A 144,179-nucleotide genomic window follows, 5' to 3' on the forward strand; every position below is an offset into this window, starting at 1 on the left:
ATAGTTTTCCTAAAAACTGATGTCCACATATGTGGACTGCGGGACCAAGTTATGAAATTTTAAATAACACTAAGCTATAGAAAGTCAGATTTTTTTCACCAAATAGTTTATTATGTTTCCAGAAGTGTTGGTTATTCGTGTTTTTGAGACGTTACAGACCAGATCAGAAATTAGCAAGATTAATTCTGATTCAAAGTAATGTCCAACATTCTCCAATCACTGCCAACCATGTTAAAATAATAATAATTATACATTATAAATTGTGAATCTATGTACTGATTATCATTGTCCCATGTCTGCCAAACATGTTGAGTGATCCAAACATCATCTGCAGCCTGAAACTGAACTTTTGATCTGATTTTATGAGTGAAAGCAATTAACTGCATAGAGAGCTATAGGATGCTCCCTTGCTCCCTATTTAGTGAAATACCTATCCTCCAGTATGCTGTCTGTCTGCACTGGTCTCAGAACAGTTCAAAATTCACCTTATTTTCATCTATCTCTATATAAAGTCTCTGAAAGCAACATTATCCAGCTTTTGGATGAACCCATTGATTCTCAGTGTGAAAATGCACAGTGAATATAGGAATGCATTCATTAATGTTAAGGAATTTAACCTTATTGTATAGTGATAACAAAATAAAATATATTAAAATGATATTAAAATAAAGCGAAATGACCCCCAGATGTGTTTATGTTGACATTACATTTTTTTTTTTCAACTTTTGAGGGAATAATGGCCCAATTTCCACGTATGAGGATGTCAAGTTTATCAGCACGCTGACACGTGAAAAATGAATGCATTTTTTAAAGCAGCATATCAAACGAAACTAGAGACGCTACTCTTTACAACCAAATATGTTTCAATGAAAAACCTTAAAGAGGTTTCTTACCAGAGGCACTTATGCTCATAGAAGTGCTTCACGGAAATCGACGCCATGCTATTGTGTCGGCTGATTTGGTGCGCCAGACACTTAAATGACAGTCTAGAGTATTTTGAACAGTATTCAGTTGCTTTAAATTAATTTAAATTATGCAATGCCTATAGTTAAGCCAAAATACAAAGTCCACGCATGCAGACACAGGGTCGCACTTTTCGTTATTTTCCAGAAAGAGTGACATGAAAGAAAATGAAGGTAATTATGACTTTTTTTAAAGCTGTAAAAAAAAAAAAAAACAATACTGTTTTAAAAGAAAAACACCATTTTCAGAAGAAAAAAGTATGCCATATATACTGCACAGTATGCACTGAGCAGTATGTTAATATTCCATTCCGAACGTAATCAAAGTGTTCGTCAAAGGTGAAGATTTTACCTTGCTGCCCAACAGGCCTCCATTATGGTACTCTGGTGTACTCTGCTCAGACAGAGGTTTGGTTTTCTCTTTACTGTGGTTGTTGGAGTCGTTATCTTTGATGATATCGTACTGCTTACAGAAAAGTGCAATCACAGCTGCAACGAGACGAGAGATACATTTGATTACAGGGACACCAATCAGATATCTTTAATTAAAACAAAACACTTTCTTCCATCTGGACATCACAATCGATTTTGAAAGGAGAAAAGTTCCACTTGTCTTTTATTAAGGTCAACATGTGGGACTATTTTTGTAACAATGCTGACGATGTATTACAGTTGCATTCACATCAGAGTACTTTAACTTACATTCATAATGGTTGGGGAAAAAAAACTTTGTTCTTAGAGATGTTTACCTGCCCACATTAGTAGTACAGTCATAATGATCAGTATCTCTTCGGTCTGTAGATGTCTGGATATGTTTAAACCCTCAACTGCTGGGTCTTCTGACCAGATACAGACAACAACACATATTAGATAATTGAAGAGATGAGAAAAATCCCTATTATCAATGGTCAATTTAAAGAACCCTTGAAATCAATAAGCTTTGTGGTTTTAAGTCCTTAACCCTTTAAGTTCTGAGGGTGTTTTTAAAGATTTCCTGTTTCAGTGGCATACCCAAAATACAAATAAAAAACAAGGAGGGTCAAGTGTTTGGTATTATTTGAAAGAAAAACTTTTCAAAAATTTTAATGATATAGATTATAAAAAATTCTGAGACTCTCAGCCTAAAAAACAAACGACTCAAAAATAAACTTTTTCTTATTTTTCTGAATTTACATTATAAATCTCAGGGTGTACATAAGGTGGCTCAGAAAAACTGCTTTTGTTTTGTTCCCAATCATGTCACCTGTAACTAAGCAACATTTTGTGTTGATACAACAAAGCAATCAAAAGTTGTAGAATTACAAAAATAATTTATCCTAGTGTCCGAAAATGTCTCCAAGTGTCCAAAAGTCTCTTCAAACAAATAAAACATAATAATTGTACAGAAGAACTAATTATACAAGCAAACACAACAATGACTAAAGGTTTGCATAGCATGCAGACATAGTAATGAGATTTCACAGAATGAGTTTCATTCTGTGCCATTTGAGTCATCAAGTCTGTGTCATGTACTTGGCGCTACATCGTGGTGGCCATATGTAATTAGAGTGATTGATTACATGATTCTCTGCCCAAATATGGAGGACTATCACCACTGGTTGGAGCAATCTGAACCCAATTCGATTGGTTTAGCGTTTCATGACACTACAACATTTCCGAGGACGTCATCTGATCCATGAAATCTAAAATGTTTGTAGCCAGACATTCAGATGCTGTGTGCACATTGTAGGTTATCTAATGATCTCTGTATCCGATTACTTTGTGTGTGGGCTCGTTTTAAAGATAATCACCTCCTCTAAGTAATGGTATGTGATATTTTATGTTCCGTTTATATTTCATGAAGTTATAAGTGAAAATGCAGCATATGAGCAACACCTGTTTACATGAAACGTGTACTATATGTCTGTGAGTAAAACAATTGGCTGGTTGAATTCTACTCTTTGAGCCCTTTCCAACAACACGTGGCTATTTGATGAGTTTGATGTTTTAACCGATTATAATAATATGCACAGTGCAAATTTTTAAATAAATTATAAAAATGGATCACTTCTGATTTATCTGCAAATTTCAAAGCACTTTTTTCAGTTTTTCAGTCAATGTCTACATGCATTGGAAAGTAGAGATTCTAAGCTTTAAAACGATACCTATTTTGTGTTGGTCAAGTCTGTAGTTATTAATATTTTGGTAATTATTTTTCTTTTCCTCGAAGGCCCATCCGAGCTTAAAGGGATATCTATTACAAGTCATCACTATGCTTGTGTATGCTCCTAAAAGTTGGCAACAGTGTTAATCTCGTCAACGAAATTACTGACAAAAATATTAGTTGAAGAAGGGATTTTTTTATTTTGTTGACAAAAATGCTATTTATTTATTCAAACAGTCTAATCATAGTATGTTGGGAATTTCCAAACACTTACTTAAACACATCCTGCATATGTTAGATTAATCACTACATCCACAACATAAACGCAATATTACAAATTACATTTGGACAGACAGTGAAGTCAATGAACAGGTGAATTTTAACTAAGTTATGTGCTAGTCAGAATGCATAACTTGTGCTGTGAATACGCCGTTACTGTAAAATATGCGCTACACGTCACACAATATCCTAAACTGTTTAAACGTGAGAAATTCACCATTCACCAAATTCATCGTGAGAGTTACTTCTAAAGAGTAACTAATACTTCAGTATATTCCTTATATGCTATTATTTCAGGAGCTCAGATTTTCTCATGTTGTTCAATCTTAAATGTTAAATATATTAATCTTTAATATTTTTGATACATGTTTAAACAATTGTTATTATTTAATAATAACTATTAAAATATAACTATAAAATATCTATGTTTCTGTCATTTTGCATATAATCGGCAACTAAAATGTGTTATTGTCGACTAAAAGTATAAGCCATTTTAGTGAGAGTAAAATTTATTAATTTATGAATATGACATAATAAAATATTTACTAAATGTACAGGACACTTTTGTCAAAAGACAAAAATTCTAAAAATAAAATAAAAATAAAAAAACAGTGAAAATTAACACTGGTTGACAAAGTGAACTTTTAGCCAATGTACACATTTAATTTACAGTCTTTTACATTTTGGAAAATGGCCCACAAGTAACGCTGACATCATCTCCTGCTTTATCCAATAAAATGCTAAAATCTAGATTGACAAATGTCCCCTCCCCCTAAATTATAAATACCACATGCCTCCAACTAGAATTTGCAAGCAGCAAATCATGACATCTGTGACCTACAGGAAATGAACAGAAAAAAAACAAGCCCTTCGATATGTCTTGAAACAAAAAACAAATGGAATGTGCTTTATTAAAATTAGTTGTTTTAGTCATTTACAAAAAAACTGTCCATCAGGCCATACCTTGATCCATCATGGTGGACTGAAAATGTTCAGATTTCTTAAGCGTTCTGAAGTGAATCTTTTTGCTGGCTAGACTCTCTCCATTAAGTCCAACCGACTGGACTTGAATGATATAATCCATGTCTTCATCGAGATCCCAAAGTACACAAGCTCGACTAGTTGTGTTCACCTCACGAATGAAACGCTGCATCAGTCCGTCCTGACGCTAAAACAGACACACACATTTAAAATCAAAGCACAGGAGGATTCCTCGGGAGTGAAGTTACTACAGAAATTAAATGTCAGACATCTTTAATTTTAACTTTCTTTGACCTGCTGTGAGATGGCAAAGCCAATTACAGTCTCTCCCTCCGGAATATTCCAGGACACAGTGGCGGAATCGGCGCGCAGGTGAGTAACAGAGACATTGACAGGAGCAGCCGGTCGGTCTGTGAAATACAAATCACCAGTATGAATAATTTATTAGCACAACCCCCTGCTCAATCAAACATATACACAACAACCAGTGTGTACAGTTTTACAGTATCTCAGAATGTCATTGGAAATACCAAGATTGTGAGTTTCATTCCCATGGAACAATATTTTAAATACGCTCTATGTTGCTTTTGATAAGTGTTTGCCAAATTCATGAAGGTAAATCTAACAAATACATTCTAAAACATCAAAGACAGGATCTCGGCCATATACTGTAAATGAAACATTCAGTGTTGGGTGAAATCTGATCACAAAGTAATTTATTACTGTAATCTAATTACTTTTTAGTCAAGAACTAGTGTAATGCATTGTAAATTTGTGTCATCAGATAAAGTTACTGGGCCTTATTCATGAAACACGAGCAGAACTCATTTTTGTGTAAATCGTTCGTAAAGCCATACTGACGTAAATTCTTGTTAAAGATTTAAATTAAAGATTTTGTGTTTTCTAAACGTTAGTTGATACGAACATAATTTACATCTGCTCCTGACTATGTGTAAATGTTGCGTTCTTTCAGGCAAACTGACATGACTATGTTAGATAGAAGTGAAAATAAATAAGTAATGAAACAATTAACTAATAATTAAATGAGTGATTTAATATGAGTATATATAAAAAATAGTAAAAGAAGAAGAAGAACATGAAAAGCTTTGTTTTCTGCTTGCATTTATTTTTTTCAAAGTATCATTTTTTCCAAACTCTCTTATCGTTTTTCCAGAAGAAGTGTTTGACATGGGGTGAAAGGTTCATGGAAAGATGCATTTTGCCCTCTAACGTGACGGGTTGGACAGTTTTTTAATTTTTTTTATATGAAATCTATAATTTAGGGTTCATAATTCAGTATTGGCATCGGTTAATTGGTTCAGTTGATAACGTATGGTCAATGCTAATGCTGTTAAATCCATAAATAAACACATCACGTACACAGTACAACAGGGAAAAATAGAAAAAGCACACACTCTCGTTTAGCTTGCAGATCTGTAATATCACTTTTACCATCATGATTTACCCGAGAAGTTTCACAAATGAAGCTGCGAACTGAACCGGAGAAGGTTAATGGTGGTGGACATCCTCCTCCCATTTTTACACTCATGTCAAACCATTTTTATTGACTTCTTGAACTTTTGATTCACAAAAGAGAGTCATATGACAGCAAAAACATGCGAAGACAGTTACTCACTTTCTTTGAGGTGCGATTGTGCTTGCTAAATCAAACTTTTATGATACGAGTGTACTTCATTCATAAAAACGGTTTCATTACTGTTCCATATAGATGTTAACAGTATTTACTAGCGAGTCTGGTGCCTTCCTTATATGCCGTTTTCATGGGCGTGGATTATGATAATTGTGAATGAACGTGCACACGCCCCCTCTTTACGAATGTTTGGATCTCAACAAAAATATACAAATTTTACTAATAAATCTGGGGAGTACCAAGCGTTTGTAAATCCAGAGGAACGTTTTCGGGAAGGTCCATTTTACGTGCAAATTACTCCCCACTGACTTTAAATACAAGTTTACGTATATTACTTGGGTTACACATTTCTAAAATAAAACTATTTAAGTAGAATACATTTAAAACATGAACTGTGTTCATATGTACGTCTGACTGAGTTTCTGTGACTTCTGAAGAGTCACTAACAAGAAAAAAGTGGTTGTGAGCGTATGACTTTCTATCTATCTTGGTATGGTATCACTTTATGGTAACGTTGTTATACATTTACATTAGTTAATTCAATATTTGACATGAACTAACAAACCATGAACAAATCTTTTCCTGCATTTATTAATCTTATTATTAATGTTAATTCATGCATATACTACCGTAAAGCATTTTTAAAGGGACAGTTCACCCAAAAATGAAAATCCTAGATGTGTATGACTTTCTTTCTTCAGCAGAACACAAACAAAGATTTTTAGAAGAATATCTCAGCTCTGTTTGTCCTCACAATGCAAGTGAATGGTGACCAGAATCTCCAAAAATCCCATAAATCAGCATAAAAGTAATCCATACGACTCCAGTGGTTAAATCAATGTCTTCAGAAGTGGTATGATAGGCGTGGGTGAGAAACAGATCAATATTTAAGTCCTCTTTCACCATAAATGCCCACTTTCACATTCTTCTTTGTTTTTTAGCAATTCGCTTTCTTCATGCATATTGCCACCTACTGGTCGGGTTGGTCAAAGGTGGAAATTTATAGAAAAATAGGACTTAAATATTTATCTGTTTCTCACCCACACCAATAATATTGCTTCTGAAGACATGGATTAAACCACTGGAGTCTTATGGATTACTTTTATTCTGCAATATTAATTTCTAGTCACTATTCACTTGTATTTTATGGACCTACAGAGCTGATATTTTCTTGTAAATATCTTCGTTTGTGTTCTGCAGAAGAAAGTAAGTCATACACATCTGGGATGGCATGAGGATGAGTAAATGATGAGAGAATTTTCATTTTTGGGTGAACTAATTAATACATGTTATTTGTGAAATATTATTATCATTAATATTAAAAATGCTGTTACAAACGGTCATTGTTAGTTCATGACACCTAATGCACTAACTAATGTTAACATATACAACCTTATTGTATAGTTTTACCAAAATAGCTTTGTATAAAATATGGTTATAAACTCTTTCATGTTAAATGTATGATGTTTCTGAAGTATTTTTTGTAGTGCATTGTAGTATTTATGGATTTCTGTGGTCTGCACTTTACCAAAACATTCAAGGACAAATTTGACACCAGTTCAATGAACAACTACAATATGATGTGTTCATAAATATGCAACACTCTGCTGGGAGATTATGCAAATGTATTCCGATTTGAACTCTTCTCTTTAATGGGATGATCTTGAACCACAATTGGCCAAATTAGTGGCATTCCACGGTGGTAAACTCTTCTTAGCAGAGTCTCTGACTTTATATGTCAGAATGAAAGATTTGTTTGGCACAAAAAGATGGACAGGCATTATTATTATTTTATAATTTTTGTATTTTTATTTTTAAACAAAACACCACCACCCTGCTGTGGGGGCCAACAACATATTCTTGCAAATATATTTATAAAAAAAAATGTCTATACCAAAATCAAAAAAAGAAAATCAGGCAAAAACAATAACAACAAAAAGGAAAAGAAAGGGGCATGCAGTAGGTTTTCTGACTAGTCTCTCTATACTGTTGTTTGCCTACATGTGTATATGCAAGTACTGTACACTGCATATATTTGTAATGTTTTTCTGTTTTTCTGGTTTCTTACAATTGATCTTGAATGTTACTTATCTGATATTTACATAATATCTACAGTATTACATTTATGTTTTTAAAGTTGAAGTCATTTCTGCACCACTAGTGTTACCACATGGATTTGCTAAATAATGACAAACAGGTTTCAAAGAGATAGTCATGCCATTGGTTGAGCCAGTGTTTCTATATCAAGCTGGTTGGGATGCTCAAACAAAGTAATGTTTTTCACCCAACACAGTCCCAGAACGACTCGTAGTAAATAGTATGAGATGACGAAATGGTAAGATATCATAGGTTTGGCATGTATAAAAATGTACAACATTTATTCCAATAGAGACCTGTGACGAGAAGGAGGGCATGGCCAGGCCGTTAGGGTGCACGGCCGGTGCTGGGTCACCTAATCAGCCGGGAGGAGGAAGACGAGCTAGGGGCACCATTTCGAGAGAGAGAGAGAGAGACACGTGGCCGCTGTGTGTGTGCGTCTATGTGTTTTATGTTATGTTTTTGTTCTTTTATGCTGTTAAAAGTTTCGTTGACTGTTCTGATGGTTCCCGCCTCCTCCTTGCCCATCCTTACCCGTTACATTGGTGCCGAAACCCAGGAAGGAGGAGGGATGCACTGTCGTGGAGTCCTCGCCTCTGCCGTCCACCAGGGGAGGAGCCGCGGCCATCCGCCAGGGTACGGAGTTGCCGCTGCTGGCTGCAGGGAATCAGAGGAATTGCTGCCATCTGCCAGGAAGAGGAGGAGCTATTCCATCCACCAGGGGTCAGAGGACTCGCTGCCGTCCACCAGGGGAGGAGCGGCTGTCATCCGCCAGATGGAGGAGGAGTGGCGGAGGACTGGGCAAAGGCGTTTCCGGGGACTGGCGAGCTAGTTTTTCTCTCTCTCTCCTCTTTCTCTTCCCCTTGCTCTTCCCCTCTCCCCTCTCCCTCCCCTCATCTCTCCCAGGGCTCCAGAGAGGCGAGGAAGGGCAACACCTACACTCCAGTATGGGAGGGGAGGGGAGGAGAGTTCGTCATGCCGGAGGTCTCCCCGGCCTTAATCAGGCGGTGGAGGAGTGTGACGAGGAGGAGGGCGTGGCTGGGCCATGTGGGTGCACGGCCGGCGCGGAGTCACCTAATCAGCTGGGAGGGGGATAAAGACAAGCCAGGAATGCCAGTTCAAGAGAGAGAGAGAGAGAGAGAGACACGCAGCCACTGTGTGTGTGTGTGTGTGTGTTTATGTTTGTTTAAATTCATTTATGTAATTAAAGTTATGTTGACTGTTCTGCCGGTTCCCGCCTCCTCCTTGCCCATCCTTTACCCATTACACTGGCGCCTCCTGCTCGTCCCCTGCTTCGTCAGCTGGGAGGGGGATAAAGACAAGCCAGGAATGCCAGTTCAAGAGAGAGAGAGAGAGAGAGACAAGCAGCCGCTGTGTGTGTGTGTGTGTGTGTGTGTTTATGTTTGTTTAAATTCATTTATGTAATTAAAGTTATGTTGACTGTTCTGCCGGTTCCCGCCTCCTCCTTGCCCATTCTTTACCCATTACACTGGCGCCCCCTGCTCGTCTTTATCCCCCTCCCGGCTGATTAGGTGACTCAGCGCTGGCCGTGCACCCTCACGGCCCAACCACACCCTTCTCCTCCTCACAAGACCCAACCAATAAACAGAGTTTCAAATCGATACAATACATGCATCAAATTTGAGCTATCATCCAATCCAACACTTTATTTTAGGAAAGGAAACGTCTGTGAACAAATTTGGTTACTCTTTCCATATTTATTTACGCAATACAAATAACTGATGTATGTCAATAACCTGCAATACACTTCATTAATCTCATTCCGAACTCTGCTGTTTTCTTTTTTCTGTGGTACCCAAAAGTTATTTTCCTTAATTAAATCATGGTTAGGTTTAGGTTAGATTTAGGTGTTACAATAATTTATTAAACTTCTGAATTATACTTTTGCGTACTTTTGAAGCTTGAAGAGGTGGTCACCATAAACTGACATTGTATGACATCACTGAGCACAAATTGTTTTCACAATTTCTCACTTTGTCTTAAGAAAAGGAAAGAAAGTCATATAAGGTTATAACAACACAGGGGTGAGTAAACAATGACTGAATTTTCATTTTTGGGTGAAATAATGCTTTAAGAAAAATCTTAATAACATAGTTTGTTGGTTAGTATTTTTTTTTCTGATGGGAATAAGTAAACTTGTACGATGTCATATGATTTCACCATCTCGCACTATTATTACGACTTGTCATGAGACCAGGTTGAAAGCTCCATTGTGTTTACACTTTTCAAGGGATTCAACCTTACATAATGCAGTTTGTAGTATATTGTACTTTGTAGTGTTTATATTGTACATGGTATTTCTTAGTGCATATTGTACGTACTGTACATTGCACACAGTACTTGTACACTTGCAGGTTCATACATTGTGTTATTTATGTCTTAAAGATGTACCTACAACAATTAGACCAGTTGTGTGGCCACAACGAGTTCTAATTAGAGATTATTTAGCAGAGATGGGCCACTTCTATTCAAATGAATGGGAGAAATTGGAACGCCCAACCAAGGAGCTCTAGCAGCCAACGGTCAGTGGATGTATAAAGGAAGAGCCAGTCACCTTTTAGATACAGACATCGCCTGTCAATCAACTCGCTAACATGCATGCACATTAGCTAGACAAGATGGGAAAATTGTGTGTTTAAGCGTAATATAAGGTAAAGAAGCACAATTTATGATTCCAATATTATGAAATTTTATTGCTTATTTGAAATATGTTCTTTGATCGTAACCTTGACCAACCGTGTTTTAGATTTCGGTCTTTCCCCATTCAAGTAGATAGGAGCTGCACTGCCATGACTGGAAATAGCCTCCAAGAACGTTCCAAAGATGGCCGACATTGGACTGACTTGCTAGAAAGACTTTGGTTCTATTCTATTATATATATGAATAATAGCAAAACAATGCCAAACTATGTTTTCATTTCAAAATCAAACATCACTACCTACATCATTCAAATCTATATGTGGCTATACTGTTGGCCTTCCAGTTTAATTCAGCCAGTGTTTCAGGATCAAACATATTCATGGACCTTAGCAGGAGAGCAATATTGCGTCAGAGTGATGAGTAACTGTGCACTCACCATTTAATCTTGGAATTTGCCAACAAAAGAGAACCCCAGCTCTATGTAACCTACACCAAGGTCAATGCTATCAATGCCACATGAACAAAAACATTAGATTTAAAATCATGATATTCGCTTTTTAATAGAAATTGTCCAAGTAAGATTAAGTGCAAAGTATTTCAGAATACCTGGCCAAAAAATGTCTCAATCTTTCAATTAACTGTGAAGTTTGAAGCAATTACAGGGTACATTTGAAGCACTTGTGAAGTGAAGGGTGCACAAAATGGGCAGATTGACAGAAGTGACTGTATTCTGTTACTTTTAAGATTCCAAAACAATATACAAATCCATTTATATGGATTTGTATATTGGGAAGTATTTATCCAAGGTAATGAAAATGGTCCTTATGGATAAAGGTGGTAGTAAAAGACCCTACAGAACACAAAACATCATTCTTTTAAATTGGAGTGGTACTTAAATGTCATGATTTGACATGATCTACTATAGGTGATTATCTCAGCACTATCCATGGGCTCATTAAATCAAAGCCAAGGACCAACTGTGTAAAAGCCCATTTCTTTAATGTCTTGCTTAACTGGGCTTGGAGCGGGCTTACATTTAAAACACCCTGAAAGGTTTATATAACACTAGCATGCTTATTAAATGTAGCCACTGTGACCAACACATCAACTTAAACATAATGTATATGGTTTTAATGAATATGAGACAATTATTAATAATACAGGTCATTTTACTTACTTGCCCCTGCAAAGCAGATGTGACATCCAAACAAAGTCAAAAGCAGGCTCCCAAAAGTGAGGAGAGAAATCATATCTTCCTTAAATGAGTCAATCCAGATGAGTGACACCAATTTCCAAGGAAAGGTAACGTGAACTTGACATCTCTCCAACAATTAGACGACTATAAATAATATGCATTAGACTCAGACACTCAAACACTGACCATAATGTCCAGATACATTGTTATGATGAAAACAATCTATGCCAGCATCCTTACAGTCTTGATGTTATTGTCAAATACATACGCTCCGAAATGCACCACAATCTGTTGCGATCCAAACCCGCATCCCCAAAGACCGAGGAAGATGCTCTCTTTCCCAATGACGATACAGAAATAACACTTAAACTCTTAAATCATCAGTTTTACCAATACACCTGTTCCTGCATGGGCGCGAGCTCATGTTTGCCTTCCGCACTTTTATTCGCTTGTGTACGACGTTGTAGGAATACTAATAAATCAGTGGCGTCCGCTGCATCGCGAGCACATGACCCACAGGTGGCCAGTTGGTGACTGATTCTCAGCAGTCACTCATTCACCTTCAATAGCCGCGTGACGCACAGAAGAGCCGCAATGAATGCGGTCAATCCAAACACACAATCAGCCGCTCTGTGAGGAGTGATGTATGACGAGAGTCAAACTTGGGCATCGATGGTCTACTGCAACATATGAAGATGAATACAAGAGATGGAGAATGTCAGATGGGAAGAGAACAGATATGTGACTAGACAACAGAATATATGAATAGAATAGAACAGAACAGAATAGAATAGAATAGAACAGAATAGAGTAGACTTCATATACTGTAATATTAAGATTATATTAAAAATATTTAAGATAGAAAATAATAGAAATGTGAATAAAATAGAGCAGAAAACAATAGAAATGTCAAAGTCTTGACTTTATATAGTCTATTGCAGTATTTAGATTTCAAATACTTCAGAAATGTGAATACAATTGAATAGTTTAGATACTGTAAATAGAATTGAGAAGAATAGTCAAAGTCTTATGGTATTTTTAAAGAATACTCAAGAATTTCAGATAAAAATAGACTGTATCAATGTACATAGAATAGAATAGAGTAGTAGTACAATATTTAGATTAGCCTATATTAAGAATACTTGAGAATTTCATACAGAATAGAATAGCAAATGAATGTGAATAGCATAGATCAGGTGTGTGAATTGAACAGAATAAAAATAATAGTAGAGACAAAGTCTTGACTTTATAAAGGCTAGTCTACTGCAGTATTAAGATTACATAAAAAATATTCTAGAATTTAAGATAGACAGTAATAGAAATGTGAATAAAATAGAGCAGAAAAACAATAGAAATGTCAAAGTTTTGACTTATAAAGTCTATTGCAGTATTAAGATTTCAAATACTTCAGAAATGTGAATAGTTTAGATACTGTGAATAGAATTGAGTAGAATATGAATGACTGAATGAACGTTACATTTATATAGTGCTTTTCTGACACTACACTCAAAGCGCTTTACACAGTGAACAGGGGACTCTCCTCAACCACCACCAGTGTGCAGCATCCACCTGGATGATGGGACGGCAGCCATAGTGCGCCAGTATGCTCACCACACACCAGCTATTGGTGGAGAGGAGAAAGTGGAGTGATACAGCCAGTTAATGAATGGGGATTATTAGGGAGCCATGATTGATAAGGGCCAATGGGGGGACAAAGTCTCGACTTTATATATAGTCTACTGCAACGTTAGGATATTTTCAAAGAATAATCAAGAATTTCAGATATAAATAGACTGTATCAATGTAAATAGAATAGAATAGTCAAAGTCTTTAGATACTGTAATAATTAAAACATTTGCCTATATTAAGAATACTTGAGAATTTCAGATAGAACAGAATAGAAAATAAATGTGAATAGCATAGATCAGGTGTGTGAATTGAACATAATGAAAAATAATAGAATAGATAAAGTCTTGACTTTATATAGTCTATTGCATTATTAAGATTATATTGATGATACTCGCATTGTGTGTACATCATTATGGATCAGATGTGTGAATAGAACAGAACACAATAGAACAGAATAGATTAGAATAACATAGAACAGAATAGCCAAAGTCTTAATGTTTAGGTTATAATAAGAATCCTCTAAAATTTCAGACAGAAAATAAAAGTCAATCAGATGTGTGAACAGAGCAGAACTATGAACAGAAATGAAATAGTCTTGATTTTATAGTCTATGGCAATATTAAAATTATATTGATAATACCAAAGTCTTTCTAGCAAGTCAGTCCACTGTCGGCCATCTTTGGAATGGAAAGCTATTTCCAGTCATGAAAGTGCAGCTCCTCTCTACTTGAAACACTGAAATCTCATAAACTGTTGGTCAAGATTACGATCAAAGAACATATTTCAAATCAGCAATAAAATCTGTCAACAAATAAGTTTTGCTTCGTTACCTCAGATACACTTGTATAGCTAATGCGTATGCACGTTCTTGAGTTGATTGATAGGTGATGACTGTATCTAGATTAGATTGGATTAGGTATACTTTAATGATCTTGCGAGGGAAATTGTTGTAACAGTAGCATAGTCAACAGATAGATTAAGAATAACAATAATAATAAAAGCAGATTGCAGATCCACAAAACAAACACTGAATATCAAGTAAAGATATGTGCAATATATACATTAAAACCAGTAATAGTAATAAATACAATATATGATAAAAACAATATGTACAGATGGTAGTACAATAGTGTATTCACCTGTCACACAAAGGTGAGCTATTATAAAGTGTTTAAATACCTTTTAATATCTAAAAGGTGATGTAAAGTGGGACTTCCATTCTACATCCGTTGACCGTTCCAATTTCTACCATTCATTTTAACAGAAGTGGCCCATCTCTGCTAAATAGTCTCTGCTAATACTCGAATATCAGATACTATATGTAGAACAGATTACACTCAAAAAAAAAATAAATAAATAAATAATTTCACTGTTGTCACATTTACTTAATTCTCCCTTGTTCATGTTAACTAAAAAAATGTCTTGCCATCTTAACTTAATCCATTTAGCCCATCCTAAATGGCGGCGTGCATGGTTGCAGCAGCCACTCGTCCCTAAAACGGTGCTTTTGTACTTTTTTTCTTTACTTTGCATGAGTGATACACAGAACAGAACATTTAACATGTGTACCGGAATATTGGGTGTACGTGAATATGATCGTCAAACATTAATTGACATCGGACACAAAAGGGAAATGCATCCAGATGGAGGCACGCTGGACCAGCTTCTCCGCTTCGGCATACTCCGGACATCGGGCCACAAGACCGCGACATCACCAAAGGACGCCGAAATTGGTGTGCGAGAAAACGGAAGTGCGGAAAGCTTGTTGGTATCCATGCTAAGCTAAAAGCTCACCCTAGCTGACCAGCACTCCCGTCTGTTTTCCTCTCTAATGTCCGCTCAATCGACAACAAACTGGACCATATAAGATTGCTTCTGACCTCCCAAAAGAAAATGAGGCTTTGTTGTACCCTCATCTTCACTGAGACGTGGCTGCACGAGCGTATTCCCAAGTCTGCCATTCAGCTCGATGGGCTAACTGCTTTCAGGTTGGACAGGATAGCTAACCTATCCGGTAAGACTTGCGGTGGTGGCTTGTGTTTCTATATCACTTTGCGTAGAGTTAACCCACGGTAAGCTGCTGGACCTGACAATATACCAGGCTGGGTGTTCAGGGAATGTGCTGATCAGTGGCTACCATTTTCACCGACATCTTCCCTGAGCTCGGTAACAGTTCCTGTCTGCCTCAAAACAACTAAGATCATCCCAGCGCCTAAAAAGTCAACTATGTCCTGCCTCAACGACTACCGGCCTGTAGCACTCACGCCCATCATTGCAAAGTGCTTTGAGTGGCTGGTACTGAGGTACATGAAAGACCACCTCCCAGACCACCTTGACAAACCTTACAGTTTGCTTACCGCTCCAACTGGACCACTGATGATGCCATCTTCACTGCACTTCACCTCACACTCACACATCTGGACAGAAAGGACAATTACGCCAGAATGCTGTTCATAGATTTCAGTTCAGCATTCAATACAGTTATCCCGATGAGGCTGGTAAGAAAATTGAGCCTACTGGGCATGAACATCTCCCTCTGCAATTGGATCTTGGACTTCCTGACTAACAGGCCCCAGTCTGTCTGTATAGGAAAGAACAACTCCAGGGTCATCAAAGCTGAGCTCTGGTGCTCCGCAGGGCTGTGTGTTCAGCCCTCTGTTGTTCACCCTTCTCACCAATGACTGTGCTGCCCAGCACAGCTCAAACCATATCAACAAATTTGCGGATAATACAACGGTGGTTGGCCTCATCAGTAACAACAATGAGACCGCATACAGAGCAGAGGTCAGTCGGCTGGTGGACTGGTGTAGAAACAACGATCTGTCTCTAAACATTGACAAGACTAAAGAGCTGGTTGTTGACTTTAGAAGAACCCGAGTCACCCACACTCCCCTGAACATTAATGGATCCACTGTGGATCGAGTTCAAAGCGTTAAGTTCCTGGGAGTGCAAATAGCGGAGGACCTTACCTGGACACTCAACACCACCACAATTGCCAAAAAAGCTCAGCAGCGTCTCTACTTCCTGCGGAGTTTGAAGAAGGCCAGCCTCCCTTCTCCAATCCTCACCACCTTCCACCAAGGAACCATAGAGAGCATCCTCTGAAGCTGCATCACTGTCTGGTTTGGAAACAGGAGTGTCTCTGACCATAAACCCCTACATCAGATAGTGAAGACAGCAGAGAAAATCATTGGAGTCTCCCTCCCTCCTCTCAAAGAACTCTTTGATAAACATTGCATCCGCCATGCGTCCAGCATCATCGCTGACACCTCACACCCATCCCGCGAGCTGTTTGCCCTACTGCCGTCTGGAAAGCGGTTCAGGAGCATCCGTACTGCTACTACCAGACACTTAAACGGCTTTTTCCCCTAGGCTGTCAGGCTGCTCAACTCCTTACCACTCCTTCCTACCCCATTGGGCTGATTACAACCCCATTTTTCATATTTCTATCAAACAAAAACAAAAGTTTATTATATAATTAATTGCTATAACGGCATGTTTTCCCTACATTACAAAACAAAAACTTGGCTTAGGTGGTTGGGAAAAAGTAAATACTGATATATAATTTTGTGTGGTTAAAAAGTACTGATTACATTTGGCAGATGCTTTTATCCAAAGCAACTTACAGTGCCCTGATTACAGGGACAATCCCCCTGGAGCAACCTGGAGTTAAGTGCCTTGCTCAAAGACACAATGGTGGTGGCTGTGTGGATTGAACCAACAACCTTCTGCTTACCAGTTCAGTGCTTTAGTCCACTACACCACCACCACTCCATGATTAAGCTTGATACGTAAAGTTTGTCGAGACAAGCTATAATGTTGGTCTGGCAAAGCTTTGTCTGAAAGTTTAAAATAGTTTTAAATGCCTGAAGTTAGAAATATTTACAGGTTTTACTGTAAGAAAGAAAGAAAGAAAGAAGAGAGCATCTTAAAGCAGATTAAAGGGCTTGTGTATAAGTATTGACAGCTGAAGTTTGAAATCACAAACATTCAAAAACAGACTAAAATGTTTGGACACTTTGAAAAGGCTTAAATGATGCCTTCAAAGGGCTTTTAGATGGAAGTATAATAATGGTAGCCAAGCTGTAGCGTCGTTCCAAACATAATTTCCAAAAAAATTAGCAAATAACCACAATTTTTGAGCCCCACACCATTCAGCCCTTCGACGCCCAATTAGTAGGTCCTTGTGGTGGCGCGTTTACTCACCTCAACCCGGGTGGTGGAGGACAAGTCTCAGTTGCCTCCACTTCTGAGACAATCCACAGAGACTCACAGCATGTGGAGGCTCATGCTACTCTCCGCGATCCACACACAACTCACCACACGCCCCATTGAGAGCGAGAACCCCTAATCGCGACCACGAGGAGGTTACCCCATGTGACTCTACCCTCCCTAGCAACCGGGCCAATTTGGTTGCTTAGGAGACTTGGCTGGAGTCACTCAGCACGCACTGGATTCAAACTCGCGACTCCAGGGGTGATAGATATATATATATGATTTTTATATTATTTATATATTAATTACATCTCTTTTACTGTAAACTGCCAAAATAAAAAAAATAAAAAAATTGAAAGGTAAAGTAAAAAATACTGATGTTTGTTCAGGCAGGCAGCACAAATCCAGCCAGGAAAAATAAAATCATGAAATCCTGTTTACAAACCACATCCATATCTGATCTGAAATCTGATCAAAATCTGATGTTGTAGAATAAAGTCTCTTACTGTACATACAATCAGATATTGACTACTCTGTCTGAACAAACAGATTTCATCATTTGCAAAACGGCAGTGCAGACAGTCAATCTTTCAAATCAGATTTAAAAACACAATCAGGTTTGTGTGCAGTGTGAACAGTGTTTTAGGATTTTTAAGACATATTTAAACATTGTCCATTTCCTGTTTTCTTTTCTGACTAAAAACAGGTTTGTGCAAGAACGAAATGTATTCCTGTACATTGTAATATCCTGTGGCAGGTCGGTATATAAATGATACTATTGTCTTTTTTTTTTTTTTGTGGAAAATTACATAATCCATCATGACAATAGAGATTTTAATAAATAATTTCCTCATTTATGGATTAATTTAATAGATTATAAGTAAAAATACCTCCTGTTGCCTTCGGTCAAACCAATATTTCTTCATGTATGTGGAGAAATCATAATAACCATTACATTTATGTGCTTTCTTATCAAAGTGACCTGCAAGTAACCTGTAAAAGTGCTTCATAACGATGTTCTATGTCAAAGGCACCCTTTGTTGCTGGGCAGTTGGATTATTGTCTCAAGCATTTAGATGTCTTCACAGTCCTTCTTGGATTTACAATAATCTTGTACATATGGCAAGGTAGGCCCGATAAAGACAAAACACATCTCTGCCTATTACAGACTGTCAGAATTAACAGATTAACAGAGTTTTCATCAGTATCAATAACAACTGATTACTTATAGGAATTACTTTGCAATTCTGATTGGAGTGATCCAATGCAGGACAGTTCATTTCATTTTAAAGATGTTGCAGAGAGGATGATCGCAGAGCAGAGAGGAGAGAAGGCATTCGTCCTAAATCCTGTATTAGGGGTACAAACCATTGCATTGATTGTAACAAAAAAAAAATTTTTATGCTAGAAAGGAACCACCCTGAAGAAATATAGAAACATGCAGATAACCAGTTTACATTTTAGCAATGCCCTGGCAACCATCTAGAACATCCTAGCAGCCACTTAGCAAAACCCAAGCAAACACTAGAACACCTGAACAACTGCCCAACAACACCCTACCAATCACTCATGAAAACAAGTATGTGACTTCTTTTATATCTGTGAAAACCACATATGAACATACATAATATGTGTTTTACATAAATTGCCATATATCAGATGTATGTATTTGTAAAACACCCTAATAACTGCCTAGCAATGCCCTAGAAACACCATAGCAACCACCAAACAACCTGATAGCAACCACTCAGAACACCCGAGGAACCGCAAATCACCCAGAACACCCTAACAACTGCTAGAAATGTGCTGTAAACAACTTAAAGCACCCTCATTGCGATGCAAGCACCTACCAATGCACTTACCACTCAGAACACTTTAGAGAATGCATACGAAAACCCTTGCAACCACTCAAAACATTGTCAACCAACAAACAATGCCCTAGCTACCACCCAGAACATCCTTGCAACACTTTAGCAATACCTAAGCAAACACCAGAACACCCTAACAACTGCCTGGCAACGCCCTATCAATCACCCAGAAAATACTAACAACTGACATGCAATGCCCTAGAAACACTATAGCAACCACCCTGCAACTTACTAACAACCACTCAGAACACTTGAGGAAACGTTTAGTACTGACCTGGAAACCATCCAAAAAACCTTAGGAACCGCTTAGAAATGTGCTGAAAAACACCCAGAACACCTTAGCAACCACATAGCAATGCCCTGGCAACCTCCCAGTATAGCTGCAACCACTTACCCAAGCAAACACCAGAACACCCTAACAACTGTTTAGCAATGCCCTAGAAAAATCATAGTAACCACATGAAAACCTGCTGACAACCACTCAGAACACTTTAGGAACCACATAGCAACAACCTGGAAACCATACAGAACACTTTAGAGACTGCATAGCAATGTCCCGGCAACCACCCAGAACACTGTAGTGACTTTATAATCCACTCAAATCACCCTATCAACCACCAAACATTACCCTAGTAACCATCTATCAGTCCACTAACAACCACTTTGAACATCCTAGCAAAAGCCAGTCAACCTCCTAAAACACCCTAGCAACCACCAAACAATTACAACCTAGCAAGCCCCCATAACACGCTAATAATACCCTAGCAACCATCTAATAATGCACTAACAACCCCCTAGCAAATGTCTATCAACCTCCCAAATCACCCTATCAACCACCAAACAATGCCCTAGCAACCATCTAGCAATGCACTAACAACCACTCAGGACACCCTAGCAGCTGCCAACCAACCTCCCAAAACACCAAAGCATCCACCAAACAACAACAACCTAGCAACCCCCCATAACATTCTAATAATGCCCTAGCAACCACCTAGCAATGGACTAACCACCACTCAGAATACTTTTGAGACCACACAGCAATGCCCTGGCAACCACCTAGAACACCCTAGCAACTATCTACCGACCTCCAAAAACACCCTATCAACTACCAAAGAATGTTTTAGCACAACCCAGAACACTCTAACAATGCCTTAACAACCACCTACCAATGCACTTACCACTCAGAACACTTTAAAGACCGCATAGCAACACCCTGGCAATCACCCAAAACATCCTATCAACTACCAAACAACGTCTTAACAACCACTCAGAACACTCTAACAATGCCCTAGCAACCATCTACCAATGCACTACCTCTCAGAACACTTTAGAGACCACATAGCAACACCCTGGCAACAACCCCAAACATCCTATCAACTACCAAACAATGTCTTAGCTACCACTACCAGTGCACTAACCACTCAGAACACTTTAAAGGCCACATAGCAACACCCTGGCAATCACCCAAAATACCTATCTCCAAAAACACCCTATCAACTACCAAAGAATGTTTTAGCACAACCCAGAACACTCTAACAATGCCTTAACAACCACCTACCAATGCACTTACCACTCAGAACACTTTAAAGACCGCATAGCAACACCCTGGCAATCACCCAAAACATCCTATCAACTACCAAACAATGTCTTAGTAACCACCTAGAAAACTCTAACAATGCCCTAACAACCACTACCAATGCATTAACCACTCAGAACACTTTAGAGACTGCATAGCAACACCCTGGCAACCACCCAAAATATCCTATCAACTACCAAACAATGTCTTAGCAACCACCTAGAAAACTCTAACAATGCCCTAACAACCACTACCAATGCATTAACCACTCAGAACACTTTAAAGACAGCAAAGCAATGCCCTGGCAACCACCTTCAACGACCTAACAACTGTCTATGGACCAGCCAAAACACATTCAACCACCAAGCAACGCCCTAGCAACCTTCCAGAACACTCTAACAATGCCCTAGCAACCACTTCCCAGTGCACTAACAACCACTCAGCACACCCTAGTAACCGTCTAGCAATACCATAGCAATGTTATAACAACTGCCCTGAGTTTTGCACTGGCAAGAATGACTAAAATCTAGTTTATTTACTGTTGTTTACTGTGAGAATCACACCTTTATTATGAGTAATGAGACTGTATGTGTAGTTGTACAGTAAAAACCCCTATCAGCGGATTGTCCAGGATGAAAGGAGGCAGTGGAACTAAAATCATACTAGAATCCATCCCTCTGGCCAGACATGAAGCTGCCTTCAGTGACCAGATCATAACGCCTGAGTAAATATCAGTGTCTCTTCAACAGTTTCGGTGCAATAAAGTTTCCTCATTAGAGTAATTTTATATTATTTAATGTGCCATTCAGATGTGTGTCTGCCAGGATCACTGCGAGTGAGATGGTGACGGCCTGAAAGCCTTTATTCACAGAGCAGGAGAAAGGTAGAACTACCATTTCATAATTTTCCTACCTCCTAATACATAAAACTCTATTATTTATCATTTTAACCCAGATATCTTATTTTTTAATTAATCTATACTTTGCTTAGTTTGGATAATGTGTTATTTCTTTACATTTACCTTCTGATGTAATTTATTTTATTTTTTATTTTTTTATTCCTAATTGTTCCACTTCTTTCCTTCAAGACAAGAGGACAATATCATCTTGGCAGGCCATCATTGTAAATAAGAATCTTGTTCTTAAAGGGATAGTTCACCCAAATAAGAAAATTCTGTCATCATTTACTCACCCTCATGTTGTTCCAAATCCATATGACTTTATTTTCTTTTGTGAAACCCAAAAGAAGATGTTAGGCAGAATGGTATAGCCTCAGTCACCATCCACTTTCATATTATCTTTACAAGGCTACAAGGCTTACATTTTGTCTAGCATCTCCTTTTGGGTTTGACAGAAGAAAATAAAGTAATACGGGTTTGGAACGACATGAGGGTAAGTAAATGATGACATCATTTCTTTTTTGGGTGAACTATCCTTTAAATGACTTGCCTTTTTAAATAAAAGTATAAACAATCAAATATAAAAATAACAATATAATATTCCTATATATTTATTGTGTTACACTGTATATATACCACGTTTCATGTTGACTTTAAATCAATAGCAGTAATCCATCAACATACTATATATTTAGTATCTCTATAGTAATAATAACATATTTCTATCTCTAGGGGCCAGAGTTTGTAATTGGTCATAAGGATTTTGTGCACACCATCTTATCTGTTTACAGTAAATTGTAAGCAAGTATAAAGAAATATGAATTGCCACTTAAATATATTCAGCATTTGGTCAATTTTGAAACATATTTCTTGTAGCTGTATGTAAAGGTACAGTATATAGAAAACACTCTAATGTCTCACCCAAGATGACCTAGATGAGGTGACGGTGCTGACCAAGTGCAGTGAATGATCAAGTGAAGCGAAGGACATCTAATTTGCATGCGATTGCCCATGACCTTGAGAGACTCGCTGTTCCCGTGAGTATCATGAGTAATCACGCTTTTGTGCTGCTAGTGAAAACTCTCACTTTTAATGAAATTCCCTTCCAGCGCAAGTCTTACAAACATGTAATGCTGCTTATGTAATCAGATACACAAATCTGAGACCACTTCTTTAAATCTTTAAAATTTTAGGATTTTGACAAATCCTTTCAAGTAAAATATTTAGAAATATTGAAGATTCTGCACTGCTGATGCAGTATATCAAATAAGCACATTTGAGACATTAACTGTTGGACCCCACTGAATATATATATACTGTATATTACAGGAAAGATTAAGCAACATATTTCCATCACATGGCCTTTGTCTTCAAATGAGGACCACACTGTTGTAATGGTATGCCATTTGTTAGATGAATGACTCCAATTTAAATCTTGAGTAACTATTTAGTTGACATCTTTATACTTAAAAGGGATCATGTCATGAGGAATCAAATTTTCCTTGATATTTTGACATATAAGTGTTCTTTCTACTATAAAAACATTACTGTTAATTTAAGAACTCAAAACTTCATCCCCAATGCAATAAAAGCATTTATTGAAACCAAATTGCAAAAATGCCTCGTTCTCTACTTCTGCGACTTCACTACGTCACTACGGGTACATTAATTCATGACTGCCTCTACAGCTCAAAAACATTAACACCTACTTAAAATCATTGCACCCTTGGCCCCGCCCACTGGTGCTTCAGTTCCTACAATTATCACATCATACGACTTGGATTGTACAAAAAGATACGAATATTATTCCCATAGAGATCAACCAATTAACAAATAGAATTTCCAAACGATACAATAAGCATCAAATTTTAGCTAGCTTCTTATCCAACACTTTATTTTAAGAAAGGAACATCAGTGAGCAAATATTGGTTACTCATTCCATTTTTATGTAACCACCATAGATATTGAGGGGGACATGTGCCCCCCAACATTCATAATAGTTGTCTACTGTTCTAGGTTTTTTTCCATGGTTGATTATTAAATTATTACATTTGGTCCCCCAATTCTGAATATGTGGTTACATCCTTGGTTTCCACCGGAAAAGTAGTCCATTCCATTTGGTGGTGCTAATGATGCAGAAATAACATACTTCTGCTTTAAGATTGGATAGGAGAAAATATTTTTTCAGAAAAATTTACATCAGTTTTAAGGCAGCGATTAAACTTATAGAGCGACTATTTCCACAAGGTGTTAAAACACGTATTGAAGCCAAGAGATGTCTGCTGAGACCAGAGAACAATGAGGGTGCGTTGCTCATATGGAAGTGTGAAAAAAATAACCACTATTACCTATCAGGTACATGTGACTCGCACAGCAATATCAGTGTCTCAAGCCTCTTTTTCTGTAGCCTCGGGGTTTTAAATGAATATTTTTAATTTTAAAGTGAGAAATGGCCCTCATGCGAAACATTACAGGATTAAGCAGACAGAATTCGACAAGCAGTTTTTTCTTGTTCATCATACAACCTTCAAGACCTTGTCTGAGTTGGTACAATTTTATTCTGAACACGAGGGTGGACTATGTGTAAAGCTTCATCATCCATGTGTGAAGGTGCGTATTAATTTATGTTATGCACCCCACCCAGGGGCGTAGAACCCCCCCACCAATAATCAGAACAAGCAAGTACAACCCCCCCAACATTTATACCATTCACGCTGCAACCCCACCCCCCCAATGTTCAAGACAAATCTACACCCTTGACCCCACTCCACAAGCAAATGAAACTCAAGAGGTACTTCCTAACAAAAGCCATTTTTCCACCATCGGAACACACGATTCTCGTTGTGGAACCGCGCCGTTTCATACCTATCCAGGCTATTTGTCATGGTTACGGGTTCTTTTTGCATTGTATTGTTGTGATATCAAGTGACCAATGGCGAGTCGCCATGACACTACTGGTGTTCAACAGGTAACTGTGCTGAGAAATCCGTGCTCAAGTGGAAGTCTCAATTAATAATTTTGGGATCCTAGAATATTCCGGGAACATTAGGTATTGGTTTCCAGAACGTTCCAGAATGTCTAAGGTACTTTTTTTTTTTTTTTTTAGGCTAACACTAAAATAATTTCTTCCCACTGAAGTAGTTTAGCAGTTTAGCAGTTTAGTAGTTTAGTAGTTTAGTAGTTTAGATCTCTGCTTCTCTTCATTTGTTGTCAATAAACAAAAAAACTTCTCGGTTACACTTATACATAGTGTTCTTTTTGATTATATGGGTCAAATCTTTATCAAATCAGAAACATATACTGTATATTTAATCTCTTATCTAGAAGTAATTATTCATTGAGGAAATCAATAAACGAATGTCAGTCATTGAGTCGGTCCAATGGAATGACCATTACATTTTTAATTGTTCTAGCATGCCAATTTTTGTGGAGGTACGAGTGCATAAGACGCAGCGAGTAAGATACAGAAAGATAGAAGGCATGTATTGTATGATTATATGCTTTTCACATCTGTTTATTATAATGCCTTCAGATCCCATATGCTGTGATCTTCATTTCTCATATTTAATTAAATAATGTACATGGTTTAACGGGGCTAATTAAAGGCCTGGCGTGGTAAAAGGCTCCTTTGAATTTATTTTTTCCCAAAACACAAAATAGCAACAAAAAGTACCACAGCACTTTTCTAAACACCTGTTTGTCATTATGCACCGCAAAATTTTCCTGATCCATGAGATCATTGCTTGTGGTGTCTAAAGTTTGATTTTTTTTTTAATTTGATCTAATTTTTTCAAAGTTGCAAATTTATGTAGCTAATGAAAATCCCTGAAATCAACACATTTATTTTGAGACAAAATACTTATCTATCATTTTCAGTTTTGCTCAAGGTCATTAAATCAAAAGTTTTTTTAATAACTGCAATAAGTAAAAGGATTGTATTTGGGGTGAAGAGCGCCTCTGTTGCAGAGTCTAAAGGCCCCTATAAAAAACATTGTTTTTCTTAAGTGGGGGAATAGATTTGTTGTGAAAAATGTTCAAAGTGGACTCACATTGACTGATCCAAACACAATGGAGATTAATTTGTTTATAGAATATTTGAGATGTTATAAAATGCCAAATGTGTTTAAAATGTGTGCGCCCTTTTCTGAAGTACTTATTTTGAGTAGGCAGTATCTTAATTTGTTACTCAAAAAAAGCATCTTGCTGTCTCAAAATGATTTGCATTAGTTGACAAATTTTGCACTATAACTATTGCCCCTGTTTCTACACCATATCACTATAAAGGCCCCCTCAAGTGTGTGGGCCTTTTACCTTAAGTGTGTGGACCTTTTACCCCAAGTGTGTGGGCCTTTTACCCCAAGTGGTGTGTTGGCCTTTTACCTCAAGTGTGTGGACCTTTTACCCCAAGTGTGTGGGCCTTTTACCCCAAGTGGTGTGTGGACCTTGTGTGGACCTTGTGTGGGCCTTTTACCCCAAGTGTGTGGGCCTTTTACCCCAAGCGGTGTGTGGACCTTGTGTGGACCTTGTGTGGGCCTTTTATCCCAAGTGTGTGGGCCTTTTACCTCAAGTGTGTGGGCCTTTTACCCCAAGTGTGTGGGCCTTTTACCTCAAGTGTGTGGGCCTTTTACCCCAAGCGTGTGGGCCTTTTACCCCAAGCATGTGGGCTTTTTACCTCAAGCGTGTGGGCCTTTTACCCCAAGCCTGTGGGACTTTTACCTCAAGTGTGTGGGCCTTTTACCCCAAGCGTGTGGGCCTTTTACCCCAAGCGTGTGGGCCTTTTACCTCAAGCGTGTGGGCCTTTTACCCCAAGCGTGTGGGCCTTTTACCTCAAGCGTGTGGGCCTTTTACCCCAAGCGTGTGGGCCTTTTACCCCAAGCGTGTGGGCCTTTTACCTCAAGCGTGTTGGCCTTTTACCCCAAGTGTGTGGGCCTTTTACCCCAAGCGTGTGGGCCTTTTACCCCAAGCGTGTTGGCCTTTTACCTCAAGCGTGTGGGCCTTTTACCCCAAGCGTGTGGGCCTTTTACCTCAAGCGTGTGGGCCTTTTACCTCAAGCGTGTGGGCCTTTTACCTCAAGCGTGTTGGCCTTTTACCCCAAGTGTGTGGGCCTGTTACCCCAAGCGTGTGGGCCTTTTACCTCAAGCGTGTTGGCCTTTTACTCCAAGTGTGTGGGCCTTTTACCCCAAGTGTGTGGGCCTTTTACCTCAAGCGTGTTGGCCTTTTACCCCAAGCGTGTGGGCCTTTTACCCCAAGCGTGTGGGCCTTTTACCCCAAGCGTGTGGGCCTTTTTCCTCAAGCGTGTGGGCCTTTTACCTCAAGTGTGTGGGCCTTTTACCCCAAGCGTGTGGGCCTTTTACCACAAGCGTGTGGGCCTTTTACCTCAAGTGTGTTGGCCTTTTACCCCAAGTGTGTGAGCTTTTTACCCCAAGCCTGTGGGCCTTTTACCCCAATCGTGTGGGCCTTTTACCTCAACCGTGTGGGCCTTTTACCCCAATTGTGTGGGCCTTTTACCCCAAGCGTGTGGGCTTTTTACCCCAAGCGTGTGGGCCTTTTACCCCAAGCGTGTGGGCCTTTTACCTCAAGTGTGTGGGCCTTTTACCCCAAGCCTGTGGGACTTTTACCTCAAGGGTGTGGGCCTTTTACCCCAATCGTGTGGGCCTTTTACCTCAACCGTGTGGGCCTTTTACCCCAAGTGTGTGGGCCTTTTACCCCAAGTGTGTGGGCCTTTTACCTCAAGCGTGTGGGCCTTTTACCCCAAGCCTGTGGGACTTTTACCTTTACATTTTTAGAATATTAGGAAATGGTTCCCAAAAGAAATATAAACAAACAGGAACCATGCACTAACGTTAGGGGAATGTTCTGTGTTTGCTGGGTTAATGCTACTGGAACTGTTACTCATCGTGCTCAGAACCATTCGGCCCAATGGTGGAAAAGCATTTGAAGTTTTCCAGTGCGCCAAACATATTATTCCAATCTGCCAAATTTCCCCCCAGCTGGACCAGCCAGTTCCCCCTACTCTGTCATTTTATTCAGAATGGGAGATAGACAGAAGTTTACTAACCAAAATCAAGAAACTAGGCAGTGGAGAGTTTGCAGAGGTGTGGCACGGACTCTGGAACAAGACAACAGATGTGGCCATCAAAGAGTTTAAAGGTAATCGATATATCACCTTAGAGCAGAGGTTCCCAACTGGTTTTGTTTCAGGACACAAATTTTACATTGGACGTCAAGTGTCGGCCTAAAATTGTTAATCACACAAAAGTAAACAAAAATATACAGTATATTAATATATCCATAGACTGCATAGGCCCAAGAATATACAAATTATATGTCTGCTACCCTATTAGAACAGACCAGTGACCCATTTTAAGGTTGCGGCTCGTGACCCTCCAGTTGAGAGCCACTGTTATAGAGAACGATCACTTGATAACTTACAATTCAAACTCAGACAAGATGGTAATATGTATATAAAGATCTTAATATATGATCTCTTGTCATTTGGTTTTACCTTTGCCATATTTTCTGGGCCAATTTACTTGCAGTCAGCAGTCCAAACATCAAAACAGAGATTGAAATCATGAAGGAACTGCGACACGAGCGTTTGTTGAAGCTCTACGCCGTCTGTACCATTGACGAACCCATCTGGATAATCACAGAGCTCATGAAAAATGGCAGTTTAAAGAAATTTCTCATCAGTAAGTGAAGCAATACCACCTGTAAAATATTAATCTAGATATGCATCCAGTTAATAAACATCATGGATACCTTTACTTTAATAAACAGCTTGGGTTACAGAAAATAATGCTGTTTATTATCTTTCCCAGGCCATAAAGAGAAACAGGATCTAGAGTTTTCGCTTATGATGGATTTTGCTGTCCAGGTAACTTGATTTCCTTGAAGGTTCAACTTTGGCTTTAAAGTCAACATAAAATGGTTTTCACAACCCATTTTACTTCTGTAATGTGACATATTTCCCTATTTTTCACCTGAGAAAAAACTGTGGGACAGGATTTGATTTTTATCAAGGATTAATGGTAATCAATTAAATAGTGAAAAGTCTCTAAATGACAGATGTTGGAGGGGACGGGTTGAGTAACCATTGAGTAAATCATTCACAATAAAACTAGAAACATGTATGAAGAAAATAAGTTAGTTCACCCCAAAAATTAAAATTCTCATGATTTGTCGATAGAGAGCCTAAAGTTCCGTAGTGCAGCTATTAAAGGGATAGTTCACCCAAAAATGAAAATGCCATCCCAGATGTGTATGACTTTCTTTCTTCTGCTGAATACAAACAAAGATTTTTAGAAAAATGTCTCAGTCCTGTAGGTCCGTAAAATGCAAGTGAATGGTGGCTAGAACTTTGAAGCTCCAAAAAGCTCTTAAAGGCAGCATAAAAGTATTCCACAAGACTCCAGTGGTTAAATCCATGTCTTCTGAAGTGATATGATAGGTGGTGGGAGAAACAGTTTAATATTTAAGTAATTTTTTTCCTATAAATCTCCACTATACATGTTCACGAGAGGACCGAGTTCTTCTTCTTTTATTTTTTGGCGATTCACATTCTTCGTGCATATCGCCACCTACTGGGCAGGGACGAGAAAGAAAAAAGGTAGGGATAAAGGGGGAAAAAATAATAAATAAATCATATTTTCACAACAACCCAGTAGGTGGTGATATGCACAAAGAATGCGAATTGCTAAAAGACAGAAGATGAACTCTCGTGAACGTACATAGGAGGGCTGGTATTTATAGTAAAAAAGGACATAAATATTGATCTGTTTCTGACCCACAACTATCATATTAATTCAGAAGACATGGATTTAACCACTGAAGTCATATGGATTATTTTTATGCTGCCTTGATGTGCTTTTTGGAGCTTCAAAGTTCTGGCCACCATTCACCTTGCGTTGAATGGTCCTACAGAGCCGAGACATTTTTCTGAAAAATCTTTGTTTGTATTCAGCAGAAAAAAAGAAAGTCACACATCTGGGATGACATTTTCATTTTTGGGTGAACTATCCCTTTAAAAGCTGCACTACGGAACTTTGGGCTCTCTATCGACATCTGTGGTTAAAACAAAAATTGCAAGTAACTTGCGGAGGAACATTTTACATCAGTTGTGTTTCAGCACTGTTCTTCTGCATGGATGAATCTTATGGTTTGAGGTTACCTGGACTTTGCCTGTGATCATTTGGAGATATTCACCTGCAGTGCCGGAGTAATAACATGCTATTTTGACAATGATATTATTATGTTACTCGATATAACATTTATGCAGGCTCACCGTAGTGAATCAGGGTAAAGCAGGATTTTGAACACAGAACTACATTAAAAAACCCTTTCTTTTCATGCTAAACTTTAAGTCGTCTGATTTTGGATTTCTTCTGTCTTTTGTCGAATCTCTTAGATTACAGAAGGAATGATTTACCTTGAAAATAGAATAGTTCACAGAGATCTGAGAGCTGATAACATTCTACTCACCGACATGCAGTCCTGCAAAATAGCCGATTTTGGGCTTGCTGAACTCAGTCTCACAGGCAACCACAGAAGTTCATCAGGTGAGATATTTCACAAGGTCATGTAAACCAATTTAGGATAAATACAGAAATACAATGATATTTATTAAGTACAATACCAGTCATACTTTAAATTTGGACACACCTAATCATTCTTTGTTTCAATGTAAACTATAAATAAATAAATAAATAAAAAAAAAATAAAAAAACTTGATAAAATATCTTGTATTTAGCTATATCTTCTTCAAAGCAGCCACAAGTTTTGTACAATAAATATAAACAATTTATTAATATTTATCTACTGTGAAAGGGACCAGAGCAGTCACAAGGAGAATGAATGGCATTCCAAAAAGATGTTTATTTTGTAGGAGGGCAAAATGTGCAATTAAATTGTTTAAAAGTGAACAAAAACAAAGAATACATAAAAAAAAAAAAAAAAAAAAACTAGACCTGTTTTAGGTACTAAAGCAGTACCAACTCCCCTCACTCAACAATGGAGGCTGGCGTATATTGCGCTAAAGCAGCGCTAGAAACCTTGTCCATGTGCTCCAACACTGGTCGTCCATCTTTGTTATTTTCCTCTAATGGTGGCCGGTTTAAAAACACAATTTTCCTGCCATTTCCAATTGGACCATACCATTATTTTAAATAAAATTAACCCTCACCTCCCCATAAGAACAAGAGATTAATGAGAGTTAAAACACCAATAAATACATTAAACAGGACGAATAAACCATTTGCAAAATAAAACCCCGATAAATATTGAAAAACGGTAAATAAAATAATAAAGAAGTCCTCGGGACACATTAAAATTCTGTGATGGAGACTGACTCGCAGGCTCTCCATCACATCTACAAAACTAATTCCAAGCAATCAAAGAAGGCAAAGAAAGATTAAAACAAATGATTTAAATTAGATTTATTTAAATATGCTTAACTTTGCTGAGTATTAAATTAGTTAAATTAATGCCGAAGCAAATGTAATTGCCATTTACCAAACTTTAAGTTTTAAAAGTTCATACTCTTTTTATTATTCTAATTAAATACTTCACATTTATTCTAAATTCAAAATATGTACAGTACACCATTTAATATTACTCAGTTCAGTTCGATTAAAATTCATCATATAATTAAAATGTGTAAATCTTAAAACAGACTTTTTTTTTTTAGCCTTTAGAATAGACCAAAATGTTTGTAATGTAGTAAAACATGATTGATATAAAAGATTGTTCAGTTATTTGTAAGTACAGTAATTTTCTTCTGCTTGCAGATGTTAAGGTTCCTGTGAAATGGATGGCTCCTGAGATATTTGAGAACAATGGCTTCACAAGCAATAGTGACGTCTGGTCTTTCGGGATCCTCATAACTGAAATCGTCACATATGGAGATGACACATACCCTGGTAAACACACTTCAAAACTCTCAACATTATGAATCTGTGTGTAAGATTATATTTTACTGATTCCGGTTCTTCCTTCCAAACTCAGGTCAAGACAAAATGACGTGCATTCGAGCCGTTCAACGAGGACAGTGGATGGAGCGGCCGTCCGGTTGCCCTGAAGCACTCTATGAAATTATACTGCTGTGCTGGAGGTCAAAGCCGGAGGAGAGACCAACATTTACTGTACTAAAGGAGAAACTGATGGCTCTCATCCATGAGCCAGTTTCTGAACTGGAGTAGATACCATAGAAATGAGACACTTTAGAGCTTAACATGTACACATTCACTAACGTAATAGTTTGCACATAGAGGACATAGTATATAGGAAATATCTACTGAAATAATTACATTATATATGGGTAGATTTGCACTCTACAACATCAGGAAGATAAGACCCTTCTGAACTCTTTGTTCAGTCTCTTGTCATATCAAGACTGGACTACTGCAATGCTCTTTTGGCTGGCCTTCCTGCATGCACAGTTAGGCCTCTGCAAATGATCCAGAATGGAGCAGCATGTCAACAAACCAAAGAGAGTGCATGTTACACCCCTCCTTGCGAAAACAACAACACTTGCAAAATGTCAAAAACAACAGCAGCAAAATAGCGCCCACAACTGACATTTATTGAGCAACATGGTATAAAAGTAGCATTAAGCTTCAATAATTTGCTGAAATTACAATATTATGAGAACACACAAAGTGATTGACAGGCAGAAAGCGTCATTGACCGCGGCCAACAGACACATTTTGTTTGCTGTTTACAGAGTCTAGCGCTGTCACAGAGACCGGTGAGATATATCAGGACACTTATTTCATTAAAATCTTTCAGGGAGTAGGAATATTTTTTGTATAACCTTATTAAAAATTAAAATAATGATATATTATTATTATTAATATATACAGTATATATTCAATTAAATAACATATAGTGTATTACAGCAAAATAATGTAATACAATGTTTTTTTTTATTTAAATCAGCATAAATTACAGTCACAAGTACTATTATGGTGCATCAATACTTTATAATTTACATAACATCATATTTGTTCTGCTTTACAGTTATTAGAATGAGATTTGCTTGCATTATGTGATTTATTGTTATGAAAAATAATGTCACAATGCAAAAACTTGAAATAGTCCTAAAAAATAGGCTTCTAAGTTACAATTTTGCTGTTTATTTTTGGGTGATATTTGACCCAAACATGGCAGGTTGACAGGTTTTGTGAGATTCTATCAAACAAATGATTATTTACTGTAGGTATAGAACATGCCTCTAGCTACGCCATTGTGATTGGTTTGATTCTCACACAAACTGGTCAAATATATATATAGACTGTGAATGTAGTGCATTATTCACTTTGGAGAAAAGTGCCAAATGTATACTGTAAATGTAACACTAGTATTACTGTATGTGTAAAATTTCAGAAAAGCTTGCATAGCTGTGATTCGGTATCTTTATTTCCATAAACCTGTTGCTATATTCCCTGGAAAGAAGGACATTCCTGACTGACATAAACTAATGTGGCCGACGCTGCTGAACTCGATGATGAACAAATGATGACCGTCCTGAACCAACTGCTGAAATGACATCTGACTTTTGTGACAGAAGAGCCTATGCAAATACATGTTGGACTTTTAAGCTGTGTATTTCATAAACCACTGTAGAAAGAGAACGTATCTTCTGTGACTTGACAAAAAAACGTAAGAATGTAATCATGTCAATCTTTATAGTGTCCAGCTTGCTGCTAGTAATTACACTTTCTTTTAAGTAGGCTTCCTTCTAAGAAAACATTTCAAGTGACTTTGAATTTTGTTTTGCTTTTTTACATTACTAAAATGTTTTACCAGCTCTAAATACTTGTCCTGTCCTGTCTAGAAGGTGAAATACATATAGGAATTTTTATAGGTGAAATTCTTATAAGAATGTGTTGGTGGATGGTTGACACCGCTACTATTATAGAAGCTTTACATTTAACGTTGGGTTCAAAAATCTAAGACCACACTGAAAAGTTGGGATTCCAAATCTTATACCTGAAGTCGTGCAAGCATTTCCAAAGCATAACACTAGAAGGTGCTACATTGAGAGCTAAGAGGAAAATCTTATCGATTTATTAAAGATAACTTGGGTATGTGAGATGAATGGTTTTGTTTAAATATGCTGCAAAAAGCAGGCTAATATACCTGTCAATACACAATGTTGAATTACATTTACACACCATTAACTAATAGCTGTACTAGATTGATGACTGATGCAAGTTAAGCTCAATCCTCTCTCACCCAGCTAAAGACACTCCTGCAGCAAAGGCAAAGAGATTAGAATGACGCAAGAACTATTCAGGCTGCTGGACTCTTGTGCAATTATTTATGCCTAAGTGTATTTACCTGCACATATCAGAGAGTACGTCAAAGGATAACACCAAAGTAGTTTAACAATCACAGCAATATGCCCACTTGGTTACTTTTTCATTGCAAAATGAGGTGGATAGCTAGCTACCTGAATAAAAAATCGGTTTAATGTCACAGATATTTGTAGGTATCTCTGTCGCCCTTTGAGGCTTGTTAATATTAACGGAACTGCACACTTGCAAAGCGCTGGCCAAGCATAACAAACCAAAAACCCTACATATTAGCAAGCCTTAGCAAGCACCACTAAATATTTTATTGCTGTTTAGTTAGCCTGTTAGGAAAACAACAAATGACACTCATGAAGTTGAGCATTTATTAAACGTAACAATAAAATAGCAACATACAACAAACCTTGGTCCAGGATGCTTTAAGTACCATGCATGGCAAGATATTTTACTATGTAAATGTAAAATGCAGTATCAAGCACCACTTAGCAGCATCAGAACATTCTATGACTTAATAAATAAACATAGTTAAGTCATTAAAAACTTTTACAGAGTGTCTCATACAGTACCAAATCTGGATGAAACCTCATTACTACACATATCTGTATATTGTGTTTTTTAGAATGCACACTAAATTGACAGTATGCAACGTATGCATTGCCAACCTTGGTTGAGGTTTGGGTGAATAATGCGTGTAAATAATACTTATAAAATAACTGACAGCACCCTGAAAATACAATGTTTATCAGTAAAATGTACATTATTCTGTGGACTATGAAATTCATTATTTACAGTATTTCCAATTAGTTCAGTTCTTTTGCTTGGAAATCCACATACATTAGGTCTAAAATGTTGCATTTGTTGATAAAAGTTTGGTATTTGTGGTATCTTAGTGTGTGTCAATAAAATAATACCTACTGTATACAATAAACATATACAGAATTGTACAATATGCAGCTTTGAGATATCTTTCAAATGTTTTGTTCAATGGTAACTCTGAGATGTTAAAGTCAGACTGACCATTTCAAACATTGTCAAGAGTCCAGTCAAGAAACATATGAAATAAAAATAAAGTGCTTCGTATGCAGGATTATCAAAGAAGACATTAAAACTCTTCACCGTTCATCAAAATATCATTGTCCATTGGCTTCTTTTGTTTAATGGCCCTGTTCCTTATCTTAGGAGAGACTTCCCATTCAGGGAACCCATTGCCAATGTCCTTTTGGTTTCCTTGCCCAGTTAACTCACTATTGTCTTTGTACGGAGCTTGTTTAGTAATAACAACCATGTTGTCTCCGTGACTCTCAGTGCTCTCCATAAAACTGTGCAGATCTTTCAGTTTAGCTTGTGCTACGTGATTAGTGCAGTTCCCCATTGATCCTGGTTGAGATTCCATTGAGATTCTAGTGATCTGTTTTGTTATTGTGCACTCAAAGCCATCAACAATGGTTTTACCAGGTTTATCTTTCTCAGAGTCTGGTTTGTCTGGTTTAAAGTCCTCAACAAGATCTTCCTGTTTGTCTGTCTCATCTGGGTCTCCTCTGACCTCCTCTTTGGCATTTACATTTGAGGTCTTGATGTTTTTTTCAAGCTGGTCCTCATCCTCTTCAGTGTCTGATATCCTATCTTCCACGGTTTTGTCCTCTGCAGATCCAGTATAGTTCCCATTTGCATTCTTCTCACTAGTTGACTCCTTGTTTGGTGGTTCATTTTCATCAGATTTTTCACCTTCAGAAGTGTCATCTTTATCAGACTTAGATTCACCTTCATCTGCTGCAGGTTTGTCTTTCTCTGTTTTCTCTACATTAACTTCATCCCCAGTTTCAGTTTCTGCTTCCCCTTCCTCTGGAGCTTTTCCTTCCTCACCTGATTCCGTTTCCTCTCCAGTTTCTGTCATCTCACCATTTTCTGCAGTTTCCATGTTCTCCTCTTTGTCCTCGTCCTCGTCCTCAGCCGTATCACTGTTTTCTGCATTTCCAACTTCTTCAATGTCTCCCTCAGGACCATCTTTCTCCTCACACTCCTCCTCCATTGCATTTCCTTCTTTTTCAGCCTCTTCCTGAATCATTTCACCATGTTCTGCTTCTCCTAACTCTACTTCCTCTTCCTCTGCATTTTCTGCCTTTTCATCTATCTCCACTTCTTCTTTTTCCTTAACTTCTCCATCTCCATTCTCCTCTTCTTTGTCTCTCTCTCCTTCCATTTCTTCATCGTCATCCTCATCACTGGACTCTTTTTTGTCATTTGTTTCTTCATCTTTTGTCTCATGGTCTGCAGATGCATCTTCTTGGATATGTTCATTATCTTTGGCCTCTCTTTCAGCCTCTTCCTTAATGTCACCTTCTTTAGCCTCACTGATATGGCCTCTATTATCCTTCACTTCCTCTACATCTTCGTGAACAACTTCTAAGTTATTTTCTTCTTTATTACCTGTATTGGCAGTGCTTTGTTCTTCCATCTTCCACTCTGGTGATTTGGCTGGATCCTTTTTCATTTGAAGTATTTTCCGCAGATCGAATTCCTTCATGACCGGAGCCAAACTCAAAGCCTGAGCTCGCTGGACTACTCTGGATGCCATTTTCTTCTTCATGCATACATCACATGGGCAATACTCATCTCCAATACGTTGATTGCTATAATCCGTACCAGACGCAGTGTAATTTTCATCACTCCTTGACAGAGAGATGGATTTATTGCGCATAACCCGAAGACGTTTGCGTCTCTGTTCAGTCTGGACAGTGGATTCTCTTGAAAGAGCATTTTCTGGAGGCCTTGGTCCCTTACCAGCTCGACCTTGGATTTTTTGCAGTTCTCGGTGAATACTCGATTGAATCCGTTTGTGTACTTCATCTTTCAGTTCTCTGATCATCATATTGAGCATCTCGTTGTCATCTAAATCCCACCTAACTTTAAACTCTGCCATGGCATCTGCGTAATGCAACATGAACTGCTTTTCTAGCTTTTTTAATAAGCTCAAAACCCAAATGGGATCTGGGTCTTGTGAAACTCTTTTAATGAGCGAAGCTCTTTGAACAGATGGTGGCGTTCCTGAACTTGTATTTTCCGTAGATTTTATTGTGTAACTCTCGTTCCCAGAGCTCTTGTTAAAGGATGTCAGAGGAGTTTGATCCGATTCATTCTTATTCTCTGTGCTTTGAGAATCTTCCTTGGTGGCTGGAGTTAAAACAATATTTTCTTGGTTATCATCACCCATTTCTGTATTTTTTGGACTCCCTTGGACTCGCTCTGCAATGTCTGGAGTTATTGGATCTGAGAGGACATTCGATGGATCTAAACCTTCACATGAGGCAGTTGTAGGCTTTTCCTCATCTTCTTCCACCACAACTTCATCTTTGTCTGAAAGTGAGGCCTCCTGTTTGGCAATTGGTGGTATTTTGCCTTGTATTGTCTCTGATTTTTCTACTATACCGCTCATGCTACACTTAACAGATCCCGTGGAGCCACTGCAAACATCTACTCCAGATGAAGACCTTGGGTTAAATTCATTTTCTGCCGAAAGATGTTCTTTTATGTTCGGCTTATTCTCAGAGGGCTCTTGAAGCCATAGCGATTGTAAGATCATCATGACTTCATTGTATTTGGGATGTTTCTCCTTTTTAGGCTCTGAGTCAATTAATCGTAAGTTTACAAGGCAATCAAGTAGCCCCTGGGCTGATTGGCTTAATTTTCTGCCATACACAGGTGAGATCTCGGGTAGACTATTGCATCGGTCTAGTTTTGGACCCAGTAAAACCTTCATCACTTGAACAGAAGAATGGCACTGCTTTTGTAAACCCTCTTTTTTAGTCAATGTTTCAGGATTGGGATCCATTTTGCTTGTTTCAATTTGTAGTCTTTCTTCACACACCTGTTTCTCAACACAATTGACATGGTTCTCCTCCTGAATCTCCTCAGTTTGCTCCTCATGAGGTTCTTTAATCTCTATTATGTTTTCTGGTGGCTCACTTTTGTCCTGTTGAGAAGCGTCCTCGTCACCTGGAGTCTGAGTAATACTTTCAGTGAGTTCGACATCCATTTCATAAACAGGGCCATCAGTAGGAATGTTCCTGAGCCAGTCCTTCACAACTTCTGTAGGGGAAGAGTTTGGTAAGCATGATGGCATCAGTTCTGAACAGTGTTCCTCGTTGTTGCGCTCTGATGTTTCGCTGACTTTCCTGTGTTTGTTTTGGCTGCTTTTGTCACTTTTATTGTCATTAATCTTCTCAAACTTGTCAACATTTTTGCTGGAGGTAATTGACTTTGATTCTCTACTGACAGGTCTTACATTGTCAACAATCTCTCTTAACAAATCTGCAGCTGAAAGGGCCCGTGATAAAGTGCTATCACTCGACGAGCCAGTATTTATGACTGATGCTTTATTTTTGGTGTGAATTCGACAGTTCTGAGAAATATCAGACATCACCACTGAATTTGGCCTGGATGTGACTTTTTTCACAGATATCATGTCTGATTTGGATGTTTGAAGAGACTTAGCACTGCCAGCATCATTGGCTGCATCACATTTTATTTTAAGGCAGTTTATTTCCAAACATTGTGGAGAAGATTTAGATCTTCTATCATTCTTGGAGGTACTTTGGTCATTTTTGGACCTCACTGAATGTTTAGAGGTCTCTCCAGCATTTAAACAATCATTTACTGGTGTAGCTTTTCCAGAGGCTCTTTCTTTTTGGTCATGTTTTAAAGATGTTCCATACATTTTGTTGGATGCATTATGCATTTCAGTCATTTCTGCTTGGTTGGTGTCACTGCCAGCTTCACAAGCTCTCTCACTTCCTTTTGTTGCTGTATTTTTAGCACTTCCCTGTAAAACACTGGAGGGTGACTTACTGCATGAAGATGACACTGACAAAGCGGAGGGCACTCTGATATTGTTTTCATTTAACCCACTTCTTGACTTGCTCTTCTTAAGTTCTTCTGACACTACACTTTTATCTGAGACAAGTGAGAGGGCTTGGTCAGGAGTTTTGCAATTAATGTGATGAGACTTTTTGGATTTTGATTCTGAATTTGCAGAGTTCACAGATGCTACCTTCTTCGATCTGTCCTCAATCTCCACACCATTTTCAATCTCCAATTTATGTCCACAGTCCTCTCTGGTTGCTGACATGCCACTGGTTGATCGTTCATCAAAGTCATCACACTTTAGTTCTTCATCAAGTCCAAGAGAGACAGATGCTGTTGATGTTGGGCTTAGAGGCTCATCTAACTGGTTGCACAAAGACATTATGTTGTTTATATGTGATTTAGCTGACAGTTTTGACTTTCCTGACAATCTGCTTGCAACTCTCTCCACAGATTCATCTTTGACATCCTTGTTTTGGGTCTTAGGCTTTGAATCTTTCAAATTACTATTTGAGGAACTGTGACAACAACCTTTACTTGAGTTTTGGGATTGTGAGGATACTTTAGAGTTTACCATCAACTCGCTTGGAGCTCTGCTATTAGTCTCCTTAACTTCAGACATGTGGGTTGACCTCGGTCTGCTCGGAGATGGAGACCTCTTTGAACTAGGCAACGGAGAGGTCACAGTTAAGTCATTCTTTGTCATGTCTTTGCCATTCTCCTTTTCTGGGGTGTTTGAACCTGATTTGATAGATCTTTCAGAGCAGGCTTTAGACTTTCCTGAAACTTCAGAGATCTTAGACATTGCACTGGTTGCTCTCTTCGACTCCACAATTTCTTGAGTTGAACATTCATAAAGTTTTTCAGCGTTTGGTACTGAGGTAACTGTGGTTTGGGGAACGTTATGGCTTGATTTGTGAGATGAACAACACCCACTACAAGTGTTTGACTCTGCAATCAAAACTTTGTCATTGTTTGGCATGGATAAATGCTTTGATGATACATCTGACTCTACAGATGTTTTGGAGTAGATGGACAATGAACTGACTAACCTTTGTTTTGCATTTACCTCAGTTTCATTTTTATTTTGAACTTCAGAAGCGCTGGACTCTCGGGTGGTGTTTGTCTCGAAAAACTTGCAACAAGATTTGACAGATCTCTTTGTTTCTTTTGATGCATGGGATGAATGTTCAGAGGATGGGTTTGATTTATTGGATGTGGCACTAGCTGATCTCACTTCACCAGTGAACTCTTTGTCTTTTCCATAATGATTATCTGACGATCTGGGTGTTCTAGCTTGCTCTGAATGGGCAGGCTTTGATTTGTGGGATGTCCTCGATGCAGCTGTTATATTTGAAGTGTCAGATATTGGGCTGACTGCTCTTGTTTGGCTTTTTTTCTCAGTTTTAGACATACTTGATGCTGGTGTTGGTTCTCTCTCTGAAACAATGCAGTTTGGTTCTGACTTGGTTGACTTTGCAGAAGCAATTGATTTAACTGACATGGCACTTTTGTTTCGTTCTTTGTTTGCAATTTCTTCTTCATTATGTTCAGATTTTCCAATGGAAGACCTTTCATGAGCAGTGCAGTTTGATGTTTTTGAAGTAGCAGAGGCATTTGAAGTTTTAGACAGTGCAGTTTCAGAGCAATCCTGTGTAGCTTCCTCTTCTGATGAATTATTATTAAAAGGTTCATAAGCATTTGAAGTTATTTTTTCAGGTTTATTTGACAATACTGAACTAAGTTCCTCCTCAGCTGTAATTTCTTCTGTGTCCTCTGGATTTCTAGACAGTCTTTTACACTCACCACAATGGGAACATACACCAGACTTTCCAGATCTTCTAGACATACCTGAATTTCCTGAAATAGCACTTTGAGATCTATTAACATGCTCTTTTTCATCTTCACAAATCTCCAGAGCATCTGATGCATTGGACCCAGGGGTATTTTTTTGGCCTCTGGATTTACAAGTTGCTTGGCTTTGTCCAAATGGAAATGAATTTGGGGTTTTGGCTCCACAATGACATCCGTGAGATCTGGATGACACTTTTGAAGCTATAGATATTGTACTCTTTGCACCGTCTATATGATTCACTTGCCTGTCACCATTTACTGGTGCTGTGAAAGAGGTTTTATACTTTTTGAGCTTTAATGAGTGAACGGCACAGCTTGATCCTTTACTTGGAGGTCTGGGGGATAAATAAGATCTTGGTGAGGTCTGATGGCCACAACAATGAATACATTTGAATTGATCATCACACTCAAGATGGTCACTCTGAGACCAATGTGATGCTCTGGAGATGCTTGGAGGCAGGTCATCGTAATCATCATCTTGATCTTCCTTAAAAGACTCAAGCACTTTAGACGAGCTGCTGACAACAGAAATTGGCCGCTCTTCTGTGGTCTTAGTGACCACTTGGTGTGGCATTGGAGATTTTTCAGCATCAGGTTCCCTGATGTCCATATGAGAACATTTACTTTTAGCATGACTGCTCTTTGAGTTAACGGCAGAGGCTGATACTTCACTTTGACTGCAGCAATGACTTATTGTGCAGTATTCCACCCTGGTGTCTCCTTCCTCCATACTCTGCTCAAAGCACAAGGCCTTTTCCACCTCATGCTCAGTGCATTCCTCACTAGAGCGAGAAATTGTTTGCGTGCTATCCACAGATGACTTTTTATGTACAATTTTAAGAGATGATCCACTTGAACTTGCCGACTTGCAGGCCGCCTGGTCTTTGTGCATGGGGTTTTTCCAAATGTCGTACTCTTGGCAGTTGCAACAATTCTGACAATGCGACTCCTCAAGATGCTTCTGAAGTAGCTTTGACACAAAGGCTTCCTCAGTCTCAGATGGATAAATGGATTCTGGGTCTGAATATTCAGCTTTAGCTTGGAGATAATGTGGCTCGGCGTCTTTTACAGAGCCGTTATCGCTGAGGTTCGTAGATGACTTTTTGATCTCAGTGGACCACTGGAGAGTCTCGTCATTAAAGAGGCTAAAGCGAACTTTCATCTCGATGGAAAGGCTTCCATCTTTGTTTACTAGCACTCTCTTCTCAATGTCATCTTTCACTACGAGTTCTTTAACATAAGGACAGGTTTTGACACAACCAGACTGTCCTGGCGTCATGCATAATCCATTCTGATAAGACTTTTCTGAAGAAAGAGAGAATCTTGTTGATCTGTTACTAGAGTCTGATCGTGGATGGATGATGCTTTTCTTTGTCTTCAGGCCAAAGTTTACTGTAAAAACAAAATAACTAAATTAGTTGTGGGCTGGTTTTTTCACCAAAATAGAGCTGTTCAGTCATGATGTCAATTTGTACACCAACCCGGAAGGCTAATTAGATATATGAATAAAATAAGGTCTTTGGTGAACATTATTTCTGGAGACATCATGTCATAACATGTCAAATGTGAATTTTGAAATTGTGTGCTTTAAAAAGTACATTGCTAATAAGTTTCTACATAGGGACTACAAAGGTTGTCAGTATAATAACACATCATTCATCAAGCATGTGATTTATCTTGTAGAACAAAATGTGAAACTATCTTTAAGCAATGTTAACCCGAGACCTTATTTTAATCATAAATTGTAAAACAATATTCTAACAACCAATTAGAATTTCCTGAGGGAACCCAAGGCTTGAAAATGCTGTTTTTTGGGGGGATTTCTTTTTTCTGCGCTAGCACCTATACTACTCCAGCCACCTTGAGAGCTTGACAGAACAACACTGTAGATATTGTTGAACATTGTATGACAAATTGCTTGCTATGTTCCTCATTTGTAAGTCACTTTGGATAAAAGCGTCTGCTAAATGAGTAAATGTAAATATAAATGATTTAAAGCTATAAAATGAACAGCTTTTTTTTATAGTGACTCAAATTACTTCACTAAAAGATAATAACATCTTTTCACCATCAACATGCAAACGTTACTATAACAAACTAATTTGAAACATGCTCTTGTTTCACAAGTGTTGTTTATATAATGCTGATAATACATTAACTGCATTAAAGCTTGGCGTTGGATGCTTGTTTAGCCCTCAGTCTATTATTAGAGACATGTGGGTAGACAGAGCTAATCACTATAATGATTCACCGAGAACAAATACATGTAAACAGTTGTTAAATTGGACTGTGCAAACAATAAGTGAAAATATTTACCATTCTTTTTGCTCTCATAGCCTTCACTGTAGATGCTGGACTGAGATCTTGTGCCCATTCCTGGTAGCCTTTCGTCAGAGAGCTTCTTCACACTCTCTGTGAGCAAAGGCCTGAAGGGTTCTCGACCCACACACACCAAAACACTCGGGCACTGCATCAGACTCTGAATACTGTCGATCTATGAAGAGTAAAAAAATAATAAAATAAAATAAAATTTAAACTAAGAATTTATAGTAAGATATAATGAGTAAAATCCACTCAGAGATAAATACTTAATGGCTCTGTTCCAAAGCTTGTTAGCTGCCTTATAGTCTATATAGATAACTGATTTCTTAGGCAACATCCTAGTTGAGGTATTACTTCATAAATGGCTGATTTTAAATGATCTACATGTTCAGATGGTCAACACACGCATGGAACACTCGACTAATGTTAACAGCTGATTCTAATAGATTTAGTTATTAGCATGTTGCTAAGCTAACTCAAGCACAAAAATACATAACGCATACAAATATTGAATAAAATTTGTAATTAGATGGAACTATTTTCTTTCAGTAGTACCTTTTAATATCTTTCAGTCAAATCCACTCAGAGATAAATAATTACTGGCTCTGTTACAAAGCTTGTTAGCTGCCTCACTGTCTACATAGGCAACTGCCTTCTTAGGCAACATCCTAACTGAGGTAGAACTTAATAAATAGCTGATTAGAAATGCTCTACATGTTCACATGGTCAACACAAGTAACACTTAGGACACTCGACAAACGTTAACAGCTGATACCAATAGATTCAGGCATTAGCATGTTGCTAAGCTAACTCAATAAGCAGAAAAATTTATAGCACACACAAATATTTAAAACAATTTGTAATTTGATAGAATTATTTTCTTTCAGTACTTTTCATCATTTTTCAGTCTGCTAAAATGAGGTATTTTAAAAAGTAGCATAATTTTGCTGTTTATTGTCTGGAGTGTACTTGCGATGCCTAAAAATGCTGCCTTGATAGCAAGCTCACTACAGTTTTCAACCAATGCATACTTGCTTTGAATGTAAGGGAAATGTGAAAATCCCAGACCTAAAATGAATGGGTCAAATGAAAAGTTACAATTCCATTATAGCTGTAAAAGCCTAATATCTGCTGATTGCAGCTACGTTAGACTGGTGTTTACAGTCAATCCTCTACATACACAATTGGAACAAATTGTCTGGTAAAAATGTACAATAATGTTCCATTTGTTAACAATAGTAAATGCATTCAGTATCATCATTGTTCATTGTTAGTTCATAGTGCATTACTAATATTAACGTATACAACTTTTAATAAAAATACAAAATTATTAGTATGTTGAAATTAACATTAACCAAGATGAATAAATGCTGTAAAAGTATTGTTAATTTTTAGTTTGTGTTAACTAATGTGGTTAAATAATTTTTACAAATGGAACCTTATTATAAAGTGCTCCCAATTTTCTCAACATGATTCCCCTTACTGCTAAGTCAATTGTTTAATTTAATATTAGCAGCATATTCATTTATGTAAATATGTAATTAAACCAATTAAAAACAAAATATATTTATTTAATAGGGTATTTAACCCTCAGAAACCCAGCGTTGCAGATTTGCAACGTTTGTTTATTTAACCGGTCCTGCTCGACCTACTCCGAGCGGGATTTGAACTGGGGTCTCCGGCATGGGAGGCAGGCATGCCAAAGAGTAGGCTGAAGGCAACAGCCCCTAGCATCAGTTGCTAGTGTGCCTCTTGAGGCCAGGGGAGTGAGGTTTACACACTGCACAGTTACCTACCAGCTGGCAACCATTACATTTACAGCAATTAAACAATAGTTATTTTTTAAATTAAAAATGGTATAAAACTTCACACCTTGCTGAAGTCAAACAAATAGTCGAACAAATAGTCGCCTCAAAGCAAAATGTGCTCAAAATCAAGATCACCCCCCAACCCTTTCTAAAAATATAATCAAGGAGAAAAAAAATAAAATATATAATCAGTCTCTTTGCTTGGGTCTCTGAGGGTTAAAGATGCAGAAAGCGATTCCCTCATAACACTAAATGGATGTCTCGCTTTTGAGTTTAAATAGCCAGTCACCTTTTTGACAGAGTTTGTTTACTCTAGAATGTGCATTTGTGCAGCGTGCCAGCATGAATATATTTTTTTGCCTGAGTTAAGCAAAACAAGCTACATTTATCATACCATTGCTGTCAAATTTGATTCCTAATTTGAAATACGTTTTTGGAATATATCCTTAACCAAAAGCTTTGGAGATTTTGGTTTTTCCCCAAATAGATAGGAGCTACATACACTTGCATGACTCGAAATAGCTGCTTCTGGCATTACCAATATGGATGCCCGAGTGACCTGACTTGCCATAAAGGAATAGTTTAGGCAGAATATTAGTCTCAGTCACCATTCACATTCATTGCATCTTTTTTTCCATACAATGTAAGTGAATGGTGTCTGAGGCTTACATTCTGCCTAATGTGAACTTTGGCCATAGTAAAGAAAGTTATCTCACCAACATCAATTAGCCGTAGGCCTACAGTTATGTTCTGACCTGACCCTTGACTCCTGAAATAGTTGACACGGCTAATTAAAGAATGGCTGAAGAAATTAAATCCCTGACCTTATGTCCCTCCAGCGTGTAGAGCTTCTTGACATGACACTGCATGAGCTCGGAAATCTCCTCCATGAAGACACGAAGACTTCGAGCGGTTCTCCTACTCAGAATGATGGACCTTCTCACAGCAGGGTCATTGTTTTTCACTAGAACGATCTTCTTTGGGTGGCGATGGTAGTGCTGCTGTCGCGAGGGGGCTTCTTCAGGTCTGGAGGGCTTCCTGCGGGCGTTATGAGGATGGCTGTGGTGCTGCCAGACAGCTGGCCTCTTCCCTGCAGCTTCCATGTTGATTGGCTTCACGTAGCGGCGATCGGAGCACAGGTAACAGCCCCCGTCCACCAACTGCTCTAAATGTTTAATGCTGTGGATGCCCCTGGGGGTCGTGATTGTACGGACACCAAAAGGCAGAGAAACCTTTTGGGAAAGGTCATCCAGTAAGGCATCAAAGCATTTAAAGCTACGTTTGTGAATGGCCATCTTGATGCCTTTGAACTGGGCGTCACCGCTCTTGTAGAAGGTAATTTTCTTGGCTGGTGCGGCCGCAGTCACGCTGGAGGAGAATGAGGATGATGGAGGATGTGGGAAATGATGAAGTTCATCTTTAAACTGGGTATCGGCATAGAAGGAGCTTCTGGTCGCTCTCTGCATCTCTTCTCCTCGTCAATTTAATCTGTAGAGGAGAGTTTGGAAATGTGTATGATATCATCCTAAACACTATCACTCAGAATTAACACAGACTTAAAATGTAAATCCATGGGAAAGAAAAAGAAAATCTCAATAGACCTCAACAGTACTCATCCATCTTTTCAGCCATCTTGGTTCTGGAAGTATTTTTCCATTGGGATTTAATAAAATCCTTCTTAAAAGAGTCGTAAGCCATGAACCAAACCAACAAGTTCTGAGGTGAATCACAACATTGCAAACTTTGACTTGAAGCAAAAAATTATTTTTAAATCTGAAAAAAAGACTAAGGTACAAGACTGTGTACTCAACGTCTTTAATGAGGGAATGAACTGCAATCCAATAAAGCACTGCGAATGATGTAACAGAATTAAAAACATTGAAAAAAAAAAACAGTTGATTTAAAGTTGTTGATTATAAGTATACACTGCAATATATATATATATATATATATATATATATATATATATATATATATATATATATATATATATATATATATATATATATATAAGTTATTGTTAAAAATTAATTCCCCTATGGAGAAAATTAATGGGATGTTTACTTCCAGAACCAGACTGTTGCGCTCTATCCATTTCAAGGACTGTTCGTTGGTGACATCAAGTGACATCACTGTTCCGTGAACATTTCCTGCTTGTCGAAACAGAGAACATTTAGCATTCTAAAATGAATGGAAGAAATTGGAACACCCAACAGCAGCCAATGGTCAATGGGGGTCCAGGAACGGAGTGATGAGGGTCCAGTGCAAGTAAGATACATCGCTGGACCCACACCATCGGCACATGCTCCTCAAACCAATAACATTTGACTGCTTATATGAAATATGTTCTTTTATCGTAGTCTTGACCAACCGTTTTGGAGATTTCGATTTTCCCCATTCAAGTAGATAGGAGCTGCACTGTCATGACGCTTGCCCAAACGGCCCAAGAGTGTTCCAAAACGGCCGCCGAGTGGACTGACTAATCTTGAAATAGAGACTTTGTTGAAAGGATCCAGAAATACGTTTGGACCGTTCTAATTCACTTGTTTTTGTTTTCATTCTTGAAATGGTCTATACATCATTGAGATTAAATGGAGACTTTTGGATATTGAAATCATTATATTGATACTGATGGGAAAAAGCCATATACCCAACATTTATGTTGAGAATGTCTCCAAAACAAGTCACCCCTATACTATGGTGGTACCATGGTACAGTAATGGTATCAGATAGTAATACCATGGCACTGTATGATTATCATATTCATATACCGTGTCATTTATAATAGCACTCAAAGTACTTGGATACCATGGTATTACAATTAGTGTCCCAAAACACAGCTTTTTGTAAGTGCAGTCATAAGGTATTTACTTCAGCTACTGCGATACCAAACTGTTGTGCCAAAAGGCCTTTTTAATCATTTCAAACTTTTAAACTAACTACGCCCCAGTCCAGAAGTTAATCTGATGCTCTTTGGGGAACAGTTACAGTCTTTAAATTGCATTTCCTTCTGAGTCTTTAATAGACGCTTTAATCCAACGTTTGAAGAGGTTAAAGAACATCATCTTTCAGCAAAATCCATGAACTAATTGTGGCGAATGACAGTTTCATTAGCAACAGTTAAATCTTTTAAAGTTGTTACATTATTATTTCTAAATAAATAAAACAAAATATTGTATATTTCTATTTTGACATATTCCGCTTGAAATTATATTTAGGGATAATTGACGAATACATGACTCCGAAGACCTGCCAAAAACCACCTTAAAGACAACAGTATAAGCATTACATATTATCTTAGTAGCCCAACTCAATATAAAATGTAGTAGACATACATAAAATATAGAAAATATACTCACATTTACAGAATACATGATCCTATCTGATGCTAAAAACAGTTTTAATCAAATACAAAAATATTAATAGTCTATCAAAAGCAATGTTCCAGGTAGCATCCAAGCACAAAACTGGCACTAAGGAAATAAGAGAGTTCACACGCCCTCCCACAAATGGTCTGGCCACTAATCAGATCCTTTGGCTACTAAGGATAGATCGCAAAGCTTCTTTAATCATCTTGAGATTTCACTGAACTCTAGAGGAGCGTCAGACACATGACAGCGAGACCAGGGTTGCATAAACAGAGATGAGCAGAACAAAGTTACGAGACGTCTGCTTTTTGATGCCTAATGGTTGTCTGTACTTGTGTAACTTTTACAAACATGTCATTAAAAAAATTAGTGTACCATATATACACAATAAAAAGAAACTTCACTCCATTTCTCTCTCACTTACAGGAATAATTAGTCCAAAAATTTGAATTCTGTTATTATTTACTAACCAACATTAGGGGTGGGTAAAAATATTGATTGTCCGATTGCATCACAATCTTGATATCGATTCTTAAATACCAAGATCATCTTTTACTCTATGCGCAACTCTCCACTACAGTGAGAGGAAATCGCTCGCATTAGCAACCAAATTTCGTGCTATGCGAATAAAATGCATATTGGCAACTGATTGGTATATGTTTCGATTTCACCCACCAATAATTGTTTAGTATAGTGGTGGAGTATTCAGCAGCTAGATCCTTTCACATCATGTTGACAGTAAAAGCTGCTCCGTGTAATGTGTGTGTCCAACGACGAGATCCACGCGACCCATTAGTCAATGAATAATTTCTCTTTTAATACACTTTCTGTTCTCTACAGTCAGTTGTTGATCAAAAACAAAAAAGAAACATTTGATTCTAATCATGTGTTGGACAGATGAGATAAAGGAATTCATCAACATGTGCTCACTTTCAAATGCTGTTTACAGAAATGCTGTCTTTCTTAAGGAGACAGTACAGGTTTTTAACATGCGTTCAACAAATCAATGTAAATACCTGTAAATAGTACAAATTATATTATTAAACAATAAACATGTAACAAAAATAATATATGCAATATATTATCATTTTTATTGATTTAATACATTGATTTGTTTATTTTTAAAAGCTAAAATGTGACCAAAATGATGAAAAACTAATAAAATATAATTAGTCAAATTAATATTTTCTAAATGTACCAGGTTAGAAGGTCTCCTGTATAATTAACAGCATTAACTGGGAGAAAATGTATTTCATTTGTAAGCAAAATGGACATTATAACTGAAATATACCCATATGAACGAAATCGGAATTGAATCGAATCAAGAGCTTGTGAATCGGAATCGAATCGAATCTGGAAATCTGAATCAATGCCCAGCCCTTACCAACAGTCATTCAACATAGATGGTGAAACCATAAGATATTGTACCACTTGGCTTGTATGAAAAGATTCAACTTTTTTTCCATCGGGACCAACCAATCAACATACAGAGTTTTAAATCAATACAATACAGGAATAACATTTTAGCTAGCTCTCTATCCAACACTCATTTTTTAAGAAAGGAAATGTCTATGAATAAATTTGGTTACTCTTTCCATATTTAATTATGCAATACAAAAGACAGATAATAATAATAAAATAATACGCTTCCCTCCTATGATTCCAAAAACTGATGTTTTCTTTCTTCCGTGGTACACAAAAGTGATGTGCCTATTAAAATCATGGTTAGGTTTAGGGTATAAGGTCAAACTTAAGAAAAATCATCATAACAACGCTCATTGGATTGTTTATTTTTCTCTATGGTAGTAAAAGTATGTTTTCTTATTTCTTACGATTTTGCCATCTCGTACTATTATTACGACTTGTCACGAGACCAGGTTGTGTTGTTTTTTTCCAAACCGGAATGACTTTCTATCTTCCATGGAATACAAAAGAAGATGTTTAGCAGAATGTTAGCCTCTTTAATTGCATTTTTTTTTCCATACAGTGATAGTGAATGGTGACTGAAACTAACATTCGTCTAACTGAACAAAAAAAGTCACATGGGTTTGAACACGAGCGTAAATAATTTTATTTTTAGCTGAACTATCTCTGTTTCTCACATGAAACAAACAGGGCATTGCTGTAAATGTTATATATTTTGTCATTCGCCAGATTAAAAGCTGCAAGTCTTATCGCTTAAAAAAGTAAAAACACACCTCTCCTCAACAAGCTGAATGATTTAAGACATAATTTATGTCTGTAGCACAAATTTTGCTAAATGAGTTATGCGACAAAGTTAAATACTCATTAAAAAACAAAGACGTCAAGTTTTCCATATAGTGTTAAAGGATGTGAGCGACTTATACACACTCTAGTATTGCCAAAGCACTGGCTTACTGTAATCTCAAGCAAAGACAGCACATCCTCTGTAGTCTTAAGTGACCCACTATTACCTGCACACTAAAGGAACATACACTCTCCCTGTTTTATTTTAAGTGCTGTGTAGTTCTAGTTAACTCAAACAGTTTCTAATATTTTTGTTTCTATAGCTCAGTTGCTAGCACATGGGTCATGGGTTGATTCCTAGGGAATGCATAAGCTATTTCATAAATGTTTTGTGACGAGGAGGAGGGTGTGGCCGTGCCGTGGGGGCGCACTGCCGGCGCTGAGTCTCGTAATCAGCGGGAAAGAGAGATAAAGGGGAGCCAGAAACGTCAGTTTGAGAGAGAGAGACACACGTGGCTACTGTGTGTGTGTTTATGTTTGTTTTATGTTGTTTTAAGTTAAGTTACGTCATTAAAGTTATGTTGACTGTTCTGCCGGTTCCCGCCTCCTCTTTGGCCATCCTTTACCCATTACATTGGTGCTGAAACCCAGGAGGGAGGGAGGGATGCACTGTCGTGGAGTCCTCACCGCTGCCGTCCACCAGGGGAGGAGCCGCGGCCATCCGCCGTGGGACAGAGTTGTCACTGCCGGCCGACGGGAGTCAGAGGAACTGTTGCCATCCACCAGGAAGTGGAGGAGCCGTTCCGTCTGCCAGGGGTCGGAGGACACTCTGCCGTCTGCCCAGGGAGGAGTAGCTGTTGTCCGCCAGAGGGTGAAGGAGTGGCTGAGGACCAGGCAATGGCGTGTGACAAGGAGGAGGGCGTGGCTGGGCTGTGAGGTTGCACGGCCGGTGCTGAGTCTCATAATCAGTGGGAGAGAGAGATAAAGGGGAGCCAGAGACGCCAGTTCGAGAGAGACACATGCGCCACTGCGTGTGTGTGTGTGTGTTTATGTTTGTTTTATGTTGTTTTAAGTTCAGTTATGTCATTAATGTTATGTTGACTGTTCTGCCGGTTCCCGCCTCCTCCTTGGCCATCCTTTACCCGTTACATTGGTGCCGAAACCCAGGAGGGAGGGAGGGATGCGCTGTTGTGGAGTCCTCACCGCTGCCGTCCACCAGGGGAGGAGCCGCGGCCATCCGCCTGGGGACAGAGTTGTCGCTGCCAGCCGCCGGGAGTCGGAAGAACTGCTGCCATCCGGCAGGAAGGGGAGGAGCCATTCCATCTGCCAGGGGTCGGAGGACACTCTGCCGTCTGCCCGGGGAGGAGTGGCTGTCGTCCGCCAGAGGGCGAAGGAGTGGCTGAGGACCAGGTGATGGCGTGTCCGGGGACCGGCGAGCAAGTTTTTCTCTCTCTCTTCTCTCTCTCTCTGTGTCAACTCCCGCTTGTCCTCTCCCACTCCCTCCCAGGTTCCCAGGAGGCAGGGTGGACCATCGGCTGGTGGAATGGCAGGAAGGGCAGCATCTCCCCTCCAGAGATGGGGGAAGTAGGCCAGTCCGGATTGCACTCCGGACTGAATCAGGCGGGGGAGGAGTGTGACAAGGAGGAGGGCGTGGCCAGGCAGTGAGGGTGCACGGCCGGTGCTGAGTCTCATAATCAGCGGGAGAGAGAGATAAAAGGGAGCCGGAGATGCCAGTTCGAGAGAGACACACGCGACCACTGTGTGTGTGTGTGTGTGTGTGTGTTTATGTTTGTCTTATGTTGTCTTAAGTTCAGTTACGTCATTAAAGTTATGTTGACTGTTCTGCCAGTTTCCGCCTCCTCCTTGCCCATCCTTTACCCATTACACGCCTGTTTTGTAATACAGAACAACAGCATACAAGACTGAGCGGATACTGTTCTCATAGTGTCTCAGATTTACTTCTTCATTTTTGTTTAAATTAGAGACATTTAATCACTAAACGACTCTCAGAGGTGATACATACTGTATGACACTAATTACAAAACTCGCTGAGGTTCAGTTACCTGCTGAAATGTGCAGTTAGTATGTGAGGACTTGGCAGTCCATTGGGAAAAACCATATTCTGTATTGTCAGAATACTGACACTGAAGCAGAAACATTTATAACTCATGAGACTCATGTTGTGAAGAGGGAGGTGAGTCAACGTTGCTAGGTCTTAACTACAAAAATGCATCATGTTATACTTTTCAAGATAATAAATCTAAACTTACTGTAATTAGCAAAGAACTAAAAATGGTCTAAAGTTATTTCCATAATTGCTGCATGTATTGGAGTAGTTGACTTTTACTTTTGTATATTAACAACCTATGGTGTGACACACTCCATCTAAAACTACACTGAAAAAAACTAACTATTTTGTGGTGAAGTAAATATAGCAGAAAATATTAGGTACTTTATGCACTGAATAAGTTAGATTTAGCATGAACTTGAAAATATTAAGTAAATTCTTCATTCAAACATGTAAAAATAAAATGCTCTAGCTTAAGTAAATATTATTTATGATAATTTGTTATTTTTATAATGTGTCATCATGTATTAATCCTAAAGTGGAAAATTTTGTCATATGTATTTGCTAATTTCATGATTAAACATATGTTTGAAAGGAAAATTCAAAATGTGACTTTCTAATAAGATGTTTACTTAAATTTTAATAAGTTCATTAAAGTATCATGTATATCATATTTGTAAGTAAAAGTTACTGAATTTACCAAAATTAAGTTACATTTACTCACAAACTTTAATCAATATTATGTCATAAAGTTAAGTAGGTTTTACTTAGTTTTATGCATTAAGATTTACTTAGAAAAGCTGTGTGCAAAAAACGTAAAATTAAACAAACATTACTAGTCATTTTTTTCAGTGTATTTTAAACATAATTTTGCGAATTCATATAAACATTAATTTTTATGCATGCAGCCATAATGAAATCTACTAATTATTTGAGAGACTACATGGAATATTTGTGCACTTAAAAATGCATTTGTCTCACTGCAGGAACATTTAATGGAATATTTTGGGTTCAATACAAGTTGAGATCCATTGACAGCATTTATGGCATAATATTAATTACCACTAAATTAATTTTGACTCGTCACTCCTTTTCTTCAAAAAAGCCAAAATTTGGGTTACAGTGAGGCACTTACAATGGAAGTGAATTCGTAGATGTTAAAATATTCACTGATTCAACCCTCCAAAAATTGGCCTCATTCACTTCCATTGTAAGTGTTTCAATAAGTTAAGGTCAGTTGACAGTATTTGTGGCAAAATATTAATTACCACAAAAAGTCATTTCAACTCGTCCCTCCTTTTCTTTAAAAAAAAAAAAAGCAAAAATCAAGGACAGTGAGGCACTTTTAATGGAAGTGAATGGGGCCAATTTTTGGAGGGTTTAAAGGCAGAAATGTGAAGCTTACAATTTTATAAAAGCACTTATATTAAACCGTCTGTTAAAACTCGTGTGTTATTTGAGCTGTGTTTACGACGTTACATTGTTATGACAACTAAGTTGAAAAATTGCTTATAACTTGCACAGAAGACGCTAGTAAGCGTTTTTATCACATTAAAATCATGTTTACACGCATATTTATGACGTCTTGTAGCTATACTTTTGAAACAGTGAGTATTTTAACATTTACGGATTGGCCCCTTTCACTTCCATTGTAAGTGCCTCACTGTAACCCACATTTGTGCTTCTTTTTTTTTTTTAAGTAAAGGAGGGACGAATCGAAATACATTTTTGTGGTAATCAACATTATGCCACAAATGCTATCGATTGAGCTTAACTTGTTTTGAACCCGGAATATTCCTTTAAAATGCACGCGTGGGGGCATAAAAGTGTTTAATAATGGAAAACTTGGAAGAAAAAAAAAAAGAAAAAAAGAAACATTGACCAGATACAGATACACTTTCCTTTAAGCATTCATATACATATTAACCTAAAATGTTGGTGTTGATTAAAAATGACGTTATGCATCAACTACCCTATGATAGTCCTATAATAACCAAAAGAGAAATAACAGCACTAATGTACCAGTCTGCTGCTAGCTGTTGTTCACTTTACACTTTAAAGAACCACGGCCTTGATAATGTTCTATTCAAGTGAGGCAAGAGAATTTTGAATTGAAAACAAATGCAAACACGTGAAATGATAAGAATGCTTTAAATCACCGTAGGTGGAGACAAAGACAGCTGCACTCACAGGATTATTGCACTCAATTGAGGAACATAATAACTGTTTTATTATTATTGCATTTATTATTATTAAAAAGTTTTGACTCATCCCTCCTTTTCTTTAAAAAAAAAAAAGCAAAAATGGAGGTTTCAGTGAGACACTTACAATGGAAGTGAATGGGGCCAATTTTTGGAGGGTTTAAAGGTAGAAATATGAAGCTTATAATTTTATAAAAGCACTTACATTAATTCTTCTGTTAAAACTCATGTATTATTTGAGCTGTAAAGTTGTTTAAATTGTGCTTTTTGTTTCTTGCAGTGTTTATGGCGTTACATTGTTATGACAACTAAGTCGTAAAATTGCATATAACTTACACAGAAAATGCTAGTAAGCAGTTTTATCACACTAAAGTCATGTTAACACACATATTGTTTACATCTTGTGGCTATACTTTTGAAACAGTGAGTATTTTAATGTTTACAGATTGGCCCCATTCACTTTCATTTTAAGTGCCTCACTTAAAAAGAAGGGACGAGTCTAAATATTTTTTTACATTATGCCTTACATTAGTTTTCTTAGCCCATTTTCAATGATTTTCTTGTTTAAAGATGAAACCTCACAGATATTAGTGAGGTTCAATTTAAAACAATAGTAGTAATAATAATAATAATAATATATTCCTTGAAAATAAGTTTTATTTTCTTACAAAATTTTACATCTCACATAAATGTATCTTGTTTTAAGGATGTTTAGGTATCTTTACAGGAAAACATGACAATAATACTGATCTCTTTTTGGCAGTGCAACTTCTGTTCACGAGAGCCATCTTGATTCTTTGTCCTAATTCCACACATTGCGTTTTACATCTCATTGGCTTACCCTGTGGGCACAGATTCATTCTCCTCAGTTGTCAAATCCTTCAGCACCAAACCTCCAAACTTTGGCAGTTCTTATGCAGTAATCCAGTTAGAGAATTCAACAGGTCGATTACAATGAGCAAGCCTCTATTCTCTGGCTTACGCAGGCGAGGATGAAACGGGCAGAGTGCTTGAAATCACGGCGTACCCTCCTGTGTGGAATGTCACTGCCACCCACACTCATGCCACAGCTGCATATAGTCTCTCCACAGTCATTCTTTCTATTAGGCTAATTATCACAGGCAGACCTTCATCCAGAGAGGAGGAGGAGGAGGAGGAGGAGGAGAACAAGTGGGACTCTTCTCAAAGAGGATTATACTGTGTGGCCATCTGTGACAAATGGAATTAACTCTTAGCTGCCCAAAAACTAGCTGTTGTTCATAATTAGAGGCAGAGAAACACACAAATACAATAGAATACAGTGATGACCATAACAAAAGTTACATTGCACATATGGAGGGCACTACTATTTAACAGTGTATACAAGTTTTGTTTGACATTTTGGCAATTTAGTCGCTAAATTTATATAATACACATTTTATTATTATAATATCATAAAATGATTGTCATATAAATTACAATAATATAATATGTGCATTAAATCTTAACAATTAATATAATAATATTGCTTTGTATTTAAGGGGGCAAATATGTTGGCATTATTCCTTTTCATAAAAATTAAATAAAATTAAATATTAGGCGTAACATCATAATTTCATACATGTTATTAGGCCTAAATAAATTATGATAAAATATTTTCATAATAATCATAATATTGGTACGTCTTTATGGGTGCAAATATTTACTGTATTATTCAAATTAAATTAAAAGAAATATTATTATAATATAATTATTATCTGTTTTAATGCATATAGATGTATTCATATTGTAACTTATTTATTTCATGTTTAGATTCATGTTTTCATTTTTTTTTTTTTTTATTGTGAAATGAGTTGACTTCCTAGTCATGTGATATCCTGTTTCCCTCATGGTCATGTGTCCTGTTCTCATTGGTTTATTGTCTTGTTAACTTGTTATCAGTCTTGTCTTTTCACTAGTTCATGTTTTTTCTTGTTATTAGTGAAGTCTTGTTATCGGTTGTCTTTGTCATGTTTTTTTTATTATTTTTTTAATTTTCTTTTTATTCATCACACATTATACATTTGCACATATACAGTGAAATTCTTCTTTTTCACATATCCCAGCTAGGCTGGGGTCAGAGTGCAGGGTCAGCCATGATACAGTGCCCCTGGAGCAGATAGGGTCAAGAGTGGCATCTTGGCAGTGCTGGGGCTTGAACCCCCGACCTTCTGATCCGTAACCCAGAGCCTTAACCGCTGAGCCACCACTGCCCTTAACTGCTGAGCCACATGTGTTTCCCTTGTCAGTGTATTTAAGCCCTCATGTTTACTAGAGTACTTTGTCCAGTATTGTTTGGTTGTAACTCTGTTTCATGTTCTTATACCAGCACTGTAAAAACCCGCACTTGGGTTCACACTTCAGCTACTTCGTCTACGTCTGTTCCTGTCTTCAGCCTGACAGAATGTTATACACATACACACATTTACAGTGTATATGTGTATTTACACAGGGTTGGGGAGTAACGGAATACATGTAACAGGATTACGTATTTAAAATACAAAATATAAGTAACTGTATTCCACTACAGTTACAATTTAAATCATTAGTAATTAGAATACAGTTACATTCAAAAAGTATTTAGATTACTGAAGAGATTACTTTGCATTTTATTGTCATTTGTTTCTTTTAATATTTAGTCCTTTCAGATGGAAAACATTTATATATATAAATGATGCGATCCAAAGTGCATTTGAACAGCGGTGAAACACTTTCTTATGATGTGTCACATTCATACGAGCAGACAGAGAAGTAAGTTTGAAGTAAGTTTGGAGCAGAAGAAATAGAAATAAACCTTGTGTAAATTGTCAGCTTTACACTAAGATAAAATGCTATTTCTAGTCATTTTACATGCACATGTTACCAGGCACGATCATATTTTTATCAAGAAAATTCACATTGGATCATAATTTCTTTTTTTCTAGTAAGACATTTGATATTAGGGCAAAAATCGTATTCTTGATAATAATTTTTGTATTGTTTTCCTGTACAAATATCAAAAAATCCTTAAAACGGGGGCCTGGGTAGCTCAGTGAGTATTGACGCTGACTACCACCCCTGGAGTTGCGAGTTTGAATCCAGGGCGTGCTGAGAGACTCCAGCCAGGTCTCCTAAGCAACAAAATTGGCCCGGTTGCTAGGGAGGGTAGAGTCACATGGGGTAACCTCCTCGTGGTCGCTATAATGTGGTTCTCGCTCTCAGTGGGGCGCGTGGTGAGTTGTGCGTGGATGCCGCGGAGAATAGCTTGAAGCCTCCACACACGCTATGTCTCCACAGTAACGTGCTCAACAAGCCACGTGATAAGATGTGCGGGCTGACGGTCTCAGACGCGGAGGCAACTGAGATTCGTCCTCCACCACCCGGATTGAGGCGAGTCACTACACCACCACGAGGACTTAGAGCGCATTGGGAATTGGGCATTCCAAATTGGGGAGAAAAAGGAGAGAAAAGGAAAAAAAAAAAAAGGGAAAAAAATCCTTAAAACAAGATCAATTTGATTTATCTTGTTTTAGAAACAACACTGCATAAGATATTTAGGTTTTTCAGAGAATGTATTTTTAACGTGTATTTTGTCTTACTGTACTGACAGAGTTTTTATAGTCAAAACAAGTGAAAAAATCTATCAGTGCTGAAGAAGTAATCCAAAGTATTTAGATTACATTACTGACCTTGAGTAATCTAACGGCATGTAAAAATAGATTTATATAAATATTATAGAATTAATGGTAAAAATGTACAATAAGGTTGTACTCTAACTACATTAGTTAACATGGACTAACAATGAATAATACTTTTACAGCACTTTTTCATCTTGGTTAATGTTCATTTGTAACATATGCTAGAACTGGCAATGATGAAGACGATGATGAGATGAAGAACCCAAGTGCAGTTTATTAAATAAACGTGAAATCCAAAACCCTAACTACAAAACAAAACATGGACTAGACTAGACTAGACTAGACTAGACTAGACTAGACTCATACCCTTTCACATTCAATACTAGACAACTACACAATGGAAAACATGAGGCTTAAATACATGGACATGGGGGAACATAAACCAATGAACAAACAGAACTGATAACAAGATAATTAAACATAAACCAATGAAAACATGACACATGAACATGGAGGGAAAACAGCAATCACATGACAAGGGAAACAGGAACTAAACATTTCAAAATAAAAGACATGAATCAACAAAATACACATGACATCATTTTAACATATACTAATGCACTTTTAATTAAAAGTTGTGTTTATTTACACAGTTAATGCATTATGAACTAACAATGAACAACTGAATTATTTTATAAATTAACATTTACCAAGATTAATACAAATGATGATGCACAAAAAATGTTGTTTATTGTTAATTCATGATACCTAACGTATTTACTAATGCACACAAATAGAAACATTTTTTGTAAAGTGCTACTGAATTAATATTAATATTGTAATATTAACATTATTATTATTATTATTATTAAGTCTTAGGCGTCACATAACACTAAAGTTTGGTTGTCATTTGTTCTATTAAAAATGAAACAACAACATACATCAATTATGGAATTTACAATATTTATAGAATTAATGTTAACTCTTTACAGTTAGGTTGTATTAGTTAACATTAGTTAACTTCATTAGTTAACATGATCTAACAATACAAAATATTTTCACAGCACGTATCTTGGTTAATTTGATTTTATTTTATTTTATTTTATTTTATTTTATTTTATTTTATTTTATTTTATTTTATTTTATTTTATTATTATTATTATTATTATTATTATTATTAAAAGTTGTGTATTTCTACATAGTTAATGCAATATGAACTAACATTAACCAGTAATGTGTTGACAAATATTAACACATTTTTTGTAATGTTACTGAATTATTATTAAAACAACAATATTCACATTATTATTATGATTGTTATTACAATTATTATTATACTTATAAGCCTATTAATAAAAAATAAAAAATGCTTCACATGTCTTATTTTATTAAAAATAAAACAACATACATCAGAACCCCTTTGTATGCAGTTTAAACGTCATGTATTCATGTTTCCATGGCAACAAACACAACAGCAGTCTCACTATGGCCTCCATAGACACGACATTACAGGACATATTTAGGATGAAGGTAACCTGCTTTCGATACCTTTGATTTTTACACATTCTCACACATACAGCCACGATTTAAAATCAAGACATATATTGCATTAATCACTGATTCTATGTCTTACCTGCGCACACGTGTTGATAAAGACGAGGATGATGAAGCAGATAGATATTATTTGTGCTGTTTCAGAGAGATGATGGTATTGAGCTCATGAGCCGCTGTTTTCATTGGACGGAGTTTGACGGTGATGATAAACGACAGTTCTTGCATCAGGAGTTTGTGTATGAGAATGTGATGTATGCAGTGAAACGAGCACTGCCCTGGTCAACAGTGGCACAAGTGGCACACATGACCAAACACCTGCTGCCTAAATTTAATGGTGGGTCAATACTGCCAAATATCATCATGTTCATTCTGGGTAACACTTTACAATAAGGTTGAATGGTTCAGTGACGTGATGCTCTTTTTGTTTTGTCTGTTAGTTCTTCAAAACTATGGAAGCCCATTTTCACCACATTCAAAATAATAATAATTAAAAATAATGCTTTGGTAAATTAAAAAGGTGTGGTTTATGATCAAAAGTAATAATAATGTGATTAAAAAGTCCAAATTTTGAGATAAAAGGTCAAACATATGAGATACAAAGTCGTAATTATGAAATTAAAAGTCATTAATATAAAAGACAAAGATAAAATATTAAGATAAAAAGTAATCTCATAATCATAACTAAGCATCTCATTATTATGATTTAGTATCTCATAATTATGACTAAGCATCTCATTATTATAATTTAGGATCTCATTATTATGATATATTATCTCATTATTATGATTTAGTATCTCATTATTATGATTTAGTATCTCATAATTATGATTCAGGATCTCATTATTATGATTTAGTATCTCATAATTATGACTAAGGATCTCATTATTATGATTTAGTATCTCATTATTATGACAAAGAATCTCATTATTATGATTTAGTATCTCATAATTATGACTAAGGATCTCATTATTATGATTTAGTATCTCATTATTATGATTTAGTATCTCATAATTATGATTTAGTATTTCATATTTATGATTTAGTATCTCATTATTATGATTTAGTATCTCATTATTATGACAAAGAATCTCATTATTATGATTTAGTATCTCATTATTATGATTTAGTATCTCATTATTATGACAAAGAATCTCATTATTATGATTTAGGATCTCATTATTATGATTTAGTATCTCATTATTATGATTTAGTATCTCATAATTATGACAAAGAATCTCATTATTATGATTTAGGATCTCATTATTATGATTTAGTATCTCATAATTATGATTTAGTATTTCATATTTATGATTTAGTATCTCATAATTATGATTCAGGATCTCATTATTATGATTTAGTATCTCATAATTATGATTCAGGATCTCATTATTATGATTCAGGATCTCATTATTATGATTTAGTATCTCATAATTATGATTTAGTATTTCATATTTATGATTTAGTATCTCATAATTATGATTCAGGATCTCATTATTATGATTCAGGATCTCATTATTATGATTTAGTATCTCATAATTATGACAAAGAATCTCATTATTATGATTTAGGATCTCATTATTATGATTTAGTATCTCATAATTATGATTTAGTATTTCATATTTATGATTTAGTATCTCATAATTATGATTCAGGATCTCATTATTATGATTTAGTATCTCATAATTATGATTCAGGATCTCATTATTATGATTTAGTATCTCATAATTATGACAAAGAATCTCATTATTATGATTTAGGATCTCATTATTATGATTTAGTATCTCATAATTATGATTTAGTATTTCATATTTATGATTTAGTATCTCATTATTATGACAAAGAATCTCATTATTATGATTTAGTATTTCATATTTATTATTTATTATCTCATTATTATGATTTAGTATTTCATATTTATGATTTAGTATCTCATAATTATGACAAAGCATCTCATAATTATGATTTAGTATCTCATTATTATGACAAAGAATCTCATTATTATGATTTAGTATCTCATTATTATGACAAAGAATCTCATTATTATGATTTAGTATCTCATTATTATGACAAAGAATCTCATTATTATGATTTAGTATCTCATTATTATGACAAAGAATCTCATTATTATGATTTAGTATCTCATAATTATGACAAAGAATCTCATTATTATGATTTAGTATTTCATATTTATTATTTATTATCTCATTATTATGATTTAGTATTTCATATTTATGATTTAGCATCTCATAATTATGATTTAGTATCTCATTATTATGATTTAGTATTTCATATTTATGATTTAGTATCTCATTATTATGACAAAGAATCTCATTATTATGATTTAGTATTTCATATTTATTATTTATTATCTCATTATTATGATTTAGTATTTCATATTTATGATTTAGTATCTCATAATTATGACAAAGCATCTCATAATTATGATTTAGTATCTCATTATTATGACAAAGAATCTCATTATTATGATTTAGTATCTCATAATTATGACAAAGTATCTCATTATTATGATTTAGTATTTCATATTTATTATTTAGTATTTCATATTTATGATTTAGTATCTCATAATTATGACAAAGCATCTCATAATTATGATTTAGTATCTCATTATTATGACAAAGAATCTCATTATTATGATTTAGTATCTCATTATTATGACAAAGAATCTCATTATTATGATTTAGTATCTCATTATTATGACAAAGAATCTCATTATTATGATTTAGTATCTCATAATTATGACAAAGAATCTCATTATTATGATTTAGTATCTCATTATTATGATTTAGTATTTCATATTTATTATTTATCTCATTATTATGATTTAGTATTTCATATTTATGGTTTAGTATCTCATTATGATGACAAAGAATCTCATTATTATGATTTAGTATCTCATAATTATGACAAAGAATCTCATTATTATGATTTAGTATCTCATTATTATGACAAAGAATCTCATTATTATGATTTAGTATTTCATATTTATTATTTATTATCTCATTATTATGATTTAGTATCTCATTATTATGATTTAGTATCTCATTATTATGACAAAGAATCTCATTATTATGATTTAGTATCTCATTATTATGACAAAGAATCTCATTATTATGATTTAGTATCTCATAATTATGACAAATTATCTCATTATTATGATTTAGTATTTCATATTTATTATTTATTATCTCATTATTATGATTTAGTATTTCATATTTATGATTTAGTATCTCATAATTATGACAAAGCATCTCATAATTATGATTTAGTATCTCATTATTATGACAAAGAATCTCATTATTATGATTTAGTATCTCATTATTATGACAAAGAATCTCATTATTATGATTTAGTATCTCATTATTATGACAAAGAATCTCATTATTATGATTTAGTATCTCATAATTATGACAAAGAATCTCATTATTATGATTTAGTATCTCATTATTATGATTTAGTATTTCATATTTATTATTTATTATCTCATTATTATGACAAAGAATCTCATTATTATGATTTAGTATCTCATTATTATGACAAAGAATCTCATTATTATGATTTAGTATCTCATTATTATGATTTAGTATTTCATATTTATTATTTATTATCTCATTATTATGACAAAGAATCTCATTATTATGATTTAGTATCTCATTATTATGACAAAGAATCTCATTATTATGATTTAGTATCTCATAATTATTTCTAAGCATCTCATTATTATGATTTAGTATCTCATAATTATGACTTTTTATCTCATAATTATTACGTTTGTTTATCTCAAAATTATGACTCTGTATCATAATTTTTACTTACCAAAGTAAAAAAAATTCTGCAGGCTTCCATAATAAATACATTACAAATGCAGTTCACACAAGAATATTACTTGAATACCAGTCAGCTATGATGAATATGTTTTCAATTTCTGAAAGAAAACAAAATAAAAGTTTCTTTAAAAGCTGAAATTATTGAAAAAATATTATAATATTAATTTTTTATTTAATTTATTAAAAAATAAGCGGTAAAACATTTAAAAAAATATTATTAATATTAGACTCAGAAATTCATTAAATTCATATGATTTCATCAAATTAATGATTAAGTTGTGTATACTGTATTCAAGGAGCAAGGAAAGTATTTTAATGCCTTTTACTTGATGGTTACACCACTTGACTTTTTAATTATATAGTATTATATAAGTCAAATCGATTTTTTGTTTACAAATGTTATAAATGTTTTTCAGAAATGTATAAAACCAACATAGACACAAAGATTACATTTTCTATTAACCTGTCGTGTGTTTTAAACTAGATTTTAAAAAGATTTCTTATTTTTATCACCACAGACAACCTTATCCGTAGTTCATGAGTCATAAGTTATTAATACTTTAACAGCATTGTATCACTCTGTGTAAATGTTAATTTCAACATTTACTAATACATTTTTAAAATTAAAAGTTGTAAACTTTAACATTAGTTAATGCATTATAAACTATTAACTATTTATAAATTAACATTGAGATGAATAAATGCTGTTAAAAATCATGCTTATTTCATGAAAACTTATGCAACTAATGTTAACATTCATAACCTTATTTTAAAGTTGTACCTTATTTTTCCTTGATAGACAGAATTTATATATATATATATATATATATATATATATACAGCTCTGGAAAAAATTAAGAGACTGTTTATGGGTATGTGTTTGAGTAAAATTAACATTTTAGTTTTATTCTATAAACTAATGACAACATTTCTCCCAAATTCCAAATAAAAATATTGTCATTTAGAGCATTTATTTGCAGAAAATGACAACTGGTCAAAATAACAAAAAAGATGCAGTGTTTTCAGACCTCGAATAATGCAAAGAAAACAAGTTCATAATCAATATTTGGTGGAATAACCCTGATTTTCAATCACAGCTTTCATGCATCTTGGCATTTTTTTTTTTCATTGCTGTTGGGTGACTTTATGCCACTCCTGGCACAAAAATTCAAGCAGCTCTTCTTTGTTTGATGGCTTGTGGCCATCCATCTTCCTCTTGATCACATTCCAGAGGTTTTCAATGGGGTTCAGGTCTGGAGATTGGGCTGGCCATGACAGGGTCTTGATCCGGCGCTCCTCCATCCACACCTTGATTGACCTGCTGGAAAAAAACAATCACCGATCCTCCACCAAATTTCACAGTGGGTGCGAGACACTGTGGCTTGAAAGCCTCCGTCTAACCATTAGACGACCAGGTGGAGGGTCGGTGATGATCTGGGGATGCTTCAGCAAGGCTCAAATCAGGCAGATTCATCTTTGTGAAGGACGCATGAATCAAGCCATGTACAAGGTTATCCTGGAAGAAAACTTGCTTCCTTTTGCTCTGACAATGTTCCCCAACTCTGAGGATTGGTTTTTCCAGCAGGTCAATGCTCCATGCCACACAGCCGGGTCAATCAAGGTGTGGATGGAGGAGCACCGGATCAAGACCGTGTCATGGCCAGCCCAATCTCCAGACCTGAACCCCATTGACAACCTCTGGAATGTGATCAAGTGGAAGATGGATGGCCACAAGCCATCAAACAAAGAAGAGCTGCTTGAATTTTTGCGCCAGGAGTGGCATAAAGTCACCCAACAGCAATGTGAAAGACTGGCAGAGAGCATGCCAAGATGCATGAAAGCTGTGATTGAAAATCAGTGTTATTCCACCAAATATTGATTTCTGAACCCTTCCTAAGTTAAAACATTAGAATTGTGTTGTTTAATAATAAATATGAACTTGTTTTCTTTGCATTATTTGAGGTCTGAAAACACGGCATCTTTTTTGTTATTTTGACCAGTTGTCATTTTCTGCAAATAAATGCTCTTAATGACAATATTTTTATTTGGAATTTGGGATAAATGTTGTCAGTACTTTATAGAATAAAACTAAAACACATACCCATAAACAGTAAATCCAGAGAAACTGATAATTTTGCAGTGGTCTCTTAATTTTTTCCAGAGCTGTATATACAGTGTGTATATATATATATGTATATACAGGTGCATCTCAATAAATTAGAATGTCGTGGAAAAGTTCATTTATTTCAGTAATTCAACTCAAATTGTGAAACTCGTGTATTAAATAAATTCAATGCACACAGACTGAAGTAGTTTAAGTCTTTGGTTCTTTTAATTGTGACGATTTTGGCTCACATTTAACAAAAACCCACCAATTCACTATCTCAAAAAATTAGAATACATCATAAGACCAATAAAAAAAAAACATTTTTAGTGAATTGTTGGCCTTCTGGAAAGTATGTTCATTTACTGTATATGTACTCAATACTTGGTAGGGGCTCCTTTTGCTTTAATTACTGCCTCAATTCGGCGTGGCATGGAGGTGATCAGTTTGTGGCACTGCTGAGGTGGTATGGAAGCCCAGGTTTCTTTGACAGTGGCCTTCAGCTCATCTGCATTTTTTGGTCTCTTGTTTCTCATTTTCCTCTTGACAATACCCCATAGATTCTCTATGGGGTTCAGGTCTGGTGAGTTTGCTGGCCAGTCAAGCACACCAACACCATGGTCATTTAACCAACTTTTGGTGCTTTTGGCAGTGTGGGCAGGTGCCAAATCCTGCTGGAAAATGAAATCAGCATCTTTAAAAAGCTGGTCAGCAGAAGGAAGCATGAAGTGCTCCAAAATTTCTTGGTAAACGGGTGCAGTGACTTTGGTTTTCAAAAAACACAATGGACCAACACCAGCAGATGACATTGCACCCCAAATCATCACAGACTGTGGAAACTTAACACTGGACTTCAAGCAACTTGGGCTATGAGCTTCTCCACCCTTCCTCCAGACTCTAGGACCTTGGTTTCCAAAAGAAATACAAAACCTGCTCTCATCTGAAAAGAGGACTTTGGAACACTGGGCAACAGTCCAGTTCTTCTTCTCCTTAGCCCAGGTAAGACGCCTCTGACGTTGTCTGTGGTTCAGGAGTGGCTTAACAAGAGGAATACGACAACTGTAGCCAAATTCCTTGACATGTCTGTGTGTGGTGGCTCTTGATGCCTTGACCCCAGCCTCAGTCCATTCCTTGTGAAGTTTACCCAAATTCTTGAATCGATTTTGCTTGACAATCATAAGGCTGCGGTTCTCTCGGTTGGTTGTGCATCTTTTTCTTCCACACTTTTTCCTTCCACTCAACTTTCTGTTAACATGCTTGGATACAGCACTCTGTGAACAGCCAGCTTCTTTGGCAATGAATGTTTGTGGCTTACCCTCCTTGTGAAGGGTGTCAATGATTGTTCTCTGGACAACTGTCAGATCAGCAGTCTTCCCCATGATTGTGTAGCCTAGTGAACCAAACTGAGAGACCATTTTGAAGGCTCAGGAAACCTTTGCAGGTGTTTTGAGTTGATTAGCTGATTGGCATGTCAAAATATTCTAATTTTTTGAGATAGTGAATTGGTGGGTTTTTGTTAAATGTGAGCCAAAATCATCACAATTAAAAGAACCAAAGACTTAAACTACTTCAGTCTGTGTGCATTGAATTTATTTAATACACGAGTTTCACAATTTGAGTTGAATTACTGAAATAAATGAACTTTTCCACGACATTCTAATTTATTGAGATGCACCTGTATACATATACTGTTTATAATTTATAGATTTTTTTAAATATATCAAATTAGGCTTGAAGACATCAGAAGTCATTCGCCTTGTCAAGGATCAGTTATCACAGATACAGCCTCGTCTCTCCACTGCCCAACATGCTCTTCTTCTAGAATTCATTGTGAAAACATACGTTCCTCATCAACGCCTTTATCAGGCAGTTTTAAGTGGCAAAACGGGGCTTAAACACGTGAGATCTGAGCTTGTAATTGAAACCCCACCTCCTCCACAGCCGCTATGTGAGGGCATAGATACTGTGGAGTGGCAACAGCATCAGGCACAGAAAGGGCTGCTTTTGGCTCAGTCCAAGAAAGAAGCAGAAATCACAGAACTCAAAAAGAAGACTGAAGCTCAGATGATGGAGAAGTTGCAGGCCAGATTACACAATCTTCCCGTCAAAGGCACGATGAGCAAACAGGTATAATATCTCAGCGTTATACAGTATGAAGACTCAAATTTTCCAGGTTTCCATGTCTTCTAAGTGCTTTTTTGCACATTGCTATGCAGTTGCTAGTGTGTTCTGGGTGGGTGCTTTCAGGCCAAAATCAAAAGAGATGATATTCTGATCTGGCTTGTTCCCTCCTTCAATATAATCAATGTGATTTTTTTTTTCCTGCTTTATCATCTCCCAGGGAAAACTTTAAGTCTGATCACTAAGAAAATTAACGGCACAGCAATTATGTTTGTAACACCCTTTGATAAGTAATTATGCACCACAGACACGGCGGGTCCAAATGACTATATCGCGAAAAAAGTCTCAGAATATATAAATCAGGCATATGAGGTATCATTTGAAAGCTTAGAATCTGTACTTTTCATAGATAACCATCACTTTTGCATTTGTGTAACATAAAATAACAAAATAAGGAATGAAAACATCCGCGTCGCAAATAAGTGCCACCAAGAGATCATGTGGTAGAAATGTTAATATGACTATAAAAGTCTTTCAAATAGCACTTAAATAGACAAATCATATATCAAATGAAAATGTTGCCCTAAAACTACAGTTTGAAAGATTTCCAAAAGAATCACAAAGTGAAATATGATATCTGTCAGACATCAAATGCAAACGTCTCTTTTATGCACCATTAACTGCTGCTGTAAGCCTCAAATAGCTACAAACTTTATATCTGCTTTTACCTTAGGTGGTGTTCTACAAAATTAGAAATGTTTTACTTGTCTGTGAGCTTGCTTTTGTAAATAATCCAATGTTATATATTAGATGTCCAGCAGGAAAAGCATGCTAAACAAATCATCGGAAATACAGGTTATCGACTATTAATGCTAAATATATGTCATCGCAGGAATCTCAGCTTTCTAATGACACCTAGATTGAGCTTATAGTCCACTCAGAGGCCGAGATATTCAATGAAACAATAGAACTAAAATTATACTGAATGTCTGCAGTATGTAGGAGCACATCTGTGAGGGCTTAAATACGTTAGAGCGCCACCTACATTTCAGCTCTGTGTATTGTGATGGTATGTGATAGAAAGAAATAGTTCTAGTACTTGCTGCCATCTAGTGGAATAAAATAAGACTGTTTGGAGGGAGATAGAGTGAACAGAACCAGAACTAAATGCTTGCAAATTTAGAACAAAAAAAAAGGTTTTTTTTTTTTTTATTCTATTCATCATAAGATTGTAAACATATACAATATTATTTATGAATAATTGAGTGTGAAAAATTGCAGTCGGTAGCCAAAAAAACCACAAGAGAAGATGTCCGCACACTGAATGACCAACAGACTAGAAAGGGTCTATAAATAATTTAAAAAAAAAATTTTTTTTTTTTTTTAGACTTGCATAGTGAAAAAGTGCAGTGTGTAAGTTGGGTAAAACAGACCAGCGAACAAACGTTTCAGCCCATAGCTTTCTTCAGTGCTAACCATATAAACAACAGCTCTTCCGTTTTGTAGACACATGATTAGAGATTGAGACCAGCTGAGCTTGATGAGGAAACTATCTTAAGGTAGCAACACTAAATTACAGAGACTTCAGAGTTTCAACAAAATAAGTACAGAAAAAGAAACAGAACAAACATAAGAAATTTCATTAGAGAGAACAAACAAGGTCCATCTCCTCATTCATGCCATTGGGAGATAGAGAGTTCAACTCAAAAATCCAGAAGGCCTCTCTCTGTAATAATTTCTTGCCTCGATCTCCCCTCTCCTACAAGGAAGGACTGTCTCAATGCCCAGGAACTTCAAATCGCAAGGAGAATGATTAGCAGATTCAAAATGATGAAAAATAGGAGATGTATTATCTTGCCTCCTGATGGCACTCATGTGTTCAATAATTCTAGTGTGTAATGCATGTTTTGTTTTGCCAACAAGGACAGATTATTGTATATACATTGTGTAGTTTTGCAGGTGATCAGTTGTCTGATTTTATACGTTTTTGATGTACCTGGATGTGTAAAGACTTTACATTTAACGTAACGAGAACAGGAACTGCAGCTGTTGCATGGAAAGTTTCCCTGGGCATTGGTGAGGGTTATAGAGGAGGAGAGGGAGGTGTCGGCATGCACCAGTTTGTCACTTAAATTGTAGCTCCTAGAATATACACAGAGAGAGGGGTCAGTAAACAAACCCATCAGTTGGCTGTCGCATTTTATCAACACATTTTATTCATGTTTATTAAAAGGAAAAAACATTTAGTAAACAAATATCTGACACAGTGCCTCTGGGGTTTTAGGTTTAGTATCTTACTCAAGGCGGCAATAATTGGGATTAAGCTGCCTTATACCGTAGTTGTGTAACGGGAGCTAACTGGTATGTGCTGTGCAGTATGTGTAAACCTCACTCCCCTGTCCTCAAGAGGTGCACTAGCGACTGACACTAGAGGCTGTAGCCTTTAGCCTCCTCGTTAGCACGCCTGCATCCCATACCGGAGACGCCGATTCGAATCCTGCTTGGAGCGGGTCAAACAGGACTGGTTAGAGTCGCACACAATTAGGTTTCATAATCCAGCAAATCAGATCCTCAAGACAATGGCTGGCTGCTCAGATGCAGAACTGTAGGGCTGCCACAAAAAAAAATGTATAAGGTCATTAGAGATTTAATAAATCGTATTGAATAAATAAAGTTGGCTGTATTTCTGCTGCTTATTCTCTCACTCTTATATTAAAGATGGTTTGCAGAATGCTACACCACTTCTTCGTTAATATCTTAAGGAGCTGCATTATGTCAGCATTTACCAGATAAGACTGATTAAAGGAACACACAGCCCTGTTATTTAACCCTTTAGGGAACAACATTGACCGCCCACTTTTTCAGTGGTCTTTGTTCAGGATGACTTTTCACCATTCATTTTCTCTATAGGAATTAAACCTTAAATAGAGTTGTAAGCAGTGAACCAAACCAACCAGCTCTGAGATGAATCACAACATTAAAAACTTTGATTTCAATCTAGAATTTGAAAAAACTAAAAAACAAAACAAAAACTAAAAGATACTAGCCTGTGTGCTTCTGTACATAAAATCTCTTTACAAGGTAAAACCACACAAAAGCTAATCAATCTTGGAAATATACCAAATGGAGAAAGTAACATAAGATTAGAAATTTAAGTTTAGAATGTAAACATAGATGGGAATTGTTTAAAAATCATATTATAACATACAGAAGACTATTTCTCTTTGACCTTAAAAATGTACTGATTTAAAAGAAGATGCGTATTTCATATAAAACTACATCTAACTTACAAATGAATGATTTAATATGTCAATACAGGGGGAAGGTTAAAAATGATTAAAAAGTTATCCTAGGGGGCCTGGGTAGCTCAGCGAGTACTGACGCTGACTACCAGGGCGTGCTGAGTGACTCCAGCCAGGTCTCCTAAGCAACCAAATTGGCCCGGAGGGTAGAGTCACATGGGGTAACCTCCTCATGGTCACTATAATGTGGTTCTCGCTCTCGGTGGGGCGCGTGGTGAGTTGTGCGTGGATGCTGCGGAGAATAGCGTGAAGCCACCAAGCGCTACGTCTCCTCGGTAACACGCTCAACAAGCCACGTGATAAGATGCGCGGATTGACGGTCTCAGACGCGGAGGCAACTGAGATTGAGGCGAGTCACTACGCCACCATGAGGACTTAGAGCGCATTAGGAATTGGGCATTCCAAATTGGGGAGAAAGGGGGAGAAAATAATAATAATAAAAAAATAAAAATAAATAAATAAAAAAAATAAAAGATATCCTGAGTGAAGTTCTCTTTATTTATATATTTATTAGTTATTGTTTTTATGACTATTTGTTTTCATTTGTATTGAATAATAATAATAATAATAAACAAATATGTGAATATTTGTCAACAAATTTGACAGCAGATGGATGACCTTCAGCATACAAATGAGTTTTATTCTAACTAATTATTACAAATGTTGCATTATGTTTTTTATTTATTTTTTATTGCCTGATGAAATGGATGGTAAATACAATCAAAGATGGAATTAAAGGAATATTCCAGGTTCAATACAAGTTAAACTGACAGCATTTGTGGCATAATGTTGAGTACTACAACAAATACTTTCGACTCGTCCTTTGTTTATTTAAAAAAAAAAAAAAGAGGCCAAAATCTCTTACAATGGAATGTCAATGGGGCCAGTCGATAAATGATAAAATACACATTGTTTTAAAAGTATAGCGACAAGAAGTAAACATTATACATGTTAACATGATTTTTGTGTGATAAAATCACTTACTAACCTTTTCTGTGTGAAGTTATGTCCAATATTAAACTTGTTGCCATGACAATGAAACACTAGTAAACCCTGTAAGTGATTTTATAATTCTAAAATCATGTTAACATGTATATTGTTCATGTCTTGTGGCTATACTTTTGAAACAATGTGTATTTTAATGTTTATGGACTGGCCCCATTGACTTCCATTGTAATTGCCTCACTGTAACAGCAATTTTTGCTTTTTATAAATAATTTTTTTTCTGTGGTAATTAACATTATCCTACAAGTGCTGTCGACTGAGCTTAATTGTATTGAACCTGGGGCATTCCTTTAAAGAGTTAACCGTGATATTTTATAATTCTTTGCCTCACTTCACTCTGATCTTTGACCCCTTTAGGAAGTGGAAGAGTTGCTGCGCAGTTTTCTGCAGTCGCAAGGAGAAATTATAATGGAGTCTTTGATGCACGAGGCCTGTCTGACAGAGGAACTACTACAACTGAAACTGATGCAGAAGTCTCAACTAATGGACAGACACGTCGCAAATGATCCTGTTCATGTGCCAGTTGCCACAAAAATAAAAAAGAAATGATTTTGATTGATTACTATACATGAGGTACACATGGGTTAAACTGTTGGCATTTATGTTTCTTCCTTACAGTCGCAAATGTTGCTATGAGCATATGAGCCATTGAAATTTTGGGAGCGACTCCTGTATTCCGTATATACATGGAACTTTAGGGGATTCACTCCTGCATTTTGTCTCTCACAAAATTTTGCAGTGTGTATGTGGCCATAGAAATCCATGGGTAAGCGAAACGTTTTGTTTCATTAGGCATATACTGTAAACATGGCACTATACTTAATACTGTATGCATGTGCAATTTCTTTGGCCCAAAATCAGGCCAATGAGTTGCTAATAAAGGACAAAAACATTCTCAAATGCTGCTAAATTGATTTAATCACTAATCCTTTTCCAACATGACCTCAGCATCTAAAAACAAGCTTCCAAGATATTGAAATATCGATTTTGTTTAACACACATCATATCTGTATGATTACCTAAAGTAGAATATTCCCTGAAATACATAAAGCATATATATTTGCACTATTTTAAAGTTCACTGAATACAACTAAAAAACAGAGAAAGCCTTTGTAGAAAGAGCACCATATTTCAGTTTTTATACTAGGACCCCAAATATGAAGATCCTCTTGCGATTGACCCCGTATGTGAGAAAAATAGTAAACATAATATTATAAAGACGTTGTTTGCAAAATTAAAATAACTGGCTTTTATAGTGCCATTGCTCTAAAGCTAAATTAGTTAGTTACATTTTATATGTAAAATATATCATTATTAATTTGACAATGTCTTTTTTCTATTATGGATATGTAAGATGTTTAAACCTGAAGAAGACATATTTAATTCAATTAAAATTAATTTGTATAACACTTTTCACAAATATGGTTTTAAACCAGCTTAAAAGAGAATAGTAAAGTACAGGGCTTATTTCTTATAAGATTTTTTATTTTTGTAATAATATATTAAAATAATATGCAGATTATTTTTTACTTCTGATGGTTAAAAACTATGGCTGTCAATGTACATTTAAAAAAAACTACTTTTTTCCTCTAATTTTTTTCCATGGACCCCCAGCACACCTTTACAGTCCTTTATATTCCAAATCTTCTAAAGCCAATGCAATTGCTTTGTCAATCGACTTACATTTCAATCTGTACTTATAATATACAGTTGCAAAAAAAAAAGTATGTGAACCCTTTGGAATGACATTTACATTTTACATTTATGCATTTGGCAGATGCTTTTATCCAAAGCGACTTACAGTGCCCTTATTACAGGGACAATCCCCCTGGAGCAACCTGGAGTTAAGTGCCTTACTCAAGGACACAATGGTGGTGGCTGTGGGGATTGAACCAACAACCTTACCAGTTCAGTGCTTTAGCCCACTACGCCATCACCACTCCAGTGAATGACCTGCATTTATGTTTAAATTTGTCTTAAAATCTAGTTTGATCTTCATCTAAGTTACAATAATGAACAAAAACAATCTGTTTGAACTAATAACACACAAATGATCGTATTGTTCTTCTACATATTGAATACATCTTTCAAATCTTCACAGTGTAGGTTGAAAAAAGTATGTGAATCCCTAGGCCAATGACATCAACAAAAGCTAATTAGAGTCAGGAGTTGGCAAACCTGCCATCCAATTAATGAAACGAGATTGGAGGTGTGGGTTAGAGCTGCTTTGACTTTTGAAAGCATTCAAACATTTTGAGTTTGCAATTCACAAGAAGCATCTGCTGATGTGGACCACGCCTCGCAAAAAAGAGATCTCAGAAGACCTACGATCAAAAATGTATCTCGAAGAGCTTAGATATGCATCTGTCCACAGCTAGACAAACTGTCTATAAATGGATGAGTTAGTACTGTGGCTACTCTTCCTAGAAGTGGCCGTCCAGCCAAAATTATTCAAAGGGCACACCACAGAATGCTCAGTGAGGTAAACAAGAACCCTAGAGTGACAGCTAAAGACTTGAAGGAATCATTGGAACTGGTTAACATCTCTGTTCATGAGTCTACTATATGGAAAACATTAAACAGACATGTTGTCCATGGCAGGACACCACAAAGGAAGCCGCTGCTTTCCAACAAAAAAAATGTATGCACCCCTGAAGTCTGCCAAAGACCACCTTGAGACTCCATAACACTACTGGAAAATGTTTTGTGGATTGATGAAACTAAGGTTGAATGGTTTGGGAAGAACACATAGCACTACTTATGGCATACAAAGGGTACCACATACCAACATGAAAACATCATCCCAACGGTGAACTACGGTGGAGGGAGCATCATGATTTGGGGCTGCTTTGCTGCTTCGGGGACTGGACCGCTTGCCATCATCGAGGGACATATGAATTCCCAAGTTTATCAAGATATCCTACAGGAAAATATCAGGGTGGCTGTGCACCAGCTGAAGCTCAGTAGAAGTTGGGTGATGCAGCAAGACAATGACCCTAAACATTGAAGTTAATCCACTACTGAATGGCTTCAAAAAAAGAAAATCCCCCTTTTGTAGTGGCCCAGTCAGAGCCCAGACTTGAACCCAATAGAGATGTTGTGTAATGACCTCAAGAGAGAGCCGTTCACACCAGACATCCTAAGAATATGGCTGAGCTGAAGCAGTTCTGTAAGGAAGAATGGTTAAAAATTCCTTCTGAACGTTGTGCAGGTCTAATCCGCAGCTACCGGAAATGCTTGGTTGAGATTATTGCTGCCAAAGGAGGATAAATGTGAATGATTAATGGGATGTGTTCAATAAAGACATGAAATATTATAATTGTTTGTGTGTTGTTAGCTTAAGCATATTGTATTTCTCTATACTTGTGACGTTGATGAAGATGAGATCACAGTTTATAACCAATTAATGCAGAAAAGCAGCTAATTCCAAAGGGTTCACATACTTTTGCCACTGTAGCACATAAGTCACATAGACTACTTTTATAGTGATTCTTTTGGTGATTTTTTGTCCTTTATTGGACAGCTTAATAGCCACTGGCTACTGAAAAATACAGCCCTCTAAATCTTTGGTTTACTGTAAGATGAAAAAACTGTGCAAATCCATGCTTCATGTGGAAACTAGTATAAAAGAGTAAGACTGCAGAGCTGAATTGCTAACCAGTACATTAGGTCCCAAAAATCAATGCCAAAATGCCAAAAAGTACAGTATGGCAGATGGTGTTTAGTTGGCTTGTGCCATTCTGGAGTCTGAGCCAGAGAAGTTTAGCATCGTCTGAACCAATTCCAGCAAGCCATAGTCATGTTTCCAGCCCCAGTCACTGTGGGCATTGATGTCGTCGGAGATCATTGGCCAGCTGTCAACTAGGCAGAAACAACTGACACACAGATATCACACATAGATGTTCTGGGAGTTTATTTTGGAATAGTAAAATCAGGAAACTAGGATAAAATAACACCAATTTTGAAGGAATGAGGTTGAGTAAATGATGACAGAATTTTCATTTTTTGGTGAACTATTCCCAGGTACTGAACAATGATGCTCATATTTATGTGATTCAAGATTCTTACCAATAGCTTGTCGAGCTGGGTCAACCTCATAGTTGACCTGAAGTTCTGGAAGGTGCTTCCTGATTTCTTGGACCAGTTCCTCAGAAGTGAAGCTCATGGCGTTGTTGTTGTACGTGCACAATCCCAGCATCTCAGCAGGAGCTTCTAGAACTTCCAGTGTAACTCTCAAACAGTCATCAATGAACATCATTGGCAGTCATGTGTCTGGTCTCAAGTTGCACACAAATGTACCCGTTTTCACAGCATCATGGAAGATCTAGACTCTCACCCTCATGCCATCCTAGATGTGTATGACTTTCTATCTTCTGCTGAACACAAACAAAGTTTTTTAGAAGAATATTTCAGCTCTTTACGTCCACACAATGCAAGTGCATAGTGGCCAGAACTTTGAAGGTCCAAAAAGCACATAACGTCAGCATAAAGGTAATTCATACGACTCCAGTGGTTAAAGGATTAGTTCACCCAAAAATGAAAATTCTCTATGATTGACTCACCTTTAAGCCATCCAAGATGTGCATGTCTGTCCTTCTTCAGCAGAACAGAAATGAAGATTTTTATAAGCACATTTCAGCTCTGTATGTTCATACAATGAAAGTGAATGGGTGCCATGAGGCTGCTGGCTGTTTGACGGTCCAAAAGTCATATTTTGGCAGCATAAAAGTAATCCAAATGATTCCAGTCAATCAATTAATATCTTCTGAAGCAAATCGCTAGGCTTGTGTAAGAAACAAATCGATAATTAAAATGTTTTCAACTTCAAATCGTTGCTTCCGGCCTGCGTTGGGATGCTTTTTTGAAATTACCTAACTCTAGCGTGACGTATGTTCCTCTGTTGTATACAAAGTGCACGCTTCCATCTTCTAGCGTGAACGAGCCATCACGCTTGCGTCATGCGACAGCTCCGTGATGTGTCGACTGCTAGCAGGAAGTGTTTTTTAAAAGTTAAAAACGTTTTAATTATCGATTTGTTTCTTACACAATCCTATTGACTGGCTTCAGAAGACATTAATTGATTTATCTGAGTCATGTGGATTACCATTATGCTACTTAATTATGCCTTTTGGACCGTCAAACAGCCAGCAGCCTCATGGCACCCATTCACTTGCATTGTATGGACAAACAGAACTAAAATGTGCTTATAAAAATCATAATTTTGGATCTTCTGAAGAAGGAAAGTCATACACATCTGGGATGGCCTAAAGGTGAGTAAATCATGAGATCATTTTCATTTTTGGGTGAAATATTCCTTTAAATCCATGTCTTCAGAAGTGATATGATAGGTGTGGGTAAGAAACAGATAAATATTTCAGTCCTAATTAGTATAAAATCTCCTCCCTGCCCAGTAGGTGGCAATATGCACAAAGAATGTGAAAAAGCAAAAGAAGAACAATGTGAAAGTAAAAGTGGAGATTTATAGTAAAAAAGGACTTAAATATTGATATGTTTCTCACCCACAGCTAACATATCACTTCTGAAGACATGGATAATCACTGGAGTCATATGGATTACTTTTATGCTGCCTTTATGTGCTTTTTGAACCTTCAAAGTTCTGGCCGCCATTCACTTGTATTGTATGGACCTACAGAGTGGAGATATTCTTTTAAAAATCTTTGTTTGTGTTCAGCAGAAGAAAGATAGTCATACACATCTAAGATGGCAAGAGAGTGAGTAAATGATGAGAACATTTTTATTTTTGGGTGAACTATACCTTTAAGATCAGAAACTTCTTTTATAAAAGTGCAATTACCTCTCCCATTAGCTCCGCATGAACTTTGGACACTCCATAAATGGTCCGAGAGCGTTGGATGCATAAAATTGGGGTGGGGTTACGAGGGGAGGTGGGGCCAAACGCTCCTATAGTGCTAGGGACGAAAAGATGGAGCCCATGATCTGTAGCGATATCAAGAACATTGTGCAACCCTAAAGAAGATAAGTGATTTTCAATGTTTTGGTTGGTAATTTCATCTGCACGAAATAACAAGAAGTTTCTTTCATATTTTTATGATTATTTCAGATCTGTTTATGTTTACTATCACAGGATATATATATATATCTGAAATAATCATAAAAATATGATTTATGGAAGCGCAAAAAAAAAAAAAACTATAAAAATATGAAAATATATAAATATTTTTGTTTATTACAAGAAAAATTAGTACTAAATTCACACAAATGACTACCACATCATGTTGATTTTCTGTGTGACAATGGTGAATTATAAGTAGTCCATATGCGCGTACACATACATGCTATTTCTTACTCAAGGGGGCGCTGATGTTTCAGTAATTTACTTGATTTACATTTGACATTGTTATTTGATGGAAATAAACTATAGCACGTTTAACACATGAACAGGATGATACGACTATTGTCATTTGGGTGTACTACTGAAATTATGTATGTTGTGCATCTATTTAGATTTAAAAATTACTTGAGAAAATACATACTGTATGTAGCGCAATATGTGTTTGACAGCCAGGTGCATCTCATGAAATTTCAGTGTGGAAGTAATGAATCCTGTTCTATATTTGTTGCATGATTTATTTAATATATGCAAAATAAAACATAAAAATATATTTTATTCTATTATTTTCTAATTGTCTTGAAAGTGTTTTTTGAAAAGTATCTTGCCATTTTGTAGATCCATTTGTGATAGAAATACGTGCCGGGTCACTAAAGACCCAAGTGTGTAATAATGTTTGGCAAAATTTTAACTAATACCCATGCATTTAAAGGTTAATGATTCATTTACCCTTTAAGCTCTGGAGGTGTTTTTAAAGATTTCCTGTTTCAGTGGCATACCCAAAATTAAAGGCTTAAAGTATAACTAAAAAAAACTAAACAAAAAACTAAAACAAGGGTCAAGTGTTTGGTATCATTGAAAAGAAAACTTTTCAAATGTTTTTATGACATATATTATGATACATTCTTAGACTTTCAGCCTAAGAAACTGCTGACAAATCACACAAAAAATTGAGCCAAAGTCTTTTTTGACGATATATTTTTGGGTGTAAATAAGGTGGCACCGAAAAAGCTTTTGTTTTGTTCCCAATCATGTAAGCTGTATCTGAGAAAAATGTTGTGTTGATACGACAAAGCAATCAAAAGTTATAGCATTACAATAATTTATCATAGTGTCCAAAAACATCTCAAAGTGTCCAAAAGGCCCTCTAAACAAATAAAACCTAATAATTGTACATAAAAACTAATTTCACATGCAAACACAATAACTAAAGGTTTGCATAGCATGGAGACATTACTTTAGTAATGAGATTTTACAGAATGAGTTTCGCACTGTGCCATTTGAGTCATCACTGAGTCTGTGTCATGTACTTGGCGCCATCTCCTGGTGGCCATATGTAACAATGTGCTTCGTGTGGATAATCTAATGATCTATGCATCCGATTATGTTGTGTGTAGGCTCGCCTCCTCTAAGTAAAGGCATGTGATAGTTTATGTTCCGTTTATTTTTCTTGAAGTTATAAGTGAAAATGTGGCATATTAGCAACACCAACATAACTGTCAAAGACATATACTTAGCTATTACTCGCTATATTTTGGTCTGTGAGTAAAACAGCGGGCCCATCCGAGCTTAAAGGGTTAAATATGTTAGTTTTTTTAACAATTTCATTATGTGGGGTCTGGGTAGCTCAGCGAGTATTGACGCTGACTACCACCCCTGGAGTCATGAGTTCGAATCCAGAGTGTGCTGAGTGACTCCTGCCAGGTCTCCTAAGCAACCAAAGTGGCCCGGTTGCAAGGGAGAGTAGAGTTACATGGGGTAAACTCCTCGTGGTCGCGATTAGTGGATCTCACTGTCAGTGGGGCACATGGTAAGTTGTGTGTGGATTGCGGAGAGTAGCATGAGCCTCCACATGCTGGGAGTCTCTGCGGTGTCATGCACAACGAGCCACGTGATAAGATGCGTGGACTGACGTTCTCAGAAGCGGAGGCAACTGAGACTTGTCCTCCACCACAGGGATTGAGGCGAGTAACCGCGCCACCATGAGGACCTACTAAGTAGTGGGAACTGGGCATTCTAAATTGGGGAAAAAAGGGGATAAAATTTTTTCTTTTTTTTTTAAATCATTATGCATTAAATTATTTATTTAAATATTTATTTAATAATTTAAATTTGAGTAATATTGTCCTCCATATACTGTAAGTTCACTGTCAATATAGGCACAATTATTTAATAAGTAATATTTACATTTAAATATTTTCCTAATGTTATCATTATCCACAATGTATTGAAATAAGTGCCCTTAACATCAAAATCATATCAGTTCCCATATCACTTCCTATAATAATAAATACAAATCTACCTTCAACACTTCTACAACATGGCAAATTCAAATCATACCTTGACTATAACAGAACAAAAGACTTAAGGCATGAGATTTATGCATTCAGAAAAGCTCAATCACCATAATGTGAGGATGCAGCCAGCCATAGTATTTATTTATTTATTTCTCCACAATTTTGGAATGGCCACTTCCCAATGTGCACTAAGTCCTCATGGTGGCGTAGTGACTCGCCTCAATCTGGGTGGCAGAGGATGAATCTCAGTTGCCTCCGTGTCTGAGACTGTCAATCTGTGCATCTTATCATGTGGCTTGTTGAGCACTTTACTGCGGAGACCTAGCGCATGTGGAGGATTCATGCTATTCTCTGCGGCATCCACGCACAACTCACCACGCGCCCCACCCGAGAGCAAGAACCACATTATAGCAATCACGAGGAGGTTAACCCAACGTGACTCTACCCATCCTAGCAACCGGGCCAATTGGTTGCTTAGGAAGCCTGACTGGAGTTACTCTGCACACCCTGGATTTGAACTTGTGACTCCAGGTGTGGTAATCAGTGTCTTTACTTGCTGAGCTACCCAGGCCCCCAGCCAGCCATAGTATTAATTAAATACACAAACTCACCACTCTGGTAAACATGATTTGGGGGTTTCCTGATATCAGACAGAATTACATTATATTTTCCAAATCTCTTCCTGTAAATCAGAGAAACACTTTTATATGTTTGTTAACTGAATGAAAGAACATTTGCAGAAATGTTCACTTAAAGCATTCAAAACATACATCATCATATTCTGATAAAATCATTTCAGCTTCAGTCTTACCTTAATAGTTTGCCCAGACCCACTCCCAGCTGCCCCAAACCCCCTGCGATGTGATTAAAAGACATCAGTCATGTGTTTCCATGGAGACCACATTTCATGTGTTTCAGAATGTGGTAACCAGGGAAACATGAGCAAATAGTATTGATGATCAAAGGCTTACATAACATCCATTTAGGCCACAAAGCTTAAACAAAACCAATCATGAACAGAAATAGTATTACACAATAAATGGTGCATCAAAACACTGAATGAAAGCTGGCATCAGAGGTGACTTGCTGTGTAGAGAAACTGATGTTCCACTCTGAAACAGTAAGAGGTTGAAAGCCACGACCTGATGCCAAGCAAGCCCACTGTGCCACCCTGCTCACAGCTCTTACAGAGGGCATCTCTGCCAACAAAGACACCAAAGCATTAAACATGTTGTGGATACACAGTAATGAAACATCGAAAAAAGTCTTTATAAATATGCCAAACAACCTCTTAAAACTCAAATATTCAGGAGATAGACCAATTTCAGCTAGGCTGATAAATCTGCTTTGGTCTTTTTAAAATTCACTCAAGCGTTACCAAACCCCTTGCATCAGTTGACCCAAATCTACCGACAGACATTTTACATTAATGCATTAAACATAAAATTTTATCCAAAGTCACATATAGCGCTTTCAAGGTAGACATTTATATCTGTTTGTGTGCTGGTGCTTATATATATATATATATATAAATAATTCAGTTCGATTAATTATATACAAAATAAAATGTATGCAATTAATCATGTCCCCAGACCATAATATGGGCATCTGAGCAATTCAAGCTTGAAGTACCACCTGTTTTCTCCAGGGGGCAGCAGTAAGTAGTAATATTAGTTCATAGTGCAATAATCAGAATCAGAATGAGCTTTATTGCCAAGTATGCTTACACATACAAGGAATTTGTCTTGGTGACAGAAGCTTCCAGTGCCCAAACAGTACAACAACAAGACATAGATAATAATACAAAAAAAAAAAAAAAATAGAATAAAAACTAAAAAGTGAATAGAAAATATAAGTATATATATATATATATATATATATATATAGAAATACACAATAAGGCAATATATATATATACAGTTGTGCTCAAAAGTTTGCATACCCTGGCAGAAATTGTGAAATTTTGGCATTGAATTTGAAAATATGACTGATCAGGCAAAAAAACTGTCTTTTATTTAAGGATAGTGATCATATGAAGCCATTTATTATCACATAGTTGTTTGGCTCCTTTTTAAATCATAATGATAACAGAAATCACCCAAATGGCCCTGATCAAAAGTTTACATACCCTTGAATGTTTGGCCTTGTTACAGACACACAAGGTGACACACACAGGTTTAAATGGCAATTAAAGTTTAATTTCCCACACCTGTGGCTTTTTAAATTTTTAGTTAGTTTCTGTGTATAAATAGTCAATGAGTTTGTTAGCTCTCACATGGATGCACTGAGCAGGCTAGATACTGAGCCATGGGGAGCAGAAAAGAACTGTCAAAAGAGCTGCGTAACAAGGTAATGGAACTTTATAAAGATGGAAAAGGATATAAAAAGATATCCAAAGCCTTGAAAATGCCAGTCAGTACTGTTCAGTCACTTATTAAAAAGTGGAAAATTCAGGGATCTCTTGATACCAAGCTAAGGTCAGGTAGACCAAGAAAGATTTCAGCCACAACTGCCAGAAGAATTGTTCGGGATACAAAGAAAAACCCACAGGTAACCTCAGGAGAAATACAGGCTGCTCTGGAAAAAGACGGTGTGGTTGTTTCTAGGAGCAAAATACTTGTTGACCCCTCTCCAAACATAGCGCTTATGGTTGTGACCATAAAACTCTATTTTGGTCTCGTCACTCCAAATTACAGTGTGCCAGAAGCTGTGAGGCGTGTCAAGGTGTTGTCGGGCATATTGTAAACGGGCTTTTTTGTGGCATTGGTGCAGTAAAGGCTTCTTTCTGGCAACTCGACCATGCAGCTCATTTTTGTTCAAGTATCGTCGTATTGTGCTCCTTGAAACAACCACACCATCTTTTTCCAGAGCAGCCTGTATTTCTCCTGAGGTTACCTGTGGGTTTTTCTTTGTATCCTGAACAATTCTTCTGGCAGTTGTGGCTGAAATCTTTCTTGGTCTACCTGACCTTGGCTTGGTATCAAGAGATCCCTGAATTTTCCACTTAAGTGATTGAACAGTACTGACTGGCATTTTCAAGGCTTTGGATATCTTTTTATATCCTTTTCCATCTTTATAAAGTTCCATTACCTTGTTACGCAGCTCTTTTGACAGTTCTTTTCTGCTCCCCATGACTATTTATACACAGACACTAATTGCAATTTACAAAGCCAAAGGTGTGGGAAATTAACCTTTAATTGCCATTTAAACCTGTGTGTGTCACCTTGTGTGTCTGTAACAAGGCCAAACATTCAAGGGTATGTAAACTTTTGATCAGGGCCATTTGGGTGATTTCTGTTATCATTATGATTTAAAAAGGAGCCAAACAACTATGTGATAATAAATGGCTTCATATGATCACTATCCTTAAATAAAAGACAGTTTTTTTTTTTTTTTTTTGTTTGTTTGTTTGTTTTTTGCCTGATCAGTCATATTTTCAAATTCAATGCCAAAATTTCACAATTTCTGCCAGGGTATGCAAACTTTTGAGCACAACTGTATATATATATATATATATATATATATATATATATATATATATATATATATATATACACACACGTATGTACAAATACAAATCTGTAATATACAGATGCAAGGGAATGTATGGCAGAAGAGGTAGGATATGTTGGATAAATATAAATAGACTAAGCTGTGTATTGCACATAATTATTGCTCAATGGGGCAGTTTTAACTGTTCATGAGGTGGATAGCCTGAGGAAAAAAATTGTTCTGGTGCTCAGAGCTCTGTAGCGCCATCCAGAAGGCAACAGTTCAAAAAGGTAATGGGCAGGGTGAGTGGGGTCCGGAGTGATTTTTCCAGCCTTTTTCCTCACTCTGGAAGTGTACAGTTCTTGAAGGGAGGGCAGGGGGCAACCAATAATCCTCTCAGCAGTCCGAACTGTCCTTTGTAATCTAATGTTAACAAACAGAACTTCTGATTTTAAAGTATTAGTATATGTTGAAATATATTAACTAAAATTAGATTAATAAATGCTGTAAAAGTGGCCTATTTGTTCATTGTTACAATGGTAAAGCCAGTGGTAAAGACACTGGCTACCACCCCTGGAGATTGCTAGCTCGCTAGTTCAAATCCCAGGGTGTGCTGAGTGAATCCAGCCAGGTCTCCTAAGCAACCAAATTGGCCCGGTTGCTAGGGAGGATAGAGTCACATGGGGTAACCTCCTCGTGGTCGCTATAATGTGGTTAGTTCTCGGTGGGGCACGTGGTGAGCTGAGTGTGGATGCCGCAGTGGGTGGCGTCAAGCCTCCTCACATGCTATGTCTCTGTGGCAACGCACTCAACAAGCCACGTGATAAGATGCGCGGGTTGACTATCTCAGATGCAGAGGCAACTGGGATTCGTCCTCCGCCACCCAGATTGAGATGAATCACTACATGACCACGAGGACTTAAAAGCACATTGGGAATTGGCCATTCCGAATTGGGAGAAAAAGGGGAAAAAAAACAAATGGAACCTTATTGTAAAGTGTTACCATGTTTTTTTAATGCTTTAATCATATGCCACAATAATGTAATGCATTTTAATTATCTGTATTATTTTTTTTATTTTATATATATATATAAACATCCAGTGAGCTGCAGTTCTGTGGATGTAAAAACCTTGTTGATGAGAGAGGTCAACAGTGAATGGCCAGACTGGTTAGAACTGACAAAGTCTATGGTAACTCAGATAACCACTCTGTACAATTGTGGTGAGAAGCATATCATTTCTGAATGCTATTCTGAGATGCGGGTTGGTGCTGTTTTGGTGGCACGAGGGGGACCTACACAATATTAGGCAAGTGATTTTAATGTTGTGGCTGATCGGTGTATATATATATATATATATATATATATATATGCACACTAACATGTTGCAGATAATACTACAAGGAGAGTCAAAAAATATGAAATGTGCTGCCACCTCCTGTTGGTGGCTATTAAAGTTCACAATAACCCACACAAAAGCATAACGCTTGCATTTAAAAATGTCACATGGCTTCGGTCAACCCGGTCATCGTTTAAACTGACAAACACATTTACATTTTATTAAAATAACATTCGTCATAAGTAATATCTTAAACTTCTGAAGGTCACTGTCGATAGTCCTCACGAAGACAAAACTGGTTTAAATCCCAGGACAGTTTATCCTTCATCAATAAACATGCGATTACTTTACGTCTTTATACTATTACTTTATGGTCAGTTCTTTTCTCTGTCTAATAAATCGCTTCAGATTCCCTGTAGGCATCACCTTCATTCTCTAGAGGTAAACGTGCACAATGAACATCTAATAAAGAGAGGAGACTGACCATTTCTATGTACACAAGTATCTAGAAACAAGCGGCATTTGTTGTAACAACATGCAGTCCGCGATTGATACATTTCGCGTTCGGTTGCTAACTTGCTACAAATTGGCATCAGTGTAACTTTAACTCAAACTGTTACAATGTATCCGTTCAGCTGCGGCGGCACGATCAAAGGCTTCGGATACATGAAACGTGCTGATTAGCGCTCTGATCAAAGAAAAATACGTTCCTTTTGTAAACAAATTATCCTTGTGATGGGATTATTAATTAATTATGCGATCAAGTAGCTTCCTTGATAACGCCTCTATGTGTATCTTGATTTACTCACCTTTTATGTCACCTTCAAAGAAAAAAATTAAATCGGTGAAATCTATGTTGTTTAAAACAACATAAAGGTTAAAAGCGATGAAGCGGAAATATGTTTTGGAGAAAAGAGACTTTCATTCACAATCAGTATTGCATCAGCTACAGGTCTCTCGTAAAACCTGTAGCATGGACAGTTTTATGGTAAGCCGGTGTCTGCTCTGATTGGTCAGTCCACCTCGAGGCGTTGTGCACCAACATAGGCTACATATTTTCAGTGTTAAATTTCATCGGATTAAATGACATTTAAATAAATTATCTTTGTTTTATAATTACAGTGCCCTGTAGTATTGACAATGTAGTATTATTTGTTCTTTGTTTGACTGCCAGCAGTCCAGAGTTCTTTAATCATTATAATATCATTTAACTAATATTATAGACTATTTTAAGCATATGCAATATGCATATGCAATAACGAAAAAAATAAGTTCTTTGCAAATGCCAATTGTGCTTAGAAATAAAAGCGAATTGAATATAAGAGAGGAAACCAGTTTATTAGGGGTTTCCAATTATTATTATTTTTGAATATTTAGCTGAATATTTATACATTGATATTTTTAAATTTTCCAGATCAAACAAAATAATTCCTTGCTTTCAAAATAATATTCCATCCATCACTTGGCAGCTCTCTAATTGTCTTTGAAGTGAATCAAAAGTAGATCAAAGCAGGATAAATGCAAAGAATTGTCTCTATGAATAACTAATCTAAAATGAATTGTTGAATTTTATTTCCTTCTTAACAGAGAGACTTTTACTATTGTGACTATTTGACTCATTTATTTGTCTAATTGAATCAATACCAAGACCTCAGTAAGGAGCCTGTTAAATGTTCCTCTGCATGTATTACTAGAGTATTGGAGTACCTAAACATTTATTCTCATTAAAGGATTTATTTATTTATGTATTTTCACTGGGACCCATCATTCAGGCACATGGTTTCTCTTACCACTGCTACACTGATGACACACAACTCTACTTGTCTTTCCAGCCCAACGACACCACAGTGACTGCTCGAATCTCTGCCTGCCTGGCAGACATCTCGGCCTGGATGAAGGAACACCACCTGCAACTCAACCCAGCCAAGACTAAACTCCATGTCTTTCCAGCCAACCCTGCTGTTGAACACAACATCACCGTGCAGCTGGGTGCAACTACAGTAACGCCTTCAAAACGGTCAGAAATCTAGGGGTAACCATCGACAACAAACTCAATTTCACAGACCACATCTCAAAGACCGCAAGATCATGTAGATTTACACTCTACAATATCAGGAAATAAGACCCTTCCTCTCTGAACAAGCCACACAACCGCTTGTCCAGTCACTTGTAATAACTAGACTGGACTACTGTAATGCTCTCATTGCAGGCCTCCCTGCATGTGCAATTAGACCCCTGCAAATGATCCAGAATGCAGCAGCACATCTGGTCTTTAATCAACCAAAGAGAGCACATGTTACACCACTCCTTGTCTCTCTCCACTGGCTGCCGGTTGATGCACGTATCAAATTCAAGGCTCTGATGCTGGCATACAGAACAGTCACTGGGTCTGCTCCAGCATACCTAAAATCATTTCAGCAGAGCTATGCGAAGAGGCACCAAAACACTTTCCCAGACTTTCGGCCTCATCATACCACATTGGTGGAATGACCTTCTCAACTCCATCCGTGAAGCTGACTCACTCTCTGTCTTCAAAAAACGGCTAAAAACACATCTTTTCCATGATCACTTAACCAGTCACAAAAAAATAAATAATAATTTAATGTTGCACTTTAATCTGTTTTGAATACTATTCTGATGCTAGTGAAACTTTGTAATATTACACTTTTCGTACCACTGTCTCTTTAAGATGATTCGCTTATGTTTTCCTCTTTTGTAAGTCGCTTTGCATGAAAGCGTCTGCCAGATGAATAAATGTATATGTAATGTAAATGTCATGAACTCACTGAACCCATAACGATAGACTGTGTGCAGCATGTATTAGTGTTATATGCAGGAAGACTTATAGTGGCTTTTGGATGCCTATATTATATTTTGTATACCTAAACAAGCACATGAGGATTTTCACAAGTCATGTTCTCTGTCCTTAATATCATTTGATGATATCTGAAAAAAATCAAAATACTGTAGAAGCATTTTCACTTTTGGTGCTCATTTAAAAATATTATTACACGTTTCAGATAACCAAAATGACTGAAGCAACAGGAAGTTATTTCAGACACAGGATGGCATTCTGAAGCCATTTAGAATTCATTTGTTCAGAGATTTCACAGAGGTAATATTTGATTTATTAAAAAAGTTTGAACTCAAAAATTGAGCTCAAAGGTGTCTCCTCACACAGTGCTGTAAAATTTCTGAACATGTAGATAACTTGCTTCATGCCATAGTAAGTGAACACATCCATCTTAAAGGAATATTCTGGGTTCAGTTCAAGTTCACCTCAATCAACAACAATGTAGCATAATGTTGATTACCACAGAAAATAATTTTCATTTAAAAAAATGAGGCAAAAATCACAGTTACAGTGAGGCACTTACAATGGAAGTGAATGGGGCCAACCCGTAAACATTAAAATATTTTTTTTTTCCCCAAAAGGTAATATGTGTGAAAAATTATGTAAGTGTGATTAAATCACTTACAGGGTTTATAAAGTTGTTTATAACGTCTTGTGGCTATACTTTTGAAACAAAGTGTATTTTAGTGTTTATGGATAGGCCCAATTCACTTTAACCATTTTTCTGTAATTTTTGCACTCTTTTTTTTGAAAATATTTGTTGTGGAAATGAACATGCCACAAATGCTGTCATTTGAACTTAACTTGTATTGAACCCAAAACATTTCTTTAACTTGTTCACCCAAAAATGGTGAATGCTCATTTTATCATCATTTACTCTCCTTCATGTCATTACAGCCTCAAATGATTTTCTCTCTAACACATGATACACATAAAGAGATGTTTGGCAGAAAGTGGCTCTTTTCTATACAAGGAAAGTGAATGGTGATTTATACTGTCAAAAGGCACCATAAAAGTATCATAATAGTAGTCCATATGCATCATATGCTATATTTAAAATCTTCTGAAGCCATATGATAGCTTTGTGTGAATAACAGACCGAAGTTTAAGATGTAATTTACTAGTAATATTTATTCACTTCAACTTGAATTTTTAGGCAAACTATTCCTAAGTTATTCAGGAAATGTTAGAAACCGAACAGCCTGAAGCCAAGCTAACAGCAGTGGCAATATATCTCATTCAGTTTGTACCACTAGTGCTTTTTCGTGCCATGAGAGGCTTTTTGATGTATGCCAGTCATGCAAAAATATACATTTATTGTCTCCTTCAATAGCGGCACATGAAAGCAACCCAGAACTCAAGGGATCTGCAGGCAATTATCTCACTTATACCATTCAATACCCCCACAGTCACAACATTAGCTTTCATAAAATTTTCATGCTCTTGTGCATTTGCGTTTAGTAGCTTTTCTGAAGGGTTCATTCCCACTGCAGACAGCTCCACAGTCACAAGTATTTCCATGAACTGTTGACTTCAGCAGCCCTTGTTGTTGCATTATATGCTAATGGTGTGAGTGCACGAATTGAAGAAGAAAAAAAACACCTTTTTTTGTGTTGTTTTTCCAAAGTTTGAGTGCCTATAACTCCAGAAGTATTAAAGATATCTTAATATCCGTTTACATAATGGTATATTTTGGCATCTTCGTTTTTGAGGCCCTATATGTTTAAATCTCAGAGATATGAGGCTGTCAGTGTGTCAGTCCACTGATTTCAGTAATAGACCTACCTAACAGTGTAAAAATAAAATAATGATGCTGCCACCTTTCTAAGATTATTTTTACCTGTATTTTTGCTCCAAAATCATTTTGACCCTGCTCTAGAAAATAATGGCTTACTCTGTAAATATGGGCCCTGGGCATTTAATATTTTGAATGTCATAATTATCTTTCTTCAGAAAAATTTACAAAATAAAAAATGTCAGGCAAGAAAGTATCTTCACAAGTAGCATTTTATTATTAATAATGTATCAGAGTGGTCGCTAGGGTGTTCTGGGTGGTTGCTAAGGTGCTCTGGGTGGTTACTAGGGCACTGCTAGGTGGTTGCTTGGGTGTACTGGATGATGCAAGGGCGTTGCTACAATATGTAGTTGCTAGGATGTTCTGGGTGGTCGCTACGGCATAGCTAAGGTGTTGCTAGGTGGTTGCTAGGGTGCTCTGGGTGGTTGCTATGGCTCTGCTAGGTGGTTGCTTGGGTGTTCTGGGTGTTGCTAGGACACTGCTACAGTATGTAGTTCCAAGGGTGTTCTGGGTGGTCTCTAGGGCATTGCTAGGGTGTTGGCTAGGTGGTTGCTAGAGTGCTCTGGGTGGTTGCTAGGGCGTTTCTAGGTGGTTTCTTGGGTGTTCTGGATGTTGCTAGTGCATTGCTACAGTATGTAGTTGCTAGGGTGTTCTGGGTGGTCGCTAGGGCATTGCTAGGGTGTTGCTAGGTGGTTGCTAGTGTGCTCTGGCAGGTCGTTAAAGCACATTCATATTCCGTCTCATGCAAGGTCCAAATTGGATGCAAATATCTTATATTCCAATATACAGATGTGTAACTAAGTCTCTCAAAAATACATTATTTTGTGGTAAAATGTGTGTCAATGATTCTATTCTTGCTGGTTGGAACTAAAAATAAACATTAAAATATTTTCTTTTCTTTGTGCTTTAATAATTCATGCATCAGAAGGTTTATATAATATGATCCAATATTGGCAATGTAAAAATAAATGTTTTTTCTTGTTACTAAAATTGATTTCACATCTACTCTACTTGTTTTAGTATGACAGTTTAATTAGTGAAAGCGATTAAGCCGCCCTGTATCTCTGTTAGATGTGGCACAGTGACTGTTTGAGGATTTGGACTCTCTCTGTCCTAAGGGAAGACACTAAAAATGGGAGCCTTTGTAATATTCCTGTGGCAGAGGGTTTTGCATGTGCTGTGCTCATCAAGAATATTCCCCATGTGGTGACAGCAACTGCAGAGGATTTAGAGGAGCTAAAACAGATTGTGTTTGAAGAAACAGTGGTGTTTTGCCTACAATAAACCATACAGTTTTAATATGAATAGAGCATTAATTCAGTGCTGTTTCGAATGGAAAATTTAAAAAATGCAAGTCAGGACCTGCGTCTGTCTTTAAATGTTTAAAGATTTAAGAATTCCCTTCCTTGAATGTGTATGTTTGAATGTGCCCACATGTGTTAAATGGAAACAAAGCTTTCTCGGCATGTAACACACTGCTTATTTTTTTTTTATTTTTTATGTTGATTTCAAATATCTTGCACAAAACTGTCTAAAATTATAATATTTTTGTGACTTTTATTCTCCTAACTAAAAGTACAATATCATAATACATTGCTGAAATTGCAAATACCCCTACAATCAAACAAGAGTCAACTACATAAGAACATACCCTACTCATTGTAAAACATAGGTCCCTCCTGGTTTACTGCTTTAGCATTCCAGTGATTCTCATCTTTTGAATCTGTTCACCAAAACGATTCTTTAGATTCATTGACTGATTCATTTAGTGACAATTTCTGCAGATTACATATTAAGCCAATTGATGGCGTCAAATGTACATCTAATTTTTTATATAAGTGCGTTTTTGAATCAACTGATTCGTTAAAAACACTGTCCAGAAAGTAACAATAAGGATTCCGAAAGTCTCGCAAGAATAGCATACAATGTTTACACAATGTGTTTATTACAGTATGTTTATTTGGAGTTCCACAGAAACCCTACACCTACCCCTAAACCTAACCCTAACCTTAACCCTCAACCCTAAATCTATCCCTAACCTTAGTAACAGCAAATGCGAGTCTCGTGAGACTTTGGTATTCAGACATTTCAGACACAGTTGTCGTTTGCTGATTTTTCCCATTCATTTTTTGCATAGGTTTTTCATAAAATCCTCCATGAAACAGTTCTAAGACATGAACCAAACTAACCAGCTCCGAGGTGAATCACAACATTACAAGTATTTAAAAATCGGACAAACACAAAGGTACAAGACTGTGTACTTTATGTCTTTCACGAGGGCACAAAATACAATCCCATGAAGCATTGCGAATGATGTAATTTAATTAAATACGATGGAAATATGTACTATAGAAACTAGGGGTGTGCAGCGAAGCCATTATCTGTATTTGTATCTGTACCTGTTCATATGACAAAATTATCTGTATCTGTCTGTACTTATTTTTAATAGATCCGGGTGTGGGCGGGGCTTAAACCGGAAGTGTGTCTAAACTAAAGGAAACGCCCATTTTTAAATGTTACTCTCACATTTATAGTTTCTATTAATAAAATATGCCTTGTATATGTATTTTCATAATAATAGCCTAATAATAATAATAATAATAATTATTATTATTATTATATTCATTAAATAATTATTATTTTATATATATATATATATATATATATATATATATATATATATATATATATATATATATATATATTTATTATTATTATTATTATTTTTTCTTACTGAATGAAGCTGAATATGTAGGCTACATTAACTGTGGAATATGTGGTTAACTATGGTTTCTCCAGATATTTCTGATATTAATATTTGCATGAAACATAATTTTCATTCGTCTGTGCATGTATAACAACATTATTCTGGAGGCAGGAGGTGTCAAGCAAAATGTGAAATGTCAAACATACATTTTGCAGTGAATAATAAATATAAATTCATGCATTAAAAGAAATGAAAATAAAATCAATATAGCCTACAAACAGGTTAAATTCCTATAAATTTATCAGGAATTTTTATGATAAGACACCATTATTTAGTTAAATAATAATAATAAGAAGAATAAGAATAAGAATAATAAGAATAATAAGAATAATGTTATATTTATATAGTGCCTTTCCAGAGTTCAAACATTCTCAAATTCAGCACAGTTTAAAGAAGAAGAAAAAATAAGACGGAGCATGTTTCAGTTTCTTCATTTTACATAAGGAGGATTATTCCTAATAGATGAAAACTCTGTGGAGCATTTAAACCTTTATTCTTTTTCATAATAAAGTCTTAACCAGATAATTACCTTAATCGCTGATGTGGATATAAATGTTGTCAACTTTAAGAGACAGATACATGTAGAGGAGCTCTGACGTGAAATCATCACTTCAGGTCAAGAATTTAACATCGTGCTCAAGTTTAGGCTATAAATAAATACATGCGAATCACGTGTGAATCGTGTGATACATTAACAGACATTTCAAGAAGCGGAACATGTATATGATGTCGTATCTTCATTAATGTTACACTTGATAAGCTCCAGACATGCACAATTAACGGAGACCGCAAACGGAGTCGAGGCTGCACCCACTCGATCTGAAATCACACCGTGCGCATTTTCATTCATGAGGTTTACATTTTAGAAATATTGGCTGCACAGGTTCATAAATTTGTTGTAATTTTGGACATATTTATTTAAAATGTCGCTTTATCCTTGCGCTTCTTGGATAATCAGTCATATGAATATTTTTTAGATTATTCGGATGAATCCGTTATTCATTTTGAAGTCATTATTCGTGCCTTTGCGAATTAAGCTATTCGGCTTCGGACACATCCCTAATAGAAACAATATATTTTTGTGTTTATTGCAAAATATTCTGATATGTACAAATATATAAGTAGTTTAAGGGTGAAGAAAGACAGACTCGATTGTGATTCGGGAGTGGGCTGTTGCTCCTGGGCTCGTTTCGTGGGCTTCGTTGGCAGTGGTTCTCCCATTAGTGGATCTTTCTTTGCTGCACCATGGGTAATGTAGTTGTTCACTAGAAATTCTGCTATCAAACATGATTTTTAAACAATGAAATTTGAAATAACGTGGACTGATGGCTTCAACGAAACCATCAATGAAGGACCTCAGAGCTCACGGTAGATCTGTCTTTAAATGTTTATAAGCTGTCATTGAAAATCAAATAGTCTATGGAAAAAATTAATAGGATTTTTACTTCCGGAACCAGACTATTGCACTCTATTGCTGTTGCTCCATGCCACTCCCATACTGTATTTCAGACTGTGCATTGCTTGGCGACACGTAGAGCTTTATGCTTTTTGGGTTCTTTTGTGAACTATTTTTGCTAGCAGAGTAAAAATACACAAACTATCTGACTAGTTTTGACTGAAACATAAGTTATTCAATTGTATTTACTTGTTTAACGTTTTAAAGTTTAAAGCAGTATCAAACTCGCAATTGTATTGTTTGGCCTCAAAATCAGCACGGCTGTGATTACCTGTGAAGGCCGCTGATTTTCAAAACAACCACATGTGCTCATGTGATATTGCTTATGTAGTGGTCATTAATCAAATGTAAGCTAATTTCACCCAAATCGTTCATTTAATCTGTGATAATATAATTTGTAATTAAGTATTTCTTACTAAGTATTTAGGAAAAATGCAGTATAATTTTCAGTTGCTCTTTCAGTCATTTTGAATTCACCATGTTTGGATGAAACACGAAAATGCATTGTAGAAATGACCCGTATGTGTATATAAATAATTTTGAATGCAAGTGAAATAGCATTATCTTTCACACCAGCACAGGTATTGCGGAAGTGACGGCACGCACCACGGAAGGAGGGCGGATGAAGTGCTTCGGAGAGCAAGATGGCAGCAAAATCCGATGGCGTGGGGGTCCTTACCGGTTTCGCCCAGCTGCACAACCTGGACGAAGCGACCGGCGACGAAGACGTCCTGGACAGCGAGGCCATACACATCTGCCACTGCTGCAACACTTCGTCGTGTTACTGGGGCTGCCGGAGCGCGTGTCTGCAGTCGCTGCTGGGCAGCGGTGATGCTGGAGGATGGAAGCGGCCGCCGCATCAGCACCAGCCGGAGGAGCGCTTGTGGCTGGACTGCCTCTGGATCGTCCTGGCGCTGCTGGTCTTCTTCTGGGACGTCGGAACGGACTTGTGGTTGGCCTTGGACTACTATTCCAAACGGGACTATCTGTGGTTCGGACTGACCCTATTCTTCGTGCTGGTTCCGTCGGTTCTGGTCCAGATTTTGAGCTTCAGGTGGTTCGTTCAGGATTACACCGGCGGTGGTCTAGGGGCCGTGGAGGGTCTCAGCAGGAAAGCCACGGCGGATTTAAGCTCGCGCATCGACGACAGGAACAGGTGCTGTATGATATCTATATGGATATGGCAAGCGTTTGTGCACGTACTTCAAATGGGGCAAGTGTGGAGGTAAGATCTGATGCCTCATAAATGTTACAAACGCATGAAGCAGGCACTGTAATGCAACTGCAATGCTTTTAGGAATTGCACAGCTTGCGTACAGTGAATGCACACTTTTGTGGTGATCTACAGAAAAGATTTTTAATTTGAACATTGTTTATGGCGGTTTTAGAGTTGCACAGCATTACCTTATGGTGTGCATGATCAGATCAGTTTAATTCAGTGCAGTTTGTCTGACGTTGTGATCTATGCATAAAAGATTCTGCCTTTTGGTCAAATGTACAAGATGTTACATTTTTAACATGGTTTAAAGTGGTTTTGGAATGGCACAACCTTAAGTTATGGTGTGCATGCTCTAGTCATCAGTTTAGACTAGTGCAGTTTGTTTTATGTGGACATCTAAACAGAAAAGAACCATCTTTTTGGTCAAATGCACAAGATATTGAACATAAATTAAGATGTTTTTTTGTATTGCGCAGCCTTACTTTATGGTGCATGCTCTCATCATCAGTTAAGACCAGTGCAATCTGTATTATGTGGGGATCTGTACAGAAAATAACCTGCTTTTTGGTCAGATGCACAAGGTTTTTAATTTCATCATTCTTTATAGTTGTATTATAATTGCACATCTCCAGCTAATTACGTGCATGCTCAGGTTATCTGTTTAGACTAGAGCAATTGGCTCACTGGGTTATCTGTACAAAAAAAAAAAAAAAAAAAAAAGTCTGATGCACGTAAGATCTTGAATTTGAACAAGATTTATGGTTGTTTTGGCTGGTCAACATCTCAATCTTGGCGTCTGGGATACTGGCACATGACATCACATCAATGCGCGTGCATGAAATCCATCATTCCGATTTTTTTTTTTTTTTTTGCCCTTTTTATTTCAAGAATGCATTCAAAACGGAGCTCTTCATGCGAAATATTGAATGATGCCTTGCAATTGTATCTAAATGAATCATGTAGCGATCCAGTGGTCAGTAAGAGTGAATGAAATATGAATTGTTCGATTGTTTTTCTGTCTCGCGCGTTTTATCGCTCGTTCAGTCTCAATGCCAAACAGTTCATTTCAGCGCAATGACATGCTTTGCTTCGGGGTTGAGTGTGTGAAATCGATAGAGCTTGTAATTAATTTACTTGAATGACCTCTGCAAGAGGAAAACAAACCTCAATCCGGCTGGGTTGTTTTTGCTGCATCCTGTACAATCGCTTGCTTATAGTATGATCTTAGGGTTGTCTTCATGATGTAGTGAATATTTTTGTCTTTTTCAAGGTCAAATTTTATGCTGATTGTGAAGAATGTGTGTTCTGTTGAGTGGTTGCATTAGCTTGATGTGGGAACCCTGTGTCTCATCCATTTTTTTATTTATTTATTTATTTATTTTTTTTGCTATTAGATCGAAAACAAACTTTGTGACAAGACATGAGTATTAAAACAAGGGTTGATATTACCAATATTTATATTGCAAATGTATTAATTTAGCAGACGCTACTTGAGACAGGAAGCAAGAATATTTTATGCTTCTTAAATATATATCCCTGAAACATAATTTACACATAGCATTGTTACATTATCTGTGAACATCTTAATGTTACTGGAAATAAAAAAAAGAATGTCATTTGTTGTCAAATGTTAAATTGAAGCATTAGGACTATTGCAACATTTTGCAATGTGGCATTCTTATTTTTGTGACAATTGAAGAAATATTCCTGGTTCAACAAAAGTTAAGCTCAATCGACAGCAATTGTAAAATAATTTCAACTTGTCCCACCTTTTCTTAAAAAAGCTTAAATCTAGGTTAAAGGGATAGTTTAGCCAAAAAAGAAAATTCTCTCATCATTTACTCACCCTCATGCCATCCCAGATGTGTACAACTTCTTTTTCTTCAGCAGAACACAAACTGAAAGTTTTAGAAGAATATCTCATCTCTGTTGGTCCATACAATGCAAGTGAATGGGGATCAGACCTTTGTAGCTCAAAAAATCACATAAAGGCAACATAAAAGTAATCCATATGACTCGAGTGGTTAAACCCATGTCTTCAGAAGCCATATAATAATTGTGGGTGAGAAATAGATCAATATTGAAGTTATTTTTCACCCTAAATCTCCACTTTCACTTTTAGATGTGAAAGTGAAACTAAACAGGCACCACAAGTGACTTTCCGATGTGAAAGTGAAAGTGGAGATTTAGAGTAACAAAAGACTTAAATATTGATCTGTTTCTCACCCCCACACCTTCATATCGCTTCAGAAGACATGGGCTTAACCACTGTAGTCAAATTGGAATACTTTTATGTTTCCTATATCTGATTTTTGGAGCTTCAAAGTTCTGATCACCATTCACTTGCATTGTATGGACCTACTTTTTTTTATTTGTGTTCAGCAAAAGAAAAAAGTAATTTCTGGGATGGCATGAGTGTGAGTAAATGATGAGAGAATTTAAATTTTTAAAGCGAGGCACTTATAATGGAAGTGAATGGGGCCAATGTTTGGTTTAATTGTACAGAATGAGTACTGCATTTGATTTCAAGGGAATATTGATTTTAAACAACAATTGCATGGAAGTTAAAATGCATTTACTAGTTTTAAGGCAGAATAGAGACAGGTTCCAGTCTGCATGATTAACCTTAGGCCTATTAAAACATTTCCATATCATAAATCACAATTATTGCATTTTGTTGTTCAGTATCCTAATGCCTCTTAATGCAATGTAACCTGTGTACTATTTGATGATGAGATGTATAAGAAAAAGCTTGTTGTTGTTGTAATTTTCCTCCTTTAGTGGGGTGTCAGGATAGTAGGCAATATCTGCAGGCTTGAAAAAGACAATTAGTTGACTGTCACACCAGTGTAGATAGTCTGTCAAGCACATGGATGACCAGAAGCTAGGAGGCACAGGCAGAAAATTGTGTTCCCTGTCGGAAACGCTTACACTCTCTGAATGCACATATGCTTCCCTTGGCAACGATCTAACACTGATAAGGGCTGATTGCTGTGTTAAGTGTCTAAGACCCCAGCTTGACTCTGAGTCCACACGGCATGAAAAGTGTTTTCAACCATTTGCATTTAGTCCACTTTAAAAAAAAAAAATGCTCATAATGGCCTCTGTCATTTTGGCTCATAGAATCGAGAAAATTATACTCTGAAATTCTGAATACTGCTAAGGGCTGTCTAGAGCATAATGAGACCATGATACTTCAGACTCAGACCTTAAGCCTAATTACTAGTGTATTGATAGAGAATTTCATTGGTGGTGTTTGGTTTGATGACTTGAATAATTCCTCGAATCATGCGGCTCATTTAGTAATAATGTGCTGTAATTTTTCTAAGCGTGGAACACAACAGGATGATAGGCAGAACGTCAGCATCAGTCATCATTCACTTTCATTGCATCTTTATTTCCATACAATGACAGTAAATGGGAACTGACATTGTCGTTCTACCTAACATCGAGAGGTCGACTGATATTGGATTTTGCAGATACTGATAATAGATTAACAGGTCGATAGTTTTTCAAATTAAATCAATTTACTGTAGGTGTTTTCTCACTAAGAAAATTTTATTAGTCTTTCCTTAAAGTGACGGGCACAGACATAGAACAGAGTCCTAATTGATTGAAATCCCAGATGCAGTTTATAATGCAACTAAAATCCCAATAATAACCAGAAAAAAATAAACATTTGGTGCATAATGCAGGACTTTTAACCATAAACAAGTTTGAAATACAGCTGTGACTCTTATTTTGAAATGTCTTTACAAGCTGCTCATACTAACATGCAGAGATTGAGGAAAACAAAATATACACTCTTACAATCATTTACAATGCATTACAATATACACCGATCAGCCACAACATTAAAACCACCTGCCTAATATTGTGTAGGTCCCCCTCGTGCCGCCAAAACAGTGCCAACCTGCATCTCAGAATAGCATTCTGAGGTTATATTCTTCTCACCTCAATTGTACAGAGTGGTTATCTGAGTTACCATAGACTTTGTCAGTTCGAGCCAGTCTGGCCATTCTCTGTTGACCTCTCTCATCAACAAGGCGTTTCCATCCACCTACAATCATCCATGCGATTATCTAATCAGCCAATCATGTGGCAGCATTGCAGTGCATAAAATCATGTAGATACGGGTCAAGAGCTTCAGTTAATGTTCACATCAACCATCAGAATGGGGAAAAAATGTGGTCTCAGTGATTTGGACCATGGCATGATTGTTGGTGCCAGATGGGCTGGTTTGAGTATTTCTGAAACTGCTGATCTCCTGGGATTTTCATGCATAACAGTCTCTAGAATTTACTCCGAATGGTGCCAAAAACATCTAGTGAGGAGCAGGTCTGCGGATGCAACGCCTCATCAACGCCTTGTTGATGAGAGAGGTCAACAGAGAATGGCCAGACTGGTTCGAACTGACAAAGTCTACGGTAACTCAGATAACCGCTCTGTACAATTGTGGTGAGAAGAATATCATTTCTGAATGCTATTCTGAGATGCGGGTTGGTGCTGTTTTGGCAGCACGAGGGGAACCTACACACTATTAGGCAGGTGTTTTAATGTTGTGGCTGATCGGTGTAAATGCTATGAAGTAAACATTATCATGGGTCACTGACAAATAAGGTTGTGAGAGGTGAAAAAATTAGAAATATTTTAAAATCTAGTTTAAAACACGTGTCAAGTTCGTAAACTTATAATATTTGAGTTCATGTTGTTTTACACATTTTTGAAAAACATTTACAAGATAGCATTTTCTACAAAAGTTTTTATTTAATAATTAATAAAAATGTGGTGTAACCATCAAGTTAAAGGTATTAAAATTGTTTCTTTGCACCTTGAATACATTATAGTGTACACAACTTAATCATAAATTTCACAAATGTTTTCAAACATGTTTCAATTTGAAAAATAGTCTTTTTACAAATATCATTAATTTTTAAGTCAAGAATATCGAGACATTTTCTCATGGTTACACCAAATGACCTGAACCAAATGCGCCTTTTCATACAAATGTCGGGATATTGATATTTAATTATATGACAAAATAATTATTTGTTTTTTAAAACTTCACACAGTCTTTCAGGTCTAAAGAGATCTTCTCTGTTTTATGATTTTTGTCACATGACAACAAAATTGCTACCTACATGTTGGTTACACCATATGAATTTGATTTGGTGGACAAAAGTTTTTCAAATATTAATCATATTTTAAAATAAAATTGTTTCACTGCTTATTTTCTTAAGAAATAATAATGGGGGCCTGGGTAGCTTGATGGTAAAAGACGCTGACTACCACCCCTGGAGTTTGCTAGTTCGAATCCCAGGGTGTGCTGAGTGACTCCAGCCAGGTCTCCTAAGCAACCAAATTGGCCCGGTTGCTAGGGAGGGTAGAGTCATGTGAGGTAACCTCCTTGTGGTCGCTATAATGTGGTTCGTTCTCAGTGGGGGCGCGTGGTGAGTTGAGCATGGATGCCGCGGCGGGTGGCGTGAAGCTTCCACACGCGCTATGTCTCCGTGGCAACGCGCTCAACAAGCCACGTGATAAGATGCACGGGTTGATGGTCTCAGACATGGAGGCAACTGAGATTCATCCTCCGCCACCCGGATCGAGGCGAATCACTACGCCACCATGAGGACTTAAAAGCGCTCTGGGAATTGGGCATTCCAAATTGGGGAGAAAAAAAGAAAGAAATAATAATAAAAGATTATTCTGCTGTACTCATGCCAACATTTCTTTTTTCAAGAATTTCAGCTTTTAATGAGACTTTGATTTTATTTGATTTTTTACTGTCTCCGGACGGTCAAACCCCAGAAAAAATATCTAAACGACTTTAAGCTCAGTAATTTCTGCCGATAACTGATAGTTCCAAAAGACCAATACATCGGTCGACCTCTACTAACATTTTCTTTTGTGTTACATGGGAGAAATAAAGTCATATGGGTTTGGAATTACATGAGGGTGAGTAAATGATGACTGAAATTTTCAGTTCTGGGTAAACTGAACCTTTAAGCCCTCCAATCCATAGAAACATTGAGCTTTGAGTCTATGCTGTCCTGTAATACATGCATGATGTACATGACCACAGATCAGGCTAGCAGTTGTTGTGTCTGTAGATGATGGCATTGACACACTGACCTGAATTCTGTTCAGTGCACTTTCACTGACTCTGGACTCCAAAACTCACACCTTTCAATACCGCGGTACAGGGCTTTTACTGCCTTCACTTAACCACAGAGCGAGTGGCCCTGGGGACGAGGCAGACCCAACTGCTGCCGTGCACATTTCACTGCAATACACTCTCAGACTTTTGCTTTCATGGTTCTCCGCATCTACCCACTCATGCATCATTTAATGCTCTGTGTAGAAACACTGTGGTCTCAGATGCAAGTCCAAGAGAAAAATCCTATTGCTCAGAAGATTTTTTTATTCAGGTATTAACTTTGTCCTGTATTACGTATTTGTCTCATATGAAACTGAGTTCTGAAAGTTAGTTTGTTTTCATAGTACACTGAACTAAGACTGGGTAAAAATGATTGATTTTCCAATGCAATGCGATCTTCATTTAAACAATCTCAATATTGTTTCTTGAATCCCAAGATCTATCTTTTACTATATGCGCAACTCTATATGCTATATGCGTAAATCACACACAAACGAGACCAAATTTTGCTCTGTGCGACTAAAATATCTGATTAGCCACTGACTGGTAAATGTTCATATTTTACTCACCAGTGATTGAGTAGTATATTGCTGAAGATGTAATGCATCCTTTCACTGAGTATTAAAAGTTTAAGTTTGAGATGACTCGTTCCTTGTAAAGTGTGTCTAAAGACTGAATAATGTCTCTTTTAATATCCTTTCTGTTCAAAAAATAAAAATAAAATAAACATTTAATTCTAATCACAAAGAGCATGGTGAGGTAAAGAAGCCATTCGAGTCCTCTCTCGTGCATGCACTCATTTACAGACGCTCTTTACAGAAATGCTGGTTTTCTTAAAGAGACAGTACCGATTTTTAGCTCGTGTTCTACAAATCATTGTAAATTCTTGTAAATAGTATAAATTATGCATTAAACGATAAACACGTAGCAAAATATAATATATGCAATATAATATCTTATTTATTGGTGGAATACATGGATTTATACATTTTTAAAAAGCTAAAATGTGACCAAAATGATGAAAAAATAAATAAAATATAATTTGTAAAATTATTTTTTTTCGAAATGTACCTAGTTAGAAGGTCCCCTGTATAGTTAACAGCTGGAAAGCATTTTGTTCAAAGAAAATGACATTTTTCGTAATATGACGTATTTAATAAATGTTCAAATGCATATCCAGGATTGAATTTCCTACAGTTAAGCCCACAGTATACTTAGGTCAGAGGTGTCTGTGTACAGGACGCTTGATGAAAATTTCGTTCTCAAGTGCCCGAACACTGAACGCATGCAGCCCGATTTTTCTAACTGTGTGTACTCTGAACGCAGTATGCACATATGCCTGGAATTATTTTCTCTAATTAGTGGGTTCAAAAGGTGGCAACACTCACAGTTGAGCCGTTGCTGTCACAAAGAAGTGCTAGAAGATGTACTCGCCACTAAACAACAGGAGACTAACAACAGTGGATGTGCACGTCAAGAGTGCATGTGTGTGAGGAGGTCTGGAGATAAATGCATTTGGCTCGATACAGACTCGAGTCAGAATGAATATAAAGACATCTTTACGGGTCTAAACTCTTGAAGATAAATAGTCCAGCATCTCATAGCAGTCGTAACGTGCATGCACCAACCACGTGTGAATGCACACAGACAAATGAAGTATACTTTGAAAGGCTAGCGTTCGACTTTACGCAGATGATAAACGTTCGTGGTATACTTTGGCCTTTAAACATGAGGAATGCTATAAAACCTTGACTAATATTCTGCTGTAAAATATAAGATGCACTCAAAGCTTAGTGTTACAATTGTGTTCAGTTATTGTTTGCAGGTACAATCTGTAAAATTTGTAAGGTAAAAGTCTAAAGCATGAACTGAACTCATCCTCCCAGAGAGAGTTTCAGTAGCAGCTCTCCAAAAGACAATCAAGAGTTTACCGTGTCTCAGCAGTTTCTCTTTCTGAGTCATGATGCACTTACTAGACATAGCGCCTGTACTTTTCTTTTAAGGGTCAAATGGAGGGACAATCTTGCTCTCTTTTAGAGTGAAATTTTCTTGCCTGTATCACAAATTGTCAGCTAATTTTAAACATTTGACCAAAAATGAATGTCTCTCTAAAATGGAACGTTTTTGCATCTTTCTGAGCTGTTTATCTATGTTAGCATGCGCTAGACGTATTTATTTTACCACTGTGCATCTTGCTTTTTTTTCTTTTACGTGGTTCGCTGTTTTTACTTTTTAAAACATGTCTCAAGACACCAACGTTCTGTTGTATTTATCGTGCTGCATCTAGTTTTTAAACATTAGTGCAAGAACGCTGCGTCACCGTTTTTTGAGAATATATATATATGTATGTGTGTATATATATGTATATATATATAATATATATATATATATATATATATATATATATATATATATATATATATATGTATATTTTTATTTTTTTTATTTTTTAAATGCATCTCAAGACACTGCCGTTCTGTTCGTGATGCATCTTGCTTTTTTGCCACAATGGACCCTTTAAACAAAGGTATACAATTAAAGTTACAAGGTCTCTAAATTTCCACATTATACGCACATATAGACCAGGGCTGTTAACAGAGAAAAATCTAGCCACAAAAATTAACTAATTAACTTGTTTTGAACCCAGAACATTCCAGTCGCATCGGCTTTACAGCTTTCAAAACCAAATTTATGCCCTTTTACCTTTGCAGTAATTTTAGCCATTTTCATTTTGATGTCTGCTCATAATTTGGTTACAGTTTGGTTGTCTGTTTTTCTCTTGCTCCATTCCTTTTTCATGACTCCATTATTTTCTGTATGTTTTGATTTAGTTGCCATGATGGACTGATGATCTAGACCTAAGGTTTTCAAACTGGGAGGTGCGCCTCCCCGGGGGGCGACAGAGCATGTCAGGGTAGGTGCGGAGATTGATGATAATTTCACCAAGTAAAATCAAAAGATGCAAAAATACAATAAAAATGTATTGTGAAGATAAATTAAAATTATTGGCATAATGGACCATAGTCCTGCTTCATAGACCACAGCTCTATGGTGTCATAATATTGTTTATGTCGAGAGCACAACATGCATATCATGAGAGAGCGCATCCATGTACCGGTTGCGCCAGCGCGAATCTCTCCACTTGCACGTGGACAACTCTCTCTCAGAACTGGACGCATGCTCTCAAATAAACTACGCTGCTTTAATCTATGATAAAGCCACACAGCTGTGTTTCTTTTTTGTGTTTTCGGAGTGATACCAGCATAGCAGTTTTGTCTTTTTACTTTTTACTAAGCATCCCGTCTCTAAATACTCTATTAATATGACTTATAACTTATCCCTGGGCGGTTTGACAGGTTATGTGATGGAATGGTAAAGAATGTGTCAGCTGGCAGAGATTTTGCTGTACCATTAATACATATGTTAAATTAACTCTCTGGAACTGCTGCAAATTGAGACCAAATGGAAAGAAAATCTTCCTTTTAGTTTTAATAAAAGACATTGGCATACAGTATCACAGGCATGCATAATGTTCCAAATTGTTTCCCAGTCCGGCTGTTGTCTCTCTCTGTATGTTTGTTCGGTTATGAGAAAGTGAGGAAATCCTTTTTTCCATAGTGTTTCATAGGAAGGATTTAGAGGGAAAACTTCAGAGCTCCTCATTGATTTCACCAGTGTGCTCTCCATTTGTCTGTATTTTCACTCAGTAAAAGAATGGGTGATCATATGGAACTGTGTGCCTGTGAGTTTATTTTCATTCATAATTATGTTTGCCCATGTTATCGAGCCCATAAGAGAGGGATTGTGAATCGATTTTGCTGAAGGTTACACGAGTAAGGCACATCTGTATTCTCTCTTGTACGCTTTCTGAAGCTACAGCTCATTCTGTCTCAATGTGTTTGAATTTTATGAAGATGTCAAGCCTTGAGAAGATATTTCAACACTGTGATTGCAGTTATATGTTTATGCTCCACAGTGTAAAATTACATTAAATTAATTGTGATATGCAAAACATTTTTGAATTAAAAACAGTTATGAATAATTCTGTTGTCACTATCAAAGATCATTGTGACACACTGGCAACAACATTAGTAAACACCATGAGGGCATCACAAAAATAAGAGAGATATATCCATTACAAGCTTCAAAACTGTTCCAGTAAGAAATCATTAGTATCTATGATTTCACTAATTATCAAATCACTAATTATTAAGAAAGTGTATGAGGGGGCCTGGGTAGCTCAGCGAGTATTAACGCTGACTACCACCCCTGGAGTCGTGAGTTTGAATCTCAGGGCGTGCTGAGTGACTCCAGCCAGGTCTCCTAAGCAACCAAATTGGCCCGGTTGCTAGGGTGGGTAGAGTCACATGGGGTAACTTCCTCGTGGTTGCTTAATGTGGTTTGCTCTTGGTGGGGCATGTGGTGAGTTATGCATGGATGCCGCAGGTAATAGCGTGAAGCCTTCACACACGCTACATCTCTGCAATAAACAAGGATCAACAAGCCATGTGATAAAATGCACGGATTGACGGTCTCAGACACGGAGGCAGCTGAGATTTGTCCTCCGCCACCCGGATTGAGGCGAGTCACTACGCCACCATGAGGACTTAGAGCGCATTGGGAATTGGGCATTCCAAATTGGGGAGAAAAAAATAAAGTGCATGAAGATGCGGTGCCGTAACTGAAGGTTAAACTGTTATTGCTGTTATCAGTGGTATTGTAAAAAAATTATATCTGATCGGGAAAATCTGGGTTCTCACAAATAGTGCTGGGATGAGTGATTGATCAGAGCGCAAAATCACTCAAACTGTCTCTATAGCTCCACACACACTAACTCACATTTGTATTTGCATCTTTATTTGTTGTTAAGTTAGTTTTTTACATCAGTTTGCAGTATCGTTGTGCTGAACGATTTGGACAAAAAAATCTAATTACAGTTATTTTTTTAAATATTACGATTGCAATTTGAGCTGCGATTTTACTATTAACATAATTATTTTTTTAATGTTATTAATTTTTTTAACAAAAGTAAGTCATGGGCTTTTGAGTCCTTGAGTCACATTTGAGTCCTCTTAAAAAGAACCAGACAAAAATAAATAAATATTGGCATAATATTGATTACCACAAAAATATATTTTGACTCATCCTTCCTTCGGGGTAACAGTGGGACACTTATAATGGAAGTGAAAGGGGCCAGTCCCAAAACATTAAAATCAAAAGATTGATAATCGCGATTTCGATATTATTTAGATTAATCGTTCAGCCCTACTTCTTCATCTCTAACTCGCTCTCAGTGGGGTGAGTTGTGCGTGGATCCTCCACACGCGCTACGTCTCTGCTCAACGAGTCACGTGATAAGATGCGCGGATTGACGGTCTCAGACACGGAGGCAACTGAGATTCATCCTCCGCCACCCGGACTGAGGCGAGTCACTACGCCACCATGAGGACTTAGAGCGCATTGGGAATTGGGCATTCCAAATTGGGAAGAAAAGGGGAGAAAGAAAAAAAAAGTCTGGTTATACGAGAGTAGCCAGTTACTGGGGTGACAAGCAACATTTTGTCAGATTGGGTAGCTCCACAAGGTGAACTCTTATAACTGTATATTAAACATCAAATATATTCTGAATGGCTTATTGTTTCATGTCGCGCAGCATTTTCTCTTATTGTTTGGACAGACACATTACGTGAAACATATAGCATAGCTCCTGGTTAGGACACTTTGTATATATAACATTTAATTGTCTTTGTTTGTTCTAAAGCCCAGAAAGCATTTAATTGTATGTCACAGTACATTTTTATTTTCACTGAAATTGAAACGAGAGTGGATAAATTTCAAAGCTTTTATACAGTGTAAATTTGGTCCGTTGCACTAACAGGGGAAACAGCTTGGATGACATGGAGCATTACTGTAACCTGCACCCATTCCCATCCGGATCAATACGTATGGCAGCTTATTAGTTGTGAACAGATGTGGCTTTTTGTTGCGTTTTCGCTTGTAACTTCATGAAACATAAACAGAATATAAAAACAGCAGATGTTCCAGATAAAAACTAGCCCAAATACAGTGTGATATGATGCACAGATCTTAAAATAATCTTGGATATAATGTGATGTTACTTCAGATATCTTTTTAATTATCCTGGGGGAGCGTCTCTAGTCACAAAGCGGCCAGTCACAGCTGTTGTAGTCTGCATAGATGCACTTGCATAGTTACATTTTTAGAGAGGTGTCCTGTCAGACTATGCGGTGACCTGCAGAAACATAAATTGGCCTTTAAATTGCATGAAGTGATGGATATTTATAGCTTCTGTACTCAGAACGACTCACAGGCCCATAGTAAGGTGGCATTAAAAGACAGGTGGCATTTTGTTCTGTGTTATAAACAGGTATATCCGCACAATGTATCTGGGCATCCAGAGTCGACGACAGAAGGAACACAGACGGCGTTTCTATTGGGCGATGATGTACGAGTACGCTGATGTCAACATGCTTCGCCTCCTGGAGACGTTTCTGGAGAGTGCCCCCCAACTGGTGCTACAACTCAGTATAATGATCCAGAAGAACCGGGCTGAGACACTGCAATGTGAGTAAAATCGTTGTAATTCTGTGAATTGTTACGCAAAATTGCCTAAATCAGTTTCATGCTGAATATTTTAGTAGATTTTAGCAGATTTTTGTTATTTTTTATATTGAACATGATGTTTTACTCATAAATACGGAAAAATGTTGGAAGTAAAATGTGAACACCGTTTCACATTGATTTGAAACTTTTAGAATGGATGATAGATGCTAGCAAAACTGAATCCCTGATAGTACATGTACATCACCATGACGTCTATTCGATATATGCGTTTTCATATGAAAATGTCGTTTTTAGTGTGTTTGCTCATCTACAGTCACGTCCATTATCTTACACAATCTTACATCCATTATGCTTAATAAACGGACAAATTGTGTAGACATGTAAACGCCTTTTTTTTTTTTTTTTTTATCAGGGAAGGACAGAAACGGTGTGAAATAATTAGAATGCAATGCTTTCCAGATGGTACATTCTTTAACAGGATTGCAAACTCTTTTGACATTGAATCACATGCAGGATTTGAATTATAGATATGCACAATTCAATCTTCACAAGTTAAAACATTAATTCATGATATCAAAAAATTACTTCATTAATCACGGATTACCCATTCTTAATATAAAAAATAGATTTTCATCTAGTAAAAAACACAATTACTGATATCTGTAGCTGCATTTTCAGCAGTAGAATTGAACAGTAACACTTAACAATAGGGTTGCACCTAACGATTCTTTTTTTATCGATTAATCTAACAATTCTTTTTCCGATTAGTCGATTAATCTAATGACTAATTTGCCGATTATTCTAAAGATTTTTTTATAATTATTACTTGATTAATATAACAATTAATTAACCCAAAATAAATATAAAAAACTTGTCTCATTAATATTTCAATATTTTATTAAATCACCTTCTCTTAAACACAAACAAATGTACAAGAAAGAAAGTGTGCACTGCAGGGCATTATTCTGCAACAAAAAACAGTGTTACTATGAGTGCAAACTTTATACAGTGAAAAAGACACTCTATTAACATAACATAAATAAATATATATATATATATATATATATATATATATATATATATATATATATATATATATAAATAAATAACAATTTCTAACATTCTTTTGAATGTTCATGTACTAAAATAAAAGATTTGATGCTATGAGTGTACCTTCATTAACTATTACTATTATTTTGAATGGCCATGGAAAATGAAGCAATGTGATAACAATTTTACCTTGTCGCAAAAAGTAGTCCGTTAATTTACGTGATGAACTTTCACCTTTTGCTGACCCTTTATGCTTTGCAGAGCTAATGTGTGCTTCTAAATCACTTGCACCTTTATTAGCAACTGACACATAAGTGCCAGCTTTACATGTCATACATTCTGCTTCCCACGGATCTCGACCTGGACGAAAGCATGGGAATTTTTTGTGCAAATCTTCTGTAAATTTGCACTTTCGTTTGGGCATTGTTTCCACTCAGCTGTCATTTGCTGCTGCTGTCAAGCAACTATTTGATGCCGAACATAACAGTGCTTTGTGCGTTCGCGGAGAGATTGACAGGCAGGAATTTGGCCAATAGTTGCTGCAAGCCTCTTATAATCGACCAATTGGTGTGCGAGAATGCGGGACTTACAAAGAGCAGTTAAAGCAATGCAAATATGTGCGAACACAATGAAGTATTAGACCAGATGCACATCATAATGCAACTAAAGCCGAATCCCAGACATTTAGAAATTTAGAAATCCCGGCCGGACGCTTTTTTAAGGTCCGAAAAAGAGGACATGTCCGGGAAAAAGAGGACGTATGGTCACCCTACGTTAGCAGCGGTGCAGAAATTACTTTTAACTTGGGGGCGATGAGGAAACATTTAGAAAATAAATTTAAAGTGACTACTACTAACAGAAACACGTGTTGTAATACTAATATGTCATGCTTGGGTGGAGACAAAAAGTAAACAGGACTTACGGTGCTGCCTTGCTGCCGTCTTGACAAAGCGCTCTGGGATGCTTTCGCTTCAAGTGTTCGTTCATGGCGGTTGTACTGCTGTGATAAGCCATTTCCAATTTGCATAGCTTACACAGCACCACATTGTTGGGTCTCTGACTAAAATACTCCCATGCTTTAGATGACTGTAGGCGAGTTATTTTTTAGCTGCAGCTTGTTCTTCGGGGGAATCCATACTTAAACCGGGCGCTGCCATTTTAATTACTACATTGCGATGTGCCGACGCATGTTATGCAAATCGACGTATTTCTGTAATCCATGACGTCGATTACGTCAATGAATCATCCCAGCCCTACTATACAATAAGGTTTCATATGTTAACATTAGTTAACAACATTAGTTAACATGAACTAACAATGAACATTACTTATTAAGCATTTATTAATCTTAGTTAATGTTAATTTCAACATATACTAATACATTTTTTTTTAAAGTAGTCAAAAATCTGCTTTTACCTTCGGTAATTTTCTACAAAATTAGCCATTTTGTACTTGTCTGTGAGCTTGCTTGACTGAATAATCCAATGTTATATCTTAGATGTCCAGGAACAAAATATGCCATCCAGCAGAAAAAGCATGCAAAACAAATCATCAGAAAAATATTGTTTTTACTGCTAAAATGTTATATATCATCACAAAGTGTAGGAGCTTTTTTCTCAGCTTTTTAATGACATTTAAATTGAGCTTCAAGTCCACTCAGAGGCCAAGATATTCGATGAAACAATGGGGGTGGTGCTTGAACTGAAAATTCGACTGAATGTCTATGGACGAGCACATCTGTGAGAGCTAAAATGTGTTAAAGCGCCACCTACATTTCAGATCTGTATATTGTAATGGAATGTGATAGGAAAAAAATAAAACATTTTTTCTAGTGCTTGCTACCATCTAGAGATATAAAATTAGACTTTTCAAAGTGCAGTACAGTGAACAGAACCAGAATTACATGTTTACAATATTAGGACAACAAAAAAATATTTATTTTAATTTTTTTCCAAAAAAACTTTGTTTATCATAAGATTATAAACACATACAATATTATTTATGAATAATTGGAGTCTTCTTTTATTTGGGGGGATTTCTAAAAAAAAAATAGACCAATTTTTTTGAATTAGTCCATAGTATGTGTGAATAGTGTGCTTTTAAATTTGAGTGTGAAAAATTGTGTTTAATAACATTGCCACTAGTATTGACCAAATTACCAATATCAAAAAAGAAAAGTACATTGCTGATATGTGCAATTTGAATTCCAATAATTATAGATATCTGCATTGCATTTTGAACAGGAGTGAATGACAGATCATTGTGAAATTCTACTAGTGAAAATACATTTAAAGATATATATATATATATATATATATATATATATATATATATATATATATATATATATATATATATATATTTATTTATTTATTTATTTATTTTACTAGCGGTATTTTTGAGATCAAGAATGGGTATTTCCATGAGTAATGACATCACACATCAAGAATTAAAGTTTTTACTAGTGCAAATGTATTTTCTGATATCAAGATTTCGCATTTTAACTTGAGAAAATTTAATTGTAGAAATCAATCATTCATATCCTGCATGTGATTAAACAGACATCTTTGCGACACAAGTGTGAAGGAGATAACTAGCATTTATGATTCTTTCTCGTCGTAAACACCCCACAGGTGTCTCCTCCGTGGCCTCGCTGCTCTCGCTGGCCTGGGTCCTCGCCTCGTACCAAAAGCTCTTACGAGATTCCAGAGACGACAAAAAGAGCATGAGCTACAGGGGTGCGCTGATCCACATCTTCTGGAGGCTGTTCACAATCTCCTCACGGGTGCTCTCCTTCGCTCTCTTTGCTTCCATCTTCCACATCTACTTTGGCATCTTTGTTGTTGTCCACTGGTGTGCCATGGCATTTTGGATTGTGCACGGAGGTACAGATTTCTGCATGTCCAAATGGGAGGAGGTGCTCTTCAATATGGTTGTGGGTATCGTCTACATCTTCTGCTGGTTCAACGTGAAGGAGGGCCGAACCAGGTACCGCATGGTCCTCTACTACTTTGTGGTGCTTGCCGAAAATACTGTGCTTACTTGCTTGTGGTATGCATACAGAGACCCGGTCTCCACCGACTCCTATGCAGTGCCGGTGCTCTGTGGAGTGTATCTTACATTTGCCTCAGGGGTGGTTTTTATGGGCATCTATTATGGGTTCCTCCATCCAGTGGAACCCAAATTTAGGCTACTAGCAAGCTCCTGTTGTGCTGAGCTTCTATGGGGACTTCCTTTACCCCCGGAGGCCGAGCCCATGGCACCCACCCCTGGTCCTCGGGCTTCCATGGGGGCCTATGGCCAGCAGGACGACAGCGCAGCAGACACCTGCCTGCCTGTGTTCCAGGTGCGCTCGCCTGAGCCAACCACTCCTTTGGGGCGCTACCGGCCAGAAGGGCCTCTGATCAAAATCGACATGCCCAGGAAACGGTACCCAGCCTGGGACGCCCATTTTGTTGACAGGCGCTTGAGAAGGACGATAAATATCCTCCAGTTTATTACCCCCACTGCTGTAGGGATCAGGTACAGGGACGGACCGTTACTGTACGAGCTACTACAGTACGAGTCGTCCCTGTGATAACTAGCTCTCTCTTTTTAAACTGTCCTCCATATTTCTTCCATGTCTGACGTCTCTGTATTGTTTTATTTTGTTTGTGGCCATTCAGTAGCCACTTTTTTTCAAAAAGCATGTCCTTTGTATCCTGGTAAAAAGTGTAATCACAACGCATTACACATTTTTCTTTTACAAACTGCAAGTGTATATATTTTGTATGTACAGACTGGATCTTTTATACAGTATATGTTTAAATTGTGTCCCCATGAAGGGATCTGTATACGTCATGGTGTTTACAGCCAACAGAAACCATTTCGTTGGAAAAATGGAGATGAATTGACCGCATCAGCACTGCCTTGTGTTTTTGACAATTTAGTAATAACAACTTTTATGAATCTCTACTTCCTGATCTAGTTTTTCAGGCCTAAGGGGCAGTTCACACCGAACTCAATTTTGCATCAGTCTGCGCTGATTTTCAATAGTCTTCTATGTAAATTGCGCTAGATGGACGTCTTTAGCTGTAGTGCAGCAATTCGCCATTTTTTCAGTGACACGCACAGGAGCACTGCGTTAAAAACCATGCATTCTGTTCTGTTCATTGTGGTGCTTCTAGCTTTTTTTAGCACAAGTTCAGTCTGAACCACAACCTAGATGCGATATTTCCGATCCTAATTTCTCACTTACGTTGAGTGCTTAAAGTAATTGTTCACCCAAAAATGAAAATTCTCTCATGATTGACTCACCTTTAAGCCATCCCAGATGTGTATGACTTTCTTTCTTCAGCAGAACAGAAATGAAGATTTTTATAAGCACAATTCAGCTCTGAATGTCCATACAATGAAAGTGAATGGGTGCCATCAGGCTGCTGGCTGTTTGACTGTCCAAAAGTCATATTTAGGCAGCATAAAAGTAATCAACACAACTCAAATCAATCAATTAATGTCTTCTGAAGCAAATCAATAGGTTTGTGTAAGAAACAAATCGATAATTAAAATGTTTTTAACTAATCGGTACTTCTGGCCAGCGCTGGGATGCTGTTTGAAATTACCTAACTCTCACGTGATGTATGTTCCTCTGTTGTAAACAAAGCACGCTTCCATCTTCTAGCGTGAATGCACCATCTCACTTAAGTCACGCGACAGCTCCGTGATTTGTCAACTACTAGCAGGAAACGTTTTTAAAAAATTAATAAAGTCGAGTCATGTAGATTACTTTTATGCTGCCTAATTATGACTTTTGGACCGTCAAACAACCAGCAGCCTGATGGCACCCATTTACTTGCATTGTATGGACAAACAGAACTGAAATGTGATTTTAAAAATCTTCATTTCTGTTCTGCTGAAGAAGGAAAGACATGCGCATCTGGGTTTGCTTAAAGGTGAGTCAATCATGAGAGAATTTTCGTTTTTGGGTGAACTGTTCCTTTAAGTTACACACCTGCCATGGCCTCTCTAATATTAAAGATTTTCCATTTGGCTTAAGGGGTGTTCACACTTAATGATTTGCAGCAAGAAAGCGACAGTAAGTCACTGATTTTCCAATTAAAATTGGCGATTTGGGATGGCAGGAGCGACAGACCGTTTATGTTAAGTTAAACAGTGATACGATGCAAAGGCTGCGTTCACGTGATTCATTTGGAGAGGAGGAACGTCTACCAGAAACCAACAATACAGTGACTTGGTGACGTTGGAACAAGTGAACCATTCTCAGTGTGAACAGACTTTACACTCACCTTTGCAGCAAGAGCCTACTTCCTGTCAAACTGAATAATGTGGCATTCATTGTCCAATGGCCTTAAAATCTGTATTTAGCTTTTAAAATGTCATGATTTTATAATCAAGTTATTACAGAAATACCTCATTGACTCTGTATAGCACAGTTCAAATCCATTAAACCTTTTGCACAATATGTATGGTTAATGTGAAGCTGTACCTTGCACTGAGAATAATGGTAGATCTGTATAGAGTAGTTTATAGAGTACTTCTATGAAAGCACATATCTCATGGACGGTTTTGGAGGAATGGATTTGTACAGTGAAACGCCCTTTAAATTCATTCATTTTCTTCTCAGCAGAAATAAGCACAGAGAAGCTCTCCACAAGGTGGTGTTGGATGAATGGTCCTCTCCATTATTCTAACCTTTTATGAGCGTTTAGACAACATGGGTGAATCTCACAAATAAATCTTTGGGTCATATTTCACTCCAAAATCAAAAGAAAAGAATAAGAAACTATGTTTCGCAAAAAGAAAATGGAAACCTATTTTTCGGACCATTTAAGATGTTTTGCATTGTGATGACATATTATATAGTAATGGAAATAATCCAGTCTGGACACAGTGTTTTTATTATTATTATTATTATTATTATTATTATTATATTAAAATAAACACAAATACAATTTTGTACAAATTATACTACCATGATTAACAAATACTTCACAATCACATAATAATTCATTAATAATACATTTATTATTTTCAGTATTCAGTATACTAATGAGTATTTTTATTCACATTAATGTAATTATGCTTGTCATGAATATAATGCCAAAATGCAAAAAAAAAAAAAATCTTAAAGGAATATTCCTGGTTCAATACAAGTTGAACTCAATAGATTGCATTTGTGGCATAATGTTAATTACAACAAAAATTTATTTAGACTTGTCCCTCGTTTATTTAAAAAAGCCCCCCCCCAAAAAAGGGGGGCCTGGGTAGCACCCCTGGAGTTTGCTAGTTTGAATCCCCGGGCGTGCTGAGTGACTCCAGCCAGGTCTCCTAAGCAACCAAATTGGCCCGGTTGCTAGGGAGGTTAGAGTCACATGGGGTAACCTCCTTGTGGTCCCTATAATTTGGTTCATTCTCGGTGGGGCACGTGGTGAGCTGAGTGTGGATGCCGCGGTGGATGGCGTGAAGCCTCCACATGCGCTATTTCTCCGTGGCAATGCGCTCAACAAGCCACGTGATAAGATGCGCGGGTTGGCGGTCTTAGACGCGGAGGCAGCTGGGATTCGTCCTCCGCCACCCAGATTAAGGCGAATCACTACACCACCACGAGGACTTAGAGCGCACTGGGAACTGGGCATTCCAAATTGGGTGAAATAGAAAAATAAATAAATAAATAAATAAAATAAAATAAAATAAAAAACAGTTACAGTAAGTCACTTACAATGGAAATCAATGGGGCTAGTCGATTAATGCTAAAATAGACATAGTTTCAAATGTATAGCCACAAGATGAAACAGTGTACATGATTTTAGTGTGATGAAATCACTTACTAATCTTATCTCTGTAAAGTAAAATCCAATATTACAATATGTATTAAGTTTACGTCTTGAGCTATAGTTTTAAAAAGGGTGTATAATTGTAGGTACCCTACTGTAACCGTTTTTATTATTATTAATGAAGTGCGAGTCAAAATTATGTTTTATGGTAATCAACAATTGCTTGATTGAGCTTAACTTCTAATTAACCCAGAATATTCCTTTAATGGTCCTAAAAAGAGGCATAATGTTTAATGCAAAATATAATTTCTTATTTTTTTCTTTTTCTTTTGGGGTGAAATATGACCTGGACATCTCCTTACCCTCCATTAGTGTAAACCTTTATTACTCATCTGTTTTCGTCCAAATTAAATGACAAGTAATGAACTTGTGAGGTGCAGATATGTGGCGCTGGTTCTACGAAGAACTCTCGCCACAAACTTTTCCTATTTGTACTGACATAATTGTCAGATTTGTTTTACCCTTTATTTTAATCTAAGGTGCAACAAGATGCTAAACTAATGGTGGTTATCTTTACCTGAATATACCTGAGTGTATTTACACAAGATACTGTAGCAGAATCTTACCGTAGAAGAAATTTGCGATCGTCTGAGGAGATGGCAGTTGCCTCAACACACAGGGCTTGCTGCCGGCCAAAGCGCGAAAACAAAGCCAAATCATGTCCTCTACTGTAACAATTACTCACTGCTATTGGTGCACCCAGCTGCCTGTCCAGGCCATATTCTTTGCTGATTGGTGCTTATGGTGAAATGCTTTTCTCTTATGGATTATAACAATTACTGTTTTAGTTTTGTTTTTGTTTTGGTGCTACATTTTAATTGAACTTCGGATGATCATCTTGTTATGAAAAGTGGAACCGGTAAAGTCGACATGAAATCAAATGTACCCTATTTACTTATTTTAGTCTGGTATGGACTGCCCACCTTACACAATCCAGTCGATTCCTGATGTATTTCTTGTGGAAAGTTTCACTCTGAAATATATTACATTACAGAAGTTAAATGGTTTGCAAATGCCATTTCATGTTGACTTTAACATCCACACATCTTGCAACCATTGGACAGGCTAGTGACATCATTTGTTTTGAGCTTAAAAATAAGAATGAACACATGCAAACATAAACCGGCTTGGTGCACTACATATAGGAGATTGCGTATGTCTTTGACTCCATCGTGCCTGCTATGATCCTAACAACCAGATGCTATACAGGTGCAAAGAGCAGGTTAAAAGGGTTCTTGCCAGGTTGGAAAAAGAGCTTAAGAATTAATAAAAAAAACGACTATACCTTTATCATCTAAACAGTGGCCCCGAAAAGTAATTGAGCACTTGAGTCACATTTAAAAGTGTCTGAATGACATTACATTTCATAACAAAATATATAAACAAATGTCATTTGCTACGTTTTTGCTCAGTGACTTTTAATCAACTGGTGTGAAGGTGATTTTTAGTGGATGTACGAAGTCAGTTCCCCTCAGGTTCACAACCAATAGTGGATTTTGCCGATACTGGTAGATTCTAAGGTGGTGGGAAAAGCTGATAACCCGAAACTATTGGCAAACTATCTGCATTCATTTCTGCCGATAACCGATAGTTCCAAAAGTAGCTATCGGCACCGATTCATCGGCAAAACCGATATTGCAGAGTTATACCACAGTTATATATGTATATGATCTGCTAATGTTTGACAACCACGAAGCGTACAAACTCCTTGTTTTCATTTTGAAGATTACATCTATTGTTTTATCATTTAAAACCTAACCACCTTCCAATTGTGAAATGTTTTGCGTTCTTTAACCGTAATGCCGTTTGTTTTGATATTTTGTTATCTTATACAATGGATTCATATGACTTAAGTGTCCAAGTATTTGAAAGTCACTGTATATCTTGCAATATTTAATCCTAATTGGCATGATTTTCCAAAAAGCTCATATAATTAGACTAGAACAGATAATAATATAAGCTCTTTTACGACGGGACTCGCCGTCCTCCCTGGTTGCTGCTAGCCCTTCTCTCACATCAACATGTGGCTCAGGTGTATTCTGGTGCAGATTTATGTTTTCCCCTTTTTAAAAAAATCTATAATAATAGGTCATTTTGGTTTAATGACTATGTGTGATTTCATTCCATGATTTGCTTTGATTTAGCTCATCCATTGCGTTCTGGTTCACTGTTGTTTGCTGGAGAAACCTGCATCTCTTCATATTATTTTTAGTTGTGCCAAATTGTGTATTTTATTTATTTATGTTTGATGCCTACCAGATGTGCCATATGCCTATTGGTGCATCTGCCCTCATGTCCATTTATGTTGTAAATATTTGGCACTGATTGGCCTCCTATGGGTGCTATTACACTGTGATGAGTTCTCCTTCAGTCGTGGACTCCTGTTTCAAAACCTAGTGAGATGCCTTGCTGCCTACTTGGGTAGTTGCCTTTTAAGGCAGCATCCTAACAGAAATAAGGTACTGATTTGGGTTGCTCTACAAAACAGCAATGGGAGACTTGATTCACAATTGATTTCAGTGCAATCTTGCATTAAGCTAATAATGCAATACTCTAATAAGCACAGAAATATTGGGTAAAATAGTTTGATTTTAATTACATTAAATTGTTTTATTGACACTTTTCAGTATTGATTGTGTATATAAGTGTGGTAGCTCACTAGCGTTTTGAACAGAGAGCACGTTTTCCCTTCTTACCAACAGTAAACTTTAAAATACATTCAGCTTGATGACATTCAATCTGTTGTGTCCAAGGTTTAGATCTAATAGCCTTGTGAGCTTCCATTGCTGTCCAAGGACTAGATTTTCAAATACAACCATGCAAAAAACACCTTAAGCAACAATATTTTTTAATGATGAGCAATTGCATATTACTTCTTTAGGGGGAAACATCTGAGGGTTTTTTGTACTGTTTAACTCAGGCATTTTATTTTCTTCTGACAGACTTGAATATCTCAAAACTGAAATATTTATCTGCTGTTGTCAGAAAATGCAAGGGCTTCCTTGACATAAGTAAATAGAAATGGAAAGTATTAAACAATAATGAAGTGTTCAGTTATATATATATATATATATATATACACCGATCAGCCACAACATTAAAACCACCTGCCTAATATTGTGTAGTAGGGCTGCAACTAACTATTATATTGATAATCGACTAATCTAATGATTATTAGAACGATTATTCGACTATTCGGTCAGTTGTCACAACGATTAATCATTACCTCTTAACCGATTATTCAGCTTGTGCTTCAACTTAAAAGGTTGTATTAAACATGCTTACTAACAAAAAGAGGACAAAATCATCTTTTAAAAATACCATTCATTGAATATTAAAAAAATAACATTAATTGAATTACAACAAAAAAAAAAGAAAGAAAAAAATCCTTGAATTTGTATTCAATTTAATTCATTAAAACATTTATTGCAAAAAATCGTATTGTTATCAAGCGTTTTATCTTTTTTACATTTAAAATGATCTTAAAATCCTTAAAACTAGATACTTTTACTTGAGAAAAAACATATAAGATAGTTAAAGGCCTTGTCCACACTAATACGTTTTCGTTTGAAAACGCATCTTTTTCTCTCCGTTTTGGCCTTCCGTCCACACTGAGATGCCATTTTTGTCTGCAAAAACGGAGATTTTTGAAAACGCACTCCAAAGTGGATAAATTTGAAAACGCCGTTTTCGTGTTGTAGTGTGGACTGTGAAAACAGAGGCTTCCGAAAACGATGACGCATTTTTAGTCATGTGATGCAGTCATGTATAATAAGTTAATACGTTTTATATGTAATACGTTTTGTGAGATCGCCCTTACTGTGGGGGTAAGCCGCATCATCAGAAGGATAGTGCTCTTTGAAGCAGTCCAATATTTCGGCGTATTTGTTTTGGCATGATTCCCAGTCCACATGTTCGCTTTTGCAACTTTATAGTCTAACGTTACCCGCAGCAACAACTTCACCTCATTGTCCGTCCATTTAAAAAACTCGGTGCCTTTCCTCGACATTGCCACGACATTTCAAAGAGGCGGAAAGTAAATAAATGCCTGAGGGAAATGACGCATGTCAAAGCATCTTATGTTTTACTCATGCGCAGTACAGGGACGTAAGCGTTTTCAGACGTTTCGGTGTGGATCAGCAACTTTTGGAAAATGCTGGTGTGGACGAAAACGCCGTTTTCAAATGTATCTGGATTAATGTAGACGTAGCCTCAGAGAATGTGTCTTAAATATAAGTGTATTTTGTGTAAGTGTATTTTTTCACTTGTTTATACGTCTGCCAGTGCAGTAAAGACAAAATATACTTTAAAATATAAAGTCTTAATATGTTGATTTTCAGGCAAATGTATCTTGTTTTAAGGATTTTTTGATATTTTAAAATATTAAAATAAGTTAAACATTATATTCAACATTCTCCGATAACAGTTTTTTACTTCTGCAGTATTGCTCCTAAAGTAAAGGAGTTTTAGATATTTATATTGGAAAACGAACCAAAACAGACAAATCAAACTCTTTTTTTTTTTTTTTTTGCATTGTATATGGGCTAAGACTACACTCTCTCACCTTGTTCTTAACTTCGATCCATCTTTAACTCGCAAAAAAACAAACTCTCTTCTTAATAGAGCTGCGTATCGTGATTTTCTTTATGATAAGTTACACACCGTGACACATACAGTATATTATGATTCACTACGTCGCGAGCCATCATGTTATAATCTAGCTGCAGCAAGCGGTCGTGAGAGACGAGCGTCTCCACACAAGAGGATTTATCAGCTGGGAGAAGTTTGAAACTCTCTCTCGCTGTTTTTCACATGACTCATATAAGCGGCTCTGACCGTGAAGAGAAATGCCAGTTTCTGCAGGGGACCTACACAATATTAGGCAGGTGGTTTTAATGTTGTGGCTGATCGGTGTATATATACAGTATATATCATATAGAAGCATTCATTATAATAAATTACAATTAATTGTAAGAATTGTATTTATTATAAAAAAAATTATATATTGTTGTAAGAAAGCATTCAGTAAACAGTTTTATGCATTCATTATAATAAATTATAATTTAAATAAAACATGTGTTATCATTTTCAAACATTACATAGGCAAGAATATTGCAATATAATTTTTTCCTTATGTAGCCCACCCATAAAGCTAACTATTAGGACTTCAATATTACAACATATTATAATTGATCATAATGAACGCATTATATAGTTTACTGAACGCTTCATTGTAATCTATTCTTTTTAATAAATACAATGATTACAATTTACTTTGATTTATTATAATGAATGCATGAAATATATAGGTAACTGAACGCTTCAGTATATATTTTTGTATGTTATAAATTGTAATAATATTATAATATATTATAATGAAGTATTCAGTTAACACGCACACCACCATGATAAACTATACATAATATTCAAACTGGCATGTTTAGGCATCTTGAAAGATCTATTTTGATGACATCATAATGATTTTGTAGTGTTTATATACATTTTAATTTGCCATCATTCCATTTTTCACCCATTTATTTTTAGCCTATGGTGCCTTACAACGTCGGTGCTTATAACCGCCAAGGCAACCAGTTCAGCAAACAACAATGCCAGTACATTTAAATATTTTTTTTCTTTCCAATGTGCCAATGCAGTATATGGAACTGTACATAAACCGATGTAACGGCTACATGACAGAATGATACAGAAGTATACATTCCAGCGTTTGCATTGTTCTAGAAGCGGTTCTGGGGTGTAACTGCATTGGAACAGATGGTCCTGTTTAGGACTCATAAAACATAAATGCTGGTGAAGCAATACTCGACATCAGCCTTGTGGGAAAAAAATAACAACAGAAAAATCTATATTTATTCATCTATTATGAAAGCCAAACTTTAGGGCTAAAAAGTTTATTTCTGTATTTGATGTCCAGTACTGCCTCACCAAACAAATGTACAATATCTTCAAGGTGCTAAACCATTTTTTGTATATTATGTTTAAAATGTATAAATGTTCTTGTAAAGCCTTACCTTGTACTGATCTGTGTATCAGACTGTTTCTCCAAAACAATTACAGAACAGAAATGACTTGTAAATAGTGTACGATAGAAATAGAGTTGTGTTTTTATGTACAGAAAAAAATATATTTTTTATCAATATTGTTTTTGTTTTTGTTTTTGTTTTTTTTTTGTTTTTTTTTTGTGGAATGATATGAATATAGACATTACCGTGTTGTGTATGTATAGAATGTTTCTGGGAACCCTGTAATGCTACATTAGCAGTTAGCAAATGAGTCCGAATATTGTTTTATTTATTTTAACATTTAAACACTCCTTGGCACTGATATATTAGAAGATGAAATGTTTTCGCCTATATGTACTGGTTTAAAATGAAATCTCTTTCATCTCATAAAACATTTGATATGTTTTATATATTCTTTTGGAATTTGAAAGTGTTGGAACAAATGGAACAATTGTAATGTTCCATTAATTAAAGTAAATGCAAAATGGTATACATAAGTTAAATAAGTTACTCTATGTTCACTAAATTTAGTAAAGAACAGGTCAAAGGTTCAAATGAACAATAGTATGAAATAAGTACACAAGGACGTAACAAAATTCTCCAATCAAAATGCAGTTCCTCACTTCCACACTATGCAATCTCAAAATACAATCTAAATATCTTAAAATATGTCTGTGTGTGTGTGTGTGTGTGTGTTTGTTTGTGTGTTTTTCAGTTAATTTTGACCTGCTATGAACCTACATGCACTGAAAGCTGTTGTTTTGGTTTATTTTGTATTTATTTTTTTAAACATAAACAAAATGTTTTGGGAAATATGTTCAAGTGTATTTGAGTCATTGTTTTTGTAAGAGTTTATGAGCAGAACTGTGGGAACCGTAACAGTCTAGAAGAACACGAAAACGATTATGTTTTGCAAGCTAATTACACAGAATTATGTATATAAGTACTATTTAACAAACTGAAACCCGAAAGTTGCATTGTATTTTTTATATTACTAATTTTAGTACGTTTTATACTTGTGCTCAAGCTAGCAAATACATTGGCAATAAACAGTATGTGAACTCTTTGGAATGACCTGCATATATGGAATAATTTTCTTAAAATCTGGTTTGATCTTCATCTAAGTTACAATAATGAACAAACACAATCTGTTTGAACTAATAACACACAAATTATCGTATTGTTCTTTTGCATATTGAATGCATCATTCAAACATTCACAGTGTAGGTTGAAAAAAGTATGTGAACCCCTAGGTGAATGACGTCAACAAAAGCTAATTAGAGTCAGGAGTTGGCAAACCTGGCATCCAAACAATGAAACGAGATTGGAGGTGTGGGTTAGAGCTACTTTGACTTATAAAAAGCACTCAAACATTTTGAGTTTGTTATTCACAAGAAGCATCTGCTGGCGTGGATTATGCCAAGCAAAAAAGAGATCTCAGAAGATTTACGGTTTAATTGTTGCTTTGCATAAAGCTGGAAAGGGTTACAAATGTATCTCTAAGAGCTTAGATATGCATCTGTCCACAGTTAGACAAGTTGTCTATAAATGGAGACGATTTAGTACTGTAGCTACTCTCCCTAGAAGTGGCTGTCCAGCCAAGATGACTCAAAGGGCACACCACAGAATGTTTAATGGGGTAAAAACAAACCCTCGAGTGACAGCTAAAGACTTACTGAAAAACTGGATAACATCTCTGTTCATGAGTTTACTATACAGAAATCATTAAACAGGTATGGTGTCCATGGCAGGACACCACGAAGGAAGCCGCTGCTTTCCAACAAAATCATTGCTGCACACCTGAAGTTTGCCAAAGACCACCTTGACACTCCACAATGCCACTGGGAAAATGTTTTGTGAACTGATGAATCTAAGGTTGAATTGTTTGGGAAGAACACACAGCACTACTTCTAAAGGTTCACTGACTTTTTCCAAAGCACTTTGAATGTTTAATGGGACGTGTTCAGTAAAGACATGAAAGATTATAATTGTTTGTGTGGTGTTAGCTTAAGCACATTGTGTTTGTCTATACTTGTGACTTTGATGAAGAAGAGATCACATTTTATGACCATTTAATGCAGAAAACCAGCTACAGTAATTCCAAAAGTTTCACATACTTTTTCTTGACACTGCATATAATACGCTAACTTTTCATTTGTTACTCTAATCTTATTTCTTACTGTAGGAAATAAAATAAAATAAATTATTCAATGTAAAAAAACATTTATTTTTTTTAAGCATTAATCCTGAGTTGAAATGTGTTTTAAAGATCTTAGCTGTCACTAATGGCAAATAGTTGCCAGTGGCAAACCAAAGTTGTTTCAGGAATACCCTTTCAAATGATTAATGTTTTCCTTGTCTTGGTTATTACATGGATAAAACTTCTATATTTGTCTACTGAAAATGTCAAATGCAGTTGTATATATTCTTTGGTATCCAAACAGAACAATTTGTCTTTTCCTCTGATTGTCACTTTTTATTTGTCCCCTTCAGAGCTTGTGAGCGAAGCGGAGTGGTGTGACACTCCGCTCAATAACCCTCTCCGTGCGTGTGCGCTCCACTCATCCGCTCACGGCCCAAGTGGCACTCCGCTCAAGTACCGCTCACGTTCACCGGTAAAAAAAAAGGTCACTCAAATCCCATTCCGACATGAAATTTCTCTGTAGTGTATTTGTTTCCAGGGACGTACACAGGGGGGTGCTACAGTGGCCCGAGCAACTGCCCCTTTACCCACATGGGCTGAGGTGCCCCTCTGGGTGAAATATAGGCTAGGCTATAGGCCGACATTTATTAAATTATCAAATGCTTAGCGACACATCTGAAATTATGTGATTGTATTGTTGTATTTTAGTATATTAAATATTGCTGTTTATTTTGTACTGGTTTACGACTGCTAGATAATCGGGTCTGCCAGACTCTACCAGCCTCTACAAGTGATAAAACGTGTGCGTTGGCACGGAAACTCGTATATTTCAGTTTAAACTGGATCTGAAAAATCTTTTCAACTTTGTTCGATTCATTTATGTTAATAATGAAAACATGGACTGGAGATTTTGTCCAATATATATATTGGATGAAATCATGTTTAATGATCTCAAAACAAATACAAATGATTTAATGTATTAATTACTCTACTTTCATTTAAGAAACTTTTTTTTTTTTTCTAATGGACAATCATTTATAGCTTTTTTCTCTGCGCATGAATGTAGCAAGCAATGTCGGAAGATGTTATCCGCAACCACTAATCTAGAGTCAGTTTTTTACATTTCACTAATCGTTAAGGTGTAGATTTGGCTTTGGGAAACTGACCAGCAGTTAAGTGCCACTTTATCCCAAAGCAAAAATCGAAAGCAACTTTTTCGATTAAGTGAGATAATTCCGCTATGAAATTCTCTATGCGAGAGTGGAAATCTTTACCAATTAAATGCTCGATTGTACAATGGAAGCATGAAAGCATAATGCTCCGCCTGCCAATTAGGACGCACTGATCTCATCTGCAAGATCATACATTTTTATTGGTTTTGATGCATGTGTTTTTGTGTGTGTTCACCGGGATTCAAGGAAATTTGCTTTGCCAATATACAGTATTTATAAGCTTACATATTCAATTAAGGGTGCTCTAATGTTCGCAACCCCACAGAACCGGGCCTGCACATGATTGCAAAATAACAAGATACCTTACTATCTACTTATCTATCAATTTATTATCAAATAGTAGTGTAGCCTACTTGCTCACCTTTTGCTGCACTACCATTAGGGCTGTGACTAACGATTATTTTGATAATCGATTAATCTAACGATTATTAGAATGATTATTCGACTATTCGGGCGATTATTGCAACAATTAATCATTAGCTTTTAACTGATTATTCAGCTTGTGTCCCGACTTAAAAGGTTGTATTAAACATGCTTACTAACAATAAAGAGGACAAAATCATCTTTTAAAAATAGCTCTAAATGACATTCACTGAATTAAAGGGAAAAATGCTTTTAAGTTTAATTCAGTAAAGAAATTCACTGCAAAAAATCCCATTGTTATCAAGTGTTTTTATCTTGTTTTCCATTTAAAATTGTCTAAAAATCCTTAAAACAAGATATATTTACTTGAGAAGCAACAAATAAGATATTTAGATTTGCTTTAAGAGAATATATCTGAAATATAAGTGTATTTTGTATATAAGTGTATTTCAGGTTATACTTCTACGAGTGCAGTAAAGACAAAATATACTCATATTCAAGATCTATTCTCTAAAAGCAAGTCTAAATGTCTTATATGCTGCTTCTCGTTATTTCTTTATATATCTTATATCTTTTTTGGAATGGATTTTGAGATATTTTTAAATATTTGTATTTTTTAAATTATATTCAGCATTCCCAGTTAAAACATTTTCTTCTGCAGTATAGCTGCTAAAGAAAATGTATGTTGATTTTAAGGAGTTTTAGACATTTATATTGGAAAACAAGCCAAAACAAAAACAAAAACGTATTTTGTTGCCGTGTATAATGGGGCGATGATTTCCCTCTCTCACCTTTCTGTTCACTTCAATCCATCTTTAAAAAACAAACTCTCTCTTATTAATAAAGCTGCATATTGCCAATTTTCTTCACGATAAGAAATGCACAGTGACATATATATTACATTTACATTTATGCATTTGGCAGACGCTTTTATCCAAAGCGACTTACAGTGCCCTTATTACCGGGACAATCCCCCTAGAGCAACCTGGAGTTAAGTTGCTCAAGGACACAATGGTGGTGGCTGTGGGGATTAAACCAACAACCTTTTTGCTTACCAGTTCAGTGCTTTAGTCCACTACACCACCACCACTCCATTTTGATTCAATATTAAGATATTATGATTCAATAAGAGCCATCACGTGACAGAGTGTGCATCAGCCGGGTGCAGTTTCAATCTCTCCCCCTTAGATCGGGACATTACTCATAGAAGAGGCGCTGACCGCACAGAGAAATGCCAGTTTCCGAGTTTGTAGTTATTGACGTGATCTGCTTCCGTATTATTTTAACTTTAATAAAGTTATAACGCATTAAATATAACTGCATTAAAGATGTAACGCCGGGGTGTTTCCTTTAAAGAGCTCCAGCTCCGCTTATTCCACAACAAGTGTGCTTCTGTATTTACTTATTTGGTAATTTTGCATTATAATTCCCTCATACTTTGCAATCTACATCACCTGAAGCTAAGTTTGGAGTGCATTTGGACTGTGAGCCGTGTCAGGTGCGAACTGCGATGCTGCTCTCGCGCATCATCAGAGTTTCATATCTGATTTTATGTCACTTTAAATGAGATCAAACAACTATTCGACAACGGAAATTATTGTCTGCAATTTTTTATTCTCAATTGTTTCAGCCCTAACTACCATGTTCGCTTAGCACATCCTCGTGCTCTCTGGCAATGTGACGCATTCCAAAAGTAATATTTGCTAATTCTCACGGCCTCTCCACACTCCCTTGCAATTTCCTCGTTCTTAACTTTGATTTATACTTTGCATTTATGTAGGCTGTAAGGTTTGCAACTTCACTAAAACAATGTTTGAACTCCATAACCTCAGGCCTATTGCTTATTTCGCAGGTTCCCAAACCAGCATATCACGAAGCGCATTCTTGGGTTGAGCGAGCGGAGTGGAATCTTCAAAAAGGCGCTCTCTGCTCAGGTGGATTTATCACTGCTCTGCTCTGCTCACATGCTCTGGTCCCCTTTATATTAACTAATCACATTAACTTTAAATATTAGAAATGTATTATACTATATATAGTTTACTGCAGAGTACATATTTGTTGGAAAGCACAGTGCAATATATTTCACTGATAAAATGGTTTAAATAAAGATTTCTTATATACAGTATATTAAAGGGTGTTCAAATTACAAATACGTTATTTTTTAAGTATATTATTGAAATACTACGTGCCCCATTGGTCCATTATGGCCCATAAGAATACAAAGCATTTATATAATGCATCACACTTTTTGTAAAATGGATACATTTTGCTACAAAAGCAAAGAATATACAGTTTGGGAATTGCTTGTCTTAACTGTTACGAAAAGCACAGTAACAACAATTTCTTTGTGGAGATTTATGAGGGATTGCAAAAGACAGCACAAGGTTAATCATTCCCACATAGACTGCTGTTTTAATTCCTGAAATGTGTCATTTATTTATTTATTTTTTGTTGTTTGCCCTCTACGTGATAAAGAACTGATATCCTATAGTGCATGAACGATCCTATAGTATGATTTGATGGTTGTCTGATAATAATATGGGACTTGCATAAGAAATAAATTGTATTTGTAATATCTAAATAACTATAGAAAGAACTTAAGGTTCTGTTTGGATCCTATGTGTTTTAGTTCTCTAATGGCCTCAAACAGTTATCCAGGTTCTTTGGTGAAACATGTGGATTATTGTTCTCACTGTGAAAAAACTCATGTAACTCTGTGAAACAATGCCCTCTTTCCAAGCAGATGTCTGAATTGTCGAGGTCAAAGTTTGGTGTGAAAAACAGATCTCTGTTGTATGTATTTCTGACATTGCTAAGAGAAATCTAGACTTTACTGTATGCATCCTTGTTGAATGTAAAATAGAACGTTTTGTGTGTTTATGTAATAGTCTTTACGAAGAGTGAAGCGCAAACTCCAAACTGGCTGATAAAATGCAGGGAAACAGTCTTACTCAATGGATATTTGTATTTGTTTATCTGTTTTTTGGTTTGTTGCTTTTTTATTTGACGATTGAATGCGTCTGGATCTAAGGATCAAGAAATTGATTGAGATTAAAGGAATATTCAGGTTAAATACAAGTTAATCAGTAACACTTTACAATAACATTTGATTTGGTAACATTAATAAATGCATTATGTATCAGGAACAAACAATTATTATTATTTTGTTTACATTTGTATTGATTCATTTAATATAATATTTATTATTCAATAAAATATTATTAATATTAATAATAGTTTTTATTTAAAAAATATGTATTAATCTTGGTAAATGTTAATTTATAAAAATACAGTTGTTTATGACACTGATCAGCCACAACATTAAAACCACTGACAGGTGAAGTGAATAACATTTATTATCTCGTTACAATGGCACCTGTCAAGGTGTGGGATATACTAGGCAGCAAGTGAACAGTCAGTTCTTGAATTTCATGTGTTGGAAGCAGGAAAAATGGGCAAGCATAAGGATCTGAGCGACTTTGACAAGGGCCAAATTGTGATGAATAGACGACTGGGTCAGACCATCTCCAAAACGACAGGTCTTGTGGGGTGTTCCCGGTATGCAGTGGTTAGTACCTGCCAAAAGTGCTCCAAGGAAGGACAACTGGTGAACCGGCGACAGGGTCATGGGTGCCCAAGGCTCACTGATCTATGTGGGGAGCAAAGGCTAGCCCGTCTGGTCTGATCCCACAGAAGAGCTACTGTAGCACAAATTGCTGAAAAACTTAATGCTGGCCATGATAGAAAGGTGTCAGAACACACAGTGCATAGCAGATTGCAGCGTATGGGGCTGCGTATCCGCAGACCGGTCAGAGTGCCCATGCTGACCCCTGTCCACTGCCGAAAGCTCCTACAATGGGCACGTGAGCGTCAGGACTGGACCATGGAGCAATGGAAGAAGGTGGCCTGGTCTGATGAATCACGTTTTCTTTTAGATAGTGTGGACGGCTGGGTGCATGTGTGTCGTTTACCTGGGGAAGAGATGGCAGCAGGATGCACCATGGGAAGAAGGCAGGCCGGCAGAGGCAGTGTGATGCTCTGGTGGCGACCAGCAGCAAAGTTTTGGTGTTCTTGTCTTGTCAGTAGTTTGTACTGTTTTTGTTTGTCTGACTGAGTTTATCAGTAATTTGTTTCTGTTTGTTTGACTATGAATATTATAGAAGGAAAGTGTGGCGGTCATTGTCAAAAAATGGAGCTGTTATTTACAGTTATTTTTGCATTTTCTTTGGACTTGATCGTGGGGTTGTTTGATCAACATAATCCCCATGCGAATACAATTCTGAGTTCCTATTAGGACTTCGGTGGAGTTCCCCGGTGATGGAGTTTTTGCCCTTTTTCAAGAGGATGCTGATTTTACTGAGCATATATTAAGGAAGAACTGTCCGGTGGACACAAGAAAACCACATTTCCTGAAAGGGATTATAATAAACTTGAAACTTGGGTAATGTTCTGCTGGGAAACATTGGGTCCTGGCATTCATTTGGATGTTACTTTGACACGTATCACCTACCTAAAGATTGTTGCAGACCACGTACACCCCTTCATGGCAACGGTATTCCCTGATGGCAGTGGCCTCTTTCAGCAGGATAATGAGCCCTGCCACACTGCACACATCGTTCAGGAATGGTTTGAGGAACATGACAAAGAGTTCAAGGTGTTGACTTGGCCTCCAAATTCCCCAGATCTCAATTCGATTGAGTATCTATGGGATGTGCTGTACCAACAAGTCCGATCCATGGAGGCCCCACCTCACAACTTACAGGACATGAAGGATCTGCTGCTAATGTCTTGGTGCCAGATAACACAGGACACCTTCAGAGGTCTTGTGGAGTCCATGACGGGTCAGAGCTGTTTTGCGGCAAGAGGGGGACCTACATGATATTAGGCAGGTGGTTTTAATGTTGTGGCTGATTGGTGTATAAGTTCATGTTATTTCATAATGCATTAACTTATGTTTACATATACTACTTTTATTTAAAAAATAAAATAATTATTTACCAAGATTAATAAGTGCCGCGAAAGTTTTGTTTATTGTTCATTCATGTTAACTAATGTAGTTATCTAATGTTAACAAATACAACCTTATTGTAAAGTGTACAGTGAAGCTCTATCGGCATCATCCGTGAGAAAATAATTTTGACTAATACCTCAGTTTGTAAAAACAAATGCACAAAAGTTGATTTAGTTCCATAGGAATGAATTGGAGATTGACGTGTACGGCGTGATTGATTCAATAACAATGTTTATTTTTTTATTTTTTTTTATAATGTTTGTTAAATTACGCTTAAAACTACTAAAATGCACATTACTCCCATAGTCTCTCGTTGGGAAAAAAACAAACTCTTCTCAGAGGAATGGCGGACAGCAACAGTTGCTAAGCTAGGATTGGTCAGAAACTATTTTAAGGCTGGGCTTAGTGAAGGGTCAATCAAACACTTACAGTGGAAGTCTGTGGGGCAAGCGTACAGCGTACACGTTTTTTTTTTTTTATGTATGGAAGCATGTTTCTACCAACAAAAAAAATAAAAAATAAAAATAAAAAAAATAAAAAATAAAATAAAAAAAGGTCTTTGGTAAATTTATAATTATGAGATAAAAAGTCTAAGTTATGAGATACTAAATAATTATGAGTTGCTAAATCAAAATTATGAGACTCTTAAAATTATGAGATTCTTAAAATTATGAGATTTAAAATCATAATTGATATAAAGTCAAAATTATCAGAATCAGAATCAGAATCAGCTTTATTGCCAAGTATGCTTACACATACAAGGAATTTGTCTTAGTGACAGGAGCTTCCAGTGTACAACGATACAAATACAATACAAAAACAGCAACAAGACTTTAAAAAAATAATTAAAATAGAATAAAAAAAATAGATAAATATTGAAAAGAAAAAAGTATATATAGAATACACAATAGACTATATATATATATATATATATATATACATACATACATACATATACACATATATATGAATATATATATATATACATACATATACATACATACATACATACACACACTATACAAATCTAAATACAAATCGGTTATGTACAGTGCAAGGGAATGTAATGGCAGAAGAGGTAGGATGTGTTGGATAATATGAAAAGACTAAGCTGTGTATTGCACATTAATTATTGCTCAAAGGGGCAATTTAACTGTTCATGAGATGGATAGCCTGGGGGAAAAACTGTTCCTGTACCTGACGGTTCTGGTTCTCAGTGCTCTGAAGCGTCGGCCAGAAGGCAACAGTTCAAAAAGTTAGTGGGCTGGGTGAGTGGGGTCCAGAGTGATTTTTCCAGCCTTTTTCCTAATTCTGGAAGTGCATAGTTCTTGAAGGTAGGGCAGGGGGCAACCAATAATCCTCTCAGCAGTCCGAACTGTCCTTTGTAGTCTTCTGATACCCGATTTCGTAGCTGAACCAAACCAGACAGTTATAGAAGTGCAGAGGACAGACTGAATGACTGCTGAGTAGAACTGTATCAGCAGTGCCTGTGGCAGGTTGAACTTCCTCAACTGGTGAATGAAGTTCAACCTCTGCTGGGCCTTTTTCACAATGGAGTCAATGTGGGTCTCCCACTTCAGGTCCTGTGAGATGGTAGTGCCCAGGAACCTGAATGACTCCACTGCTGTCACAGTGCTGTTTAGAATGGTGAGGGGGGACAATGTTGGGGGGTTCCTCCTAAAGTCCACAGTCATCTCCACCATTTTGAGCGTGTTCAGCTCCAGGTTGTTTTGACTGCACCAGACAGCCAGCTGTTTAACCTCCCTTCTGTATGCAGACTCATCATCATCTCGGATGAGGCCGATGACAGTGGTGTCATCTGCAAACTTCAGGAGCTTGATAGAGGGGTCCTTGGCGATGCGGTCATTGGTGTAGAGGGAGAAGAGTAGTGGGGAGAGCACACATCCCTGGGTGGCACCAGTGCTGATTGTACAGGTGCTGGAAGTGAATTTTCCCTGTCTCACAAGCTGCTGCCTGTCTGTCAGAAAGCTTGTAATCCACTGACAGATAGACGCTGGAACAGAGAGTTGGTGTAATTTAGTCCGGAGAATAGCTGGGATGATGGTGTTGAAAGCCGAACTAAAGTCCACAAAAAGGATCCTTGCATGTGTCCCTGGTCTGTCCAGATGTTGCAGGATATGATGCAATCCCATGTTGACTGCATCATCCACATACCTGTTTGCTCGATAAGCAAATTTAAGGGGATCTAGAAAGGGTCCAGTGATGTCCTTCAAGTGGGCCAACACCAGTCTCTCAAATGATTTCATGACCACAGATGTCAGGGCGACAGGTCTGTTGTCATTATGTCCTGTGATTTTTGGGTTTCTTTGGGATGGGGATGATAGTGGAACATTTGAAGCAGCATGGGACTTCAAACTGCTCCAGTGATCTATTGAAGATCTGTGTGAAGATGGGAGCCAGCTGGTTAGCACAGGATCTAAGACATGCAGGTGAAATGCCATCTGGGCCCTTTGCTTTCCTTATCCTTTGTTTTCGAAAGACACTGCACACATCATCTTCACAGATCTTAAGTGCAGGTTGAGTAGCAGGAGGGGGGTTGCAGGAGGTGTTGGTTTTTGTGTGAAGTGAAGGTCAGAGTGAGTGTGGGGTGTGAGATTGGGCCTTTCAAATCTACAGTAGAACACATTCAGGTCATCAGCCAGTTGTTGGTCCACCACAGGGTTGGGGGCAGGAGTCCTGTAATTTGTAAGATGTTTCATGCCACTCCACACTGATGCAGGGTCGTTAGCTGAAAACTTGTTTTCCAGCTTCTCAGAGTATCTTCTTTTACCACTCTGATTCCCTTATTCAGTGTGTTCCTGGCCTGATTGTACAAGACTTTATCCCCAACTCTGTAAGCATCCTCTTTGGCCTGACGAAGCTGCCTGAGTTCTGCTGTAAACCATGGTTTGTCGTTGTTAAATGTTAAATAAGTCCTAGTAGGAATGCACATATCCTCAAAGAAACTGATATATGATGTAACAGTATCTGTGAGCTCGTCCAGATTGGTGTCTGCAGCTTCAAAAACACACCAATCAGTGCAGTCAAAGCAGGCTTGTAGGTCCAGCTCTGCTTCGTTGGTCCATATCTTTACAGTCCTTACTACAGGCTTAGCAGATTTTAATTTCTGTCTGTAGGTTGGAAGAAGATGAACCAGACAGTGATCAGATAGTCCCAAAGCTGCTCTTGGGACAGAGCGATATACATCCTTTATTGTTGTGTAGCAATGATCCAGTATGTTCCTGTCTCTGGTGGGGCATGTAATGTGCTGTTTATATTTGGGCAGTTCACGTGTGAGATTTGCTTGGTTAAAATCCCCAAGAATAATAATAACTGAGTCCGGGTATTGTTGTTCCATTTCTGTGATTTGATCAGTCAGCTGTTGCAGCGCTGTGTTCACACACGCGTTTGGCGCGATATACACACTCGCCAGAATAAATGAGGAAAACACTCGCGGCGAGTAGAAAGGCTTGCAGTTAATAAAGAGCGCTTCCAAATTAGGACAGCACATCTTCTTTAATGTTGTTACATCTGTACACCAACTTTCATTGATGTAAAAGCATGTTCCACTGCCTCTCGTTTTCCCCGTTAACTCCGCGATGTGATCCGCTCTGAACAGCTGGAAGCCCGGCATATGTAATGTGCTGTCCCGAATGGCTTCACTCAGCCAGGTTTCTGTGAAACACAAGGCAGCAGAGGTTTAAAAGTCCTTGTTTGTGCAGGTGAGGAGATGTAGTTCGTCCGTTTTGTTAGGGAGAGAGCGGAGATTCACAAGATGAATGCTCGGCAGCGCTGTTCGAAAGCCGTGCCGACAGAGCTTGACCAGCGGGCCTGCTCATCTCCCAAACAACACAGCCGCGCCTCCAACTAAAATGTTCAGCAAAACATCAGAATATTCAAAATCCGGGAAAAGATTGACTGGTATATGCTGTGGAATTTTCAGCAGTTCGTCTCTGGTAAAACTGACTTGAAAAAGATTACTAAACACAGGACAAACAAACAAAAACAACAAAACAATAGGAGCGCTCCACACCGAGGCGGCCATCTGCGGCACCATCATGAATTATAAATATGAGATATTAAATTAAAATTATAAGATTACAAATCATAACTATGAAACAAAGTCAAAGAGGTACTAAATCAAAATTATGAGAAAAAAAATCATAATTGAGATAAAAAGTCAAATTTATGAGAAATAAAAATGATTAGATTAAGAAGCAAAAATTATGAGTAAAATTCATGAGATACTAAATCAAAATTATAAGATTAAAAATCATAATTATAAAATTAAGTTAAAGTTATGCGATAAATCAGAATTATGAGATTAAAAGTTAGAATTATGAGATACAGTACTAATATCATAGTTATTATAATTATTATCCATTTATGACCATGAGATTGACCAGAAGTTTAAAGTTGGTGTTGAATGAAAAATGCCACCTCAGTTATATCCGTTTTGTTCATCTTGTCATTATTAGATAGTAATAATTATGACTTACTATCCCTAAATTTTGACTTTTTATCTCATAAGTATGACTTAGTATCTCATAATTATGACTTACGAAAGTATGATTTATTTATTTATTTTATTTTATTTTTTCCAGTGTGGCAGAAATAGGCTTCCATATTTATACATGTTATTTTATTTATTTTTAGGTCATTATTTGACTTCCAGATTGTTACATTTGTCACTACTAAAATTATAAATCCCTACCAAGGACTTTGTGGACAATGTTCAGAGACAAAAAGTTGTACTTGTATGAGACCAAATATAACTTGGCTACAGACCTTTTTTACCATTTGTTGGGAAAACTCCAGACGTCTCCAGGCAAAATGTTCAGAACGTACATACATAACACATTTGACATTTGTAAGGAGTGATTGTGTTTATAAGGAAGCGCTCTTACTTTAAAGGTAGTTTAGTAATTAGTTGTCTGGTCCAGGTTTATATTCTAAAGTATGTGTTTTTTATTGTCGAAACTGATTAGTTTATTTTGATTGGATCTGTGGATTGTATTAATGTTACTGAGTTAATGCGAATATAAAAAGGGATTAATGAAAACTAGGTATACATTTATTTTTTCATTTGATGTAGTGTTGTCTAAACATGTACGGAATCTGAAAATGTATATTATGCTTTAGATATCTATTTCGATTTGGCTGTATCTTTGAATGTGTTTCAGTAGCTTTTACGATTTTACATAAAAAAAAAAAAAGAGAGAGAAGCCCAAAAAAGGATATTAGAAAAACTAAAATGTTCTGTGTAATTTTGCATGGGTGTGCCATAGTTACAGGTTTTCTGTAGTTTTTGGTATAATTACATTTTAATTTTCATTACTTGATGTTAGTTAGAACAAATGTTGGTTTTAAGGTGATTTATTTTGTTCTTATTTTGTCTGATGTCTCTGTAACCAAGAGGCCTTTTGGTTTATCACATCAGATTGTCTCAACTCTTGTTTGTCTCACATAGTAAAAGTATCTGATTTCATGAGGCTGCTCTTTAATAATCACCAGCAAAAAAAAAAAAAAAAAAAAATATATATATATATATATATATATTGTATATATATTTTAAATTTTACTTTTAATTTGAAGTAAATATATATATATACACACACAAACACAATAAATACTGTTTTTGGAAAATGAATCAGTAGTAAACTTTGTGTTGCTTCTTTTTTTTTTTTTTTTTCATGTTTCTGTTTTTGTTATTTTCTTTTATCTGTATACAGTATTGTTCTATATTGCAACATCTCACTTTTAACCTATTATACAAACATAAGCTGACCGGTACACACAATGTTCAGGATGTGTACACGGCAGATCAGGGTAAATAGTGGCATTATTAAAGTTTTGTTTTTTATTTTAATTTTGTAACTCAGTTAATATTGTTTTGATTATCATTATTAAACTCATTTAATATGATATAAATACAGTTGTCTCCAGGAAATAAGGAAAAATATGTCCTGCAGGAGTTCTACAGTGAGACATATGATCATTTTATTTATTTCTTTGTTTTAGAAATGTGCCAGATTTTCTAATGTTTTCATTTTTTCTTTCTTTTTTTTAATATTAGATACATTGAGTCAAAATCTCTTTTTCTCTGTTCTGTTATGTTTAAAACTGTATGCAACAGCTTAATTTTGTTAATGAAAATGATACAAAGCGTATATATGTATTGTACAGATTCCATAGATTAACAAGATACAAATGTACACATGAACAAATGCTTAAATTTTGTATCTTTGTCATTTTAATACAATAAAATGTGACTAAAATGAAAACTAATTACATTTTGCTTGCATGCGGGCCCATACTTTGTCAGCTGAACACTGAGTCCATAACTTGAATGAATTTGATACTAATGAATAGACATTGGCATTGCAGGAGAAACAATCCTTCATGCCCATTTTTTGAAATGTCACATACATTTTATTAACACCAAATATACAGATAATACAGATATAATATGTCTCTCAAATTTATGAGAATCAGCAATGTATAAAGCTGAAGGTTGGAAAGTGTTGATTACAAAAGTGTATGCATATAATTTCATGGTATTTGAAATTATTTAAATGAGTTTGTAAGAAAATGTTGGAGGTTCTTATTTACACTTTGAGCAAAATGATTTAGTCTACTACAATTGGCCAAATTATTTTGGGGCCATTATGCATAAAATTGTACAACAATATTTTCATTTTTTATAACTTGATCATCTTTTTTGCTCCAGGGCAGGGTCAGCACTGCATTTGTACAATGGGCTAGTTGCACAAGACGCCATGTTTGATTTCTGGTTTAGCGAGAGTGGTCATAGCGACTTCCGGTTTCGCCAGGTGCCCGTCCAGAGACAGCTGAAAATTGCACATTATGAGCTGTTTACAGAAAGAGATTTAATTAAAATGTATTGTAATGTCGCAACAAAGACACATGAGGCTGATCTCATAAACAGTGTGTTTATTTAAGGCTGTTGTCGGCCACAGCCACGCCGTACACTCTGTAATTGTTTGGAAAACCACACTTGAAACAACAGTGAACCCATTTTCCCCCTTGCACAAAACATTCAGAAACAAGACATCACAAGCCCGTCAAATGTATGACACAACGTTTTCTCTTAACAGGTAGATTATAACAATAAACAACATTTCAACACGTTACAGTATGCAGTTAAATCTATGCCTATGAAGGTAGAAACCATAACCATAAAAATAAACATCAGAAACAGCTGTAGGCATATCTCATCTATGTTTCTGTAAACATCAACAGCCTAAATAATGCAAGATTTGGATACAGATTTGGTAAGATCAATTTATCTAGCTTAATGTTTCATTTAAATATACTATTGTTCATTGTTAATTACCCTACTGTTCGTTCATAAAATGTATCTGCTCACACCGTGGTCTCACTCAGTTTAAAAACTTGCACACACTCATGTGGCGAAAGCTCACCGGTGCCATCTTGTGCACCTATAGCCAGTTTATGATTGTACAAGGCAATATGTTTAGGTGTATAGTGAAATAATCGTAAAAGTATCTCATTAAACAATGAGTGGCATTGTGAGCAATAACAGTGAATACACATTGTATTTCTCTCATTTGAACAGGTTTGAAATTTCAGTCAGTTGATCTGCACCTGATGTTTTGTCAAAAAAAAAAAAAAAACCTACAAAAATGTCTGAATTCAGTTTTAGTTCCTCTGAGCAGGTGTGCAATTGCAGTTTCCTCTTATTATGCCACAATCTGAACCACACACACTAGAAATAGTCAGAAACAGATACAGAGACTCTGTGGGAATAATGGCCATGTGTGCAATTGGTAGTCTGTTCTTTATACTGAAGTCATTATTCACCCACGTTAGGCATTATGTTAGTCTCAGTCACCATTCACTTTGATTGCATACTGTGTTTTTTTTCCTAACATCTCCGGTGACAGAATTGTAATTGTTTGGGTGAACTAAAAGCCTATACATGTGCGAAAATACTTTGGTAGAACAATTTGTTGCATCATATTATCCATTAATAGTGCTTGTCTAGGAAGGTTTGGTTGAGTCTTTAAATTCATCCACAATTGCAGCATGCAGACTTTTTGGTCTCTGGTGGCTCTTTTTTAACAGCCGCCCCAACCGTTAACCCATGCCAGTCATCCCGGGTACGTATTTTGCCTTGCTGGAAGAGGTCAAATATACCTCTGGTTAAAGTTTCAAACACTTCTCTAACATTAATATTCTCTTTTGTAGACACCTCAAGATACGCCACCATGTTGAGTTTTTTAGCCAGCGCTTCTCCTTCGCTCTTTCTAACCTGTCGTCCCACAGCCAGGTCACATTTATGGCCTACGAGCAGAAAGAACATTGGGTTTGGTTTCACATAGTCCAAAACTTCCTGGTGCCAGCTGGCGACACGATCAAACGTCAGTCGCTGAGAGACATCAAACATCAGAATGCAGCCCACAGAATTCCTCATGTAAGATTTACAAATGGACCTGTAGTAGATGAAAGGGTGATGATAATAATTTGGTTACAGTTGCTTACAGTAGTTTAAATGAAAATTGTCTTGTCATTTACTCACCCTCATGCCATCCCAGATGTGTATCCCTCTTTCTCCTGCTGAACACAAACGAAGCTTTTTTAGAAGAATATCTCAGCTCTGTCATAGCTCATAAAGCTCATAAATGCAGCATAAAAGTAATCCATATGACTCCAGTGGTTAAATCCATATCTTCAGAAGCAATATGATAGGTGTGGGTGAGAAACAAATCAATATTTTTTTACTATCAATCTCCACTTTCACATTCTTCTTTTGTTTTTGGCTATTCACATTCTTCGTGCAAATTGCAAATAAATACTGATCTGCTTCCCACCCACACCTATCATATCACTTCTGAAGACATGGATTTAACCACTGGAGTTATATGGATTACTTTTATGCTGCCTTCGTGTGCTTTTTTGAGCTTCAAAGTTCTGATCACCTTTCACTTGCATTGTATGGATCAACAGAACTGAAGTATTTTTCTAAAAATCTTTGTTTGTTACTGCAGAAGAAAGAAAGTCATACACAACCAGGATGGCATGAGGGTGAGTAAATGATGAGAGAATTTTCATTATTAGGTGAACTATCCCTTAACAGTTAAACTATAAGGTGACCGGGGCTAGTTGTCACACTTTTAACTCCAGTGAATATTTATCTGGGTCACTTTATTTTTGAAAGTCAGTTTCTGTATATACACATACCATAACATTTACAAAACAGCTATTGAACATTTCTACTATTATAGTCCAGAAAACAAAACAAAAAAATGGAATTGAACACAAGTTGCCCCTATAACAGGGCATGATGTCGGACTATATGGGGTAAGTTGTCATTTATTGACACTGATTCGAGAAGAATGCATTTGTTTGAAATATGAAATACTATCTGAAATAAAAAGCCATTTTCCACAACATACCTGTGTATAAAATGTATTACAGGATATTTAATGGGTTTTTAGTGACCTTTAAACAGTAAAAAATAATATTCTCACGTTAAAATGACTCCCACCTAAAATAATACATCTGTATATACACAAATGTGTACAGATATATTATTATGTATATATTATTTCTTGTTTATACAGCTTTTTATTATTTATGTATTTTATTTTCCTATTAAATGTAACTGCCGAATGTCAGGTGTTTGAAACAGCAAATATAAAAAAAGTAATATACAAACATATCAAACCATTGTTTTGGCTAACACAATTTGTAGTTAATGAATTTTTAAAATCATAATATATAATACACATGTGACAACTTGCCCCAACCTGACAATATAAAAAATGCTGTCATGAGAACACAGTTCAACCTTATACTGTATGTATTATATACATTGATTTCCCAACAGTTTTACAAAATATGATAATATTGAAATTTTAGTTTGGAGGAAATAATTCAGAAAAGGTCAATATTTTAATTTAAGACAGCTTTGTATTAGGTGTTTGAAACCAACTTAAACAATCTCTGCTAGAAAAGTGTAAAATGATCGCCAAGGAGACTACTGAAGTCAAGATGTATAGTGAAAAAGGAGTTATATTTTAGTCTGTTCTCACCCAAAATCGATTAGTTCACTTCAGAAGATATGGATGAGTGTTTCGTCACACATTACAAACTCGAGTTTTTAGTGACCCGGCACGTATATCTATCACAAATGGATCTACAAAATGCCCAGATAGTGTCACATTTTCTAAATATTTTCAAGACACTTAGAAAATAATAGAATAGAATATATTCTGATATACTTTGATGTTTTATTTTGCATACTGTATATCAAAGAGATGATCCAACAAATCTAGAACAGGATTCATTACTTCCACAATGAAATTTAATGAGATGCAATTGGCTCTCAACACATATCGAGCTACACATAACACATAATCTACACATAAGTTACACATATGTATTCTCTCAGGCACTTACTGAGTCTAAATAGATGCACAACTAACTTTATTTCAGTAGTACACTCAAATGACAATAATCATATTATACTGTTCATGTGTTAAACTTGCTATAGTTTACTTTCATGTTGTTTCTTCATCAAATAACAATGTCAAATGTAAATCAAGTCAATCACTGAAACATCAGTGCCACCTTGAGTAAGAACTAGCATGTATAATACGTATGTGTACGTGTCCATGGAATACTGACAATTCACTATTGTCACACAGAAAATTAACGTGATATAGTGTTTATTTGTATGAATACAGTACTCATTTCTCTTTTAAAAAACAAAGAAATATATATCCTGTGATTGTAAACTTAAACAGATCTGATATAATCATAAAAATATGATTTATGGAAGCACAAAAAAAGCGACACTATTACATATCTCGGGTCTTTAATGACCCTATACACTTTTGGTAATCAAGCAGTTATAAAAAAATATATATTTTTTTTACAATTTTGCCTTTTTGGAGCTTGAAATTTGGTCAAATTCACTTGCATTGTATGGACAAATAGACATCATATCTCTTCATATCTTCAATTTTGTTTCATGGAAGAAAGTCATTCATATGAGTTTGAGATGGTATAAGGGTAAGTAAAAGACAAGAGAATTATCATTTTTGGGTGGACTATTCCCTTAATTATATCATCTAACTACTATGGAGCCACATGTCTTTTTTATAAATGATTTTGCTCTTTTTACAAATTTTATATGCTAAACATCTGGAAGAAATTAATTTGCACTAAGTGCAAATAGTGTTAGAATACAATTTGCACCCCTAATAAAATACTAACATACAGTGTGTTTATTGTGTTTATTTAGAGTCCCACAGACACCCTACTCCAACCCCAAAAATTACAAAAATTAACCATGGTTTTACTACAGTATCCATAGTGTCAGCATAGAATTTCCTAGTAAAATCATAGTAACCACAAAATTAAATATAGTTAGTATATAAACACCCTATTACTGTAGTAACACCATGGTTAATTTTACCTGGATCAAACCATTCTCTCAACTCAGCTCAGCGAGTAAAGACACTGACTACCACCCCTGAAGTCATGAGTTTCAATCCAGGGCATGCTGAGTGACTCCAGCCAGGTCTTTTAAGCAACCAAATTGGCCCGGTTGCTAGGGAGGGTAGAGTCACATGGGGTAACCTCCTCATGGTCGAATATCATGAAGCCTCCACATGTGCTACGTCTAAACAGTAACATGCTCAACAAGCCATGTTATCAAATGTGCGGATTGACAGTCTCAGACGCGGAGGCAACCGAGATTCGTCCTCCGCCACCCGGATTGAGGCGAGTCACTACGCCACCACGAGGACTTAGAGCACATTGGGAATTGGGTATTTCAAATTGGGGAGAAAAGGGGAGGATATATATATATATATATATTCAATTTTATATTATATAACGTTAAATATTAACCCTTAAACGCATACCTGTGGTCTTTAGAGACCCGGGACCTCATTCCACCCCCTGTACCTCATCCATTTTTGTGTAACACAAAAAATGCCAAAATTACAAAACAATTTTTTTTATTTTTTATAATGGTTTAAGTACCAAAAGTGTATAGACCCGAGGTATGTAAGAGTGTCATTTTATTTATTTATTTATTTTTGCACTTCCATAAAAAAAATATATTTTCATGTTGACTTTCTATGCAACAATGAACTATCAACAATGGTGAATTATCAGTATTTTATATGCGTATACACATACATAATATACATGCTATTTCTTACTCAAGGTGGCGCTGTTGTTTCAGTAATTGACTTGATTTACATTTGACAAGAAACAACATGGAAGTAAACTATAGCAAGTGTAACACAAGAACAGTATGATATGACTATTGTCAATTGGGTGTACTACTGAAATAATGTAAGTTGTGCATCTATTTAGAATATACACATAAGCTACACATACATTACATATGTGTAGATTATCATGCTTAGCTCAATATGTGTTTGACAGTCAGTTGCATCTCATGAAATTACAGTGTGAAAGTAATGAGTCCTGTTCTTGATTTGTCCTGAGTTGCTGCATTATCTCTTTGATTTATAAAAAATAAAACATCAAAATATATCAAAATATATTTTCTTTTATTATGTTCTAATTCTAATATCTTTAAAATGTTACACTATCTGGGCATTTTGTAAATCCATTTTTGATAGATATACGTGCCGGGTCTCTAAAGACCTGAATATGTAAGAGTGTTTGGGGAAATTACCATGCATTTAAGGGTTAATAGTGGAGACAGGAAACTGGATGGGAAAAAG

The 144,179-nt window shown here is 36.5% G+C and overlaps 6 protein-coding genes and 1 pseudogene across 6 annotated transcripts in view; 3 read left to right on the top strand and 4 right to left on the bottom strand.

Moving 5' to 3' along the window:
* Window positions 1-12,514, bottom strand: part of LOC127455334 (fibronectin type III domain-containing protein 4-like) — a 14,715-nt gene extending 2,201 nt beyond the window's left edge. The window contains exons 1-5 of the mRNA XM_051723136.1: window positions 11,952-12,514; window positions 4,660-4,775; window positions 4,348-4,552; window positions 1,712-1,801; window positions 1,315-1,451 (exon numbers count right to left, since the gene is read on the bottom strand). Of these exons, the coding sequence (XP_051579096.1) occupies window positions 1,315-1,451; window positions 1,712-1,801; window positions 4,348-4,552; window positions 4,660-4,775; window positions 11,952-12,024 (621 nt within the window). The 5' untranslated portion in view covers window positions 12,025-12,514. The remainder of the gene's footprint in view (window positions 1-1,314; window positions 1,452-1,711; window positions 1,802-4,347; window positions 4,553-4,659; window positions 4,776-11,951) is intronic.
* Window positions 12,515-22,972: 10,458 nt separating this feature from the next.
* LOC127454994 (tyrosine-protein kinase SRK3-like) lies at window positions 22,973-33,954 on the top strand. Its single transcript, XM_051722511.1, has 8 exons — window positions 22,973-23,004; window positions 23,114-23,192; window positions 28,146-28,305; window positions 28,695-28,847; window positions 28,977-29,032; window positions 30,563-30,713; window positions 31,941-32,072; window positions 32,158-33,954. The coding sequence occupies exons 1-8, from the start codon at window positions 22,973-22,975 to the stop codon at window positions 32,349-32,351; spliced, it is 957 nt and encodes a 318-aa protein (XP_051578471.1). The 3' UTR covers window positions 32,352-33,954.
* An 884-nt stretch (window positions 33,955-34,838) lies between these two features.
* On the bottom strand, window positions 34,839-46,776 carry LOC127454995 (retinitis pigmentosa 1-like 1 protein). Its single transcript, XM_051722512.1, has 4 exons — window positions 46,135-46,776; window positions 43,497-43,674; window positions 41,601-42,572; window positions 34,839-40,163 (listed from the first exon to the last, which is right to left on the bottom strand). The coding sequence occupies exons 1-4, from the start codon at window positions 46,774-46,776 to the stop codon at window positions 35,569-35,571; spliced, it is 6,387 nt and encodes a 2,128-aa protein (XP_051578472.1). The 3' UTR covers window positions 34,839-35,568.
* Window positions 46,777-60,275: 13,499 nt separating this feature from the next.
* On the top strand, window positions 60,276-73,614 carry c17h8orf74 (chromosome 17 C8orf74 homolog). The gene is made up of 4 exons (XM_051723128.1): window positions 60,276-60,320; window positions 60,489-60,678; window positions 68,023-68,420; window positions 73,079-73,614. Exons 1-4 carry the CDS (start codon window positions 60,276-60,278, stop codon window positions 73,268-73,270), a joined length of 825 nt encoding a protein of 274 aa, XP_051579088.1. The 3' UTR covers window positions 73,271-73,614.
* A 2,593-nt stretch (window positions 73,615-76,207) lies between these two features.
* Window positions 76,208-81,985, bottom strand: LOC127454996 (L-threonine 3-dehydrogenase, mitochondrial-like; annotated as a pseudogene).
* A 13,470-nt stretch (window positions 81,986-95,455) lies between these two features.
* Window positions 95,456-113,399, top strand: LOC127455078 (XK-related protein 6-like). Its single transcript, XM_051722652.1, has 3 exons — window positions 95,456-96,036; window positions 108,576-108,772; window positions 112,456-113,399. The coding sequence occupies exons 1-3, from the start codon at window positions 95,456-95,458 to the stop codon at window positions 113,397-113,399; spliced, it is 1,722 nt and encodes a 573-aa protein (XP_051578612.1).
* A 24,983-nt stretch (window positions 113,400-138,382) lies between these two features.
* LOC127455021 (ras-related protein Rab-39B) overlaps window positions 138,383-144,179 on the bottom strand; it is a 7,228-nt gene continuing 1,431 nt past the window's right edge. The window contains exon 2 of the mRNA XM_051722549.1: window positions 138,383-139,901. Coding sequence (XP_051578509.1) covers window positions 139,478-139,901 — 424 coding nt within the window. The 3' untranslated portion in view covers window positions 138,383-139,477. The remainder of the gene's footprint in view (window positions 139,902-144,179) is intronic.

This window comes from Myxocyprinus asiaticus, chromosome 17, assembly GCF_019703515.2.
Source record: "Myxocyprinus asiaticus isolate MX2 ecotype Aquarium Trade chromosome 17, UBuf_Myxa_2, whole genome shotgun sequence".
NCBI classification, from domain to species: domain Eukaryota; kingdom Metazoa; phylum Chordata; class Actinopteri; order Cypriniformes; family Catostomidae; genus Myxocyprinus; species Myxocyprinus asiaticus.

Excerpts from the sequence above, each read along its gene's own strand:
- LOC127454994 (XM_051722511.1), top strand. The coding sequence starts at position 22,973 with ATGAATTGCCACTTAAATATATTCAGCATTTG. Across the intron at positions 28,306-28,694 it reads GGCCATCAAAGAGTTTAAAG|TCAGCAGTCCAAACATCAAA; the intron begins GTAATCGATATA and ends ATTTACTTGCAG. Across the intron at positions 29,033-30,562 it reads TGATGGATTTTGCTGTCCAG|ATTACAGAAGGAATGATTTA; the intron begins GTAACTTGATTT and ends CGAATCTCTTAG.
- LOC127454995 (XM_051722512.1), bottom strand. The coding sequence starts at position 46,776 with ATGCAGAGAGCGACCAGAAGCTCCTTCTATGCCGATACCCAGTTTAAA. Across the intron at positions 43,675-46,134 it reads ACACGCTGGAGGGACATAAG|ATCGACAGTATTCAGAGTCT; the intron begins GTCAGGGATTTA and ends TACTCTTCATAG. Across the intron at positions 42,573-43,496 it reads CTATGAGAGCAAAAAGAATG|TAAACTTTGGCCTGAAGACA; the intron begins GTAAATATTTTC and ends TTGTTTTTACAG.
- c17h8orf74 (XM_051723128.1), top strand. The coding sequence starts at position 60,276 with ATGGCCTCCATAGACACGACATTACAGGACATATTTAGGATGAAG. Across the intron at positions 60,321-60,488 it reads AGGACATATTTAGGATGAAG|AGAGATGATGGTATTGAGCT; the intron begins GTAACCTGCTTT and ends GTGCTGTTTCAG. Across the intron at positions 60,679-68,022 it reads CCTGCTGCCTAAATTTAATG|GCTTGAAGACATCAGAAGTC; the intron begins GTGGGTCAATAC and ends ATATCAAATTAG.
- LOC127455078 (XM_051722652.1), top strand. The coding sequence starts at position 95,456 with ATGGCAGCAAAATCCGATGGCGTGGGGGTCCTTACCGGTTTCGCCCAG. Across the intron at positions 96,037-108,575 it reads CAAATGGGGCAAGTGTGGAG|GTATATCCGCACAATGTATC; the intron begins GTAAGATCTGAT and ends TGTTATAAACAG. Across the intron at positions 108,773-112,455 it reads CCGGGCTGAGACACTGCAAT|GTGTCTCCTCCGTGGCCTCG; the intron begins GTGAGTAAAATC and ends AACACCCCACAG.